Here is a 144,179-nt window from a genome sequence, read left to right as displayed (position 1 = left end):
CCATATTCTTTTGCATTGCGCCGAATTTTGACCCATGACACATCCATCAGGTGTAACAGGACAGCTAATTGAGTCGTTTCAGTACATGGACACACCCCCACCCTATCACAGAACCCGATCTGGCAGCCATTTTACATTCTGTGTTTTGCCAGTGTAGGGAGAGGTTGCTTTGTGGAGCAGGGACAGGCTGTTAGGAACACCAAACGCTAGCTAATAGAGCCACAAAAGTCCTTTTAAGTACTGGTATAAGTGTGCAATCGATAGGTGTGACATACTGAGGGGTGTGATATACTTATAATATACTTTTTAACATAGAAAGTATATAATAGTGCATTTGTATTGTGCAGCAGTTGTGTGCGGTTCTGCTGCGATACCGCAGCTATACAGAGGGACAAACGCTATTATAACAACTATTTGCAACGGGTGCGATATACCTGTTGCCCCAAAAATAACTGATTGAGGGGTGTGATATATCTATAATATACTTTCTAACATAGAAAGTATATAGTGCATTTGTAGTGTGCAACAGTTGTGTGCGGTTCTGCTGCGATACCAGAGCTATATAGATGGACAAGCGCTATTGGAACAATTATTTGCAACGGGTGTGATATACCTGTTGCCCACAAAAAAAACTGATTGAGGGGTGTGATATACCTTCTTCCAAAAAATACTGATTGAGGGCTGCGATATACCTGTTGCCCCAAATAAACAGGCTGGTGTGATATACCTGCTTCCACAAAATACTGATTAAGGGGTTCGATATACCTGCTTCCACAAAATATTGATTGAGCGGTGCAATATATATGCCTGCTTTCACAAAATACTGATTTAGAGGTTTGATATACCTTCTTCCACCAAATATTGATTGAGGGGTGCGATATATATACCTGCTTCCACAAAATATTGATTGAGAGCTGTGATATACCTGCTTCCACAAAATACTGATTAAAGGGATTGATATACCTGCTTCCACCAAATATTGATTGAGGCCTGTGAGATATCAGCTTCCACCAAATATTGATTGAGGCCTGTGAGATACCTGCTTCCACAAAATACTGATTAAGGGGATTGATATACCTGCTTCCACAAAATTTCGATTGAGGACTGCGATATACCTGCTTCCACAAAATACTGATTAAGGGGATTGATATACCTGCTTCCACAAAATACTGATTGAGGGGTGCGATATACCTGCTTCCACAAAATACTGGTTAAGGGGAGTGATATACCCGCTTCCATAAAATATTGATTGAGGCCTGTGAGATACCTGCTTCCACAAAATACTGATTAAGGGGTTTGATATACCTACTTCCACCAAATATTGATTGAGGCCTGCGATATACCTGCTTCCACAAATACTGCTCTTCTCTAGTGACTTTGGCACAGGGTCCTTTTAAAAATGACAGGCAGAGGAAGAGGCAGACCATTCCGCAGGGGTGTTAGGGGTCTGGCAGGTGCACCAGGGTGGAGCCTAAGTTGGAAGTTGGAGAAGGTGCGTGCTATTATTTCAAAGGACGCAGCAGAGTTGGTTGAGTGGCTCATTCAGCCTTCCGCATCTGCACCCTCCTCACTCTCTGCTGAGTGCATCCCAAAGACACCACCACCATAGCCCCTCCACTCGAGTCAGAGGAATTATTTTCCCATTCATTCCCAAACCTTACCGATGCGTAAGTACCCAGATCAGCCCAAGGAGGGAGGTCCCTGCTGTTGCTGCCTACTCCGAGATCTCAAATGTCAGTGGTGGTGAAGGTGACGATGATGACGTGTCGATGAACGTCATGTGGGTGCCCACAAGAGGTGAAGAGGAGGGGAGTTCAGAGAGAGAGACGGAGCAGCACAGAGGGAGGAGAAGGAGGAGAAGCAGGCAGAGCTCGCAGGGCAAGGGAGGCAAAAAGCAGATGTATTTGGAGCAAGCCATCCACCATGCACGGTTACTTCTGGCGCTCCCAGGACGCCGCCATATGGCTCTGCAGTGTGTTTTTTTTTTTAACGTGTCAGCTGCTGACAATAGTGTCTGCAGCATGTGCTGTCAACGCATAAGTCGCGGTAAGCCCAACACTCACCTACGGACGACCGCCTTAAGAAGGCACCTGGCCTTTCATCACCAAGCCCAGTGGGAGCAGGGCCATCAGAACCCACAAAGCCAACTAGCACTCCACGTCCTGCCTCTTCTCCTTTTCCTTCTCCTCTCTCCTTCCATTTCACCTTCCACCATGCCGTTGTCGCATTCATCTGGCAGAAGGCAGGCTTCCTGTTTGAGCGTAAAAAGTTGATGCCGCTGTATAAACCTCAGCTAACAACTGGTTTGTCAGAACTGCTAGCCAACCAACTACTGCCATATAAACTGGTGGACTCGGAGGTCTTTAGAAAATTTGTTGCCGTTGGCACACCGCAATGGAAAGTACCCAGAAGGAAATATTTCTCCCAGAAGGGCATCCCAGAGCTATATGGCCACGTTCAGCGGCAATTGAATGTATCTCTGGCACACAGTGTTGGTGCCAAGATACATCTGACCACAGACACGTGGTCTAGCAAACAAGAGCAGGGAATGTACATAACTTTTACTGCTCACTGGGTGAGCCTTCTGATGGCCGTCAAGCATGTAACCCGTGGCTCCTGTGTGGATTTGGTGTTACCGCCATGGATGCATGCAGGACTGCCTCTTCTTTTCCTCCTCCTACTCCATCCTCCGTCTCCTCCTCGGCTGACTCCTCCTTTTCCACTGTTACTGCCTTTTCCGCTGCACCCCCAAGCTCCCCAGAACCTATTCGACGTGCCAGGTGAGACGTTGCCATGCTGTGCTGCAGCTGTTGTGCCTGGAAGCCAAGAGCCACAGCGGTCCTGCACTGCTTTTAGCTCTACGGTCACAGGCCGATCAGTGGCTAACCCCACTCAATTTGACAGTTAATAAAGTGGTGTGCGACAACGGTGCCAATCTGCTGAGTGCGCTGAAACAGGGCAAAATGACACACGTGCCATGCATTGTACACGTCCTGAACTTAGAAAAATGAAAAGGAGACCGGGGGTGTCCGAATGGAGGGAAAACGGTGTCCACCTAATATGACCACTAAGGGCACCCGTGGTTTTAACTCGGTACTAGCTCCCGAGTGGAATAAACTAAGAAACAAGAAAGCGGAGCTCGTGGTACCAGAAAAGTAGAAAATATATTTTATTAAATTATGACATAATAAAAAGACGTACATATGATAAATTTGCCATTAAAAAGTGATTACTTATTTATAAGAGAGAGTGAAAGGTACACTGTTGGAGATGGCTACAAACCCTCCCCTCCACATGGTCGACACTATAGTATAGTGTTCACTGACTCTTTTGTAGATAAATAATGACCAGCTATAAAAAGCAGGAGAAATCAATGTTCTCATTCAGTCCCATTGGTAACATGGTATTTAACATATGGATCCATTTGGACTCCTTCTGTTTCAGGATAGTATATATGCCACCTCCCCTGATGGAGTTTGATTGTTTTTGTCATGGAGAAGCGTAATGTGTTGGGATCAGCTCTGTGCTGGAGCACAACGTGTCTAGACAGTGGTTTGTCGCGTTTGTGGCGAACATCATCCACATGTTCCAGTATTCTCTTCTTAAAAGCACTACATGTTTTACCAACATATCTTAGGCCGCACCCACACTGTGCCATATAAACCAGGCCTACCGTGTTACAGTTCGCAAAAGTGCGAGTTGTGTATGTATAGTCTCGATTGCTATTTGAGAAGGTGTTCCCCACTTCAACAAACGAGTAGGCCTTACATCTGCCACATTTGTGGGTGCCGCCTCTCCTATCCATAAGCCAAGTGTTTGGTGCAGGGGGCGCTTCAAAATGGCTGTGTACCAGTTGATCCCCAATGCTTCGACCTCGTCTGAAGGTGATGGATGGACGCTCTGGGAGGAGATCAGTTAGATCCGGATCAGATTTTAGTAGTGACCAATAACGTCCTACTATTTACCGGACCTGGTGGGACTCAGTGTCATAGGTACCTATAATCCTAATGACATCTTGTGACGATTTATGTTTCCCTTCAGAGTGGATTAGTGCAGATCTGTCTATGGACTCTGCATGATTCCAGGCCTCATATAGGCATGCGTCAGAATAGCCTCTCTGTTTAAAGCGATGGAACAATATAGAGGCTTGTCTCTTAAAATCAGTGTGATCCGAGCAGTTTCTGCGTACTCGCAGGAACTGCCTTTTAGGAATGCCCTGTTTGAGTGGCTTGGGATGAAAACTTTCCCATCTGAGCAAGCTATTTGTTGATGTTTGCTTTCGAAACAATGTAGTCGTTAAGGTGTTATTGGCGCTTCTACTAATTTGTAAATCCAGAAAGGTTATGGTCTGATACTGCAGCTCATGTGTTAAATATAACCCAATATGGTTAATATTTAGATCCTGCATGAAACATTTAAAGTTGTCTGGAGTCCCTGACCAGAGTAAAAGAATGTCGTTGATGAATCTCAACCAAAACGTAATGTACCTGGTCCATTTCATCATACCTTCAGTGAAGACAACAGTGTCCTCCCACCAGCCCAGGAACAAATTAGCGTAGGTTGGGACGCATGGACTCTGCATCGCTTTGCCCCTGAGCTGGTGGTAGAAGCGGCCATTGAACACAAAGTAGTTGTGATTCAGCGCAAAATCTAAAAGCCGAATCACAAAATGATTGTGTTTTTTTAGATCAATAGATATAGAATCTAAAAAATGCTTTACTGCCGCCAGGCCTTTGTTGTGAGGGATTGACGTGTACAGGGCTTCCACGTCGATGGAGGCCAGCCATACCCCTGGGTCCAGTGTAATGCCTTCAATGCGTTTCAACAGATCGGTCGTATCACGGAGATATGACGGTAGTGATGTTACAAAGGGGCGTAATATCCTATCAATGTAGGTGCCCGCATGCTCCGTGAGACTCCCTATCCCAGATACAATAGGACGAACCTTGAGGGGGACAATCCCTTTATTAATTTTTGGAAGACAGTAAAACGTGGCCACCCTGGGGTTTGGTGGTCCAAGATAATCACGTTCCTGTCGATCAATGAGTCTCCCCTCAAGGGCCTCCTGTAGGATCTGAGATAGTTTTTGTGTATATCCTGTGGTCAGATTACGTTTCAGTAGCTCGTAGCTAGATCTATCGGATAAAAGTGATAAACACATGTTGCAGTATTGTTGATTGGACATCACCACCACATTTCCCCCCTTGTCTGATGGTTTAAAAATAAGGTTCTTGTTTATACTCAAGTTATGCAGTATTTCCATCTCCATAGGTGTATAGTTTTTGTTTTTACTACTTGGTGTTGGTGTAATGTTACCTAGATCTCGATTTCAAAAACAAGTCTATATGAGCCTCTCCTAATGTTTTCGGAGGCATTCTGGTGCTTTTGTTTCTAAGGTTGGTGAAAGGACCTTGGCCTTTTGGGCGATCGTTATCATCAAGTAGATCGACCAAGGCATCAAAACCCAACAGATCACTTGGTTCCAATCCTAGCTCCAGGCTTCATTTTTTGTCAGACGCACAGAAAACCTTGCGCCATTTCTTACGAATAGGTGAAAATCCTTCACTCATTCAAATGGTCTAAAACATGTAGTGGGTACAAAGGATAATCCCTTCGTGAGTAGCCTTTGTTCCGCATCTGATAGACTCGCTTCTGACAGAATAAGGATCACAGGTTGAGCTTCCTGTGTTATCAGTTTCTCTTGTTCGGCTGGGTCTGTGGTTGGACCCGATCCCTCAATGTGTACGTATTTAAGGGTGGTTGACCTAAAAAAGGGACATTGACCACACCTAAGGAGACAGAAGATGAAGAGACATCTAACGAGGTCGCCCCTAACAGAGTTGATGTTTATCCCTCTGCCTGCTCTAGTCCGGCAGGTGGGGTTGGTGGGAAGGGCTCCTGTTTCCCCCATGGTGCCCCAGACTTTTGATGGGTTGGCTGATATCCTCTTGATTGAAATCTGGGGTTGTAGTAGTTTCTCCCCCTACCACGGCCTCTACCCCTCCAGTTGAACCTATGATTTGGGTATTGATGTTGCTGTGGCTGGTAATGGTCTAGGTCGGAAACTTTCAGCCTCGGAGGCGCATCCCTCACTGGCTGATGCCTTTTCAGTCGACTGTGTTACTATATATGCAGTTTTATTTCTGAAATCAGATACATCCTTAATGAATTGGTGATGTTTTTGCTCTACAAGGTTGGATTTAAATCTTTCTATATTTAATTGCAGCTCAGACTCTTCTTTAGAGAAGTCAGATCCTTAAATCTCAGTGCTGTCTCCACCTGACTGTTAAGTGATTTTTCAACAGTCTCGAGGTTCACTCTTTCTTGATCCAAAAGTAGTGGCATAAGGCGTAGAGAGCTCTCTGTCACTTCTCCTTCCCACCTCACTAGTAATTCCGGAGTACATACACGCTGTGCAGGTTTTAGGCAGATATGTAGACCCTTTGGTATGATGGAATTTCTAATGTAGTTATCAAGAGATTGGATTTCCCACCAGGACCTATAGTACTCTTTGTGGATATCATATAGGTCCTTAAAGGGGATTTTAATGGATGGAGTGGCAGTGTTGGTGCCCACTAGTTCCTTTTCAGAGAATATTTCATTGGCCTCTAATAACCATTTTTTTGTGTCTAGTTGTGTGCTTAGAAAGCCAGCTATATCCAAGCGTGAGGTAATCTCACGGACAATTTAATATAATCTTAATCAATCCTATTGTCTTAGCTGTGATTTTCAGGAAAATATCTGGCCATTTTAGAAGATACGGCCATGGCTCGCCTTGCTGACGTTCAGCAGCGACACCACCTGCCCATCAGACGTCTGATTTGTGACAGCCCGATGCTCTGGAACTCCACCTTGTATATGCTTGATAGGCTGCTCCAGCAGCAACGTTCCATTAACGACTACCTATACGAACTCTGCAGCAGGTCAGGTTCTGGGGAGCTTGGTTTAATTTCACAGCGCCAGTGACTGCTCATGTGCGATGCATGCAGACTTCTCCGGCCATTTGATGAGATCACCAAACTGGTCAGTCGCAGCCAGGGCGCCATTAGTGACATTGTATTTTATGCCTTCTTTCCGGAGCGTGCATTGCGTTGTGTCATTAATCAAGCCGTGGAGGAGCAGGAGCTGGAAGATGAGGAAGTCGCAATGCTGAATGAATTCCGATCTTCGTCCATTACTAATTACCAATACTCATGGATTACTGAGCAAATGCTGACCGAGTGAAGGCGTATGCTCCACAGACAGGATCTGCCTTTTGTGGGTTATTGTTCTGACAGAGCAGAGGAAGGGCAAATTAATCAGTGATATCAACACAAACTTACTGCTGATACCCTCTCCACTCTGTGGGGGGCTCTACTTGTAAAAGCGTTTAATAGAACAGGTTCTGTAGATATCTATGTGGAATCAGCTGACGAGGGTGTAAAAGGAGTGCGCTTCTTCTTGACACTAACATGGACCTGTAAGGCTGAGTTCATACTTGAGTTATTTGGTCAGTTTTGGCTAATTTAAGTATACTTTCTTATAATTTTAATCAAGTTTTGGTTCAATTTAATGAATTTACTAATAAACAGTACATGTTGCCTAAGACAGGAGAGAATCGGACAGTCTTCTGTTTATTCAACGATGTGATGTTGCGATGGAGAAAGCATGCAAAGAAAACAATTCCTCTCCACCTGGAGACGAATCCTGTCAAGATTGCTGCAAGTGCGGTATTGGCTGCTCATCGACCAAGATACTTCTGGGGTAAACCTGCCTGGCATGAACAGGCCTTACAGTAGCTACAGACAATGAGAAGACAAAGCTTAAAGATAGCTTGGAGCCCGGAAGAGTTGCGAAGTTAATCAAGATTCAAACCAACCAGGCCCCAGTCTCTTCGTCCGGTGAAAACATCACAGATTCCCAGTCATTATGGAAATCAAAAGGAAGGCTTCCAGTGGTGCACGGAGATGGAGAGGGTCTTTGGATTCCCCCTGAACTATACGGACATCTCAGAAATGATCTGCTGCTCCTTGGAAGGTCATGGAGCGTCCCGGTCATCCGGCATCTATTCGCCCCGCTGAAGGATTATTTTGAAAGTGTGTAAGCCGACACGAGGCCCCCACGCTGCAGATTTATCATGGAGACACCAGATTATACAATATTAAATTATTATTTTGTGCATTAGCAATACTGATGGATTATTGAGCAAATGCTGACCGAGTGAAGGCATATGCTCCGCAGACAGGATCCGTTTTTTGTGGGTTATTGTTCTGACAGCTCAGAGGAAGGGCAAATTAATCTGTGACTTCAACACAAACTTACTGCTGACACCCTCTCCACTCTGTTGGGGGGGCTCTACTTGTATAAGCGTTTACTAGAACAGGTTCTGTAGACATCTATGTGGAATCAGCTGACGAGGGTGTAAAAGGAGTGCGCTTCTTTTTGGCGCTAACATCAATCTGTAAGGCTGAGTTAATACTTGAATTATTTGGTCAGTTTTGGCCCCGTAACTGCCCAGATAAGTGAAGTGTGCAGTGATTCTAATAGCAACGCCTGTCATCTGCATGTCATACTGACTGACAGTAGTATTTCACTACCCCAGCACACTCCTTATGCGTGTTACTGCAAGGCACAGTGTTCTACACCCATATAAAGGCTCTATGCAGCCCGGAAATGGCAGTTTTTTTAATCTAATTTTGGAGAAATTCGCTCATCTCTACTTACAAAGCTTGAAGAAACAGGTATCTATTTATTATACTCATTTATATAACACTGACATATTCCACAGTGCTTTACAGACATTAGCATCAAGCTGTTCCCAATGGGGCTCACAATCTAAGTTCCCTAACATTATGTCTTTGGAGTGTAGGAGGAAACCAAAGTACTCAGAGGAAACCCACACAAACACTAGGAGAACATACAAACTCCATGCAGATGTTGTCCTTGGTCAGATTTAAACCCAGGACCCCAACACTGAAAGGCACCAGTGCTAACAACCGAGCCACCATGCTGCCCACGGGTGAGCAATTTTCCATTAAAAAAAAAAATCAAATTTGCATGTCTACTTACTAAATCAAAGAAAGGTGCTGCTGAAAAAATGAAGATTAGAGTATATGTGATCAGAAATTTGCATATGGTGTGAATATGTATAATGTGACTTTGATGTTTGTTGATACATAAAAACTCTAATTACATGATATAATACCTGATACAAGTTGTCTTAAAACAAAATGCTTTATGACAGCCTATAGTCTTAATGACATGATTTAAAAAAAATAAAATTATATATTACAACTGGTCACTGGACACAGGAAGCAAAAAATAATAGGGGAGCCATAATCTTTATTGAGTCTCAGCAGTTACTTAGAAAATGCACAATTTTTTTTTTATTAAAATCTTACACCCTATCTTGTGCATAGCTAAATAATTATATATCCTACTGTGAAAGAAATTTGAGATAAAATCAATTATGCTGGTGTTATACGCATGCATGCTTCCCTGTGTTGTAAAACAACTGTGTTAAATATATGAACGCAAAGATCATTAAAATGTGAAAGACCGTACATTTCTACTTGACACAATTACCTGCTGTTCAAAACTCATTGCTTATAAGCATTCCTCTCTGTAATGTAAAACTCTTTAACAGTTACATACAACTATATGCATAAATTGTAAAGCATAATAAAATGAAATTTAAAATGTATATACAAGATAAAATTTTAAAGAGGCTCTGTCACCAGGATCAAACCTATTAAACCAGACATACTGGTTGGTAGGGCTCATCCTACTGATTCAAACTGTACCTTTCTTTTGTCTGTATGTTAAATGGCTGCAGACATATCAGCATTTTTAGGCTACTTTCACACTAGCGTCGGGGCTCCGCTTGTGAGCTCCGTTTGAAGGCTCTCACAAGCGGCCCTGAATGCATCCGTCCAGCTACCAATGCATTCTGAATGGATGCGGATCCGCTCAGAATGCATCAGTCTGGCAGCGTTCAGCCTCCGCTCCGCTCAGCAAGCGGACACCTGAACGCTGCTTGCAGCGTTCGGGTGTCCGCCTGGCCGTGCGGAGGCAAACGGATCCGTCCAGACTTACAATGTAAGTCAATGGGGACGGATCCGTTTGAAGTTGACACAATATGGCTCAATTTTCAAACGGATCCGTCCCCCATTGACTTTCAATGTAAAGTCTGGACGGATCCGTCTGAACAACTTTCAGACTTAAATTTTTTTCTAAACTATAATGCAGACGGATCAGTTCTGAACGGATCCAAACGTCTGCATTATAGGAGAGGATCCGTCTGTGCAGACACCAGACGCATCCTCTCTAAACGGTAGTGTGAAAGTAGCCTTAGTCACATGCAAATGAGCAATTCGAGCACTCATAGGTGGAGCTGAATATTCTGAGCACTGCCTTGTAACACCCCCTGTGCTCTGCACACGCCCCCTCCCCTTGATTGACAGGGCTAGCCATCAGACTAAGGGCAGAGCTGTGTCCTGGCTTATACATATCTACTGTATATACTGTATGTGTATTATAAGCACCCTGTACTACACTGCGTGCAGAATTATTAGGCAAATGAGTATTTTGACCACATCATCCTCTTTATGCAGGTTGTCTTACTCCAAGCTGTATAGGCTCGAAAGCCTACTACCAATTAAGCATATTAGGTGATGTGCATCTCTGTAATGAGAAGGGGTGTGGTCTAATGACATCAACACCCTATATTAGGTGTGTATAATTATTAGGCAACTTCCTTTCCTTTGGCAAAATGGGTCAAAAGAAGGACTTGACAGGCTCAGAAAAGTCAAAAATAGTGAGATATCTTGCAGAGGGATGCAGCACTCTTAAAATTGCAAAGCTTCTGAAGCGTGATCATCGAACAATCAAGTGTTTCATTCAAAATAGTCAACAGGGTCGCAAGAAGCGTGTGGAAAAACCAAGGCGCAAAATAACTGCCCATAAACTAAGAAAAGTCAAGCGTGCAGCTGCCAAGATGCCACTTGCCACCAGTTTGGCCATATTTCAGAGCTGCAACATCACTGGAGTGCCCAAAAGCACAAGGTGTGGAATACTCAGAGACATGGCAAAGGTAAGAAAGGCTGAAAGACGACCACCACTGAACAAGACACACAAGCTGAAACGTCAAGACTGGGCCAAGAAATATCTCAAGACTGATTTTTCTAAGGTTTTATGGACTGATGAAATGAGAGTGAGTCTTGATGGGCCAGATGGATGGGCCCGTGGCTGGATTGGTAAAGGGCAGAGAGCTCCAGTCCAACTCAGACGCCAGCAAGGTGGAGGTGGAGTACTGGTTTGGGCTGGTATCATCAAAGATGAGCTTGTGGGCCCTTTTCGGGTTGAGGATGGAGTCAAGCTCAACTCCCAGTCCTACTGCCAGTTTCTGGAAGACACCTTCTTCAAGCAGTGGTACAGGAAGAAGTCTGCATCCTTCAAGAAAAACATGATTTTCATGCAGGACAATGCTCCATCACACGCGTCCAAGTACTCCACAGCGTGGCTGGCAAGAAAGGGTATAAAAGAAGAAAATCTAATGACATGGCCTTCTTGTTCACCTGATCTGAACCCCATTGAGAACCTGTGGTCCATCATCAAATGTGAGATTTACAAGGAGGGAAAACAGTACACCTCTCTGAACAGTGTCTGGGAGGCTGTGGTTGCTGCTGCACGCAATGTTGATGGTGAACAGATCAAAACACTGACAGAATCCATGGATGGCAGGCTTTTGAGTGTCCTTGCAAAGAAAGGTGGCTATATTGGTCACTGATTTGTTTTTGTTTTGTTTTTGAATGTCAGAAATGTATATTTGTGAATGTTGAGATGTTATATTGGTTTCACTGGTAAAAATAAATAATTTAAATGGGTATATATTTGTTTTTTGTTAAGTTGCCTAATAATTATGCACAGTAATAGTCACCTGCACACACAGATATCCCCCTAAAATAGCTAAAACTAAAAACAAACTAAAAACTACTTCTAAAAATATTCAGCTTTGATATTAATTAGTTTTTTGGGTTCATTGAGAACATGGTTGTTGTTCAATAATAAAATTAATCCTCAAAAATACAACTTGCCTAATAATCCTGCACTCCCTGTATAGTTTCACCACACTGAGTTCTGCTCAGAAAGCTGATATACACTATTTCCTAGGTGTCCCCCATCCTGCACATCTGTTGTTCTGTCAGGTCTATTGGTTAATATTAAGTCCAGTATGGCCGTCCCTCTAGTCAGGTCCTGAACCAGTTGGGAAATGTAATTATCTTTGGTTATTGGCAAGAACCTGTTTCCTTTATGAGATATACAGGTTTCAGTTTCTCCACATGTTCATGTCCCTCACTTATATCTTCTCGGACTGTGGGCTTTAGACAGGACTTTACATAAAGGCAGACCCCTCCCCCTCTCCGGTTTTGGCAATCATTTCTAAACCGACTGTAACACTGTACATTAACTGCCCAGTCATAGCTATCATCCAGCCATGTCTCAGTTATTCCCACTATGTTATAGTTCTCCCCACACATCACTAATTCCAGTTTATCATTTTTATTAGTCATGCATCTGGCATTAGTATACATACAATTAAGAGGTTTATGTATATTTTTTACACTATACCTTTCCTTCTGAACTGTTCTAGTCCCTCCTTCCATTCCTCCCCGAGTCCCATTACCTCGTCCCCGTTCTCTATCTGCACTCTATATTCCCATCCTATAACATAATTACCTTCCCCACCAGTCCCTAGTTTAAACACTCCTCTAACCCTCTAGCCATCTTCTCCCTCAACATAGCTGCCCCCTTCCCATTGAGGTGCAGCCCATCCCTACGAAAGATAGTGATGGACGAACATCAGCCTGGATGATTCGCGAACGCGCGTTCAAGATCAAATATTCACAAACCGCGCGTTCGCGGCGGATCCCATTAACTTTAATGGCAGGCGAGCCTGAAAAACCTTCAGGTCATATTTGCAGCCACCAAATATTTACTAGAAGTGCACAAATAGTCCCACAACAGCGACAGTGACATACAAGAGTGGGATCAATGGCAAACATTCCCACAAAAAATATGAATTTTAATCAGGTGGCGTCTAAAAAAGGAAACTCTCAAAAATGTGCCCTGCTGGAGCCTAGAAAATTTTTATTTTAGGCCACGGGAGTAGAGGCCCCAAAAATTAGGCATTCACCTGACAGAAAAGAACAAGTGATTATGTTGCTAGAGGTACATTAGGCGGTCACTGGATAACAATGTTACTGTAGGCCAGTGGAGTACAGGCCCCAAAAATTAGGAATTCACCTGACAGAAAAGAACAAGTGATTATGTGGCTGGAGGTATATTAGACGGTCACTGGATAACAATTTTACTGTAGGCCAGTACAGGCCCCCAAAATTAGGAATTCACCTGACAGAAAATAACAAGTGATTAAGTGGCTGGAGGTACATTAGGCGGTCACTGAATAACAATTTTACTGTAGGCCAGTGGAGTATAGGCCCCAAAAATTAGGAATTCACCTGACAGAAAAGAACAAGTGATTATATGGCTGGAGAAATGTACATTAGGCAATCACTGAACAACAATTTTACTGTAGGTGTCACCGCCGTCCCTGGGAGAGATCTTAGAAGTTTAATTAGACGGAAGACTCAGGAGTCTATCTGACAGATCTCTCTTGTTTTCATTGTTGCTGACAGGTTTCCACCCCTTCGCAGATGCTGCTCATTATCAGTCAGGTGGCTCATTATCAGTCAGGTGGCTCTCACTTGTTTCCCTGCGGCTGATAGCTCTTCTGTGGAGTGCTCTGCTTGTGTGGTGGTTCTTCTGTTCCAGTTACATCTCAAGCTAAGTCCTTTCCCTTTTTTTGGTGTGTCTGTGCTGACTAGGCCTCAGGGAGACACTAGCTCCTTCAGTTTGGAAGGAGCCGGTTGCCTGTTTCCCTGTTCCGTAAGCTGAGAGTTTGGTGCAGTATTTCAGCAGTCTCAGGTTCCTGCGCATGTGCATTTCTACCATTGAGATTTGCACATGTTGTTAGCAGCTTAGGGAGAGTATCAGGGAATGCTAGGAGGTGACCTCTTTATTCCCTCGGTTTGGGGCCTAGTCTGTTGTTGTTTAGTTGTGGTGGCGATCGTTATTTCTTTATTGAAAGGTGACGCTCAATCCTGGGCCTTTTCTTTGCCGACCGGATCACAATCCCTCCAATTGGTGGATGATTTTTCAGAGCCTTGGGACTTATTTATGATGACCTAGACCGAGTTTCTCTGGCTGAATCTATGTTGCGTGACTTGCAACAGGGAAATCGGTCTGCTGAGTCCTATTGCTCTGAATTCAGGAGGTAGGCAACTGATTCTGAGTGGAATGACCCTGCTCTATGGAGTCAGTTCTGTCAGGGGCTTTCTGAGAAACTAAATGATGTCTTAGCACTCCAAGAAAATCCTGTTTCATTAGAAGCTGCCATGTCTCTTGCGGTACGAATTGATAGACGTCTGAGGGAAAGGTGCAAGACTCCGTTCTCTCGGGACGTATTACCTGAAAGGAGGTCGGTCCCCTCTGACACTCGGGGTGCTGAGATACTTGAGCCCATCTTTGGAGATGAATAGGGTTGAGCAAACCCAAACTGTAAAGTTCGGGTTCGTACCAAACTTTAGGATTTTTAGAACCCGGACCCGAACCCGAACTTTCCATTAAAAGTTCGCTGTTCGGCGAGTTAATGGCGCTTTTTCAAAGGATGCAGAGCAGCCAATCAACAAGCGTTTAACTCTTGTGCCCTTAGAAGCCATCACAGCCATGCCTACTAATGGCATGGCTGTGATTGGCCAGTGCAGCATGTGACCCAGCCTCTATATAAGCTGGAGTCATGTAGCGCTGCACATCACTCTGCTCTTACTAGTGTAGGGATAGGATGCTGCTGCTGTGAGGGAGAGAATAGGAAAGAATCAGTTATCAGAAGTGCTTGTTAACTCAGCGATCTACAGCAATTTTATTTTGTGGGTGCAGTGCACAATTTTTTTTACCCTGCTCTGAGCCCAGTTACACAGAAAAATAACTTTTATTTGTCTGTTAGTTAGGTGGGCGTCGGTGGCCATTTTATGTAAGTTCAGTGCACCAGCAAAGCATATTTGCATTTGTGACAGTCAAATACAAGGTTTAAATACTGCAGTTATATTCTGGGTTTAAAAAAACACCCATTTTTTTTGCCAGACCCTACATCTGGGGCATTTGCTGCATTTGCCACAGTGAAATACAAGTTTGAAATACTGCAATAATATTTTGGGTTTTAAAAAAAAAAACATTTTTTTTGCAAGACCCTACATCTGGGGCCTTTGATGCATTTGTCACAGTGAAATACAAGCTTGACATATTGCAATTATATTCTGGGTTTTAAAAAAACACCTATTTGTTGCAATATCCTACATCTGGGGCCTTTGCTGCATTTGTCGCAGTGAAATACAAGCGTTAGATAGTGCTTTTAGATTCTGGTATTAAAAAAAACACCCATTTTTGGTAAGATAATAAATTTGCGGCCTTTGGTGCATTTCTGACAGTCCAATACAAGCGTGATATACAGTACTGCTGTTATATTCTGGTATTAAAAAGACACAATTTTGGGCAAGATAATACATTTGTGGCCTTTGTTGCATTTGTGACAGTCAAATACAAAGTTTAAATACTGCAGTTATATTCTTGGTTTAAAAAAACACCAATTTTTTGCAAGACCCTACATCTGGGGCCTTTGCTGCATTTGTCACAGTGAAATACAAGCTTGAAATACTGCAATTATATTCTGGTTTTAAAAAAACACCCATTTTTTGCAAGACCCTACATCTGGGGCCTTTGCTGCATTTGTCACAGTGAAATACAAGCGTTAATTAATGCTGTTATATTCTGGTATTAAAAAAACATTTTGGGGGGCGGAGCTAGCGCCTGCACAGCATGGATGCTTGAGGCTGCAGCTCCGTGATAGATATCACCACCGAAGCCCTCTATCATAAGCTGGCAAACCGATCATGGTGAAAATCGGAGGTCCCAGAACCGGAGACCAAGCCATACAAGACAGGTGAGCTCCCACCACCGGGGAGATGGATACATTTATCAAGAAAGCAGCGGCGCTGCATGTATCCGGGGAACCTAAGATGGCGCCGACCACGACTCGCGCCCCGCGCTCTAAACACTCAGAGCTGCTGGATCAAGCTGCTGGAGGGGAAAAAGACACCGATAGCCTTCCTATCTCACGTTGCTTCCTAAAAGAGATACTATCCTCCTCCCTGGCTTCTGCCCTGGAACCCCTAAGCTCCGACCTAGCTGCTATTAACCACCTCCCGAACCGCCTAACGCACGGATGCGTCCTGGAGGCGGTCGATTCATTCCTCCTGGACGCATCCGTGCGTCATCTCGCGAGACGCGAGATTTCGGTCAGAGCCGGCCCGCGCATGCGCATCTCGGGCCTGCAAAAGTTCAAGGAGTATTTCGACAGCAATCTGCCAGCCAATGATCGTCGCTGGCAGGTTGCTGATTTTTAAAAAATCGAATCACAAGCCATATAACACCTTATATTTATAAATATAAGGTGTTAAATGGCTTCTCTGCTGGTCCTTTTGGTCGGTTGGTTCCAGCAGAGGAGCAGACATCACTGTGAGTACCCACCAACACCACACTTAGCCCCAGATCACCCTCCATCACTCCCATCACCCCAATTAACCCCTTGATCGCCCCCTGTCAATCACCTAGTGAAAGGGAAAAAAGTGATCAGTGTAAACTGTAACTTTTTTTTCCACTGGTATTGACTGATAGTTTTAGGATAGTTTAGGTCCCTCGGTTAGGTAGTTAGCGTCGGTTAGCGCCCAGCCCACCGCACCGCAGTCACTTATTCGCTGATTAGCGTATCGCTAATCAGCATTTGTACTTTTATAGTATCTGTAAGTGATCAAAACTGATCACAGTCAGATCTATAATAGTATTAGTGTCACCTTAGCTCGCCCTCCACCCAAAATGCAGTGTTTGCCCGATCAGGCCTGATCGGTCGCCCACACGTGCGTTCGCCCACGCCTGCCCCACCGCAGTGACAAAAAATTATTATTTTTTGATCACTGCACAATCACTTTACAAGCACTGCGGCGATAAAAAAATCAGTTTTGATATTTTTTATCAATCGCAGCGGCCTCCGGTACTTCGCTAGCCTCCCATTTGTAAGACAGGCTTGCTTTTTTTCTTGGGTAGTCTCAGGGAATACCCCTAAATTTAGTGGTCCAAATGTCAAACGGGGTATTCTTCTGAAGAGGCCTACAGGATTCTGACCCAGTCGGATGAGGAATGGGAACCCTCATCTGACGAATCTAGTGGGTCAGAATATGAACCTGTAGAAAGCAGTGGCAGTCTGACCCAAAGTTCGGACGAGGAGGTTGACATCCCTGATAGCACCAGGCGTACCCGGCCCCGTGTCGCTAGACCACAGGTTGTGCAGGATCTGTTTTAAGGGCAGCAGAGTGGCGCTGGCGCTGTCGGATTACGTGGTGAGGCATACACCAGCAGCGCAGCCCATCCTGGACCTAGTACCAGCACTGCCGTACAACATGGTGAAGTGGCGAGCACTAGAAGGGCAGTTGAAGCTGGTACGGTGGCACGTGCAATAGTTACCCCATTGCAGCCACTGCACAGACAGGCCCGTAAAGACCCTAGTGTCCCTGAGGTGCTGGCAAACCCTGATTGGCAGTCCCCAACTTCAGCCGCACCTGTAGTTCCCCCTTTCACCGCCCAGTCTGGAGTTCGGGTTGAGACAGCTCAGATCGGTTCGGCCCTGGGATTTTTTGAGCTGTTCTTGACTGCGGAGCTCTTGGACTTAGTCGTGGCAGAAACAAATCGGTATGCCACTCAATTTATAGCCGCCAACCCGGGAAGCTTTTATGCCCAGCTTTTCCGGTGGAAACCAGTCCAAGTTTCCGAAATTAAATTTTTTCTGGGCCTTCTCCTGAACATGGGTCTAACCAAAAAGCATGAATTGCGGTCATATTGGTCCACGAACCCGATTCATCACATGCCCATGTTCTCTGCTGCTATGTCCAGGACACAATTTGAGACCATTCTGCGTTTCCTGCACTTTAGCGACAACACCACCTCCCGTCCCAGAGGCCACCCAGCTTTTGACCGGCTCCACAAAATTCGGCCCCTCATAGACCACTTCAACCAGAAATTTGCAGATTTGTATACCCCTGAGCAAAACATCTGCATAGACTAGTCCCTTATACATTTATGGTATGGTATGGGGTCAAATTGTATAAGCTCTGTGAAAGGGGCACAGGCTATACCCACAAATTTCGGATCTATGAGGGAAAAGATCAGACCCTGGAGCCGGTCGGTTGCCCTGAATAACTGGGGAGCAGTGGGAAGACAGTCTGGGACTTGGTGTCACCCTTATTTGGCAAGGGGTACCATCTTTATGTGGACAATTTTTACACAAGTGTGCCCCTCTTCAGGCATTTGTTCCTAGAACAGATTGGCTGCTGTGGCACCGTGCGACCTAGTCGCCGGGGCTTCCCCCATTGGCTCGTTACCACCCGTCTTGCAAGGGGGGAGAGGGCTTCTTTGTGTAACGAAGAACTGCTCGCGGTGAAATGGAGAGACAAGCGTGACGTTTACATGCTCTCCTCTATTCACGCAGACACGACAATACAAATAGAACGGGCAACCCGTGTCATTGAAAAGCCCCTCTCAGTCCACGACTATAATGCGCTCATGGGAGGGGTGGACTTCAATGACCAAATGTTGGCTCCTTATTTAGTTTCCCGACGCACCAGACGCTGGTATAAGAAGGTGTCTGTATTTTTGATTCAATTGGCTGCATATAATAGTTTTGTTCTCTACAGTAAGGCTGGGAGAACAGGATCCTTCCTCAAATTTCAGGAAGAGATCATCGAGAACCTCCTGTATCCAGAAGGTTCCGTGGCCCCATCCACCAGTGTAGTGAGCCGTCTACACAAGCGACATTTCCCCAATGTCGTTGCTGGTACCTCAACCCAACCGTCACCCCGAAAAAGATGTCGTGTCTGTAGCAGGAGTGGAATAAGGCGTGACACCCGCTATTTCTGTCCTGACTGCCCTGACCACCCTGCCCTATGCTTAGGGGAGTGTTTCCGGAAGTACCACACACAGGTACACTTAGCATAGGGATTGCATCTCACAGGACAGGCACACAGGGCTATTAGGGCCCTTACACTCACAGCTACTGCAAACCTCTCCTTTCACCTGGGATAAAGTGCATAATGTACTTCGCCACATCTTTGGGCGATTTGCGCTTTGCACATTGTCCCATGGGGAAGGAGAGGTTTGTCCTATAAAGGTTAAAAAAAAAAATCACCGGTAAGCAAAAAAGTCAACGTTCAGTTGAAAAAGTTAAATAAAGTTTATATGTTTATATGTTCCGTTCAAATTTTATTATAAAAATAATACATTTATTGCGTTGCGGCCTGGTTTTTTATTTTTATTTTATTTTTTTTTACCTTCCAGGTGGACCAACTGATCGACTAGCTGCAGCACTGATGTGCATTCTGACAGAAGCATTGCGCTGCTGTCAGATTGCACAAAAGTCGGTGTATGCGGCGCTGCAAGATGAGATTTCTCCTCTGCAGTAAAAGATACGTTTGCCGAGGCATATGAGCTGAGGAGGCGGCGGTGTTCATATACTTTGGCAAACACTTTGTATATAAAAAAATAAAAATAAAATCCCGGCAAGGATTTATTCATTCACATCGATTGATGTGAATGGAGAAATCTGGTTTGCCAGGGCATACGGGCTAAGTGGGTATGGATGTTGGGTGGAGCTCCTATGTCCTGGCAGACGCCTTTCCCCTCCTTCTTTTTTTTTTGGCAGAGATTTTTTCATCCACATTGATCGATGCGAATGAAGAAATCTGTGCCATTCATTTTTTCTTTCAGCCCAGAGGCTGAACGGAAAAAAAATATCTCATTACCCGTATGCTCAATATAAGGAGAATAGCAGAAACTCCTAATGCTGGCCATACATGTAATGATTGCGGAGACCCTCAAATGCCAGGGCAGTACAAACACCCCACAAATGACCCCATTTCGTAAAGAAGACACCCCAAGGTATTCGCTGAGGGGCATATTGAGTCCATGAAAGATTAAAATTTTTGTCCCAAGTTAGCAGAAAGTGAGACTTTGTGAGAAAAAAATAAAAATAAAATCAATTTCCGCTAACTTGTGGCAAAAAAAAAAAATTCGATGAACTCGCCATGCCCCTCATTGAATACCTTGGGGTGTCTTCTTTCCAAAATGGGGTCACATGTGGGGTATTTATACTGCCCTGGCATTTTAGGGGCCCTAAAGCGTGGGAAGAAGTCTAGGATCCAAATGTCTAAAAATGCCCTCCTAAAAGGAATTTGGGCCCCTTTGCGCATCTAGGCTGCAAAAAAGTGTCACACATCTGGTATTGCCGTACTCAGGAGAAGATGGGCAATGTGTTTTGGGGTGTCATTTGACATATACCCATGCTGTGTGAGATAAATATCTTAGTCAAATGCCAACTTTGTATAAAAAAAATGGGAAAAGTTGTCTTTTGCCAAGATATTTCTCTCACCCAGCATGGGTATATGTAAAAAGACACCCCAAAACACATAGCCCAACTTCTCCTGAGTACGGCAATACCACATGTGTGACACTTTTTTGCAGCCTAGGTGGGCAAAGGGGCCCACATTCCAAAGAGCACCTTTCGGATTTCACCGGCTATTTTTTACAGATTTTGATTCCAGACTTCTTCTCACGCATTCGGGCCCCTAAAATGCCAGGGCAGTATGACTACCCCACAAGTGACCCCATTTTGGAAAGAAGACACCCCAAGGTATTCCGTGAGGGGCATGGTGAGTTCCTAGAATTTTCTATTTTTTGTCACAAGTTTGCGGAAAATGATGATTTTTTATTTATTTTTTCTTACAAAGTCTCATATTCCACTAACTTGTGACAAAAAATAAAAACTTCCATGAACTCACTATGCCCATCAGGAAATACCTTGGGGTGTCTTCTTTCCAAAATGGGGTCACTTGTGGGGTAGTTATACTGCCCTGGCATTTTAGGGGCCCGAATGCGTGAGAAGTGGTTTGAAATCAAAATCTGTAAAAAAAATGGCCGGTGAAATCCGAAAGGTGCTCTTTGGAATGTGGGCCCCTTTGCCCACCTAGGCTGCAAAAAAGTGTCACACATGTGGTATTGCCGTACTCAGGAGAAGTTGGGCAATGTGTTTTGGGGTGTCATTTTACATATACCCATGCTGGGTGAGAGAAATATCTTGGCAAAAGACAACTTTTCCCATTTTTTTATACAAAGTTGGCATTTGACCGAGATATTTATCTCACCCAGCATGGGTATATGTAAAATGACACCCCAAAACACATTGCCCATCTTCTCCTGAGTACGGCAATACCACATGTGTGACACTTTTTTGCAGCCTAGGTGGGCAAAGGGGCCCACATTCCAAAGAGCACCTTTAGGATTTCACAGGTCATTTTTTACACATTTTGATTTCAAACTACTTACCACACATTAGGGCCCCTAGAATGCCAGGGCAGTATAACTACCCCACAAGTGACCCCATTTTGGAAAGAAGACACCCCAAGGTATTTCGTGATGGGCATAGTGAGTTCATGGAAGTTTTTATTTTTTGTCACAAGTTAGTGGAATATGAGACTTTTCCGCTAACTTGTGACAAAAAATAAAAAGTTCTATGAACTCACTATGCCCATCAGCGAATACCTTAGGGTGTCTACTTTCCGAAATGGGGTCATTTGTGGGGTTTTTCTACTGTCTGGGCATTGTAGAACCTCAGGAAACATGACAGGTGCTCAGAAAGTCAGAGCTGCTTCAAAAAGCGGAAATTCACATTTTTGTCCCATAGTTTGTAAACGCTATAACTTTTACCCAAACCATTTTTTTTTTTACCCAAACATTTTTTTTTTATCAAAGACATGTAGAACAATAAATTTAGAGAAAAATGTATATATGGATGTCGTTTTTTTTGCAAAATTTTACAACTGAAAGTGAAAAATGTTATTTTTTTGCAAAAAAATAGTTACATTTCGATTAATAACAAAAAAAGTAAAAATGTCAGCAGCAATGAAATACCACCAAATGAAAGCTCTATTAGTGAGAAGAAAAGGAGTAAAATTCATTTGGGTGGTAAGTTGCATGACCGAGCAATAAACGGTGAAAGTAGTGTAGTGCAGAAGTGTAAAAAGTGGCCTGGTCATTAAGGGTGTTTAAGCTAAGGGAGCTGAGGTGGTTAAGCAAGAAATATCGCAAGTGGGTGACAGAGTTGAAGCGCTAGAAAACACACAGGAAGCCATCATACGGCACCAAACAGAGGTCTCCCAGCGATTCCATTCCATACAGCACAAGATGAACTGCCACTTCAATTCCCTGGAGGATCAGGAAAATAGATGTAGGCGCAATAACTTGCGATTCCGCAGTGTCCCCGAATGAGTGGACATAGGAGATATCCCAAGCACTGTGGTGCAAATATGCATGTCCCTACTAGGCCCAGAAACAGCCCTTGAGTAGTGTTGAGCGAACAGTTCGAGCATAGTTCGGGTCCGTACCGAATTTTGGGGTGTTCGTGACACGGACCCGAACCCAAACTTTTTCGTAAAAGTTCGGGTTCGGGTTCGTCGTTCGGCATGTATTTTGGCGCATTTTGAAAGGCTGCAAAGCAGCCAATCAACATGCATCATACTACTTGCCCTAAGATGCCATCGCAGCCATGCCTACTATTGGCAAGGCTGTGATTGGCCAAGTGCAGCATGTGACTCAGCCTCTTTATAAGCTTGTGCGCACGTCGGGACGTGCTCACTCCCGATGTGAATAGAACAGGGATAGACGCAGCTGATGCTAGGGCGAGAATAGGCAGGGATAATTGAATAACTGGAAGCAAATTTCTCTCCTCCACCTGTGATTCATCTGAACAACTGCAGCTGAGCTGCTTTTTTGATAGGGATTGGCTATTTTTAGAGTGGCCAGAGTGATTTTTCCATCCACATGTACCTGGGCTGACCGCCGGCCGCCATTTTGCGACTTGTAGTGCTGCAGCAGAAGCTGCCACAGTGTGCATTCCAAAGCTCCAAACAAGTCAGACATCTACACCTGGGATTCAGACCAATAGCGATTTAGCAGCACAGTCCAAGGCTATTTTTTTTAAAGGTTGTGCAGACCATTTTGTGGCACATGTTACTGGGCTGATAGGCGGCGGCCATCTTGGGACTAGTGCTGCAGCACAATCTCTCCCAACGTCCATTAATCACTTGTAATAGTGGTCTGTGCCATAGAAATCCTACATCAGGGACTTGGGTGTGCTTGTGTCACCCCTACTAATACCAGTCCACCTGTAATCCATACAGTGAAAAGCCATAAAGTATTCCAGTGAGGGAATTTTTTTTTTATTTAAAAAAGGCCAAGTTAGTTTATCTGGCGTTCAATATACTAGATACAGTTAGGCCTGCGTTTCATACATCTGGAATTAGCAAACTAATGTGCTGGGGTTGGGAAAACATATATGTACCCATACTAGAATCTGTCAAAGAAAGCGGTACTCACATATAACAGTCATTCCATCTGTAATCCATACAGTCAAAAGACTGAAAGTATTCCAGTGAGGGAATTTTTTTTATTTAAAAAAGGCCAAGTTAGTTTATCTGGCGTTCAATATACTAGATACAGTTAGGCCTGCGTTTCATACATCTGGAATTAGCAAACTAATGTGCTGGGGTTGGGAAAACATATATGTACCCATACTAGAATCTGTCAAAGAAAGCGGTACTCACATATAACAGTCATTCCATCTGTAATCCATACAGTCAAAAGACTGAAAGTATTCCAGTGAGGGAATTTTTTTTTATTTAAAAAAGGCCAAGTTAGTTTATCTGGCGTTCAATATACTAGATACAGTTAGGCCTGCGTTTCATACATCTGGAATTAGCAAACTAATGTGCTGGGGTTGGGAAAACATATATGTACCCATACTAGAATCTGTCAAAGAAAGCGGTACTCACATATAACAGTCATTCCATCTGTAATCCATACAGTCAAAAGACTGAAAGTATTCCAGTGAGGGGATTTTTTTTATTTAAAAAAGGCCAAGTTAGTTTATCTGGCGTTCAATATACTAGATACAGTTAGGCCTGCGTTTCATACATCTGGAATTAGCAAACTAATGTGCTGGGGTTGGGAAAACATATATGTACCCATACTAGAATCTGTCAAAGAAAGCGGTACTCACATATAACAGTCATTCCATCTGTAATCCATACAGTCAAAAGACTGAAAGTATTCCAGTGAGGGAATTTTTTTTATTTAAAAAAGGCCAAGTTAGTTTATCTGGCGTTCAATATACTAGATACAGTTAGGCCTGCGTTTCATACATCTGGAATTAGCAAACTAATGTGCTGGGGTTGGGAAAACATATATGTACCCATACTAGAATCTGTCAAAGAAAGCGGTACTCACATATAACAGTCATTCCATCTGTAATCCATACAGTCAAAAGACTGAAAGTATTCCAGTGAGGGAATTTTTTTTTATTTAAAAAAGGCCAAGTTAGTTTATCTGGCGTTCAATATACTAGATACAGTTAGGCCTGCGTTTCATACATCTGGAATTAGCAAACTAATGTGCTGGGGTTGGGAAAACATATATGTACCCATACTAGAATCTGTCAAAGAAAGCGGTACTCACATATAACAGTCATTCCATCTGTAATCCATACAGTCAAAAGACTGAAAGTATTCCAGTGAGGGAATTTTTTTTTATTTAAAAAAGGCCAAGTTAGTTTATCTGGCGTTCAATATACTAGATACAGTTAGGCCTGCGTTTCATACATCTGGAATTAGCAAACTAATGTGCTGGGGTTGGGAAAACATATATGTACCCATACTAGAATCTGTCAAAGAAAGCGGTACTCACATATAACAGTCATTCCATCTGTAATCCATACAGTCAAAAGACTGAAAGTATTCCAGTGAGGGAATTTTTTTTATTTAAAAAAGGCCAAGTTAGTTTATCTGGCGTTCAATATACTAGATACAGTTAGGCCTGCGTTTCATACATCTGGAATTAGCAAACTAATGTGCTGGGGTTGGGAAAACATATATGTACCCATACTAGAATCTGTCAAAGAAAGCGGTACTCACATATAACAGTCATTCCATCTGTAATCCATACAGTCAAAAGACTGAAAGTATTCCAGTGAGGGAATTTTTTTTATTTAAAAAAGGCCAAGTTAGTTTATCTGGCGTTCAATATACTAGATACAGTTAGGCCTGCGTTTCATACATCTGGAATTAGCAAACTAATGTGCTGGGGTTGGGAAAACATATATGTACCCATACTAGAATCTGTCAAAGAAAGCGGTACTCACATATAACAGTCATTCCATCTGTAATCCATACAGTCAAAAGACTGAAAGTATTCCAGTGAGGGAATTTTTTTTTATTTAAAAAAGGCCAAGTTAGTTTATCTGGCGTTCAATATACTAGATACAGTTAGGCCTGCGTTTCATACATCTGGAATTAGCAAACTAATGTGCTGGGGTTGGGAAAACATATATGTACCCATACTAGAATCTGTCAAAGAAAGCGGTACTCACATATAACAGTCATTCCATCTGTAATCCATACAGTCAAAAGACTGAAAGTATTCCAGTGAGGGGATTTTTTTTATTTAAAAAAGGCCAAGTTAGTTTATCTGGCGTTCAATATACTAGATACAGTTAGGCCTGCGTTTCATACATCTGGAATTAGCAAACTAATGTGCTGGGGTTGGGAAAACATATATGTACCCATACTAGAATCTGTCAAAGAAAGCGGTACTCACATATAACAGTCATTCCATCTGTAATCCATACAGTCAAAAGACTGAAAGTATTCCAGTGAGGGAATTTTTTTTTATTTAAAAAAGGCCAAGTTAGTTTATCTGGCGTTCAATATACTAGATACAGTTAGGCCTGCGTTTCATACATCTGGAATTAGCAAACTAATGTGCTGGGGTTGGGAAAACATATATGTACCCATACTAGAATCTGTCAAAGAAAGCGGTACTCACATATAACAGTCATTCCATCTGTAATCCATACAGTCAAAAGACTGAAAGTATTCCAGTGAGGGAATTTTTTTTTATTTAAAAAAGGCCAAGTTAGTTTATCTGGCGTTCAATATACTAGATACAGTTAGGCCTGCGTTTCATACATCTGGAATTAGCAAACTAATGTGCTGGGGTTGGGAAAACATATATGTACCCATACTAGAATCTGTCAAAGAAAGCGGTACTCACATATAACAGTCATTCCATCTGTAATCCATACAGTCAAAAGACTGAAAGTATTCCAGTGAGGGAATTTTTTTTTATTTAAAAAAGGCCAAGTTAGTTTATCTGGCGTTCAATATACTAGATACAGTTAGGCCTGCGTTTCATACATCTGGAATTAGCAAACTAATGTGCTGGGGTTGGGAAAACATATATGTACCCATACTAGAATCTGTCAAAGAAAGCGGTACTCACATATAACAGTCATTCCATCTGTAATCCATACAGTCAAAAGACTGAAAGTATTCCAGTGAGGGAATTTTTTTTATTTAAAAAAGGCCAAGTTAGTTTATCTGGCGTTCAATATACTAGATACAGTTAGGCCTGCGTTTCATACATCTGGAATTAGCAAACTAATGTGCTGGGGTTGGGAAAACATATATGTACCCATACTAGAATCTGTCAAAGAAAGCGGTACTCACATATAACAGTCATTCCATCTGTAATCCATACAGTCAAAAGACTGAAAGTATTCCAGTGAGGGAATTTTTTTTTATTTAAAAAAGGCCAAGTTAGTTTATCTGGCGTTCAATATACTAGATACAGTTAGGCCTGCGTTTCATACATCTGGAATTAGCAAACTAATGTGCTGGGGTTGGGAAAACATATATGTACCCATACTAGAATCTGTCAAAGAAAGCGGTACTCACATATAACAGTCATTCCATCTGTAATCCATACAGTCAAAAGACTGAAAGTATTCCAGTGAGGGAATTTTTTTTATTTAAAAAAGGCCAAGTTAGTTTATCTGGCGTTCAATATACTAGATACAGTTAGGCCTGCGTTTCATACATCTGGAATTAGCAAACTAATGTGCTGGGGTTGGGAAAACATATATGTACCCATACTAGAATCTGTCAAAGAAAGCGGTACTCACATATAACAGTCATTCCATCTGTAATCCATACAGTCAAAAGACTGAAAGTATTCCAGTGAGGGAATTTTTTTTTATTTAAAAAAGGCCAAGTTAGTTTATCTGGCGTTCAATATACTAGATACAGTTAGGCCTGCGTTTCATACATCTGGAATTAGCAAACTAATGTGCTGGGGTTGGGAAAACATATATGTACCCATACTAGAATCTGTCAAAGAAAGCGGTACTCACATATAACAGTCATTCCATCTGTAATCCATACAGTCAAAAGACTGAAAGTATTCCAGTGAGGGAATTTTTTTTTATTTAAAAAAGGCCAAGTTAGTTTATCTGGCGTTCAATATACTAGATACAGTTAGGCCTGCGTTTCATACATCTGGAATTAGCAAACTAATGTGCTGGGGTTGGGAAAACATATATGTACCCATACTAGAATCTGTCAAAGAAAGCGGTACTCACATATAACAGTCATTCCATCTGTAATCCATACAGTCAAAAGACTGAAAGTATTCCAGTGAGGGAATTTTTTTTATTTAAAAAAGGCCAAGTTAGTTTATCTGGCGTTCAATATACTAGATACAGTTAGGCCTGCGTTTCATACATCTGGAATTAGCAAACTAATGTGCTGGGGTTGGGAAAACATATATGTACCCATACTAGAATCTGCCAAAGAAAGCGGTACTCACATATAACAGTCATTCCATCTGTAATCCATACAGTCAAAAGACTGAAAGTATTCCAGTGAGGGAATTTTTTATTTATTTAAAAAAGGCCAAGTTAGTTTATCTGACGTTCAATATACTAGATACAGTTAGGCCTGCGTTTCATACATCTGGAATTAGCAAACTAATGTGCTGGGGTTGGGAAAACATATATGTACCCATACTAGAATCTGTCAAAGAAAGCGGTACTCACATATAACAGTCATTCCATCTGTAATCCATACAGTCAAAAGACTGAAAGTATTCCAGTGAGGGAATTTTTTTTTATTTAAAAAAGGCCAAGTTAGTTTATCTGGCGTTCAATATACTAGATACAGTTAGGCCTGCGTTTCATACATCTGGAATTAGCAAACTAATGTGCTGGGGTTGGGAAAACATATATGTACCCATACTAGAATCTGTCAAAGAAAGCGGTACTCACATATAACAGTCATTCCATCTGTAATCCATACAGTCAAAAGACTGAAAGTATTCCAGTGAGGGGATTTTGCTTATAAAAAATAATATATTTCATTGTGGTGCGAGTTGAATCGCAACAATGAAGAAAAATACTATTAAGGGACGAGGACGCGGTCGTGGTGGTGTCCGTGGAGCCTCTGTTGCTGGTAGAGGACATGGCCGTTCGGCCCCAGGCGCACACAGTAGGGAACGAACTCCCTCAACTAGCCGGCAGAATGTACCGCAATATCTCGTGGGGCCCAATGCCGCTCTTAGGATGGTAAGGCCTGAGCAGGTAGAGGCATTAATCGATTGGGTGGCCGACAGTGCTTCCAGCACGTTCACCACATGGTCTTCCACCCAGTCTTCTGCGGAAAGCGCACAGGTGGCACCTGAAAACCAAGCCCATCAGTCTGTCACATCACCCCCAAGCATATCAGGGAAACGGTCTGAGCCACAAGTTATGCAGCAGTCTCTTCTTCTGTTTGAAGACCCTGCTTCCAGGGTTTCCCAGGGGCGTCCACCTAGCCCTTCCCCAGTGGAGGAAGACATACCATGCACTGACGCACAACCACTTATGTCTCCAGATGAAGAGGACATGGGAATACCACCACAGCAGAGTCACCGACTCTCTGATGATGACGAAACACAGGTGCCCACTGCCGCGTCTTTTTGCAGTGTGCAGACTGAACAGGAGGAGGTCAGGGAGGGAGACTGGGTGGAAGACGATGCAGAGGACGATGAGGTCTTAGACCCCACATGGACTGAAGGTCGTGGCGATGACTTTCACAGTTCAGAGGAAGAGGTAGTGGTGAGACCGAGACAACAGCGAAGCCAAAGAGGGAGCAGGGGGCCAAAGCAGACGAGCCGCCGCCCCCAGAGTTCGCCTGCTACTGGACATCGCCAACAGGGACCCAGCCCCACAAAGGCAGCTTCAAAGAGTTCCCTGGCATGGCACTTCTTTAAACAATGTCCTACCGACAAGACCCAAGTGACTTGCACGCTCTGCCATCAGAGCCTGAGGCGAGGCATTAACGTTCTGAACCTCAGCACAACCTGCATGACCAGGCATCTACATGCAAAGCATGAACTGCAGTGGGGTACACACCTTAAAAACCAGGCACTCGCTGAGGCTCCCCCTGCTCCCTCTACCGCTGCTGCCTCGGCTTCCGCCTCGAGAGGAATGTTGCCACCTGCCGAGCAGCAAACAGAGGATGTGCCACCGACACCACCACCACCGCCACCGTCAACTAGCGTCTCCACTATATCACACAGCAGCGTTCAGCTCTCAATATCTCAAACCTTAGAGAGGAAGCGCAAATTCCCCCCGAGTCACCCTCGAGCCCTTGGCCTGAACGCCAGCATTTCTAAACTGCTGGCCTTTGAAATGCTGGCGTTCAGGCTGGTGGACACAGACAGCTTCAAACAGCTGATGGCCATGGCTGTCCCGCAGTATGTGGTTCCCAGCCGCCACTACTTCTCCAAGACAGCCGTGCCTTCCCTGCACATGCAAGTGTCCGATAAAATCAAGTGTGCACTGCGCAACGCCATTTGTGGCAAGGTCCACCTAACCACAGATACGTGGACCAGTAAGCACGGCCAGGGACGCTATATCTCACTAACTGCACACTGGATGAATGTAGTGGCGGCTGGGCCCCCGGCGGACAGTTCCTTGGCGCACGTCCTTCCGCCCCCTAGGATCGCAGGGCATCATTCTCTGCCTCCTGTAGCCTCCTCCTCCTACTCGGCTTCCTCCTCCACTGCTTCCACCAGCTCATCCGGTCAGCCACACACCTTCACCACCAACTTCAGCACAGCCCGGGGTAAACGTCAGCAGGCCATTCTGAAACTCATATGTTTGGGGGACAGGCCCCACAGCGCAAAGGAGTTGTGGCGGGGTATTGAACAACAGACCGACGAGTAGTTTCTGCCGGTGGGCCTCAAGCCAGGCCTGGTGGTATGCGATAATGGGCGAAATCTCGTGGCAGCTCTGGGACTAGCCGGTTTGACGCACATCCCTTGCCTGGCGCATGTGCTGAACTTGGTGGTGCAGAGGTTCATTCACCACTACCCCAACATGTCAGAGCTGCTGCATAAAGTGCGGGCCGTCTGTGCGCGCTTCCGCCGTTCACATCCTGCCGCTGCTCGCCTGTCTGCGCTACAGCGGAACTTCGGCCTTCCCGCTCACCGCCTCATATGCGACGTGCCCACCCGGTGGAACTCCACCTTGCACATGCTGGAGAGACTGTGCGAGCAGCAGCAGGCCATAGTGGAGTTTCAGCTGCAGCACGCTCGCGTCAGTCGTACTGCCGAACAGCACCACTTCACCACCAATGATTGGGCCTCCATGCGAGACCTGTGTGCCCTGCTGCGCTGTTTCGAGTACTCCACCAACATGGCCAGTGGCGATGACACTGTTATCAGCGTTACAATACCACTTCTATGTCTCCTTGAGAAAACACTTAGGGCAATGATGTTAGAGGAGGTGGCCCAGGTGGAGGAGGAGGAGGAGGATGAGGGCTCGTTTCTAACACTTTCGGGCCAGTCTGTTCGAAGTGGCTCAGAGGGAGGTTTGTTTAAGCAGCAGAGGACAGGTTCACAAGTCGCCAGCCAAGGCACTGTACTGGAGGACGAGGAGGATGAGGAGGAGGAGGTGGAGGGGGACGAGGATGACGCAAGTTCACAGCGGGGTGGCAGCCCAGGCCCATCACTGGTGCGTGGCTGGGGGGATACGGTGGACGATGACGATACGCCTCCCACAGAGGACAGCTTGTCCTTACCCATGGGTAGCCTGGCCCACATGAGCGAATATATGCTCCAATGCCTGCGCAACGACAGCAGAGTTGCCCACGTTTTAACGTGTGCAGACTACTGGGTGGCCACCCTGCTGGATCCCCGGTATAAAGACAATGTGCCCACTTTAATTCCTGAACTGGAGCGCGACCGTAAGATGCGCGAGTACAAGCGCACGCTGATAGAGGCGCTCTTGAGAGCATTCCCACATGTCACAGGGGAACAGGTGGAAGGTTAAGGCAGAGGAGTGGCAAGAGGTCGCCAACGCAGCTGTGTCACGGCCAGCTCATCTGAGGGCAGGGTTAGCATGGCAGAAATGTGGAAAAGTTTTGTCTCCACGCCACAGCTATCTGCACCGACACCTGATACGGAACGTGTTAGCAGGAGGCAGCATTTCACTAACATGGTTGAACAGTATGTCTGCACACCCCTCCACATCCTGACGGATGGTTCGGCCCCATTCAACTACTGGGTTTCGAAATTGTCCACGTGGCCAGAGTTAGCATGTTATGCCTTGGAGGTGCTTTCCTGCCGGGCGGCCAGCGTTTTATCTGAACGCGTATTCAGCACGGCAGGGGGCGTCATTACTAACAAGCGCAGCCGCCTGTCCACAGCCAACGTGGACAAGCTGACCTTCATAAAGATGAACCAGGCATGGATCCCACAGGACCTGTCCCTCCCTTGTGCAGAGTAGTCCTTATTAACTGCCTAAAACATGTCTTGTTGTGCTACGGGCCACTTCTTTATTTGATACAAATTTTATGAAACCCACAGTTGAATGAAACTCTTCTCTGTCTGGGCGCCGGGGCCTAACCAGATGAAAGTGGCCGGTTAAACTAACGGGTGACATGAAGCCATAACCTCTGCCATGCTACCTCTGTCATGCTACCTCTGTCTTCTGTCTGGGTGCTGAGGCCTAAGTCAAATAAAGCGGTCTTCTGCTGTGCTGGGGGATATGAAGCTAATCTCTGACCTCTCTCCTCTGTCTGGGTCCAAAGGCCTAAATCACTGAAAGAGGCCTTCTCCTGTGGTGTGTGATATGATGCCAGAATATGTGCTGTGGGGCCTCTCTCCTCTTCCTGGGTGCAGGGGTCAAATAAACTAAATTGTGGCCTACTCCTGTGGTGGTTGATATGATGCCTGATTCTCTGATGTGGAACCTCTCTCCTCTGTTTGGGTGAAGGGGTCAAAGTAACTAAATGGTGGCTTCTCCTGTGGTGGCTGATATGATGCCAGAATATGTGCTGTGGTGCCTCTCTCCTCTTCCTGGGTGCAGGGGTCAAAGTAACTAAATGGTGGCTTCTCCTGTGGTGGCTGATATGATGCCAGAATATGTGCTGTGGGGCCTCTCTCCTCTTCCTGGGTGCAGGGGTCAAAGTAACTCAATGGTGGCTTCTCCTGTGGTGGCTGATATGATGCCAGAATATGTGCTGTGGTGCCTCTCTCCTCTTCCTGGGTGCAGGGGTCAAAGTAACTAAATGGTGGCTTCTCCTGTGGTGGCTGATATGATGCCAGAATATGTGCTGTGGTGCCTCTCTCCTCTTCCTGGGTGCAGGGGTCAAAGTAACTCAATGGTGGCTTCTCCTGTGGTGGCTGATATGATGCCAGAATATGTGCTGTGGTGCCTCTCTCCTCTTCCTGGGTGCAGGGGTCAAATAAACTAAATTGTGGCCTACTCCTGTGGTGGTTGATATGATGCCTGATTCTCTGATGTGGAACCTCTCTCCTCTGTTTGGGTGAAGGGGTCAAAGTAACTAAATGGTGGCTTCTCCTGTGGTGGCTGATATGATGCCAGAATATGTGCTGTGGTGCCTCTCTCCTCTTCCTGGGTGCAGGGGTCAAAGTAACTAAATGGTGGCTTCTCCTGTGGTGGCTGATATGATGCCAGAATATGTGCTGTGGGGCCTCTCTCCTCTTCCTGGGTGCAGGGGTCAAAGTAACTCAATGGTGGCTTCTCCTGTGGTGGCTGATATGATGCCAGAATATGTGCTGTGGTGCCTCTCTCCTCTTCCTGGGTGCAGGGGTCAAAGTAACTAAATGGTGGCTTCTCCTGTGGTGGCTGATATGATGCCAGAATATGTGCTGTGGTGCCTCTCTCCTCTTCCTGGGTGCAGGGGTCAAAGTAACTAAATGGTGGCTTCTCCTGTGGTGGCTGATATGATGCCAGAATATGTGCTGTGGGGCCTCTCTCCTCTTCCTGGGTGCAGGGGTCAAAGTAACTCAATGGTGGCTTCTCCTGTGGTGGCTGATATGATGCCAGAATATGTGCTGTGGTGCCTCTCTCCTCTGTCTGGGTCCAAAGGCCTAAATCACTGAAAGAGGCCTTCTCCTGTGGTGTGTGATATGATGCCTGAATATGTGCTGTGGTGCCTCTCTCCTCTTCCTGGGTGCGGGGGTCAAAGTAACTCAATGGTGGCTTCTCCTGTGGTGGCTGATATGATGCCAGAATATGTGCTGTGGTGCCTCTCTCCTCTTCCTGGGTGCAGGGGTCAAAGTAACTAAATGGTGGCTTCTCCTGTGGTGGCTGATATGATGCCAGAATATGTGCTGTGGGGCCTCTCTCCTCTTCCTGGGTGCAGGGGTCAAAGTAACTCAATGGTGGCTTCTCCTGTGGTGGCTGATATGATGCCAGAATATGTGCTGTGGTGCCTCTCTCCTCTGTCTGGGTCCAAAGGCCTAAATCACTGAAAGAGGCCTTCTCCTGTGGTGTGTGATATGATGCCTGAATATGTGCTGTGGTGCCTCTCTCCTCTTCCTGGGTGCGGGGGTCAAAGTAACTCAATGGTGGCTTCTCCTGTGGTGGCTGATATGATGCCAGAATATGTGCTGTGGTGCCTCTCTCCTCTTCCTGGGTGCGGGGGTCAAAGTAACTCAATGGTGGCTTCTCCTGTGGTGGCTGATATGATGCCAGAATATGTGCTGTGGGGCCTCTCTCCTCTTCCTGGGTGCAGGGGTCAAAGTAACTCAATGGTGGCTTCTCCTGTGGTGGTTAGTATGATGCCAGAATATGTGCTGTGGGGCCTCTCTCCTCTTCCTGGGTGCAGGGGTCAAAGTAACTCAATGGTGGCTTCTCCTGTGGTGGCTGATATGATGCCAGAATATGTGCTGTGGTGCCTCTCTCCTCTTCCTGGGTGCGGGGGTCAAAGTAACTCAATGGTGGCTTCTCCTGTGGTGGCTGATATGATGCCAGAATATGTGATGTGGGGCCTCTCTCCTCTTCCTGGGTGCAGGGGTCAAAGTAACTCAATGGTGGCTTCTCCTGTGGTGGTTAGTATGATGCCAGAATATGTGCTGTGGGGCCTCTCTCCTCTTCCTGGGTGCAGGGGTCAAAGTAACTCAATGGTGGCTTCTCCTGTGGTGGCTGATATGATGCCAGAATATGTGCTGTGGTGCCTCTCTCCTCTTCCTGGGTGCGGGGGTCAAAGTAACTCAATGGTGGCTTCTCCTGTGGTGGCTGATATGATGCCAGAATATGTGCTGTGAGGCCTCTCTCCTCTTCCTGGGTGCAGGGGTCAAAGTAACTCAATGGTGGCTTCTCCTGTGCTGATTGATATAAAGCTGATGGTTGTGCCATCTGACATGGTTGCCAGGGTCTGATTCAATGGGGGCCTACTCCTGTGGTGGGTGATCTAAATGCCTGATTCTCTGCTGTGAAACCTCTCTCCTCCGTCTGGGTGTAGGGGTCAAAGTCTTTCAAAGTCGCCTTCTCCTGTGCTGATTGATATGAAGCTGATGGTTGTGCCATCTGACATGGTTGCCGGGGTCCCATTAAATTGTGGCCTACTCCTGTGGTGGTTGATATGATGCCTGATTCTCTGATGTGGAACCTCTCTCCTCTGTTTGGGTGAAGGGGTCAAAGTAACTAAATGGTGGCTTCTCCTGTGGTGGCTGATATGATGCCAGAATATGTGCTGTGGGGCCTCTCTCCTCTTCCTGGGTGCAGGGGTCAAAGTAACTCAATGGTGGCTTCTCCTGTGGTGGCTGATATGATGCCAGAATATGTGCTGTGGGGCCTCTCTCCTCTTCCTGGGTGCAGGGGTCAAAGTAACTCAATCGTGGCTTCTCCTGTGGTGGCTGATATGATGCCAGAATATGTGCTGTGGTGCCTCTCTCCTCTTCCTGGGTGCGGGGGTCAAAGTAACTCAATGGTGGCTTCTCCTGTGGTGGCTGATATGATGCCAGAATATGTGCTGTGGTGCCTCTCTCCTCTTCCTGGGTGCAGGGGTCAAAGTAACTAAATGGTGGCTTCTCCTGTGGTGGTTGATATGATGCCTGATTCTCTGCTGTGAAACCTCTCTCCTCCATCTGGGTGTAGGGGTCAAAGTCTTTCAAAGTCGCCTTCTCCTGTGCTGATTGATATAAAGCTGATGGTTGTGCCATCTGACATGGTTGCCAGGGTCTGATTCAATGGGGGCCTACTCCTGTGGTGGGTGATCTAAATGCCTGATTCTCTGCTGTGAAACCTCTCTCCTCCGTCTGGGTGTAGGGGTCAAAGTCTTTCAAAGTCGCCTTCTCCTGTGCTGATTGATATGAAGCTGATGGTTGTGCCATCTGACATGGTTGCCGGGGTCCCATTAAATTGGGGCCTACTCCTGTGGTGGGTGATCTAAATGCCTGATTCTCTGCTTTGAAACCTCTCTCCTCCGTCCGGGTGTAGGGGTCAAAGTCTGTCAAAGTCGCCTTCTCCTGTGCTGATTGATATAAAGCTTATGCTTGTGCCATCTGACATGGTTGCCGGGGTCTGATTCAATGGTGGCCTACTCCTGTGGTGGGTGATCTAAATGCCTGATTCTCTGCTGTGTAACCTCTCTCCTCCGTCTGGGTGTAGGGGTCAAAGTAACTAAATGGTGGCCTACTCCTGTGGTGGGTGATATGATGCCTGGTTCTCTGCTGTGGGACCTCTCTCCTTTGTCTGGGTGCTGTGGTCAAAATAATAGTAAGTGACCTTCTCCATTGGTGGGTGACTTGAAGCCTGATTCTGTGCTATGGGACCTCACTCCAATTAATATTGTTTAATTTTTATTTATTTTATGTTAACTCATCATTTCCCTATCTACATTTGTTTGCAGGGGATTTAACTACATTTTGCTGCCTTTTGCAGCCCTCTAGCCCTTTCCGGGTGTGTTTTACAGCCTTTTTAGTGCCCAAAAGTTCGGGTCCCCATTGACTTCTATGGGGTTCGGGTTCGGGATGAAGTTCGGGTCGAGTTCGGATCCCGAACCCGAACATTTTTCGAAAGTTCGGCCGAACTCGTCGAACCCGAACATCCAGGTGTTCGCTCAACTCTACCCATGAGGTTATTTTAGAAAGAGCCCACCGAGCTCTAAGCCTGCTGCCTCAGCCCCACCAAGGTACATTATATGCAAATTCCTCAGCTTTCCAGTTAAAGAGGCTGTTATTTTCAAAGCCAAAACAATCTGGCAAAGTGTCCTGGGATGGACACGACATCCAAATCTATCAGGATCTAGCCCAATCCACCCTGGACAAAAGAAGAGCTCTGAGACCACTGACAAATTGGCTCAGAGATCACAAGATTCCTTACAGATGGTCCTTCCCATTCGGCTTGTCATTTATATATGAGGGACACAGACTCTCCTTATCCAATTATGCTGATTTGGACTCAATTTACGACCATCTCAAGATAGAAAATTGGGACCCCATCCAGGACTTGTCCAACCTTCCTGAAGTACCCCATCCAGGCATCTGGGAGCGCCAACACCCCCCCAAGCGTCAAAAGAGCCCAAATAACCCTAGAAGAACAACACATAGAAGACTCCCTATGGATAATTGAAAATATCCTCACATGGTCTCTCTCATGTCCGCCAGATCTTTAGCCATCTGGTGATTACTAATGTTTTTTCTCTCCCCCAAGTCTATTTTAGGCACTCCCATGCCTATATTCCAACTAGTAATGTTGTTACTGTTCTCTACCAGTTATAATGTTATTCCTTTTGTTTTAGGATGTATATGGATTTGCAGATCTTCTAACTCCCCCAAGGGGGAAAAAAGCATTATTTATCTCTCCGGGCTGTGTGGAGGGTGACGAATCAGTGCCTCTTGTGGTGAGGGGCGACAGGGTGGCATCACTCAATCTATAACTTACCATGGCTGAATTACGAATTACCTCATATAATGTAAAAGGCTTTAATGCCCCATCCAAGCGATGCCAAATCTTCTCCAAATTAAAAAGAGGGGGCTGCTCCGTCGTCCTCCTTCAAGAGACACATTTTAGATTCAACCACTATCCAAACCTCTCTCACTCCTATTTCCCCACCTGGTATCATTGCGGGACTAACTCATCCGCTTCTAGAGGGGTCAGCGTGGGCTTCAGTAAAAGTACCCCCTTCATTTACTTGGATCATATCCAGGATCCTGAGGGCAGGTACATATTCATAAAAGGTAACATTGCGAACCAAATATACACGTTTATTAATGTATACGTTCCAAACGTCAACCAAACTTCCTGGCTCCATAATATTCTCCAGACGATTGACCATTTCAGGGAAGGAGTGACCGTAATGGGAGGTGACTTCAACCTCACATTGATCCCTCCAGTGGACTCCTCTTCCCAAAAATCTGCTATCTCAAACAAGGCTCTAAGCAAATTGAGAAGGTCTCTCCATGACCGGCGCTTGGTTGACGTCTGGAGAACCTTAAATCCTAGCACTAAGGACTATACTTTTTATTCCAATGTGCACGGCTCATACCAGCGCTTGGATTATCTATTGGTTTCTTTTGAACACATTCAGTTGTGTTCCAAAGCCCAATATGGTTCTATCAGCCTGTCTGACCATGCCCCTGTCTGGGTTTCTATTCTCACCCCCAACAGACCCCTGAGAACGTTCAACTGGAAACTTAACGAACAACTGATCCAAGCCCCAGAAAATAAAAAGAAGGTCCTCAACTGGTTGAGAGATTTTTTTTCATCCAACAACACCCCTGATATCCACCCCCACACCCTATGGGACACGAATAAGGCTTATTTACGTGGTCAACTTATAAGCTTAGGCTCTTATACCAAAAAAATAAGACTTGCCCGTATCGACTCCCTTCTGAAAGACATCAGGGATATTGAGGCCCTACATAAAAGGTCTCTTCTAGACTCTCATTTAACAAAACTTGCGCTTCTTAGAGCTGACCTAAAAAACCTGTTAAACACACAATCTGCTAAATACTTCCTACACGCACAATATAAATACTTCACCCATGGAGATAAGGTGTCCAAATTTATGATGTCTAGAATCATAAAAAGAAAGGCCCAAAACTTAATTTGCAAAATTTGCAGTGATGAAGGTAATATGCTCACTAATACACAAGAAATATCCCAAAGTTTTATGACGTTCTATCGTTCCCTATACAACCTACCGCCCCAAAAAGAAAATATTTTGAGCTCCACACACCAAGATTCGATAGACCTTTTCCTCCGATCTATTAAAATACCCCAACTCAATGAAGTCCATAAAAATGCCCTAAACTCCCCATTCACTAGAGATGAATTACTCTAAGCCATCAAACAACTTCGTAGAGGAAAGGCCCCTGGCCCGGATGGATTTCCGGCTCTATATTACCATTACTTTAGCTCCGTCCTTCTGCCCTACTTGCTTAATGTTTGCAATCAAACCTTGCAGGGTGACCCTCTCTCCCAAGATATTACTATATTACAATATTACTATCAAGATATTACTATATTACAATATTACTATCATCCCCAAAGAAGGTAAAGACCCAACTGAGTGTGGTAACTACCGCCCTATATCTCTACTAAATAGGCCAGCACCTCCAAGGGGTAAAGGGCAAGCTTAGACCATGTGCTCAATTTAGAGACCCAGAAGTTGCAGGGGCTGACCCCTGTCAGTCAGTTTGTGTTGGCGAATCGCTTCCGTGGTCCGTCACGTGGGATGCCACGCAGACCGACACATGTGAGCACTGGGAACTAGGCGGCAGCAGAGAAGTGTTGGTTAAAAGTGAGTCATTCACTATCCGCAAGCGCTGTTTTGAGCGCGAATTACTCATCATTTAAACATTCCCAGAAACCGCAACAAGGACATAATCCTCTGAACCAGGAAGGTTCCAACTACCGGTAAAACAATATTTAAGTTATACGACAGTTATACGACTGTTATAGTATCAGCTCAACATATCAGCTGAAATACTCTACATATGGGAGAAAAGTAATAACATCTGAAAGCAAAGAGGTCACATATATTGGAGTATTCCAGTTTTATAGATACATGCGTGAGCTCCGCATTATACTTATCTATATATTGTATACGCTAATAAGGAATAAGGTCATATATTAACTGATTTTAATATTTTAATATTTTTATTCATGTATAGGTTTAATACATTTTGTGTATGCAAATATACTGTGAGCCAGCCTAATTTATTATTGATTTATTTCTTATTTTGTTCAGCTGGTAACTGATAGGCTGGGCTCCAGTAGTCTGCTGGTGGAGGTTCTCTAGAACTGTATCCAGTTCGTGTAGGTGTGTGCACACATACTGCCCCACCATGTCGCACGTCCCCGTGATGTTCACGATCCAATTTGATATCTGCTCTATCAACTTTCGATGTTCTTTTATGCGCCTACCATGGTGATCACGGGTGGCGGGGAATCAGGGTTCCAGGCCGGAGAGGGGGCCTGAGAAAGGGATACCACATCCAAGGGAGGTCAATGGATGAAATTAAATGTAATTGAGCGGAAATGTGGGACAAAGTAGTGAAGCATAAGCTTCCAAGTTAAGGAGGGGGTGCACGGCAATTACCCACTCCCGACAAGGGGAGGTAGTGACAATAAATAACAATACAGGACTCTTAAGATGCCCTGTTATTGGAATTATTAATAAAAAATTATAGGGAATGTCACTGGGGTATTTTGGATTTTAAAATGTTAGCCAGGAGAGGTCGCTTTATTGACTCTAGATAACTTCTGCCTGATCGCACGTCTCTGTGACGTCCACCATCCATTTGGATATCTTCTCTATCAACTTTCGATGTTCTTTTCTGAGCCTACCATGTTGATCACGGTTATCGGCGAATCAGGGTTCCACTCCGGAGAAGGAGCGTGAGAAAGGGAGACCTCATCCAAGGGAGGTCAATGGCTGCAATGGGATGGAGCGGAAATGTGGGGCAAGTTATTAAAGCAGAAGGATCGAATGAAAGGGCCCATTAAAGACGAATTTTAGAAATTTAAGTCTCTGTCACCTAGGGATTTTTCATCACCAGAAATGGGTTAATGTCACCCACCAATGAAACTGATAATTTTTAAAATTTTTGGTCACTGTCACCTATGCAGAGCAGGGGTTTATTCACTGAAAATTTTTTAAAATGTGACCCAAGAATGTAACAGAAAAATTAGTGCAATTTATTAACCTGTCTACTAGGTAGAGCAGGGGTTTATCATAGCCAAAAATTGGATTGAATGTCACCTGAAAATATAACAGAAAAATTTGTGAAATTTATTAAGCTGTCAACTAGGTAGATTAGGGGTATATCACATTCAAAAATTGGTAAATTTCACCCGGAAATGTAACAGACAAATTAGTGAATTTTTTTCAACCTGTCTACTAGGTATAGCAGTGGTATATCACACCCAAAAATTTGGGAATTTCATCCGAAAATGTAACAGACAAATTTGTGATTTTTTTAACCTGTCTACTAGGTAGAGCACTGGTATATCACACCCAAAAATTGGTGAATTTCACACGAAAATGTAACAGACAAATTAGTGATTTTTTTTTTACCTTTCTACTAGGTAGAGCATGGGTATATCACAACCAAATATTGGTGAATTTCACCTGAAAATGTAACAGACAAATTTGTAAAAAAAAATTAAACTGTATACTAGGTAGAGCATGGGTATATCACAACCAAAAACTGGTAAATTTTACCCGAAAATGTAACAGACAAATTAGTGAATTTTTACCTGTCTACTACAGTAGGTATAGCAGTGGTATATCACACCCAAAAATTGGTGAATTTCACCCGAAAATGTAACAGACAAATTAGTGAATTTTTTTTACCTGTCTACTAGGTAGAGCATGGGTATATCACAACCAAAAATTGGTGAATTTCACCCGAAAATGTAACAGACAAATTAGTGAATTTTTTTAACCTGTCTACTAGGTATAGCAGTGGATTATCATACCCAAAAATTTGTGAAATTCACCCGAAAATGAAACAGACAAATTTGTAAAAAAAAAAATTAAACTGTCTACTAGGTAGAGCATGGGTATATCACAACCAAAAATTGGTAAATTTCACCCTAAAATGTAACATACAAACTAGTGAATTTTTACCTGTCTACTACAGTAGGTATAGCAGTGATATATCACACCCAAAAATTGGTGAATTTCACCCGAAAATGTAACAGACAAATTAGTGATTTTTTTTTAACCTGTCTACTAGGTATAGCAGTGGTATATCACACCCAAAAATTGTGAATTTCACCCGAAAATGAAACAGACAAATTAGTGAAACTTTTTTACCTGTCTACTAGGTATAGCAGTGGCATATCACACCCAAAAATTGGTGAATTTCACCTAAAAATGTAACAGACAAATTAGTGATTTTTTTTAACCTGTCGACTAGGTAGAGCATGGGTATATAACCATCAAAAATTGGTGAATTTCCCCCGAAAATGTAACAAACAAATTAGTGATTTTTTTTAACCTGTCTACTAGGTATAGCAGTGGTATATCACACCCAAAAATTTGTGAATTTCACCCAAAAATGTAACAGACAAATTAGTGATTTTTTTTTAACCTGTCTACTAGGTATAGCAGTGGTATATCACACCCAAAAATTGGTGAATTTAACCCGAAAATTTAACAGACAAATTAGTGAAATTACATAAAATAAAATACTTACAAATAAAATAAATAAACTTGATTTATGAGGTGGAGGTCCATATGTAGTAGGATTTTGAGGAGGCGGTGGATGAAGTGGTGTAGGTGGAAGCAGCGGTGGAGGAGGACAACGCAGCCAACACAGTTTTTTTGTTTTAATTATTATAATTTTTTTATTAGGATACACTCCAAAAGAGTGTGAAATATCCAAAATACAAGAATGAGTAATTGCGCTGTAGTATAACAATGGCTAGTTAAGGCTGGTATACATGTCTATTCTGCACAAGGTACAGATCCTGTAGGATCCATGCCTGGTTCATTTTAATGAAAGTGAGCTTGTCCACATTGGCTGTGGACAGGTGGCTGCGCTTGTCTGCGATGACGCCCCCTGCCGTGCTAAACACACGTTCAGATAATACACTGGCTGCAGGGCGGGCCAGCACCTCCAAGGCGTAAAGGGCAAGCTCAGGCCATGTGCCCAATTTGAAGACCCAGAAGTTGAAGGGGGCAGACCCGTCATACTGCTCCACCATGTTGGTAGAATGCTACCTCCTGCTAAGACGTTCCATATCAGCTGGTGGTGCTGGTTATTGTGTTGTGCTGACAAAGCTTTTCCACATTTTGGCCATGCTAACCCTTCCTTCTGACGTGCTGGTGGTGCCCCAGCTTTGTTGGCGACCTCTTCCTCCTCCTTTGCCTACGCCTTGTGCTTGTACTGTGCCTCCGCTGTCAGGTAGGAATGCCACCAGCAGCGCGTCTACCAGCGTACGCCTTTACTCGCGCATCTTACGATCACGCTCCAGTGAGGGAATTAAGTACGGTACTTTGTCTTTGTAAATGGGATCCAGCAGCGTGGCCACCCAGTAATCAGCACAAGTTAGTATGTGGGCAACTTGGCGGTCATTGCGGAGTGTATCTCACACGTACAGATGCAGACAAGGCCGCAAATTAAGATTTTTGCCCAAAATGGGTGTTTTTTTTTTATACCAGAATAGCACAGCAGTATGTAAAGGGTGTACCTCACAATGACAGATGCAGCAAAGGCTGCAAAATTAAGATTTTTGCCCTAAATGGGTGTTTTTTTAATAGCAGAATAGAACAACAGTATCTAAAGGGCGTATCTCACAATGACATATGCAGCAAAGGCTCCAAAATTAAGTTTTTTGACTTAAATGGGTGTTTTTTTAAAATAGCAGAATAGAACAACAGTATCTAAAGGGCGTATCTCACACATACAGATGCAGACAAGGCCGCAAAATAAGATTTTTGCCCAAAATGGGTGTTTATTTAATACCAGAATAGCACAGCAGTATCTAAAGCGTGTATCTCACACTGACAGAAGCAGACAAGGCCGCAAATTAAAGGGAACCTGTCACCGGGATTTGGGGTACAGAGCTGAGGACATGGATTGCTAGATGGCCACTAGCACATCCGCAATACCCAGTCACCATAGCTCTGTGTGCTTTTATTGTGTATAAAAACTGATTTGATACATATACAAATTAACCTGAGATGAGTCAGAGCTTGAAAATATGACTCTTCTCTGGTCACACAAACATAAAAAACATAGAAACATAGAATGTGTCGGCAGATAAGAACCATTTGGCCCATCTAGTCTGCCCAATTTACTGAATACTATGAATAACCCTTGGCGCTATCTTATATGAAGGATGGCCTTATGCCTATCCCATGCATGCTTAAACTCCTTCACTGTATTTGCAGCTACCACTTCTGCAGGAAGGCTATTCCATGCATCCACTACTCTCTCAGTAAAGTAATACTTCCTGATATTACTTTTAAACCTTTGCCCCTCTAATTTAAAACAATGTCCTCTTGTAGCAGTTTTTGTTCATTCAAATATTCTCTCCTCTTTTACCTTGTTGATTCCCTTTATGTATTTAAAAGTTTCTATCATATCCGCTCTGTCTCGTCTTTCTTCCAAGCTATACATGTTAAGGTCCTTTAATCTTTCCTGTTAAGTTTTATCCTGCAATCCATGTACCAGTTTAGTAGCTCTTCTCTGAACTCTCTCCAAAGTATCAATATCCTTCTGGAGATATGGTCTCTAGTACTGCCCACAATACTCCAAATGAGGTCTCACTAGTGCTCTGTAGAGCGGCATGAGCACCTCCCTCTTTCTACTGGTAATGCCTCTCCCTATACACCCAAGCATTCTGCTAGCATTTCCTGCTGCTCTATGACATTGTCTGCCTACCTTTAAGTCTTCTGAAATAATGACCCATAAATCCCTTTCCTCAGATACTGAGGTTAGGACTGTATCACTGATTTTATATTCTGCTCTTGGGTTTTTACGCCCCAGGTGCATTATCTTGCACTTATCAACAAAAATTCCAAGCACAAAGACTGCAATTTATTGATAAGCCTTCTATGTGGGACAGTATCAAATCTATGTGGGACAGTAACAAAAGTCACAAGTAAGATATGACTCTTTTATGTTAATTTGCATATGTATTAAATCGTTTTTTACACAATAAAAGCACACAGAGCTATGGGGACTGGGTATTGCCGATGTGCTAGCGGCCATGTCCTCAGCTCTATACCCAAAATCCCAGTGACAGGTTCCCGTTAAGTATTTTTCCCTAAATGGGTGTCTTTTAAAACCAAGAAAGTTATAGCTGTATTTCTAGCTTAAATTGCACACTGACTAATGCGGCAGAGGCCCCAGATAGAGGGTATTGCCAAAAATGTGTGTTTTTTCAAAGCCAGAAAATTATTGAAGTATTTCAAGCTTGGTTTTAACAATCACAGATGCAGCAAAGGCTGCAATATTAAGTATTTTGCCCAAAATGGGTGTTTTTTGAATAACAGAATATGACAACAGTATATAACACTTGAATTTCACACGTACAGATGCAGCAAGGGCTGTAAAATTAGTATTTTGCCCAAAAAGGGTGTTTTTTAAAACCCAGAAAATTAAAGCTGTATTTCTAGCTTAAGTTGCACACTGACTAATGCGGCAGAGGCCCAAGATGGAGGTTATTGCCAGAAATTGGTGTTTTTTAAAAGCCAGAAAATTATTGAAGTATTTCAAGCTTGTTTTAACAATAACAGATGCAGCAAAGGCTGCAATATTAAGTTCTTTGCCCAAAAAGGGTGTTTTTTTTATAACAGAATATGACAGCAGTATATAACGCTTGAATTTCACACTGACAGATGCAGACAAGGCCGCAAATTAAGTATTTTGCTCAAAATGGGTGTTTTTTGAATAACAGAATATGACAACAGTTTATAACGCTTGAATTTCACACGTACAGATGCAACAAGGGCTGTAAAATTGTGTAGTTTGCCCAAAAAGGGTGTTTTTTAAAACCCAGAAAATTAAAGCTGTATTTCTAGCTTAAATTGCACACTGACTAATGCGGCAGAGGCCCAAGATGGAGGTTATTGCCAGAAATTGGTGTTTTTTAAAAGCCAGAAAATTATTGAAGTATTTCAAGCTTGTTTTTAACAATCACAGATGTAGCAAAGGGTGCAATATTAAGTATTTTGCCCAAAATGGGTGTTTTTTTAATTAATACAATATGACAGCAGTATATAACGCTTGAATTTCACACGCACAGATGCAGCAAGGGCTGTAAAATAGTAAATTTTTTAAAACCCAGAAAATTAAAGCTGTATTTCTACCTTAAATTGCACACTGACTAATGCGGCAGAAGCCCAAGATGGAGGTTATTGCCAAAAATGGGTGTTTTTTTTAAACCCAGATTATTATTGCAGTATTTCAAGCTTGGATTTCAATGTCACAAAAGCACATATGCAGTTCTGGTGCACTGAGCTTGCATAAAATGGCCGCCGCCGCCCACCTAACTAACAGACGGATAAAAGTTATTTTTCTCTGTCACTGGGTTCAGGGCAGGGTAAAAAGATTGTGCACTACACCCACACAACTAAATCTATGTAGATCGCTGAGTTCAATTGCAGTTCTGATTAAAGTTTTTTTCCTATTCTCTCCCTGACAGCAGCAGCATCCTATCCATATACTACGTGCAGCGCTATGTGACTCCAGATTATATAGAGGCTGGGTCACATGCTGCACTGGCCAATCACAGCCATGCCATTAGTAGGCATGGCTGTGATGGCTTCTAAGGGCACAGAGTCAAACGCTTGTTGATTGGCTGCTCTGCAGCCTTTCAAAAAGCGCAAATAAATTGCGAACACCGAACCAGAACACAAACTTTTACTGAAATGTTCAGGTTCGGGTCCAGGGTCCAAAAATCCTAAAGTTCGGTACGAACCCAAACTCTACAGTTCGGGTTCTCTCAACCCTAGTCTGCTCCTCTCTGCAGACTTCTTATTTGTCTCTGACCTAGTAGGTGCAATAAAGTTATTGATCTTATTAGTGCATAGGGATGACGCAGAAGGTTCTGTTCCTAACTCTCTTTGATTCCATCAGAATCACTCAGAAGCATCATAATAAGAGAAGTACTGTAAATTATAGATGTGAATAGAGTACTGCAGTAAGATGTAAAACTATAAATTGATCCAACCCGATGTCAATTTCTCTGCTTGTTTCTCATTCTGCAGCTCACTCCTCCTCCCTAACATCTTCATAGGCTGCTATCGGAATTTGTAATCTGATCCGCTGACCGCCTTTCTTCATCTCAAATATGAAATTAGCAGAAAATTCAGAAAATCTTAGTTTAGGAATGGGGGAACTGATGAGTAGAAAGATATATTTTTGTATTGAGAAAATTCTTTTGTTTCACTGTGCAAAGCTTAGTGACCATTTAAGTCTTCCCTCTATCTTGACTAAGCCCTGTCCCCTTAAACAGTGATGTCAACTATATTTCTCAATTATTTCATCATTTATTTCTAGGGTTATAGTATATATATCTCATCACTCCTCCTTCACGCTTCGTCAGATACATCATTTAGTAAGCACTTAGCACTTTAAATCATTGTTTGCACATGGCACCAATAATGCTATTTATATTAATTATGTATTTATATGTATTTTTTCACATGAGATGAATTTTTGCATGCACTTTAATCACTTTGATATCTATAATGCCATCATAGGATACATTAAGTATTTGTCACAGTTCACTTTTATCCATTTTTTATTATGATATTATATGATTGTCTGTGATTTTTGTGAATTGGCACATTAATTTGGTTTGCTATATATACTTTGTCTGTATACACTGCTTGAGGAAGGCTCCAGCATAGAGCCGAAACGTTGCATGTCCTGTCTGGGTGAATAAACATTTTTCTACTTTTTATTTTATGTGCTGCCCGTTTTTCAACTTTTATATATTGGGTTTTAGTACCCGAGTATAATGGAAATCAATGGGAGAACCCGAGCATTAAAGAGGGGAGGGTGCCTGGTTCATAGGAAAATGTCACAAATTTATTTATACAGCACCGAAAAATTATGATTGATGGCCTGCTGGTGACCATCAAAAACATTAGGAGCAATGGCCTGCTGGTGACCCTCTAAAACATTAGGGGCGGGGGCCTGCTGCTGATCTGACATCTAAAAAATTAGGGGTGAAGGTCTGCTGCTGAGCTGACCATCTAATAAATTAGGGGTGAGGGTCTGCTCCTAAGCTGACCATCTAAAAAATTAGGGGTGAGGGTCTGCTGCTGAGCTGACTATCTAAAAAAATAGGGGTCAGGGTCTGCTGCTGAGCTGACCTTCTAAAACATTAGGGGTGAGAGTCTGCTGCTCAGCTGACCATCTAAAACATTATGGGCGAGGGCCTGCTGCTGATCTGACCATCTAAAACATTAGGGGCGAGGGCCTGCTGCTGATCTGACCATGGGAAAAAATTATGGGCGAGAGCCTGCTGCTGAGCTGACCATCTAAAACATTAGGGGCGAGGGCCTGCTGCTGATCTGATCATGGAAAAAATTATGGGCAAGGGCCTGCTGCTGAGCTGACCATCTAAAACATTAGGGGTGATGGTCTGCTGCTGAGCTGACTCTCTAAAACATTAGGGGCGAGTGCCTTTTGCTGATCTGACCATGGAAACAATTATGGGCGAAGGCCTGCTGCTGATCTGACCATCTAAAACATTAGGGGCTAGTACCTGCTGCTGATCTGACCATGGAAAAAATTATGGGCGAGGGCCTGCTGCTGAGCTGACCATCTAAAATATTAGGGGTGAGGGTCTGCTGGTGAGCTGACTCTCTAAAACATTAGGGGCAAGTGCCTGCTGCTGATCTGACCATGGAAAAAATAATGGTTGAGGGCCTGCTGCTAAATTGACCTTCTAAAACATTAGGAGCGATGGCAGCCTAATAAGCATGTTGATATGATGGAGGAGGAGGAGGACGAGAAAAGGAAGATTGAACCATATTCCCTTTTTTGTGGTGGAAGGAGTGCATGGAAATACAGTGTATTCAATACACCATAAAAGCCACATTTAAAGTGCCTTTGTGTTCAGCTGCTTTCCTGGATTAGAGAAGTCAGGGGCAATCCAGGCCTTGTTCATTTTTCTAAGAGTCAACCGGTCAGCATTTTCAGTTGACAGGCGGATGCGCTTATCAGTTATTATGACCCCAGCAGCACTAAATACCTGCTCTGACAAAACGCTGGCGGCAGGGCAGTCCAGCACCTCCAAGGCGTAGAGCGTCAGTTCGTGCCACGTGTCCAGCTTGGATACCCAATATTTGTAAGGCACAGAGAGATCATTGAGGACGCAGACACGGTCTGCTACGTACTCCTTTGCCATCTTCCAAAATGTTTTGCTCCTTGTAACCGAAGGCCGAGCATCAGGGTAATGGTTGCTGGCGGGGTGTCATGAAACTGTCCCAGGCCTTGGAGAGTATTGCCCTGCTTCTGTTGGAACTGCTGTGTGTTCCCTTCTTCTCCCCTCCTTGGTTGCCCAAGGAACTACGTTCTCTGCCGCCAGCGTTGTCAGCTGGAAATTTTGGGAGAAATTTTTCCACAAGGACCTTCTGATATTGCACCATTTTGCTCATCCTCTCCACCACAAGAATGAGAGATGAGAAGCTCTCTTTGTAGCGGGGATGTAACAGGTAATGTCGCTGTTACACTGAATGTCACTGATATTTCGGATGCGTTAACGTTTTACGGGAGATGTAGCGCAGGTAATGTCGCTGCAACCAGCAGCGAAAAAATTACACTGAATGTCACTGATATTTAGGATGGGCTAACGTTATACTGGGGATGTAGCGCAGGTAATGTCGCTGCCACCAGCGGCAAAAAAATTACACTGAATGTCACTGATATTTAGGATGGGCAAACGTTATACAGAAGATGTAGCACAGGTAATGTCGCTGCAACCAGCAGCGAAAAAATTACACTGAATGTCGCTGATATTTCGGATGCATTAATGTTATACTGGATATGTAGCGCAGGTAATATCACGGCGGTAATGCAGAGGCCAAACAATTGCATGCAATTTATCGCAGGTTGCGCTAAAAATATATATTGCTGCCAGATACAACGATAGTCCTTAAAAGGACTTTTGGGTCTCTACAATAGCACGCAATTTAGCACAGGTTGTGCTAAAAATATATATTGCTGCCAGACAAACAATAGTCCTTAAAAGGACTTTTGGGTCTCTAACACCAACCCTGCCTAACAAAAAAATAAAATTCTATTGAATCAATTCCCTACACTATCTGTCCCTTCTGCAGCACATCTCTCCCTGACTAACACTGAGCCGAACCACGTGTCATTGGGTGCTTTTTAGCACCCGATGACGGGTTCCCGCCAGCCGATCACTGTAATGCCAGTAACCAACATGGCTACGGCATTGCAGCGAGTTGAGCGAACACCTGGATGTTCGGGTTTGAGAAGTTCGGCCGAACTTCCCGGAAATGTTCGGGTTCGGAATCCGAACCCGATCCGAACTTCGTCCCGAACCCGAACCCCATTTAAGTCAATGGGGACCCGAACTTTTGGGCACTAAAAAGGCTGTAAAACAGACCAGGAAAGAGCTAGAGGGCTGCAAAAGGCAGCAACATGTAGGTAAATCCCCTGCAAACAAATGTGGATAGGGAAATGAATTAAAATATAAATAAAAAAAATAAAAATGAACCAATATCAATTAGACAGAGGTCCCATAGCAGAGAATCTGGCTTCACGTCAGCAGAGAATCAGTCTCTTCATGCCATAGCAAAGAATCTGGCTTCATGTCAGCAGAGAATCAGTCTCTTCATGCCATAGCAGAGAATCTGGCTTCATGTCAGCCCAGAATCAGTCTTCATGTCATAGCAGAGAATCAGGCTTCACGTCACCCACCACTGGAACAGGCCACTGTCACACATTTAGGCCCCGGCACCCAGGCAGAGGAGAGAGGTCCCGTAACAGAGAATCTGGCCTGATGTCAGCACAGAATCTGTCTTCATGTCATAGCAGAGAATCAGGCTTCACGTCACCCACAACTGGAACAGGCCACTGTCACACATTTAGGCCCCGTCACCCAGACAGAGGAGAGCGGTCCAGTAACAGAGAATCTGGCCTTATGTCAGCGCAGAATCTGTCTTCATGTCATAGCAGAGAATCAGGCTTCACGTCACCCACCACTGGAACAGGCCACTGTCACACATTTAGGCCCAGGCAGAGGAGAGAGGTCCCGTAACAGAGAATCTGGCCTTATGTCAGCGCAGAATCTGTATTCATGTCATAGCAGAGAATCAGGCTTCACGTCACCTACCACTGGAACAGGCCACTGTCACACATTTAGGCCCCGGCACCCAGACAGAGGAGAGCGGTCCCGTAACAGAGAATCTGGCCTTATGTCAGCGCAGAATCTGTCTTCATGTCATAGCAGAGAATCAGGCTTCACGTCACCCACCACTGGAACAGGCCACTGTCACACATTTAGGCCCCGGCACCCAGACAGAGGAGAGCGGTCCCGTAACAGAGAATCTGGCCTTATGTCAGCGCAGAATCTGTCTTCATGTCATAGCAGAGAATCAGGCTTCACGTCACCCACCACTGGAACAGGCCACTGTCACACATTTAGGCCCAGGCACCCAGGCAGAGGAGAGAGGTCCCGTAACAGAGAATCTGGCCTAATGTCAGCGCAGAATCTGTATTCATGTCATAGCAGAGAATTAGGCTTCACGTCACCCACCACTGGAACAGGCCACTGTCACACATTTAGGCCCCGGCACCCAGGCAGAGGAGAGAGGTCCCGTAACAGAGAATCTGGCCTTATGTCAGCGCAGAATCTGTCTTCATGTCATAGCAGAGAATCAGGCTTCACGTCACCCACCACTGGAACAGGCCACTGTCACACATTTAGGCCCAGGCACCCAGGCAGAGGAGAGAGGTCCCGTAACAGAGAATCTGGCCTTATGTCAGCGCAGAATCTGTCTTCATGTCATAGCAGAGAATCAGGCTTCACGTCACCCACCACTGGAACAGGCCACTGTCACACATTTAGGCCCAGGCACCCAGGCAGAGGAGAGAGGTCCCGTAACAGAGAATCTGGCCTTATGTCAGCGCAGAATCTGTATTCATGTCATAGCAGAGAATCAGGCTTCACGTCACCCACCACTGGAACAGGCCACTGTCACACATTTAGGCCCAGGCACCCAGGCAGAGGAGAGAGGTCCCGTAACAGAGAATCTGGCCTTATGTCAGCGCAGAATCTGTCTTCATGTCATAGCAGAGAATCAGGCTTCACATCACCCACCACTGGAACAGGCCACTGTCACACATTTAGGCCCAGGCACCCAGGCAGAGGAGAGAGGTCCCGTAACAGAGAATCTGGCCTTATGTCAGCGCAGAATCTGTATTCATGTCATAGCAGAGAATCAGGCTTCACGTCACCCACCACTGGAACAGGCCACTGTCACACATTTAGGCCCCGGCACCCAGAAAGAGGAGGGCGGTCCCGTAACAGAGAATCTGGCCTTATGTCAGCGCAGAATCTGTCTTCATGTCATAGCAGAGAATCAGGCTTCACGTCACCCACCACTGGAACAGGCCACTGTCACACATTTAGGCCCCGGCACCCAGACAGAGGAGAGGTTCATTCAACTTTGGGTTGCCCCTCAATATAATGGTAAAATGAAATTAATAATAGTATTGAATGAGGAAGTGCCCTGGAGTAGAATAATATATTGTTAAGGGGAGGTAGTTAATATCTAATCTGCACAAGGGATGGACAGGTCCTGTGGGATCCATGCCTGGTTCATTTTTATGAACGTCAGCTTGTCCACATTGGCTGTAGACAGGCGGCTGCGTTTGTCTGTAATGACGCCCCCTGCCGTGCTGAATACACGTTCAGACAAAACGCTGGCCGCCGGGCAGGCCAGCACCTCCAAGGCATAAAAGGCTAGCTCTGGCCACGTGGACAATTTGGAGACCCAGAAGTTGAATGGGGCCGAACCATCAGTCAGTACGTGGAGGGGTGTGCACAGGTACTGTTCCACCATGTTAGTGAAATGTTGCCTCCTGCTAACACGTTCCGTATCAGGTGGTGGTGCAGTTAGCTGTGGCGTGGTGACAAAACTTTTCCACATCTCTGCCATGCTAACCCTGCCCTCAGAGGAGCTGGCCGTGACACAGCTGCGTTGGCGACCTCTTGCTCCTCCTCTGCCTTCGCCTTGGGCTTCCACTGGTTCCCCTGTGACATTTGGGAATGCTCTCAGTAGCGCGTCTACCAACGTGCGCTTGTACTCGCGCATCTTCCTATCACGCTCCAGTGTAGGAAGTAAGGTGGGCACATTGTCTTTGTACCGGGGATCCAGCAGGGTGGCAACCGAGTATTCCGCACACGTTAAAATGTGGGCAACTCTGCTGTCGTTGCGCAGGCACTGCAGCATGTAGTCGCTCATGTGTGCCAGGCTGCCCAGAGGTAAGGACAAGCTGTCCTCTGTGGGAGGCGTATCGTCATCGTCCTGTGTTTCCCCCCAGCCAAGCACCAGTGATGGGCCCGAGCTGCTTTGGGTGCCACCCCGCTGTGAACATGCTTCATCCTCATCCTCCTCCACCTCCTCCTCATCCTCGTCCTCCTCGTCCTCCAGTAGTGGGCCCTGTCTGGCCACATTTGTACCTGGCCTCTGGTGTTGCAAAAAACCTCCCTCTGAGTCACTTTGAAGAGACTGGCCTGAAAGTGCTAAAAATGACCCCTCTTCCTCCTCTTCCTCCTGGGCCACCTCCTCTTCCATCATCGCCCTAAGTGTTTTCTCAAGGAGACATAGAAGTGGTATTGTAACGCTGATAACGGCGTCATCGCCACTGGCCATGTTGGTGGAGTACTCGAAACAGCGCAACAGGGCACATAGGTCTCGCATGGAGGCCCAGTCATTGGTGGTGAAGTGTGTCTGATCCGCAGTGCGACTGACCCGTGCGTGCTGCAGCTGAAACTCCACTATGGCCTGCTGCTGCTCGCACAGTCTGTCCAGCATATGCAAGGTGGAGTTCCACCTGGTGGGTACGTCGCATATGAGGCGGTGAGCGGGAAGGCCGAAGTTACGCTGTAGCGCAGACAGGCGAGCAGCGGCAGGGTGTGAACGCCGGAAGCGCGAACAGACGGCCCGCACTTTATGCAGCAGCTCTGACATGTCGGGGTAGTTGCGAATGAACTTCTGCACCACCAAATTCAGCACATGCGCCAGGCAAGGGATGTGCGTCAAACCGGCTAGTCCCAGAGCTGCAACGAGATTTCACCCATTATCGCACACCACCAGGCCGGGCTTGAGGCTCACCGGCAGCAACCACTCGTCGGTCTGTTGTTCTATACCCCGCCACAACTCCTGTGCGGTGTGGGGCCTGTCCCCCAAACATATGAGTTTCAGAATGGCCTGCTGACGTTTACCCCGGGCTGTGCTGAAGTTGGTGGTGAAGGTGTGTGGCTGACTGGATGAGCAGGTGGAAGAAGAGGAGGAGGAAGCTGAGTAGGAGGAGGAGGAGACAGGAGGCAAAGAATGTTGCCCTGCGATCCTTGGCGGCGGAAGGACGTGCGCCAAACAGCTCTCCGCCTGGGGCCCAGCCGCCACTACATTTACCCAGTGTGCAGTTAGGGAGATATAGTGTCCCTGGCCGTGCTTACTGGTCCACGTATCTGTGGTTAGGTGGACCTTGCCACAGATGGCGTTGCACAGTGCACACTTGATTTTATCGGACACTTGTTTGTGCAGGGAAGGCACGGCTCTCTTGGAGAAGTAGTGGCGGCTGGGAACAACATACTGTGGGACAGCAAGTGACATGAGCTGTTTGAAGCTGTGTGTGTCCACTAGCCTAAATGACAGCATTTTATAGGCCAGTAGTTTAGAAATGCTGGCATTCAGGGCCAGGGATCGAGGGTGGCTAGGTGGGAATTTACGCTTTCTCTCAAATGTTTGTGAGATGGAGAGCTGAACGCTGCCGTGTGACATGGTTGAGATGCTTGGTGACTCAGGTGTTGGTGTTGGTGGTACATCCTATGTTTGCTGGGCAGCAGGTGCCAACGTTCCTCCAGAGGCGGAGGAAGAGGCCGAGGCGGCAGCAGCAGCAGAAGAGGCCGAGGCAGCAGCAGCAGAAGAGGTAGCAGGGGGAGCCTGAGTGACTTCTTTGTTTTTAAGGTGTTTACTCCACTGCAGTTCATGCTTTGCATGCAGGTGCCTGGTCATGCAGGTTGTGCTAAGGTTCAGAACGTTAATGCCTCGCTTCAGGCTCTGATGGCACAGCGTGCAAACCACTCGGGTCTTGTCGTCAGCACATTGTTTGAAGAAGTGCCATGCCAGGGAACTCCTTGAAGCTGCCTTTGGGGTGCTCGGTCCCAGATGGCGGCGGTCAGTAGCAGGCGGAGTCTCTTGGCGGCGGGTGTTCTGATTTTGCCCACTGCTCCCTCTTTTGCTACGCTGTTGGCTCGGTCTCACCACTGCCTCTTCCTCCGAACTGTGAAAGTCAGTGGCACGACCTTCATTCCATGTGGGGTCTAGGACCTCATCGTCCCCTGCATCGTCTTCCACCCAGTCTTGATCCCTGACCTCCTGTTCAGTCTACACACTGCAGAAAGACGCAGCAGTTGGCACCTGTGTTTCGTCATCATCAGAGACGTGCTGAGGTGGTATTCCCATGTCCTCATCATCCGGAAAAATAAGTGGTTGTGCGTTAGTGCATTCTATCTCTTCCACCCCTGGGGAAGGGCTAGGTGGATGCCCTTGGGAAACCCTGGCAGCAGAGTCTTCAAACAGCATAATAGACTGCTGCATAACTTGAGGCTCAGACAGCTTCCCTGATATGCATGGGGGTGATGTGACAGACCGATGGGCTTGGTTTTCATGCGCCATCTGTGCGCTTTCTGCAGAAAACTGGGTGGGAGATAATGTGAACGTGCTGGATCCACTGTCGGCCACCCAATTGGCTAATGCCTTCACCTGCTCAGGCCTTACCATCCTTAGAACGGCATTGGGCCCCACCAAATATCGCTGTAAATTCTGCTGGCTACTGGGACCTGAGGTAGTTGGTTCACTAGGACGTGTGGCTGTGGCAGAATGGCCACGTCCTCTCCCAGCACCAGAGGGTCCACTAACACCACCACGACCATGTCCACGTCCGCGTCCCTTATTAGATGTTTTCCTCATTGTTCCCGTTCACCACAATTTTGAGAATGGCAAATTTGGGAATGGTTTTTCAACCCAGAAAAAAAAGAGTGCTTTTACGGTCACTACAAATAACTTGACCAGCTAAAACAGTAGAGATTTGGTTAAATAGAGATGTGAGGCCTGTTTTTTTTTGCGCTGTGTGACAGGTATAGGTTTAATCACAGAATCAGATTTCTATCAGCACGCTAGCGTGTGTCTCAGGTTTTTCTGAATGACACTATCACTAGCTTCAATGTAAGATATTCTTTTTGGGATAGATTTCAAGTAGGCCTCAAATACCAGAAACAAGTTATTTTGAGAATGGCAAATTTGGGAATGGTTTTTCAACCCAGAAAAAAAAGTGTGCTTTTACGGTCACTACAAATAACTTGACCAGCTAAAACAGTACAGATTTGGTTGAATAGAAATGTCAGGTCTATTTTTTAGGCGCTGGGTGACAGGCTCAACTTGCACCTGATGTAATATATGGCCAAAAAATAACCACACTGTTGATGGTTAAATGCACTTGGGTGACACAGGCTCAGCCTGCACCAGATGTAGTATATGGCCAAAAAATAATCAGACTGTCGATGGTTAAATGCACTTCGGTGACACAGGCTCAGCCTGCAGCTGATGTAGTATATGGCCAAAAAATAACCAGACTGTTGATGGTTAAATGCACTTCGGTGACACAGGCTCAGCTTGCAGCTGATGTAGGATATAGCACAAAATAACCACACTATCGATGGTTAAATACACTTTGTGATAGCTTATGCTGGCGCACCACAAGTCACAAAATGGCCGCCGATCACCCCAGAAAAAAAGTGATCTAAAAACGCTCTGGGCAGCCTCAAAAAAGTGAGCAAGTCAATAATAGCACTTCAATGATCCACAGCTGCAGATCGATCACAGAATGAAGTCTTTTGGAGGAGTTAATCTGCCTAATCTCGCCCTAACGTCGCAGCTGCAACCTCTCCCTATACTGATCATAGCAGAGTGACGTGCGGCGCTACGTGACTCCAGCTTAAATAGAGGCTGGGTCACATGCTGCACTGGCCAATCACAGCCATGCCAATAGTAGGCATGGCTGTGATGGCCTCTTGGGGCAAGTAGTATGACGCTTGTTGATTGGCTGCTTTGCAGCCTTTCAAAAAGCGCCAAGACAGAGCCGAACACCGAACCCGAACCCAGACTTTTACGAAAATGTTCGGGTTCGGGTCCGTGTCACGGACACCCCAAAATTCGGTACGAACCCGAACTATACAGTTCGGGTTCGCTCATCCCTAGTTCTGAACTCTATTAAGGATTAGTGTCAATGCCATTTTATAGGTAGACCCTCCAAATGTAATATTCCAGAGGAAACCTTAGAGCAAATGTTTGATTCCCTTACAACACCAGTACAGGGAGATAAAAGTATTATATTTTGCTTTTTGAAATCAATGGGCAATCATGGGAAATCATGTAGTGTACATATGTGCCAGGTCTCCACTCTGCACTTACTAATTGACTTATAATCTGTTTTAAAGAAGACCTGTCACCACAATTCTGGAACTCTGTATGTTGTGCCATTCCAGAAGTTTATGAATGAATTGCCAGTAATCAGAAATAAAGGTCTATCTGGGTGTTACCAGTGGTGGGTGTGTCCCTGCATAGAGATGGCCTTGCAGTTCGCCCGACGGTCGTTTCGCGGCGAACTTTGCGTGTTCGCGATTCGCGAACATGCGATCATATGGAGAAATTTGCGCCCGCCATATTCTTTTACATTATGAAGAACTTTGACCCATGACACATCCATCAGGTGGTACAGGACAGCAAATTGAGACGTTTCAGCACATGGACATACCCCCTACCTTATAAATAAACCTGATCTGGCCATCATTTTACATTCAGTGTTTTGCCAGTGTAGGGAGAAGTTGCTGTGTGGAGCAGGGACAGGCTGTTAGGGACACCAAACGCTAGCTAATAGGGCCACAAAAGTAATTTAAGGACTGGAATAGGTGTTCTATCGATATTTGTGATACACAGAGGGGTGCGATATACTTATACTTTTATAATGAGTCAAAAACACATAGATCTATATAGTGATCACCTGGAAGTCAGGGGCCTAGGGGCTAGGGGCTTACTAGGGCCATTTTTATATAGGGTAAGGTTCCGGACGGGGTCGCTCTTATCAGGGCGGGAGGTCTGTGGTTAGGCTATCAGGGCCAGAATAGCACCCCCCTGTAGGGCAATATCAGGGACAGTTCTTTGCCCACCCTGTCCTTCAATACCACATCATCATCTAGCCCAGGGATAGATGTTTTTTGCTTTTCCTCCGGGATTCATGGATGTGCCCTGGAACCCCCCGGATTGTGGTAGGACATATGGTTTCTGATTTGGTGCCGCCGAGCACCTGATTTAGTGCCGCCGAGCACTTGTTATTGCCTACCACATTTATGCTTTTTTTTAAGGGGTTCTGCACTTTGTTTTAACTGATTATCTATCCTCCGGATCGCCAATCAGCTGTTTGAGAAGAGAGCGGCGCTCCAGCAGCGCCGCGGCCTTCTCGCTGTTTACCGCTAACCCAGTGACGTCACGACTAGTATCAACTAGCATGAGTGGGGTTAAGCTCTGTTCACTTCGATGGAGCTTAGCCCCGCCCACGCTAGTTGATACTAGTCGTGACGTCATTGGGCAGGCGGTAAACAGTGAGAAGGCCGCGCCGCTGCTGGAGCGCCGCTGCCTTCTCAAACAGCTGATCGGCAGGGGTCCTGGATATCGGACCCCCGCCGATCAGATGCTGATGATCTATCCAGAGGATAGATCATCAGTTAAAACAAAGTGCAGAACCCCTTTAACTTTAATAATCTAATTTATTTTCATTTTGAGGGATATCCTTTCCATTCACACGTCCGCAAAATGGGTCCGCATCCGTTCCACAATTTTGGGGTACTGGTAAAGACCCATTAATTTTCAATGCGGCCGGAATGTGCTGTCCGCATCCGCAATTGCAGACAAGATTAGGCATTTTCTATTATAGTGCCGACGATGTGCGGTCCACAAATTGCGGAATGCACATTGCCGGTGTCCGTGTTTTGCAGATCCGCAAAACACTTACGGACGCGTGAATGGACCCTCATAGTAACATTATTAAAGGTTACGTTTTATCTTTATGTATATTCTAATGGATTGCCTTCCTTGTACAATGTTATAATATACTTTCTATGTTAGAAAGTATATCATAGTGCATTTGTATTGTGCAGCAGTTGTGTGCGGTTCTGCTGCGATACTGCAGGTATATAGAGGGACAAGCGTTCTACTGGTGTGATATACCATTCGCCCCCCCAAAAAAACAGATTGAAGCGGGGTGTTAAATACCAATATACTTTCTTTATAGTGCATTTGGGTACTGTATAGTGCATTTGCGCATGCGCGTACGCGGAAATTATATTGCCGATATTTTGCATTGAAAAAAATTATGAATGGAGATTGCAAATTCGAATAGTACATCTGGTATGTCACTGTCCATGTTGTGGGACTATTTGTGCACTTCTAGTAATTATTTCTTGGCTGCAAATATGAGCTGAAGGTTTTTCAGGTTCGCCTGCCATTAAAATTAATGGGACTCGCCGTGAACTTGCGGTTCGCGAACATTTGATCGCGTTCGCGAACCGTCCCGGCAGATGTTCATCCATCACTATCCCTGCACATGCCGTCACTGGCAACATTGCTTTGACATGGTAAGACTGTGCTGGGACACAATCCCAACTGGTAACACCCAGATGGATCTTTATTGTAGACTGTTTCATTTATAAACTTCAAGAAGGGATAATAGAAGAATAGTACAGCATAGAGTTATAAGAATAGATACTCCAGAATTGTTATTGCACAGTTACTAAACCAGACATGTCAAGATTGGTAAATGGTCTTGTTTAACACACAATCCCCTATAGGATATCTGAAAAAAACAATTAACCACTTTAAAAGGTCGTGATTCAAATTTACTGCTTTGTCGACTATTACTGTATACTCTGCTTCTGAAATCTGTTTGTGAGCACTTTTTTGACGTTTATCTTTTGCACATCAGTAATAAATGTCACCCTCCCAGCATTAATATTCTCCCATGAGCTATAGAATTTGCATAATATTAACATTGGATATATTTATATTTCCACATATAAAAAAATATATTCTACATATGCAGGTTTAATAGCTAGCTTTGTAAGAGAACTGCAACTGAATACAGAATTTAATGATCTTTTCTTGAATAAAAACTCAGTATCTAGACGATCACTGATTAAAGGCCAAAATTTGTATCCACTTCACAAGAATGCAAATAAAGTTTCTTTGAAATGACTTTAACACAGCTGTTTAATTTCTCCATTTCATACACCCAAAGAAAATGTGTAAGAACTCTTTAGTTCTGATCGCTTTTTGTGTAACATCTTAGCATAGACTTCATAGAAGAAATCAATTATATACCTGATGGTGATGACTGTACATGGTATCCTTTAAATGTTTGACAATTAAAGCAATGCTTTGCATAGTATTCTAGCCATGCATAGAATATTTTGCTTATAGTATTTGAATATGCAGCTTGTTCGCGTTCTACTAAACACAAATAATGGGTACGCACTAAAATAGACTGGTCTTAGAGGTAACACAATGTAAAGTTGTTTCTCAGCACACTGCTTCCGCTAGTCTCCTCCTTCACTCTCCACGGTTGCAGTGTCTGCGTCTTTAAACCCACGGGCAATCTTTCGTGTCACACCTTCAAAGAAGCATTAACATAGCACAGACCCGCTTTTAGATTTTCACAAAACACTTTATTTTACTCACAGGATTGTCGTCCTGGACTCCACATATAAATATAAAACAATGCCCGACCTGGGATTCGCTCTCCTTCACCTGCAACCGTGGAGAGTGAAGGAGGAGACTAGCGGAAGCAGTGTGCTGAGAAACAACTTTACACTGTGTTACCTCTAGGACCAGTCTATTTTAGTGCGGACGCATATTTGTGTTTTGTATTGCTTTTGGAGGAAGTTGGGACCTACTTCTATAAAGGGACTGCAGCTGTTATAGAGCACTTGATCCCGAAACTCTACCATTTTAGTGATTGTTTTTGTTCTACTACTCAGAGCTTTAACTCTTTGATTTACATTGGTCTCTCGGCTTTACCCATAAGATATAAAGATGGGCCATAGCCTCTGATGTATTCTAAAGGTCCATTTTATTCTTTTTTTGAAAGTAGAGACACAAAACGGGCTTGTTATAAACTCTTTAAAAATGGAGGTACACCATAAAATTGCATTGTATTATGTGAAATAAGCCATGTAAAAAAAGTTGCGTTGTATTGTTTTAAATCATTAGATTTAGAATGCATTAAGCAGCCTCTGTCAGCAAGATCAACCCTGTTAAACCAGGCATATTGCCTGGTTGGGTTGATCAAACTGAATTTAATGATATCTTATTTATCTTTGTAAGTTGCAGCATTCATGAGATATTAGGATTTTTACGTTTATGAAAATCAGGAAGTTGGAACACCAAGGGGCGGGTTGCAGTGCTTCGAACCACCACTACAGTGACACCTCTAGTGCTCATGACACTCCCTCCTCCCCTTTTATTGACAGGCCTAATATTAATGGTGCCTGCCCTGTGACTCACTAATAATCACTGATGGTCCAACTGTAATATGTTATAATGACCACCAATTATTATTAGTGAGTCACAGTGAAAATCATGTTGCAAACTGTCAGTCACATCTTTGACCCTATGGTCATAATCTCAACACCCTGAGGAATATTTTAAGGAGTCACCCAACAAGTTTTGATGGATCCAGAGCTTGAGGCCTTCTGATGTCTATTTTACAACTAGAACATCAGCATTTCCCATACACCGTAACCTGGCAGAAGGAGGAAATTATAGTGCAAACTCCCCTTCCAACACACAGCAATATCAATGCACTACTTGCAGCATTTGCCTTTAAGCTGCCGCTGGGTCCAGATCTTAAATAGTGAAATGATTTTGCCACAGAGGTGTCTGAAGGCTGTCAAGCCTTTTCAACCTAATAGCAGTGCTTACATCTAGGAGTCCAAAGCTCTCCCAGGCCATTTATTGTTTGGTACCTTTTCTGACACCAAGTCAAAATTTCCACCATTGAAGCACAGAGCCTGGTGCCTGAATTCAGAAGCCTGTCCTGTCTGAAGACCTGTACAGTTGAGGTTTGAAATGGAAAAGGAGTGAGGATCGGTGCCAGAGCCAACAGGGGCACAGTGCTTATACCAAGAAGAACTATTACAGCCTTACAGCACTATTCATCAGACTGAAGTAGACCTTAAACTGCTCTGTATAACCTGCCACTACGACCACAGACATACATTGAACATTTGTCATGTCCATATACAACAGTTACATTACTTGTCGACTGTTCGGGTTCGTACCGAACTTTAGCATTTTTGGACCCCGGACCCGAACCCAAACATTTCAGTAAAAGTTCGGGTTCGGCGCTTTCTTGGCGCTTTTTGAAAGGCTACAGAGCAGCCAATCAACAAGCGGTTAACTGTCTGACCTTAGACTTCATCACAGCCATGCCTACTAATGGCATGGCTGTGATTGGCCAGTGTAGCATGTGACCCAGCCTCTATATAAGCTGGAGTCACATAGGGCTGCACATCACTCTGCTGTGCTTAGTGTAGGGAGAGGATGCTGCTAGTGATTTCAGGGAGAGAATAGGACTGAATCTTTGCTCAAAATCTGAATCTAACTCAGCGATCTACATACATTGTGTTTGTGGGTGCAAGGCACAATTTTTTTACCCATCCCTGAGCCCAGTGACCGAACAAAAATAACTTTAATAAGTCAGTTAGGTGGGCGGCGGTGGCGGCGTCCATTTTATGCAAGCTCAGTGCACTAGCACTGCATCTGAGCTTTGGGACATTGAAAATCCCAATTTTTTGGGCAATTTATAACATCTGGTGCATTTGCAGGCTTAGTCAGTGTGCAATTTAAGCTAGAAATACAGCTATCATTTTCTGGGTTTTTAAAAACACACTTTTTTGCCAAAAAACAGTATTTTCCTGATCTGCAAATGTTAAATTCAAGTTTAATATATACAGCTTTCATATTCTGTTACCAAAAATACACTTTTTGGCAATATACAACATCTGGATTAGTCAGTGTGCAATTTAAGCTAAAAATACAGCCATCATTTTCTGGGGTTTTAAAAACACACTTTTTTGCAAAAAAACTGTATTTTCCTGATCTGCAAGTGTTAAATTTAAGTTTAATATATACAGCTTTCATATTCTGTTACCAAAAAAACCCACTTTTTTGGCAATATACAACATCTGGATTAGTCAGTGTGCAATTTAAGCTAGAAATACAGCTATCATTTTCTGGGGTTTTAAAAACACACTTTTTTGCCAAAAAACACTATTTTCAGGCCTTGCAGCATCAGCACGTGTGAAATTACAGGGTTATATACTGCTGTGAAATTCAGTTATTAAACAAACACCCGTTTGAGCAAAAAAATATTAAAATGGCAGCCTTTGCTGCAGAGGTCATTGTGAGATATCGCCTTTACATACTGTATTTCTATTCAGTTATTTGAAATAAAGCCATTTTGGGCACAATTCTTTGATAGTGTCCTAGTGTGGATCAGGGTGTGTGAGATACACCCTTTAAATACAGGGGTTTGATTCAGGTATTTGAAATACAGCCATTTTGGGCAAACAAATCTTTGATTGAGGCCTAGTCTGGTTCAGGCCGTGTGAGATACACCCTTTACATACAGGGGTTTGATTCAGGTATTTGATATACAGCCATTTTTGGCAAACAAATCTTTAATTGAGGCCTAGTCTGGTTCAGGCCATGTGAGATACACCCTTTAGATACAGGGGTTTGATTCAGGCATTTGAAATACAGCCATTTTGGGCAAAGAAATCTTTAATTGAGGCCTACAGTGGGTCAGGCCGTGTGAGATACACCCTTTACATACAGGGGTTTGATTTAGGCATTTGAAATACAGCCATTTTGGGCAAAGAAATCTTTAATTGAGGCCTAGTCTGGTTCAGGCCGTGTGATATACACCCTTTACATACTGTCGTTCTATTGTACTATTAATTAAAAACCCATTAAGGGCAAGATCCTAATTTCGAGAAATATGAAGAGAGCATCAAATAAAGGACGTGGCCCAGGTTGTGGTGCTGCTGGTGGAGCTCCTGTTGCAGGGAGACACACAAGTGAAACCCCTTCCTCAGGTGCGAGTAGGTGACAGAACCTGCAGTGGTTCTACGAATGGTGAGGCCTGAACAAGTACAGGCGATAGTAGATTGGGTTGCTGACATTGGATCCAGTTCCTTCACATTGTCTCCCACCCAGTCTCCTGCTGAAATACCACAGTTGGCACCTGCAGCCGATGTCCATCAGTCTTTCACCTCACCCCCTTGCAAATCAGCCAAGCAGTATGAGCCCCAAGTCATGCAGCAGTCTCTTCTGCTTTTTGATGACTCTGTTAGCAGGGTTTCCCATGGATATCCACCTAGCCCTGCCCCAGAAGTGGAAGAGATTGAGTGCACCGATGCCCAACCACTTATCTTTCAAGATGAGTACATGGAAGGACCATCGCAGCACGTCTCGGATGATGACGAAACACAGGTGCCAACTGCTGGGGCTTTCGAAAGTGTGCAGACCAAAAAAAAGGGCACGGGTGAAGACTGGGTGGAAGATGATGTGGAGGACGATGAGGTCCCCAACCCACATGGAATCAAGGTCATGCGAGTGACCTATGTAGTTCGGAGGAAGAGGCGGTGGTCGCACAAAGAAGAGGGAGCAGGGTGCAAAAGCGGAGCGGCCGTCCTCTAGACAGTGCGCCTGCTACTGCCCACCGCAGCAAGGGACCGAGCACACCAAAGCCAGCTCCAAGGAGTTCCCTGGTGTGGCAGTTCTTCAGACAATGTGCTGACGACAAGACACTAGTGGTTAGCACGCTGTGCAATCAGAGCCTGAAGCGAGGCATAAACGTTCTCAACCTGAGCACAACCTGCATGACCAGGCATTTAAGTGCAAAGCATGAGCTGCAGTGGAGTAGACACCTCAAAAACCAAGAAAGGTCTCTGGCTCCTCTTGCTTCCTCTTCTGCTGCAGTCTCAGCCTCTTCATCCACCTCTGGAGTGACAGTGCCACCTGCCACCCCGCAAACAGAGGATCTGCCAGCAACACCAACACCTGGGTCACCAAGCATCTCCACAATGTCCCACGGAAGCGTTCAGCTCTCCATCTGCCAAATGCTGGAGAGGAATAGAAAGTATCCCCCTACCCACCTGCGATTCCTGGCCCTGAATGCCAGCATTTCTAAATTACTGGCCTTTGAAATGGAGGTGGCTGTCCCACAGTACGTCGTGCCCAGCCGCCACTACTTTTCAAGGCGAGCCATCCCTTCCCTGCACAACCAATTAGGGGACAAAATCAGGTTTGCACTGCGCAACGTCATCTGTGGCAAGGTGCACCTCACTATGGATACGTGGACCAGTAAGGACGATCAGGGACGTTATATCTCCATGACAGCACACTGGGTAAATGCAGTGGCGGCTGGGCCTGAGGCGGATAGCAGTTTGGCGCATGTCCTTCCACCACCGAGGATTGCAGGGCGCTTCAGTTTGCCCCCTGTTGCTTCCTCCTCCTACTCTGCTTCCTCATCCTCTACCAGCTCCTCATCCGGTCAGCGTAACACCTTCACCACCAACTTCAGCACAGCCAGGGTGTAGGGATTTCCCAAATGGTAGCCTTCAGATAAATACACAGTAGCCTTTCAGTGGTGGAAATCAAAGTAATAAATGTCTTTTATTGTTGGCACACCACAATTCAACAGGCGGTAGTGATCAGCTTACTTCAGCTGACACTTAAAGAAAAACCATTCAGTCTTGAATCTGAACAATCACATAGGAAGTTTTAGGGCACAGTACCGTACTCCCCACGGAGTGGATGGGAACCTTGCTTTGTCCTTTGTCTCTCAGCAGAGACCCTCTGGTTTTCACTCGGCTCCAAAAACACACAGCTACACAGAGCTCCACCATCAGCCAGGTAATCACACCCCTGACCCTGCTGGCTTACTTTTTGTAAGCCCGTCAAAACCCGGCATGGACATGGGGGGCGGAGCTAGCGCCGGAGCTGAATGGCCACGTCTTGCTGAGCTCCGTACACAGACCTGCTGGGATTTAAGCATACGCAAGCTAAAGAGACCCGAATCATGGTCAAAATTGGAGGACAGAGACCCCTCGAGCCAGGCCCTGTTCCTAAAGCTATAAACCCGAACTCGGGGATGGGCAAGTTTCTTAAAAAACAAGCCGCAGGCCCAGGAGTTAAAGACTCCAAAATGGCGCCGCCAAATGACCGCGCACCTAACGGCGGAGAAGAAGGTCAGTCTGAGGGGGAAATCGAAGCAGGGGACATGGGATCTCCCCGAACTTTACCTGTTTCCAGAAGGTTTATAAAACAAGCACTAGCTGAAGCCTTACATCCACTGAAACAGGAGATATCTGTCCTGACCCAGGAAATTCAGCATATGGGCCACAGAGTCGAAACGCTGGAGACCACGCAAAGAAGCTACACTGGAACATTGTGCAGCGATGGCTCAATCCCTCTCCATCTGCCAATCACATATTAACACCCTGTATGTGAAGTTGGAAGACCAAGAAAATCGCAGTCTAATAAATAATCTGCGCTTTAGAGGTATTCCTGAAACGGTGGCTAATGAAGAAATCATTCCTGCGATCAAATATATTGCATCCTCGCTCCAAGGAAGCGAAGATTCCTCAAGCCTTATAATCGAGAGAGCCCATAGACCTCTCAGACCAAAACCGAAAAGTGACGAACCTCCCAGAGACATTATTTGTCGCTTCCTAAATTTTGTGAATGAAGAAAAAATCCTTACTGCCGCAAGATCGTCGAACAACATCACTTTCAGAGATAACCCCATATCAATTTACCAGGATTTAGCCCCGGTTACCCTCCAAAAGAGAAAAATCCTTAAACCTCTTACTGATCACCTTCGTGGAAAACGGATCCCATATAGATGGACTTTCCCCTTTGGCCTTTCATTTAGCTACTCTGGGAAATTCATCAGGGTCTCCTCATACGAAGATCTCCAAGAATTATTTTCATCCACAGACATTCCGCCATTGGATATCGCCTGCTGGGACACTGTTTCAGATATTACATCTCTCCCTGACCTACCGAGGATGACACCCTGGGAGAAAGCTGGCACCCCGAAGCAACAAAGGGCGAAGAGAAGAAACAGCCTTCTGACTCCCAAGAGGATTGCCTGGTCCACCTCATAAAGCCTAATAGATATTACATGTCTGTTATAGCTTAATGATACCACTGCCCAAACCCTTTCTCTCTCCCTTTTCCCTTCCCTAACCCCCCCCCCCCCCTAATTGCTTCTCCCTCTTCTTTTGTCTCTTGTAACTTTTTGTTGGTCTCATTACTAAAACCCCTATCATCCCATAGCAGGTCACTCTACATGGGGTAACACCCTCTTCCCCCCCCCCCTCCTACATGATACTTAAGTACTCCTCACAAATAACATAATTGTTGGTTGCCTTAACGCGACCCTGGTTGAATTATTATTTTGTTCTCAGTTTTTGTTTTTTGCTGTTATTTTACAGTCAAAGAGTATTACTGTACCTTTTATATGGCTTTAAAAATGTGACATATTGGGCCCTGACTCCCCTCGAGGCTGCCTATCATATTCACCTTCCCACTTTTAAACGTGACGAGCTTAATAACTTTTACTCCCCCCTTCACCCCCCATCTAATCTCTCATGACAGACTTCAAACTTTCATCCTTCAATGTGAAGGGACTTAGATCACCCTCTAAAAGATCCCAGATCCTTTCTCTTCTGGGGAAAGAAAAAGTTATTTTCCTCCAGGAAACCCACTATAAACAAGGGAAATATCCTGACCTCTCCCATTCTAGATTCCCTGAATGGTATCACAGTAGTTCTGGTGGAGCGGCCTCGAGGGGAGTCAGTATTGGCTTTAGAAAAAACGTCCCATTCCAATATTCCTCCCAAACAGCAGACGCAGAGGGAAGGTACATTATATCGTGAAAGGACTTATTGGCCACAAGATGTTTACCCTGGTAAATATTTATGCCCCTATGATCAGATCCAATGGCTTCTAGAAGTCCTTTCTTTTATAGAAACCGTCAGGGAAGGAATAGTTATCCTGGCAGGTGATCTGAATATTGCCCTAAACTCCACCACAGACACTTCATCTAAAAAGTCTCCTGTATCGGTCAGACTCTTGAAAAAACTCAAAACTAAACTACATTTAATGGGAATGATTGATGAATGGAGATGCATGAACCCTTCTGCTATTGATTACACTTTTTATTCTGCTCCAGGTCATTCATATAGCAGGGACTTCTTGCACCAGTCCTCAGACCCTCAGATTGGAAACATCACCATCTCAGACCATTCTCCGATTTTTTGCTCCTTTCATCTACAACCTGGTTCCGGTAAGCCCTCCAGTTGGAGACTTAATGAGTCCATATTGAGCGACGATAGACATGTAACTCACTTCACCTCCCTCCTAGAACAGTACTTCAAAACTAATGACTCCCCTGACGTCTCCCCGCAAATACTATGGGACACCAAGAAAATGCTCTCACTTAAAGAAACTAGCTGGCAAACAATTTTCCTCCCTGTTAGACCGCATACACACCCTAGAAAGCCTACATAAACATTCCCTTGACCCCCTCAACAGTTATCTGACCTCTTGGCTCCTAGATCCGAGCTCAAAAACCTACTAAACAGAAAAACCGCCAAGTACTACCTCTCTTCCCAACATAAATTTTATGCACATGGCAATAAAGCTTCAAGATTCATGATAAACCGTATAAAAAGGAGAAAAAACGCCAGATATGTAACCTCAATCAAATCAATCCAAGGACATCAACTCTGTTCTCCTGAGGCCATTGCCGAACAATTCCGTCTCTTCTATAAAGACCTTTATAATCTACCCCCCCCCCCCCCCTCTACTCCCCAATCTAACAGGGAGACACACCTTTCGACCTTGCGGAACTTACCAAGGCCCTTAAATGCTCTCCAAAAAATAAATGTCCCGGCCCTGATGGTCTCCCAACTATCTATTATTCAACCTTCCAGACCACGCTAGCTCCTTATCTCCTTCGTGTTTGTAACCAAGCCCTACTAAATTATCCCCTTTCCTCAGACATGACGAGGGCAGTGATTGCAATTATTCCAGAAGAGGGAAAAGATCCCACTATTTGCGCTAACTATCGGCCCATCTCCCTTTTAAATATTGACTTAAAACTTTTAGCAAAAATGCTTGCAACTAGAATACAATCCATTCTCCCTGACCTGATCCATCCTGACCAGGTGGGATTTGTTAAAGGGAGAGAAGGAAAAGATAATACCACCAAAATTTTAGATGCCCTTTATTATGCCTCAAACAAAAAACGACCCCTGGTTCTCCTAGGCACTGACGCGGAAAAAGCTTTTGACCGTATTGACTGGTCCTACATCAAACTCACCCTACTGAAATTCAACTTCCCTGCCCCATACATTCATGCTATTTTTGCAATGTACAATAATGCTTCCGCCTCGGTCCTAGTGAATAACCATATATCCACCAACTTTCAGATTAAAAATGGAACACGACAAGGTTGCCCCCTCTCCCCCCTTATCTTTGTCTTAGTCATGGAAATTCTTATGCAAGCCCTCAGACAGGAAAACTCCATCCAAGGATTAAAAATTGGGTCCCAAGAGTGTAAACTGGCTGCCTTTGCTGATGACCTCTTAATTCTTACCACCAACCCTATCATCTCCATGCCCAAGATTCTCCTACTACTAAACACCTTTAGCTCATTCTCCAACTTTAAAATTAACCCACACAAATCACAAATTCTACACACTGGACTGTCCCCTTCAACCATCAAAAAACTCCAATTGAACTCCCCATTTAACTGGACTGCCCAACTTATAACATATTTGGGAATTAAAATTAATGCTCACCTACCAGATCTTTTCCAATTGAATTATATTCCCCTTTTGCATTCTATCGCCGCTCAATTGGACTCATTGGAAGGACATTACCTCTCCTGGTTTGACAGGAAAAATATTGTGATGTCATTAGTCATCCCTAGGCTTACTTACCTCCTCCAGGTTCTACCCATCACAATTCCCCGCTCTTTCTTCAAAAAGCTAAACACACTCGTACGACAGTTCTTGTGGGAAAGGAAAAAATCTAGGATTTCACTCTCCACCCTTATTAAACCTAAACGTCTAGGGGGTATTGGTCTGCCTGATCCTGAGCTATACATGAAAGCCATACATCTATGTAGAGCAATAGATTGGATCCGCTCTCCACCCCATAAAATTTAGCTCCATATTGAAAATGCCAACTTCAACTCTCCCCTTAAACCTCTTGTGTTATCAGGTAAACCCCTTACACCCCTTCCTCTAACGTCTAACCCTTTGATACGTTCTACCATTAGAGTTTGGAATTGGTTTTCTTCCAGACATAACAATCTTTTCCCCCTATCCCCCTCCTCCAAATCAGAGATCTATACTCCCTAGCCCCTATAGAGATTAGATCCTCAACCCCCCCACAGCTCAAAACATCATCTACCCTTATAACAGAGCTTTTAGATAGTGATGGCTGTGTTCCTTCCGAGCTACAACTAGCCTCCTCTTTTAACATTCATCCCGCTAGTTTCCTCACTCTTAAGTTTCTTAGGGAAAAGTTGCTCACTCATACTAGGTCTGCACTTAAGAATCACTCCCCTAGTTGGTTTGAGAACCTATTGTCCACTACCTGTTACCCGACCAAATTGATCTCCTTTCTCTACAAAAAGCTTAACCAGTCCCCCACGAGGGTTAAACCCTCTTCCATAGGTCATTGGGAGAAAGACTTAAATAAACAATTTTCAGACAAAGAAATTAATTCACTGCTAATTACTCCGCATAAACTCTCTAGGTGCGTCCGGGTGCAGGAGAACGGATATAACATTTTGTCTAGATGGTACAAAACCCCTGATAAAATAGCTCTCCTGTACCCCGACGTTCCTGAAGTATGCTGGAGATGTGGTTCAGAAAAAGGCACTTTTATTCACATCTGGTGGAGCTGCCTCCCCCTATCGCTTTGGTAGAGACAGATCTTCCAAATAAGCAATTCCATTTGTAACTCAAACTCCCCATGCACACCTGAAATTGCCCTCTTATCTCTTGATATATCAAAGTATGACAAACAAAATGGATTATTGACTTACCTGTTATCTGCAGCTCGTCTTTTAATTCCCACTAAGTGGCGCTCTTCTGAAACTCCCTCCATTGACCAATGGAGAAACAGAGTTGACCAAATCTTCCGTCTTGAGGAGCTATCTAACTGGGAAATGGGAACCAGAAATAAATTTCTCTCTACCTGGTCTGCCTGGAAGAAATATAGAAATTTCTCCTGATTTATGTTCACCCTAGAACCTCCTTTCTTCCATCCGACATCTCCCCCTAATTGGATAATAACCGTCCTCCCCCATCATCAGGTGATCTATGTCACATCTGTTATTAATTAGTTATTGACTTAATGCCTTACTACATAACATTTACATTTGACGCTTGTATTGCCGTTATGTATATTCTATCGCCTATCTATTACATCATATCCCCTGCTGCGTCAGGGAAAACTAGATACTCTCAGAACTGTATCTGTATTTGTATCCTTTATCCATTGATTTCTAAACTAAAAATCAATAAAAATTGTTTATACAAAAAAAAAACCTGGCCTGGACCATGGGGAACAGCCACCCACCCTGCACTTTGGCTGCTCCCAGTAAGAGCCGGCCCGGATTAGCTTTTCACAGCTATGCTAACTATCAAAGTGTCCATCAGCAACTGCTGCAGACATATGTACTACTAGCTCCTACTTCACCGAGGCCAGGAACCTCAGTGACACATATCTTCCATCTATGATGGTCCCTTGTGCCTTTCTACAAAGGGGTAAACGACAGCAGGAAGTTTTAAAACTTATCTGTTTGGGGGACAAACCCCACACCGTGCAGGAGCTGTGGACAGGCCTTGAACAACAGACCGATGAGTGGTTTGTGCCAGTCAGCCTCAAGCCCGGCCTGGTGGTGTGCGATAATGGGCCATATCTTGTAGCAGCTCTGGGACTAGCCGGTTTGACGCACATCGATTGCCTGGCGCATGTGCTAAATTTGGTGATGCAGAGATTCCTCAAAAATTACACCGATATGTCAGAGCTGCTGCATAAAATGCGGGCCGTCTGTGCGCGCTTTCGGCATTCTCACCCTGCTGCTGCTCGCCTGTCAGCGCTGCAGCGTAACTTCGGCCTTCCCGCTCACCGCCTCATATGAGACGTGCCCACAAGGTGGAACTCCACCTTGCACATGCTGGCCAGACTGTGCGAGCAGCAGCATGCGATAGTGGAGTTTCAGCTGCAGCACGCACGGGTGAATCGCATGGCGGAACAGCACCACTTCACCACCAATGACTGGGCCTCCATGCGAGACCTATGTTCCTTGTTGCGCTGTTTCGAGTACTCCACCAACATGACCAGTGCTGATAACGCCGTTCTCAGCGTTACTATCCCAATTCTTTGCCTCCTTAAAAAAACGCTGCTGGCGATGATGGAAGAGGATGTGGCACAGGAGGAGAAGGAGGAAGAGGGATCATTTCGTAGTGTTTCCGGCCAGTCATTCTCCAAGTGGCTCTGAGGGTGGGTTCCTGCATCCACAAACCCAAGGTACGCAATTGTCCAGCCAGGGCACAGTTCTGAAGGATGATGAGGTGGCGGATAAGGAGGAGGAGATGGAAGAGGAGGAACCATGTTCACAGCATGGTAGCACCCAGACCAGCTCATGGCCATCACTGGTGCGTGGATGGGGGGATACAGAGGACACAGATGATACACCTCCCACAGAGGACAGCTTTTCGTTGCCTCTGGGCAGCCTGGCACACATAAGCGATTACATGCTGCAGTGTCTCCGCAACGACCGCTGAGTTGCCCACATTCTAACTTGTGGTGATTACTGGGTGGCCACGCTGCTGGATCCCCGTTACAAAGACAACGTACCGTCACTGGAGCGTGATCGTACGATGCTCGAGTAAAAACGCACGCTGGTAGATGCGCTGTTGGTGGCATTCCCACCTGACAGCGGGGGCACAGTGGAAGCACAAGGCGAAGGCAGAGGACGAGGGAGAGGTTGCCAATGCAGCTGGGGCACCGCCAGCACCTCAGAAGGCAGGGTTAGCATGGCCGAAATGTGGAAAAGCTTTGTCAGCACGCCACAACAACCAGCACCACTAGCTGATATGGAACGTCTTAGCAGGAGGCAGCATTTCACCAACATGGTGGAGCAGTATGTGTGCACACGCCTACACATACTGAATGACGGGTCTGCCCCCTTCAACTTCTGGGTCTCCAAATTGGGCACATGGCCTGAGCTTGCCCTTTACGCCTTGGAGGTGCTGGACTGCCCGGCAGCCAGTGTATTGTCTAAACGTGTGTTTAGCACGACTGGAGGGTTATATTTCCCAATGTTTTGGGGTGTACCCTAATAAAAATAAAAAATTAAACCAAAAAGCCATGTAGGCTACCTCCTCCTCCACAGCCACTTCCACCTACACCGCCACATCCACCGCCTTCTCAACCTCCTACTTTATATGGACCTGGTCCTCCTAGATCAAGATTATTATTTTTTATTTTTACGTATTTTATGTTATTTTAAGTCATTTCCCTATCCACATTTGTTTGCAGAGCACTTGCCAAGCTCTTAACCACATTTTGACAACATTTGCAGCCCTCTAGCCCTTTACATGACATTTTTACAGCCATTTTAGTGCTCAAAAGTTCGGGTCCCCATTGACTTCAATGGGGTTCGGGTTCGAGGTCAAGTTCGGGTCCCAAACTCTAACCTTTTTCCGAAGTTCGGCCGAACCCGTCGAACCCGAACATCCAGGTGTCCGCTCAACTCTAATTATGAACTCACTATTAGTGTAGGAGATAGTTTATTGAATATTACCATCCCCTTCAGATTGGACCCCCTCTCTCTTTACCTTTTTTTACCCCTCTTTCTCCATTGTTCTACTTTCTGAATTCTACATTGGATACTTTGTTAAATATATGCCTTATACTGGAGCTGTGGGCAGATTGCCCTTAACTAAGATGGCTTGGACACCGACTTTTAGCCACCTGGGAATGTACCAATGCGGTTATGCCCGCCTCATATTTGTAGGCATGGTGTGGGCTGGGCCTCAGGATTGAGTTGCATCCTTTCACCATGCTCTGTCATGTGGCCTTCCATCGCTGGGATGACTATTACAGACCGGTGGTGTGGGGTTACATGATAAGAACACGTGATCGCGAATACAAGTGACTGCGGGAAATCCCGCGAGACGTGGTCGGCCATGTATTAGGATTGCAGACGGGGCATGATTGGATGGGATTCCTATCTATTTTACTGACCACAGGTGATTTACATTATTAGGACTTAGCCCAGTGGTTTAGGGTATATAAGGTGGGTTGGTTGCAGTGGAGGCATGCACTCCCAAGAGGAAGCGAGGCGAACTGCAGGTCGGGGTTGGTGTCCCTCCCTTACTCCTGGTTTGTACTGGTGTGTGTTGTGTCATTATGTACCACTGTTTATGTGTCATTACTTACTTGTCATGCTGATGTGTGGTTGTATAAATGGGAGTATTTCCTAGTGAGACTCCCAGTACTCGATAACAACCTCAGTATTTATATTACAACAGTGTGACAAGCATTGTCTTTAATGGCATAATATACCATATGCAATTCGCATTTTATATTGGTGACTGTACAATGATGATGCATACAATGTGCACAGATCCTTCAAATGCTGTATAGTCACCAGTGGGAGTTTAAGGGAGGTACTCACTTGCCACAGTATTGTCCTGCATTTACTGCTATTATATGTATGTTGTTTAAAATTATTTATCTATATATAATTTTTAAACAATAAAGAATACATTTATACTATATATGTGTGTTTAGATTTTTGGTGAGTTATGGTTCATCATTACAGGCAACTGTATTAGCTTCCCATGGAAGCAGGGACAGCTGCCAGAGAGCAGGATATACCTCACCCATACAGGGACCGCAGGACAGCCACTGAAATGTGGAACTGCCCTGCCGGATCCAGGATGGTAGGGAGGCATGCAAAATCTCAACCAGCCTAAACGTTCATATAAAAAACAGGGTAGATTATTTGACAGTTTATTATTATAGATGGATTGGGTGGCTGAGCTGACTTCTAGACACCAGGGCAGGACAGCCAGTATCCTCGCTTCCTAGGGACCCATCTTCTTGAAGTCACTGCAGGGACCCCTAGAATCAATCACCTTGTAACGTCTGTCTGCTGCTATGTGGATGGGCAAATTTGCAAGTATATGAGCAGTGGGCCCCTAGTCCGACACTGTGTATAGGTAACGACCAAAGGAACTTAATTATTGGTGGAGAATGGACATACTGAATATAGATGACTGCCTACTGTTTTGGGAGTGACTGGAATGTAAAACTGACATGGGAGGATAGTGAGGTCACAACTAATTTCCTTAATCTTACGATCAGATTGCGCACTTAATGAAATTAACCGAATGGATATACAGTTGCAAGAAAAAGTATGTGAACCCTTTGGAATGATATGGATTTCTGCACAAATTGGTCATAAAATGCGATCTGATCTTCATCTAAGTCACAACAATAGACAATCACAGTCTGCTTAAACTAATAACACACAAAGAATGAAATGTTACTATGTTTTTATTCAACACACCATGTAAACATTCACAGTGCAGGTGGAAAAAGTATGTGAACCCCTAGACTAATGACATCTCCAAGAGCTAATTGGAGTGAGGTGTCAGCCAACTGGAGTCCAATCAATGAGATGAGATTGGAGGTGTTGGTTACAGCTGCCCTGCCCTATAAAAAACTCACACCAGTTCTGGGTTTGCTTTTCACAAGTAGCATTGCCTGATGTGAATGATGCCTCGCACAAAAGAGCTATCAGAAGACCTACGATTAAGAATTGTTGACTTACATAATGCTGGAAAGGGTTATAAAAGTATCTCCAAAAGCCTTGCTGTTCATCAGTCCACGGTAAGACAAATTGTCTATAAATGGAGAAAGTTCTGCACTGCTGCTACTCTCCCTAGGAGTGGCCGTCCTGTAAAAATGACTGCAAGAGCACAGCGCAGACTGCTCAATGAGGTAAAATGAAACAAACAAGACGTGCTTTAACTGCAGACTGTCAGATTTAATTTAAGGGTATTTACATCCAAATCATGTGAACGGTGTAGGAATTACAACAGTTTGAATATGTTCCATACGACTTGTTAAGGGACCAAAAGTAATGGGACAATTGGCTTCTCTGCTCTTCCATGGCCAGGTGTGCGTTATTCCCTCATTATCCCAATTACAATGAGCAGATAAAAGGTCCAGAGTTCATTTCAAGTGTGCTATTTGCATTTGGAATCTGTTGCTGTCAACTCTCAAGATGAGATCCAAAGAGTTGTCACTATCAGTGAAGCAAGCGATCATTAGGCTGAAAAAACAAAACAAACCCATCAGAGAGATAGCAAAAACATTAGGCGTGGCCAAAACAACTGTTTGGAACATTCTTAAAAAGGAGGAACGCACCGGTGAGCTCAGCAACACCAAAAGACCCGGAAGACCACGGAAAACAACTGTGGTGGATGACCGAAGAATTATTTCCCTGGTGAAGAAAACACCCTTCACAACAGTTGGCCAGATCAAGAACACTCTCCAGGAGCTAGGTGTATGCGTGTCAAAGTCAACAATCAAGAGAAGACTTCACCAGAGTGAATACAGAGGGTTCACCACAAGATGTAAACCATTGGTGAGCCTCAAAAACAGGAAAGCCAGATTAGAGTTTGCCAAATGACATCTAAAAAAGCCTTCACAGTTCTGGAACAACATCCTATGGACAGATGAGACCGCGATCAACTTGTACCAGAGTGATGGGAAGAGAAGAGTATGGAGAAGGAAAGGAACTGCTCATGATCCTAAGCATACCACCTCATCAGTGAAGCATGGTGGTGGTAGTGTCATGGCGTGGGCATGTATGGCTGCCAATGGAATTGGTTCTCTTGTATTTATTGATGATGTGACTGCTGACACAAGCAGCAGGATGAATTCTGAAGTGTTTCGGGCAATATTATCTGCTCATATTCAGCCAAATGCTGTAGAACTCATTGGACGGCGCTTCACAGTGCAGATGGACAATGATCCAAAGCATACAGCAAAAGCAACCAGAGAGTTTTTAAGGGAAAGAAGTGGAATGTTATGCAATGACCAAGTCAATTACCTGACCTGAATCCGATTGAGCATGCATTTCACTTGCCGAAGACAAAACTGAAGGGAAAATGCCCCAAGAACAAGCAGGAATTGAAGACAGTTGCAGTAGAGGCCTGTCAGAGCATCACCAGGGATGAAACCCAGCGTCTGGTGATGTCTATGCGTTCTAGACTTCAGGCTGTAATTGACTGCAAAGGATTTGCAACCAAGTATTAAAAAGTGAAAGTTTGATTTATGATTATTATTTTGTCCCATTACTTTGGGTCCCTTAACAAGTGAGAGGCACATATGCAAACTGTTGTAATTCCTACACCGTTCACCTGATTTGGATGTAAATACCCTCAAATTAAAGCTGACAGTCTGTAGTTAAAGCACATCTTGTTTGTTTCATTTTAAATCCTTTGCGGTTGTGTATAGAGCCAAACATTTTAGAATTGTGTCGATGTCCCAATATTTATGGACCTGACTGTAAATGCTTATACAAGTAGAGCCCCCCCAACAGAGTGGAGAGGGTGTCAGCAGTTAGTTTGTGTTGACATCACTGATTGTTTTGCCTTTCCTCTGATCCGTTAGAACAATAACCCCCAAAAAACGGATTCTGTCTGTGGAGCATCCGCCTTCACTCGGTCAGCATTTGGTCAGTAATCCATCAGTATTGCTAAACCCCCCAAAAAACTGAGTGGATCCAAAACAGAGATGACACGTGAATGGAATATTTGCATGTCTTCTATGTTTTGTACCCACTCCTGCCTTTGGCTACCAGATCATAAGCCAATTCTGATGCAAAATAGGGACCATGTCATGCAAGCCTTACAGCTGTTACATAGACAGGACCCGTTTGGCGTCTCATTTTTTCTTCCCTCTGACAGATTAGAAGGGTCAAATAAATTATGATGTCAGCCAGGCCAAAAGGCAAAATAGTGGCCCAGTCATCAAATGGCGAGGGTGGGACTCCAGCTAATTTTTTCTTTGTTTTATTTTTTATATTTCCAAATGTTTTGGGGTCTACCCAAATTTGAACAAAAAAAATAAAAAAATAAAGTAAAAAACAAAAACCAGTGTTGGCTACCTCCTCCTCCACCGCCGCTTCCACCTACGCTGCCACATCCACCGCCTCCTGAAACTCCTACTCTATATGGACCTCCTCCTCCTAGACTTATTTTTAAGTATTTTATGTTATTTCCCTATCCACATTTGTTTGCAGAGCACTTGCCATGCTCTTAACCACATTTTGTTGCAATTTGCAGCCCTCTAGCCCTTTTCTATGACTTTTTTTAGAGCCATTTTAGTGCTCCAAAGTTCGGGTCCCATTTGACTTCAATGGGGTTCGGGTTCGAGGTTAAGTTCGGGTCCTGAACTAGAACTTTTTTGCTAAGTTCGGTCGAACCCGAACATCCAGGTGTCCGCTCAACTCTACTTAGGAAAGCTAATTTGAATATCTTTCCCAGAAACCCAGAGGGGGGTTGACTGGCCTACAATACTCCACACACACACTACACATACTAGGCACTCTCTGTAATCAGAACAACGCATATATATTGCTCTAGAGTCAAATTTCTCATCCTTAGGCCCCTTTCACACGAGCGTGACGGATTAGGTCCGGATGCATTTAGGGTGCATTCAGTGAAACTCGCACCATTTAGCAAGCAAGTTCAGTCAGTTTTGTCTGCGATTGCGTTCAGTTGTTCAGTTTTTTCCGTACGAGTGCAATGTCTTTTGATGCGTTTGTTCACGCGTGTGATATAAAACTGAAGGTATACAAACAACATCTCCTAGCAACCATCAGTGAAAAATGCATTGCATCCGCCTCATTCACTTCTATTGGACCGGGGCTGCATGAAAAACGCAGAATGTAGAACATGTTGCGTTTTTCACACAACGCAGAACTGATGCGTGAAAAAAAATGCTCATGTACAGAGACCCATTGAAATAAATGGGTCAAGATTAAGTGCGGGTGCTATGCGTTCACGTCACGCATTGCACCCACGCGGAAAACTCACTTGTGTGAAAGGGGCCTTAACAAGGAGACCTCTGTTCTGGAGAACAAAAAAAAATTTATTCTCAAGAGGGAACAGTGTGTCCTCACCAGTAAAAACTATGGAATAAGAACAGTTGATGGCTTTGAAAAATGCCTGTATAAGTTTAAAAAAATATATAAATTTACCTACAATTTTATGCAAGCATTTATGTTTCAGTTTCCATCTTCCTTACAATGGTTTTGCAAATGAAATATGATATTTAATATCATCTATACTTTTTTTTATTCTTTTTGCTTAGTATTTGTATGTCTGCTTGTATGTTTGTAGATGCTTGCTATCGATTTTGACTGAAATACAAGGTCAGCACAAGATATGCATTATCAGTCAAAACAATTATTTTGCCAAGATCTACTTGAAGACATGCAATTTCTACATCTTTTAGAATAAAACAAGACACTGGCATCTCTTTATCCATCCTGACTATCTTGTCATGTTTGGTTTCCTATGATTTCAACACTAATAATGTGATTGCTGTTTTTCAATATGTGCTTAAAATACTTCTAAAGTTTTGCTTAGGTAACCAAGCAATAACTTTAAATTGGCAAATTATCTGCCAGTTCTAACAAATATGTACAACCTAACACTAAAATTCAAAGTTTACAGTGCAGAATGTAATCTAAGCTTACCTAAAATGTACATACAGTAAAGCTGATTGTTAACATAAAATGTCATAATAAGTGCTGCTCAGGGCTCATGCACACTGTTAAGATGTGTTATTGTTGTGGACCTATAGCCTTGTGCTCTCCTAGAAACATAATTGAGTATGTTATGGCACTATGACAAAGTATGTCAGTGTCTTTTTTCGTGTGCACGAACTATATCTGTATGCAGTATTTACCTAGGAATGTAGGGCACTGTTTGCCAGCATTTATCTTGGCATTAGATGCTTCTGCAAATAAAATTGTGTTGCCGAAAACTAAATGGAGCATTATTGGAATAAAGCAATAAATATGTGGTGCTGCCTGATACTGGATATAATAAAAAGATTGTCTAATGTCAGCTAGATACTTTATGGAAAAACCTAAACCTTATGTAAGACTTGTTGGTATGGTGTTGAACTGTTTGGATTTCATAAGCACTCTTGACAATTTAGCTACTCATTGTACTAATTATTTACCATATATGAACTCAGTATGCTTTGAAAATTGATTGGCAGTACATAAAGTATTGTGAAAAGCATTTGCTCCCTTTTCAAATTCTTCTATCCATGTGTATTTAACCTTTATTTATAAAGAAAAATCCTGAAAATGTTGAAAAATTTGCAATATTAACATTTTAATTTCTCTGTTTTTAAGGCCTCTTGCACATGACTGTATGCCCTCTGAGACTATTGTCGTGCACTCATAAGATATTATGAGTGCGGAACAATAGCCCCGCGGGCGGCCCGATGCGCACAGCATCATAGTAACCTATGATGCTGTGCGCTCCCTTGCGCACGATGTATGCTGCTCTGGGACATATGGCCCACTCATGGACCGTATGTCTCGAAGGGCATACCGTCATGTGCATGAGCCCTAAGGCAGATAGTGGTACCTCACAAAATAGTTGTTACTTTACATTTCCCATATGTCTACTTTATGTTGACAGAATTTTGTAAATGTGATTTTATTTTTGTAAGACGTTAGAAAGCTTAGAATTTTAGAAGTAATCCTTTATTTTATTTTTTTTAAATTCCAAAATACACTTTTTAAGGACCATTTCAGTTATGAAGTCACTTGGTAGGGCTTATATAGTAGAAACATAAATCACTGCGAAAGGTGCACCACAATGATATGAAACTGACAACACTGGCTAATCCCTCAGGCTGATGTTAAGAACTGAGACTTTAGCCAAGACTTTAGCCAATGGAACACATCGGAGCCCTTTTGCACCACCATCAAGGTATCTCAGCGTGGCATGGGTTCCTACCACCAGACTACCCTTCGGTGTGTGAACACGGTCTGAGAGGTGCTAAGATACAACTTACAGCCAAGCTCCCACATACCTCCATAGTGAAATCACTCAGGTAGTGGGAGAGATGATAAGGCTGTAAGCCCCACCTATAACAGACCATGTGACACAGGCTACCAGGTGCAACAGAATGCTACCAGCAGAACACAATGGCACATACTAAACATATCAAGAAAAATAACTGAATAATTGCCTATATGGGAGGAAATGCTCAAAAACCCCAGACACTGTGGCGTGTTTATAACCGGGGGAGCAATTCCTCTGCATGTGATCCGTTGCTAATGGCAATCCCCAGCATAAATGCATACAATGGATGTCGGCAGCGGACCACATGCACCACATTGGCATCCTACACAAGATGGGATAATGTGTGGATGCAAATATACAAATAAATAAATCACTGCAAAAGGTGCACCACAATGAAATGCAACTGACAACACTGGCTAATACCTCAATCTGATGTTAAAAACTGAGACTTTAGCCAATGCATTCCTGTCAGGAACACATCAGAGCCCTTTTGCACCACCGTCAAGGTATCTCAGCGAGGCATGGGTTCCTACCACTAGATGCAGCCAGCCAGTAGCGCAGGGGCAACACGTGAGGTGCATGGTGGGCCGATGAGGGGCCAAAATATAACACACAGTTCATCAGTTTACTCACGGTTAGCAGAAAGTCTCCCTGGGCTGGCAGCACAGTGTTGAGGTGGACAGCACAAAATCCTCCGGGGCACGCTCTGTGGTAGGAAAGCATCAGCCAAGATGGTGGTTGAGGTGCCCTTGATGTTAGGGGTGCTTAGGGTGCTTGTTGCGGCTGAGTCCCTTGATGGTTTTTGTCGTGACGCCAGTACCGTTAATGGTGGTACAACCATTAGTAGTAATAATGAGGTAGACAGTGGTAAGATGCAACTCACAACTTTTACTGTTGATGACTTTGGTTGGTAGCAGTACAAAATACAGTCTCTTGATGTTTTTAGAGTTGGTCTGCAAATCCACTGTTTCTAGGCTTTTTAGGTTTGCCTTGGAGCTGTGGGTAAGGTGTACCTTGTTCCTGTTGATGTGCTCAGTCCTATTCCTTGTCCTTTCCCTACAAGCTGAACATTGGGGACAGGTAAACTCGTCTGTTTCCCAGAGTTATGGTGTTACTGCCAGAAGCTATAAGTCCTCCACCATGCTCAAAGGTGTCTGTAGCCCTCAATAATGGCTGTTATCACCAATGATTCCTTAGGAAGCTTGTTTCTATTCCAGGGAGGCAAACTCTCTCCTACTGGTCAGGAATGCAAGTGTATAGTCTGGCCACAGAAGGAAAACGCTCTTCTGCGCCTCACATCTTAGTACTACCTCATAGCGAAGTTGGTTCCACTCACTAATCTGTGTCATGGAGTCTTCACTCTACATTCTCTCCCACTAATCTAATCTGATCTACTCAGATCTGCTCTCGACTCTGATCCATTCTCAACCCTGATCTCTATTGACTAACTAGGCCTGACCTAGGTATATATAGAACCTAAGTTTTATCCCCATCTAGTGGTGGGATGTATAAATTACACCTAATCTGCCTGGTAACAGGGATTTTGCAGATAAATAGTACAAATTTACACAATACAGCATAATACAGTTTTTTTTTTAGGGTAAAAAGTGCTTTTAAGCAGTGCCCACACACACGTAATGGGACGCTGCATAGACTACCCTACAATGTGTGCAGTGGCGTACTGCCAATATAGGCAGACCACACCGCTATTGCTATGGGGCGGCCCGGAACCCATGGAAGGCCCCACCCCTTACGTCTACTCTGCACAGACAGTTTATTAATTAATGCGGCCCATGGCCCTCCCACTTGTGTTCTCCCTCAGGCCCCCGCCCCCGCGAACGCTCCCTGTCTGACCTGATTCGGGCTGTGGGTTCCCTCCACGCCAGCCTGCATAACCATCTGCTGCATTTCCTCAGGATGCGCAGGATGAACAGCCTTTCAACCACTCTGGGTCGCCATGCTCCGGCTTTCAGGGCATTTTGGAAGTTTTAGTTCCACCCTGAGACCACGGCTTCTAATAACCTCCAGCCGCTGGATCTGCTATGCGCTTTCTGCAGAAAGGATGCCTGCAGTTCCCCTAGGTGACGCCAGCGAGTAGGAGTGCGCTGCATTAATCTTCATAGAGGGGGTGTAGATAGCGCGGCAGCTGGGGAGCCGGTAATCGTGTTACATGCGGGCTCTCCGCGCTAAGTCATTGCAGATTTCATTAAGAAAACTTTTCCTAACCTCCACCTCAGATCCCTGCCAGATGGGGACGAGCAGCTCACCCTGCAGCCACCCCCATCAGGACCTTGTCACTACCTGCCCTGGATGCAGACCTCCAACTTCACAGAAAGTTCTCTACACCACTGGTGTGCTGTCATCAATCTAAGAGGGATCGATAGATACAGAGAAAGATAGATAGATAGATAGATAGATAGATAGATAGATAGATAGATAGATAGATAGATAGATAGATACATAGACAGAATATTGAATTCCACGGCACATCCAGAAAAACGTGAGTTTATTCACCAGAGATACAGCAACATTTCAATCCTCTCAATGGGATCTTTCTCAAGCAATAGTGATACAAAGTAGTGCTCAAATACAGGTATATATACACCCACAAGGCAATTAATCAATAAAAAGAGTTAAAAATAATTAATACAAGTAACATCAATATCAATGTGAAAAATTACATAAGTGAAAGTACACCATCTGAATATAAGTGAATTACAACATGATGGACTCATATAAATAGAAACACAGTGATCATATATCATATAATAATATAAAAAATAGGATCCATCATAAATTGTGATAATTACATGATTGAAGAAACATGTGAAGAAGCATGTGTGAAAAGTTAAAAAACTGCTTTAAAGGGAACCTGTCACCAGGATTTTGTGTATAGAGCTGAGGACATGGGTTGCTAGATGGCCGCTAGCTCATCCGCAATACCCAGTCCCCATAGCTCTGTGTGCTTTTATTGTGTCAAAAAACCGATTGGATACATATGCAAATTAACCTGAGATGAGTCCTGTCCCTGACTCATCTCACATACAGGACACATCTCAGGTTAATTTGCATATGTATCAAATCGTTTTTTTCCACAATAAAAGCACACAGAGCTATGGGGACTGGGTATTGCGGATGTGCTAGTGGCGATCTAGCAACCCATGTCCTCAGCTCTATGCACAAAATCCCCGTGACAGTTGAAGTCACAGGTAACTTCACCACAGGCTGTCAAGGCAACCCGGAGACACGCACTACCATGTGACCATATAAAAAGTCAGTCACATGATCGGCTGTTGCAGTAGAGCATTGATTATGTAAATGTTATACCAATCTAGATAAACTATAATATGATAACATGATCGGCTTTATTATAGTGACATGTAAAAAAATACACATAGGTATAAATAGTATCCATGGGTGATTGCCTAATAATTCACTCCATTAGTATAGTCGATAAAGGTAAATACTATATAAATATATGATAACGATTCTTAAATAAGAAATAATAAGTAATAAAGAGCGGGCATAAACTACTAGAATACAGGTGAATCGCGAATTTTATAAAAGATACCATGAGGATCTCCTTCCGCACCTGTTAGTAACATTTAATGATGCCCTGCAGTCCGGCCTCCTGCCGGCATCCATGAGGGAGGCTGTTATAGTGGTCCTCCCTAAGCCGGGTAAGGACTTAACATTGCCTGAATCCTATCGCCCTATATCTCTCCCTCCGGTAGATGTTAACATACTTGCAAAAGTGTTAGCCAATCGTTTAAATAAAGTTATTACCACTATAATTCACGAAGACCAGACCGGATTTATGCCGGATAAAAGTACATCTATTAATTTGAGAAGACTTTTTCTTAATCTTCAAAGGCCGGCTGGTGGGGGGGGGGGTGTCTGTAGTGGGACGCTGCAATTTGATTAAAATGATCCTGTTGCCTCAATTGCTGTATGTTCTCTACAACTCCCCTGTTTGGATTACCCAGAGAGTGTTTTACAAAATTCAGGGTCTCTTTCGCTCCCTTATTTGGAAAAAAAAGATGCCTAGGATCAGATTAGAAACTCTCCAGAAAGGCAAGGATGAGGGAGGACTAGCTGTTCCGAGCCCATAGCACTATTTTATAGCTGCGCAGTTGCAGCACTTGAAAGGCTGGGGACAGGTTGTGGGCGCCGGACCGTCGGCAAGGATAATATCTTTATTATCGGGACATGATGTCCCCTTTCATATGGTGGAAATTGGAAAGATACTGGGAGTTGGAGATACTCCCACGCTATCTCTAATTCACAAAGTCTGGTCAAAAATTAAGGCTGTATTTGGTCTCACAGGATTTCATGGGTGTACCCCCTTGTGGCGAAATCCACACCTGCCCGAAATGTTCCGATTGGAAGGTTTCTCCCCATGGGAAAAGAGGGGCGTTTGTTGCCTGCAGCACATACAGGACGGAGGCATCTTGAAGACCTTTGCCTGTTTGAAGGAAGAATTTAATCTCCCAAACACAGCGTTTTACCAGTATTTACAGCTGAAATTTCCGGGAAGTGGATTAGTTTCATCTACTCCCCTCTTAATGCAACAATGACTGAGCCCCGGGAGCACTAAAGGGGTGATTTCATTACTATATCGCCACCTGCATGGGGGGGTTACTCCTGGTGGATCCCTTCCGGTTAAAGACAAATGGGAAAGAGATTTGGGTGCTATCCCCCAAGAGCAATGGAATGATACCTTAACCTTAATACCCAGCCTGACTCTTAATGAAGCGCAGCGCCTGTCTCAGCTGTATCTATTGCATAGGGTCTATAGGACCCCTGCCTTCCTCTATAAAATTGGTCTTCGCCCTGACTCCTGTTGCCCTCGCTGTGGGGCTGAAAACGCCTCTCTGGTACATATGTTCTGGGATTGTTCTAAGTTAGGTACATACTGGACGGATATTGTCAGGATTATCAGAGAAGTTACCCAAGTGGATGTTCGTGGAGACCCTAAGTTTTGTCTTCTGGGACTGCTAGAAGTTGATGAGGGGGATACTAACTTATCTATATGTATGCAGAGAATGCTGTTCCAGGCCCGAATAGTAATAGCTAAACACTGGACTAATCATGACCCGCCCACCTCTCGGGAATACCTTAATAGAATGAACACCATCCTAAGATATGAAAGGGGAATATACTTGAAAAGGAAGTGTCCCAATAAGTTTCTATCTATTTTGCAGGGATGGTTAAGTGCTCCGGGTCTTGTGTCAGGGACCCTCGCTGCGGAATGCATAAGAGACCAAATTTCTGGGACTGGGGGACTGCGACTGCGGTAGGTTGGCTTGGTATAGTGGGAACGCTGGGCATCATGGCTGCGCACTAGTGTTTCGCAATGGACAGTGCTGCAACACCGAAGAGATACTGCTTTTGTAGGGCTCGGTCGTCTCACAGGTTTGAAATGTTTGAGGGTGTCGGGAGGGAGGGGGGGGGGGGCTTGGTTTAATGATCGGGTTTTATTATGATGTGTGTACGCCCTGGATACATTGTGATTAATGTGTACTCCTTGGAAATAATAAGCTGACACAACAACATTGTATTTATATTTAAAAAAGGGGCACAAATTAATTTTATTATACATGCCATTGTATGCTGAATTATACAGTATGTGTATATGTCGTACACTGTGTTTTACTCGTTCAATAAAAACTATCTTGATTTAAAAAAGAATACAGGTGAATCAAACCACATCAACATCATCATCTCCTCTTGTTGCTGACAGCAACATCGAACTCTCATCAGAGGATATGGAGATGGATATGGAGATAGTTGTCAATCGCAACAATGATAAAGGAGTGTGTGGTACATAAAGATAAGGGAAAGTTGGAAAGGGGAGAACTGACACCCATTGGCCAGTAAACACCACACCTCAGTATAGGGTCACTGATCAGGTTACCAAGGGGAGACCTCACTGCCTGACAGTAAGGACGCCTCAAGGAAGGGTGTCCATCCCACAGTAGGGGCTAGAGGCCCCCACCATATACATAGTAAGGGGGACTCATTCACACCAATAAATACAGTAATCCTCACACTTAGCCCAGTCTCCACTACTTTAATAATAATAAAAAAAAAAAATACACATGGAGTATCATAGACATCCCCCATACAGTATATAAATAAGTATGCCATGTCAAATGTATAAAGACCAAAAATTATAATATAGGTAATCTTGATAGGCTTTAGATGGTCACATGCTGGCCAGGTAAATCACCTGCTCCCTGTTCGCCAACTGTTGATAAAAACAAAAATAGAGAAAAATTAGTATAATAATATTTTCATACATAAACACACCCAAATGATGAGAGCAGATAAAATTCGAACACCCCCAAAGAAAAAGAAAAAAAGAAAAAAAGAAAAAAAAATGAAGAAAAAGTAAGAAAAATAGGAAGAAAAAATAAAAAAGAGGGGAAGAGGAAGGGAGGGGGGAGGGAGGAAAAAACAGTAATAAGAAAAAGGAAAAGAAAAAAGAGAAAAGAAAAACAGAAGAGGAACTGGTTAAGGATCCACGGTCTGTATTCAACATTAAACATGTGGTTTTAGAGTGTTTAATTCAGAAATCCAATGTAATTAATGTTTCTTCAATAATAGATTTCTATTACCTCCCCTTCGCGGGGTTGGAATGTGATCTAATAACATCCATCTTAAATAACTCTCTTTATGGTCCAAATCAGTAAAATGTTTTGAAACGAGAAGATCCATCCGCTTCTTGCGAATGGCGTATCTATGCTGGTTGCATCAAGTCTTGAAATCTAAAGATGTTTCCCCAATGTATAATAAATTACACGGGCACCACAAAATATATACAACAGAAGAAGAATCGCAAGTCAAAAAGTGTCTAATTTTATACTCCTTAAAGGTAATAGGATGTATAAAAGCATCACCTTTATGTATATATCGACAATTGACACATTTACGGCAGGGGAAGCAGCCCATTTTTTGTTGTCGTAGGAAATTTTGTATATTATTTTTTGGGGAACCCATGTCAGTATGTACAACTTTGTCCCTCAAATTATTAGGTCTTCTGTATGATAATAGAGGAAGAAGTTTAAATTCCTCAATAGTCATACCCTCTGACGAGAGTTGGATGCTGCTGTCAGCAATAAGAGGAGATGATGATGTTGATGTGGTTTGATTCACCTGTATTCTAGTCGTTTATGCCCGCTCTTTATTACTTATTATTTCTTATTTAAGAATCGTTATCATATATTTATATAGTATTTACCTTTATGGACTATACTAATGGAGTGAATAATTAGGCAATCACCCATGAATACTATTTATACCTATGTGTATTTTTTTTACATGTCACTATAATAAAGCCGATCATGTTATCATATTATAGTTTAGATTTGGATAACATTTACATAATCTTCTATGCGCTACTGCAACAGCCGATCATGTGACTGACTTTTTTTGTGGTCACATGGTAGTGCGTGTCTCCTGGTTGCCTTGACAGCCTGTGGTGAAGTTACCTGTGACTGCAAGGACCTTTGGAAAAGCATGTGTTTTTCTCTCATCCGATCATGTGACCTGGACCTGCTGACGTCGGTGGGTCAGGTGATCAGACATCTTTGCTGACATGCGCAGTAGATTCTGAAAGACGCTCAGGCCAATGATATGTCTCCATACTGGTCAGTTTTCACAATTTGCCCTTATTGCTTAAAGCAGTTTTTTTACTTTTCACACATGCTTCTTCACATGTTTCTTCAATCATGTAATTATCACAATTTATGATGGATCCTATTTTTTATATTATTATATGATATATGATCACTGTGTTTCTATTTATAAGAGTCCATCATGTTGTAATTCACTTATATTCAGATGGTGTACTTTCACTTATGCAATTTTTCACATTGATATTGATGTTACTTGTATTCATATTTTCAACTCTTTTTATTGATTAATTGCCTTGTGGGTGTATATATACCTGTATTTGAGCACTACTTTGTATCACTATTGCTTGAGAAAGATCCCATTGAGAGGATTGAAACGTCGCTGTATCTCTGGTGAATAAACTCATGTTTTTCTGGATGTGCCGTGGAATTTAATATTTTATGTAAGTTAGGTGGGTGGATCGCCCCCATAGCTGCTGGCACCCAGCCACTCTTGTTCGTTTTTGGCCGTGCTGCCCTTGTTTTGTATATATAGATAGATAGATATGGATAGATAGATTTCTGCCCAGTGAAATCCTCACTCCCATACTGCACTGTCATATCAGCGGTGTGTACGGATTACAAAGCGCTATAGGCACCTGATCTATACATTTCTTTATTGGCAAATCGGGGTGTGGCACGGGAGAAGCCAGGACAGGAGGTGGGATGGGCCAGGGGTGGGTAGTGGGCAGCTTATAGGGGGCCCAAGTCAGATTCTTGCTATGGGGCCCAGTGATTTCTTTGTACGCCCTTGGGTGTGTGAACACAGTCTTAGAGGCGCTAAGATACCACTTACAGCCAAGCTCCCACATACCTCCCACATACATCTTAGCACCTCTCAGACCGTGTTCACACACTGTAGGGTGTTCATACACCGTAGGGTAGTCTAGTGGTAGGAAGCCATGCCACACTGAGATACCTTGACGGTGGGGCAAAAGGGCTCCGTTGTGTTCCTGACTGGAATACATTGGCTAAAGTCTCAGTTTTTAACATCAGCCTGAAGGATAAGCCAGTGTTGTCAGTTGCATATCATTGTGGTGCACCTTTCGCAGTGATTTATGTATTTTTATATTTGCATCCACACATTATCCCATCTTGTGTAGGATGCCAATGTGGTGCTTGTGGTCCCCTGCCGACATCCTCCATTGTATGCATTTTTGCTTGGTATTGCTGGATCACATGCGGAGGAATTGCTCCCCTGGTTACAAAACACGCCACAGTGTTGGTTTTTTTTGAGCATTTCCTCCCATTTAGGCAACTGTATTTCAGTTATTTTTCTTATATAGTAGAAACCACTGATAAATTACCCCAATTTACAAACCACAACCCTCAAGTTATTCAAAACTAATTTTACAAACTTTTTTAACCCTTTAGGTGTTCCACAAGAATAAAAGGAAAATGGAAATGAAATTTCTAAATTTGACTTTTTTGGCAGATTTTCCATTTTAATCCATTATTTCCTGTAACACAGGGTTAACGGCTACACAAAATTAATTATCTATTACCCTGTAGTCATAAACTGCTGTATGGGCTTACAGCAGGACGCCGAAGGAAAGGAGCACTAGATGGTTTTTGGAGGGCAGATTTTGCTGGACTGATTTTTAGACACAATATCCCATTTGAAAACTCTCTGATGCACCCTACAGTAGAAACTCCCAAAAGTGACCCACTTTTGGAAACCATGGGATAAGATGATAGTTTTATTGGTACTATTTCAAAGTACATATGATTTTTGAACTCTCAATATTAAGTATTTTGTGAGGCAAGGTTCTGGCACAGTTTTTATTTTTTGTTGTTATTTTTTATGTTCACCTAACAGGTTACATCATGTGATATTTTTTATAAAGTAAGTTGTTACAGATGCAGTGATACATAATGTTTTACACAATAAAAGCATTTATTTATTTTTTTAATCATGTTTTTGTGTCTCCATTTTCTGAAAGCCATATTTTTTTAACTTTTTGCCTCATGTAGGGCCTCATTTTTTGTGGAATGATGTGCCGGTTTGTTTGGAACTATTTTGGTCTATATTGGACTTTTTGATGGCTTGCATTACGCTTTTTGATGTAAGGTGACAATCATTCACCTTAGGGGGTAGATTATGTGATCTTTATAGAGTAGGTTGTTACAGATGCGGCGATACCTAATATATCTACTTTTTAATTTTACTTTGGTTTTACACAATAAAAGCATTTTTTTTTTTATTCATGTTTTTGTGTCTCCAATTTCTGAAAGCCATTTTTTTTTTCCCGGCGATTGTCTTATGTAGGACCTCATTTTCTGAACGTTGAGGTTACAATTTAATTGGTACAAATTTTGTATATATATGAATTTTTTGTTCACTTTTTATACCATTTTTTGGGAAGTGGGGTGGGCAAAATTGCAATTCCATTATAGGTTTTTTAATGGTGTTCACTTTTTTTTTACTTTTTTTTCTTTTTTTGGACCCAGACCCACTTGGTTCTTGATGATCCAGTGGGTCTGGTGGCTAGTACATGGATTGCAGGATAAAACTTACCAGGAAAGGTTAAAGGACCTTAACATGTATAGCTTGGAAGAAAGAAGAGACAGAGGGGCTATCCATAGTATTCAGATATATTGGGCAGACTAGATGTGCCAAATGGTTCTTATCTGCCGACACATTCTATGTTTCTATGTTTCTATGTTTCTATACAATACGCTCAGGGCTGTCTTTAATGTGGAGCAAAAGGGGCAGCTGCCTCTTTTTTGCCCTATAAGACACATTCCCCCCCCCCCAAAAAAAAGGGGGGAAAATGCCCCTGCATCTTATGGGGCGAATACTAATGAGCCGCTTCTATTATGGAAGCCCTCATTAGTAGGCTGTGCAGGGCTGCGCATAGCAGGAGGCGCTAGGTGACGTCACGCTGTGCGCTGCCTTCACAGCAGCCTTCACAGAGGATGCAGATTGCACTGGAGGAGAGGAGCGTTGGTGTCCAGGAGCAGGAGAGGTAAGTGTTTTATTTTATTTTATATTTATAAGGGTGATGGACACTTCTGGGGGCTGGTGAGAGGCACTGGGGGCTGATGGAGAGGCTGCTGGGGGCTGCTATAAGGCTACTGGGGGCTGCTATGAGGCTAATGGTGGCTGCTATGAGGCTATTGGGGGCTGCTATGAGGCTACTGCGGGCTTCTATGTGTCTACTGGGGGCTGCTATGAGTCTAATGGGGGCTGCTATAAAGCTACTTTGGGCTGCTAAGAGACTAATGGGGGCTGCTATGAGGCTGTGGTGGAGGGCGTGATTGCATGCTAGGGTGTGGGAAGGCGGGATCCAGGGGGCCCAAGTAAATTCTTGCCCAGCATCCAATCAATATTAAAAACGCTCCTGAATATGCTGCAGCATACAGTATAGTGTACTGCAGTGTATTTTCATTTACACTGGCCTGGGACCAATGAGAACGGTCCTGGGCCAGTGATCACTATGTACAGATTAGCCAGAGCTATCACCGGCCCGGAACCTCACCCATTGGTCCCAGGCTGGTTAGCTGAGATCCCTGGCTGTCTGAAGACATGCTGACTGTTTGCTGCCATGACGTACAGGTATGTCATGGTGGCTTAAGGGGTTAAAACTACTTTTAAGATTAGATAAGGATAACCCAAGTAAACAAAAAAAAAGTTTTTAAAGGATGATTTCATTTATTGAAGGAAAAATGTTGTTGCCGTTTTAACATATCTGAAAAGGTAACTGCCCCCTTAGACACTAAATCAACCAGTTTCCAAATAGTAACCAAACTCAACCAACAATTGGGTTTAGTTTCATTAGCTACACCAAGGAAGTGATTACTAACGGACCTGTTGAGTCGCTTAAATAAAACTTGTCTGACCTAAGGGAGTGGCTACTGCCTTTTATAAATCCATCCCTTTAAGCTCCTTGATCACGTACCCAACACAGAGGGTATGTTCCTATTCCTGAAAGGAAGCATAGCCTCTAATGTTTACACATTTGCCAGTTTACTAGCTATGAATTGACAAGTTTCTTGGCTTTTAAAAACTCAGAAATATCTTTCTAGATCCCTTTTTAGACACTTCTTCTAAGAAGTTCAGTGTCACACAGTCTACCTTCCATAGACTCAACAGAGCAGTGGCAGCTTTAGAGCTCATGACATGAATGTCTGGAGATTTCACAACCAGTACTCCAAGGACTTTTTTTTATTCAAATTTGATCTTTCCAAAAACTTATCTATATATTTATTTCTCTTCTCTTCCCTCTTTGATTGACAGCATAATCATATCTGATCATGTTCCTGCACACACCACCCTTCATATGTCTTCATTAACTCTTAGTATGGCTTTGGCATTTCAATGAGTATTTGTTGGATAGGGATTCCTATTACACCTTCATGAAGCATCATCTACACACCACCTGACACAAGTTCTCTTGTGTGAGAAACTCATAAGTCGTACATCAGAGGTATTTTGATTGCACTGGGTGTCAGCCACAAAAAAATCACAATAGAAAAAGGTGGATTCTCTCCTTGCACAGATTGCTTCAGGGTATTAACAAGTATTCTAAAGCACATTAAGCTCAAGTTGATCTTATCATACTTAGGCCCCTTTCGCACAGGCGAGTTTTTCACCTGGGTGCAATGCATGAGGTGAACGCATTGCACCCGCACTGAATCAGAACCCATTCACTTCAATGGGGCTATGCAGATGAGTGGTGATTTTCACGCATCACCTATGCATTGCGTGAAAATCGCAGCATGTTCTATATTCTGCATTTTTCATGCAACGCAGGCCCCATAGAAATGAATGGGGCTGCGTGAAAATTGCAAGCATCCGCAGGCAAGTGCGGATTCAGTGCGATTTTCACGCATGGTTACTAGAAGATGATAGGGATGAGCAACCCCGGACCCCATTAAAGGGACACTGACAGGCCCAATAAGCATAATTATCTATATATATGCATGCACAATAAGCATTATTATCTATATATATGCATGCACAGGTCTTCTAATGTGAACATATAAGTATAACCCCTGTCTACCTTATAAATACAGCAAACTCATGTTTTATAACCTGAAGTAATCGCTTTTCTTTCTGCCCAAGGGGCTGCATTTCAGCTTCACTTCTGCCCAGCCAGCCGCCCTCCAACCGCCGTTTTGAAGCGCCGCCCAGCTCATCAATATTCACTTCGCTGGGCGGCTTCTGCTGTCCCCGACGTTCCGAGGTCCCGAAAGTGAGTCCGATACACATAGCTTTCTATTGAGCATGCGCCAGATCTCAGAACGTTGGGGACAGCAGAAGTCGCCCAGCAAAGTGAATATTGATGAGCTGGGCGGCGCTTCAAAACGGCGGTTGGGGGGCGGCTGGCTGGGCAGAAGTGATTACATCAGGTTATAAAACATGAGTTTGCTGTATTTATAAGGTGGACAGGGGTTATACTTATATGTTTTTAATACACATTAGAAGACCTGTGCATGCATATATATAGATAATTATGCTTATTGGGCCTGTCAGTGTCCCTTTAAAGTCTATTCACTGTATTATTTTCCCTTATAGCATTGTTATAAGGGAAAATAATAGCATTCTTAATACAGAATGCTTAGTAAAATGTGCATTGAAGGATTAAAAAAACAAAAAAAATTAACTTACCTCATCCACTTGATCGTGCAGCCGGCATCGTCTTCTTTCTTCTTCTTTCAGGACCTGCAAGAGGACCTTTGATGACGTAATCACGCTCACCACATGGTGAGCGCGGTGACGTCAGCGCAGGTCCTTCTGAATGAAGATAGAAGATCCCACTTCTGCATCACCCTTTACCTACTCATGCTCCTCTCCTGTCACTTGTAAAGAAAAAACACCCATTTCTGTATATCTTGTTTGTGCATGAATATCCTGCGGCCCTCGGCCTCCTCCTCCTTCTCCAGTTCAGCCCCCACAGGGCTCAGGTGGCCGTGAGATGTAGGCAACACGTCTCCTGTTCCCTGGCCAGCCAGATTCATTGACATCTGCTCCAAGACGTGAAGGAGTAGAATGATGTAGTTAATCCCGTAGTCCTGGAGAACTGACAAATGGCAAAGGGCCTGAGCAAATGACAGATGTCACACATGAGTTGCCACTGGCTAACGTCAAAGTTTCACAAAGGAGTGCTCCTGTCTGCCTGCATCATCAAGAAATCATTAATGGCCTTCCTCTGCTCATATAGTCGGACCAACATGTTGAGTTCCAATGGGTGGAAACGTTGCATATGAGGCGATGTTGGGGAACACTATTGTGCCCTTGCAGCTTTAGGAGGGCATGCTTTGCAGTGAAAAAGTGACTGAAGTGCATGCACAGTTTCCTAGCCATTTTCAGGATGTTTTGCAGTTGGGTGGAAAACTTCAGGAACCACTTTACAACCAGATTAAAGACATGCGCCATACAGGGTGCATGGGTCAGCCCTCCTTCATGCAGCGCCAACACAATGTTCTTCCTGCTGTCAGTGACCATGGTTCCAATCTTAAGTTGGTGACGAGATAGCCAGGATTTGATTTCCTCCCCGGTGTGACTCCGTTTGCCCAGGTAAACCAGGTGCAGAACAGCGTGACACGCCATGCTCTGCACAAGTGGTAGCTGGAGTAGCACTCCGAATTTTGCCTGCAGTGAAGGATGGATGAATGAATGTACTTATATATAAAATAAAAACACCCTAAAACTTCTGTGGCAGACCGCAATTTCACAACAGAATCAAGGATGAATGGATGTACCTATACATAACAAAAGAACACCCCAAAACTTTGTAGTATCAGGCCGCAATTTCACCCCAGAGAAGGATGAATGGATGTACTTTCATATAAAATAAAAACACCCAAAAACTTGTTGTATCAGACCGCAATTTCACACCAATTCCACAATTAGGGATTTACGGATATGCTTATGTATAATACAACTTGAGCAACATAAAAAGTGTAGTATCAACTCGCAATTTCACCCCAATTGGACAATCAAGGATTAACAGATTGAATTATATATGAAACACTGTGAACACTCTAAATTCTGTAGTATCAGACCTCAGTTTCACCCCAATAACAGAATTAAGAATTCTAATCTGAAGTATTAGATCACAATTAGTGCAGCAAGATGTAATAAAATAGCTCCTATTAGGCTACTTTCACACTAGCGTTTGGGGCTCCGCTTGTGAGCACCGTTTGAAGGGGCTCACAAGCGGCCCCGAACGCATCCGTACTGCCCTAATGATTCTGAGTGGACGCGAATCCGCTCAGAATGCATCAGTCTGGCAGCGTTCAGCCTCCGCTCCGCTCAGCAAGCGGACACCTGAACGCTGCTTGCAGCGTTCGGGTGTCCGCCTGGCCGTGCGGAGGCAAGCGGATCCGTCCAGACTTACAATGTAAGTCAATGGGGACGGATCCGTTTGAAGTTGACACAGTATGGCTCAATTTTCAAACGGATCCGTCCCCCATTGACTTTCAATGTAAAGTCTGGACGGATCCGTCTGAAGCTACTTTCACACTTGGAATTTTTTCTACAATATAATGCAGACGGATCCGTTCTGAACGGATCCCAAGTCTGCATTATATGAGCGGATCCGTCTGGGCAGACATCAGACGGACCCGCTCTGAACGGTAGTGTGAAAGTAGCCTTACCCAGGCTTTACACTGTGCAATTGGTCCCTGCTCTCTCCCTAGAGTGTTGATAATGCCTGTAATGTGTATCCCTGCACTAAGTTCACTGTAAAATGGCGGAAACCAGGTAGTAGGAGGCTTTTTGTAGGGCTGTAACATCATAGGGGCTGGATATCTGCTGACTGGATGTATGCATGGCATTATGGGTGCTCCCTCGTTTTCGGGCTTCTTACTTCCTCTTTCTAACACGTGGAGCAGCCATTTTAGAAAAAGTGTGGTTCGTTACCACGAAGCGCGAGGAAATTCGGCTTCGGAACGAATACATTTTTTTCTGAATTCCACTTCGTCAACTTCGATTCACTCAACTTTAATCACCATCAATATGCAGACTACCAAAGATATCATCTACTTCCTCACCACACAGTACATCCACTGGAATAACTGCACTTGAATATATGGTAAAGGTTAACACAGTGCCATCTACTAATCAGCTTAACATAGTTCCTCCTGCATTAACCTTCAGGTGTTGCTTTATGTTAACTCTACTTTCACACACACACACACACACACACACACACGGTTTTTTATGGCTTTTTTTTTTTACAAAAAATACCCCTGAAAAAAATGTGGGTGATGGAAGAATTAGCATACATTTGTGTCTGAGAAGTGAAAACTGAAAACAAGTTTAAATAAATGTGATATCGATGATATGATGATATTGATTTTGACAATTTCTTGTTGAGTCCAGTTTAAACTGTATTTGTAATGTTGGGAGAAACCCAAGATTGTGTCTTATCTCTCAGAAATGTGCTTCTCTGAATGTATGTTGAATATACAATAATTGCTTAATTTAATGGGACAAATGGCACAAATCATGGCACAAATCATTGTAATGATTTTCTTAAAAGTGTCTCATTAAACAGTAGATTGTAAAAGCACAAGTTGAAGATATTTAAGAATTCTGATTGTATTTTGAGTAAAAAAAAAAACCACAGTATTTGCTGTGACTTCAATGCACTGTACAAGCAATTTTTTATCTAGATAAATTAAAGAACCCTTCCTTAAAGAGATTCTAACACCATTTTTTTATTATTTAAAAAAAAATATTATGTTTTAGTAACCTAATAAAATCTCTAAATATAACCATAAAAAAAGACCAACAAAATTTACCAAAGAAATTGGAGTGTGTTCGGCACGTAAACTATGTAAAGAGCCTGACTCCACTGAAAGAGTTGCTGCCAGGCAGCCTGACAGGAAGCTCCTGGCACACTGTTAAGGGAAATATTAATTAATATTCACAAATAGGCGTGAGTCGTCTAGTGATGCCTCCGCCTATTTATACCTTGAATACCAATACACTCTGAATCTAGTCAGCTCTACTCTATACGGAACAACCTGCGGCTATTGCTGCGGCGCCTAATACAACAAAAAGACTACACACTGTGCTTAAATAAAAGGTATTTATTAACACACTACACGTCTACAGTCTAATTATTGCTTATAATTATACAGTACAGACCAAAAGTTTGGACACACCTTCTCATTCAAAGAGTTTTCTTTATTTTCATGACTATAAAGGCATCAAAACTATGAATTAACACATGTGGAATTATATACATAACAAACAAGTGTGAAACAACTGAAAATATGTCATATTCTAGGTTCTTCAAAGTAGCCACCTTTTGCTTTGATTACTGCTTTGCACACTCTTGGCATTCTCTTGATGAGCTTCAAGAGGTAGTCCCCTGAAATGGTCTTCCAACAGTCTTGAAGGAGTTCCCAGAGATGCTTAGCACTTGTTGGCCCTTTTGCCTTCACTCTGCGGTCCAGCTCACCCCAAACCATCTCAATTGGGTTCAGGTCCGGTGACTGTGGAGGCCAGGTCATCTGGTGCAGCACCCCATCACTCTCCTTCATGGTCAAATAGCCCTTACTTTCAAAGTTTTCCCAATTTTTCGGCTGACTGACTGACTTTCATTTCTTAAAGTAATGATGGCCACTCGTTTTTCTTTACTTAGCTGCTATTTTCTTGCCATAATACAAATTCTAACAGTCTATTCAGTAGGACTATCAGCTGTGTATCCACCTGACTTCTCCTCATCGCAACTGATGGTCCCAACCCCATTTATAAGGCAAGAAATCCCACTTATTAAACCTGACAGGGCACACCTGTGAACTGAAAACCATTTCAGGGGACTACCTCTTGATGCTTATATGCTGATCCCCTGTCTTTTGAACTAGCCGCACCTAGACATAATTGTCCAGCTATCTTGGCGGCATCGCCCTTCTGCAGGCATGTAGGAATGTGACTCTAGGAGGATTTAGCTAGGGAGGGGGCAGCCATGATGGGGGGGATGTTTCGGCCAGCATATAAACATTATATATATATATATATATATATATATGCTTGGGGCACATCTATATATATATATATATATATATATATACTGTATATATATATATATATATATATATATATAAAATAAATAAATACACCGCAGCACTTCTAGTAGGTGAAAATAGTGGGATCCTTTGATTCACCTGTGCAACGTTTCGGTCCACTTGCTGGGACCATTTTCAAGCAATACATCTCAGTACAAAGTGCATATTTATGAAGTCAAAACATATTTGCATAAATAAGTGTCAATCAAATATACATAGAAAAATATACTAGAAAAAACTTGTGTATACTTATAAAAGCATAGTGCTGTATAATCAATATCATTCTGCACATAGACAAATACAGAAAAATTGTCCATATACTTTAGTATTGAAAAAACGCAAACATTTTTCATAAGTGGTAATTAATAGTGATTGATCATCACCTGTGTATTCAGCAAAGAAGGAGGGCCAGGGATAGAGTTGGGCGCGCTCAGCTGTCGGTAAACTTCGCATGGTGGAATTGAGACTCAGAAAAATTGGAGTAGGACAGCACCACTTACTTGAAAACTATTCACTAATATTCACTAATAGCGGCGGTGCTCGTGACATTCACTAATAGCGGCGGTGCTCGTGACATCAGGTCCCGGCCTCAGGGACCCCCCAAAAACATAAGCAGACTTTAGAAAGATCACGGCAATCCAAGAATTTAGTGTTTATTCACACTGAAAATAACAGCAACGTTTCGACATACAAGTCTTTCTCAAGCTATACATAGTTTTACCAGTGAATCCCAAATCATATATAGGGGTGTACATCAATATAAATTAATTAGGGGGTTGTACCCCAGAAAGGTCAAGCCCTCCCCCTACAAATACATCCAATCGTGAGCTATATTCCATGTGTCTGCGTAGAGATCCTGCGCATTGATCGCGTGTTGTGCGAGCGAGAATCCCGTGAGTCACGTGTCCGGACTTGCGGTCACATGATCGGGAATACCAGGAACAAGTACGGCGCCCTCCACCACATGACGCGTCATGTGATTGGGCGTCCAACCAGTATCCTAGCAACCACAGGTCCTGCATCCACAATACTGTGCTATGCACGGACCTGTTGAGCTAACGATGAACTCCAAACTGGAAACTGAACCAAGTATACAGAGGCCGCTCCCCACACGCACAATGCAGGTAATAGAATATGTGTACATAGCCACATTACAAGTATTAACCCATGACCAGCGACGCAGGAACCGGTCCATTACAAAGATCCATGTGTAATACAATGTTGATTAAGACAATGGTTGAGTCCCTAGCTGGTTTATGACCTGGCTGAAAGGTGTAACATGCCACCAATGATTACATAATCCCTTTCTAAACTTCAGGAGCCCCACCAAGTGCACAGATGGAGAAATTTAAGAGGGATTTAAACAGTTATAAACTGATATAAACTGGATGATATCACTTAGGGTAGACTGAATCATAAATCCAAGGGTGGGCATCTCACCGCACTATCCCCAATGGTTTCCACCAACGGGAACGCCCCTATAAATATATTGAGACCGGGAATACTGGGGCCACAGCCATCGCCAACCCCGGTCAAGAGGAAGTGACAGATGCCGACCCTTGCCTGGTCTGAGCCCAACTACAATAGTAGAGGACCCCTACCCTGCTTATCCCCATTTTGTCCTATTAATCACAGGATAAAAGATCAGTCAAACACTATATGGATAACACCCGTATCAACCCTCAATCTCGATCCGTATGAACTGTGAAGTTCCTCAAGGGGAAAGGGTTAAAAATTGGCCACACATGCCCGCTATTAACCTAACCCAAGTCCAGGCCATATATCCAGCACAGGGAATCCAACTCAGCATACAATTAGTATGGAAAAATTATCCCACTGGCTAGCTCCCAAGTCGCTGATGTTGAGGGCTGTACTCGATTCTCCACTTGATAGTCACATGGTAGCCAAATCTATACAATGATACAAACATGAAGTATACATATGGGGAATGTAAAGTCATCACCATTTTTGGGGGTATTACTATGTATTACAGAAGTAGAGAAACTGAAACTTTGAAATTTGCAAATTTTTCCAAACTTTTGGTAAATTTGGTATTTTTTTATGCAAAAAAAATTACTTTTTTGACCCAATTTTAGCAGTGTCATGAAGTACAATATGTGACGAAAAAACATTCTCAGAACGGCCTGGGTAAGTAAAAGCGTTTTAAAGTTATCAGCATTTAAAGTGACACTGGTCAGATTTGCAAAAAATGGCCAAGTCTTTAAGGTGAAATAGGGCTGAGTCCTTAAGGGGTTAAGATCCTTCTCAGAGTGTTTAAAATCAGAGAAATGTTTTGGAATTGGTAAATCTTGTCGTTTTTTACGAATCGTATAGCGGTGGTTGCTAAGACGCGTCTTCAAATCAGTAGACGTTTCTCCCACATACAACAACCTACATTGGCAGGTTAACACATAAGTAACAAAATTGCAGTTGCATGTGAGATGAAAGCGTATGGGATCCCTCACTGCACCTGCAAATGCATTTATTATTGATTTATTAGAAATTATTTTTGTCTGCGGTTTTGCTGCGTTACCGCATCTACACAGAGTGAAAAACACTATTTGAAGAAATAATTTCTACTGGTGTGATTTATCAGTTGCCCCCCAGGGGGCAGGGGTGTGATATAACTTCTTCCACAAATACTGCTCTTCTATAGGGACTTTTGTAATTTTGAAAATGACAAGCAGAGGAAGAGGCAGGCCATTCGGCAGGGGTGGTAGGTGTCGGGCAGGTGCACCAAGCCGCAGCCTAAGTGGAAAGTTGCAGAAGGTGCGTGCAATTACGTCAAAGGACACACTAGACTTGGTTGAGTGACTGAGAGGAGTTCAGAAGGAGAGACGGAGCAGCATATAGGGAGGAGAAGGAGGAGAAACAGGCAGAACTTACAGTGCACAGGAGGCAAAAAGAAGACTGCTAATGTATCTGGAACCAGCCATCCACCATGAACGGTCACATCTGGCGCTCCAAGGACGCCAGAACATGGCACATGGCTCTGCAGTGTGGGCTTTTTTTAACGTGTCCGCTGCTGACAATAGTGTTGCCATCTGCAGCCTGTGCTGTCAACGCATAAGCCGCGGTAAGCCCAACACTCAACTAGGGACAACCGCCTTAAGAAGGCACCTGGCCTCCCATCACCGAGCCCAGTTAGAGCAGCACCGTCAGAACCCACAAAGCCACACTCCCGACATTTCCCTTGCTGCATTTTCTCCTTCTCCTCTCTCCTCCCAGTTGTCCTCCACTCCACCTTCCACCGTGCCATCGTCACATTTATCTGGCATAAGGCAGGCCTCCTTGCCCCAAATGTTCGAGCGAAAAAAGATGATGACGTCGGATAACCCTCTTGCCCAACGGCTGACCGCTGGCTTGTCAGACCTGCTAGCCCGCCAACTACTGCCATATAAACTGGTGGCCATTGGAGCACCGCAATGGAAGATACCAGGAAGGAAATATTTCTCCCAGAAGGGCATCCCAGAGCTATATGGCCACGTTCAGCGGCAAGTGAATGTATCTCTGGCAAACAGTGTCGGTGCCAAGATACATCTGACCACAGACACGTGGTCTAGCAAACACAGGCAGGGAAGGTACATAACTTTTACTGCCCACTGAGTGAACCTTCTGACGGCTGTCAAGCATGCAACCCGTGGCACCCATGTAGATTACCACCATGGATTGCATGCAGGCCTGCCTCTTCATCTCCTCCTCCTACTCCATTCTCCCTCTCATTCTAGGCTGACTCCTCTTTTTACACTGCTATTATCTCTTCTGCTGCGCCCCCCAAGCTCCCCAGAACCTATTAGACGTGCCAGGTGAGACGTTGCCATGCTGTTATGCGTCTGTTGTGCCTGGAAGCCAAGAGCCACAATGGTCCTGCACTCCTTTCAGCTTTGTGGTCACAGGCCGATCAGTGGCTTACCCCGCTCAATTTGACAGTTGGTAAAGTGGTGTGCAACAACGGTGCTAATCTGCTGAGCGCGCTGAAAACAGGGCAAAATGGCACACGTCCTGAACTTAGTTGTGCAGCGATTCTTTGCCAAATACCCCGGGGTCCAGGACGTCTTGCAGCAGGCCAGGAAAATCTCTGGCCATTTTAGAAGATCTTACATGGCCATGGCTCGCCTTGCTGACATTCAGCGGTGACACCACCTGCCCGTCAGGCATCTGATTTGTGACTGCCCGACGTGATGGAACTCCACCTTGTATATGCTTGATAGGCTGCTCCAGCAGAAACGTGCAGTTAACGACTACTTGTATGAATTCTGTGGCAGGAGAGGTTCTGGGGAGATTGTAATTTTTTCACCACGCCAGTGGCTGCTCATGCGTGACGCATGCAGACTTCTGCGGCCATTTGATGAGATCACCAAACTGGTCAGTCGCAGCCAGGGCGCCATCAGTGATATCGTACCTTACGCCTTCTTTCAGGAGTGTGCATTGCGTCGTGTCATTGATCAAGCCGTCGAGGAGCAGAAGCATAAAGATGAGGAAGTCGCCATGCTGGATGAATTCCTAGGGGGAGCTACTCCATCTGAGACAAGTCAACAATAGGAGTCTAAAAAGGAGTCAGAGGAGGATGGTGTCGGGGTGGAGGAGGAGCAAGAAGAGCATGCTTTAAACGTTTCTGGGATCCCTGGTGTTGTCCGAGGCTGGGTGGAGGAGACCGAGGACGACATTATCCTGGTTGATGAGCAGGAGCCAGGCCACTCCAGCTTCCAGTCACCGCTTCCAGTTTAGTGCAAATGGGGGCCTTCATGCTCCAGTGTTTGATGAGTGACCCCCATATTAAAAGCATAAAAGGCAAGGACCAGTACTGGGTGCCAACGTACTTAGACCTCCAGTACAAACACAAAATGGGGGAAATGTACCACCATCACAGAGGGCTGTCAGAATGCAGCACTTCCAAGCCTTGCCCGTCCTCCGGATCCAGCCTCAGGGAACGTCCAGACTGACAGGTGTCCGACTACATTGGGTTAACGGCCGATGTGGACGCTCTGAGAAGCGATGAACCCCTGGACTACTGGGTGTGCAGACTTGACCTGTGGTCAGAGCTGGCACAATTTGCCATGGAACTGTTGGCTTGCGCCTCGTCCAGTGTCCTGTCCAAATGGAAGTTTAGTGCAGCAGGGGGGATCGTGATCGATAAGCGCACTCGCCTAGCTCATGACAGTGTGGATTACCTCACATTTCTAAAAATTAATGAGGCATGGATCTCGGAGGAATTCAACACATGTGACGAGTCTACCACGTTTGATTACATTTCTTTATGACAGCCCACAACTATCAGCCACCACCCAGAACAAATCATGGTCCCCTGTTGTAACGGTCACTTCCACACACACACAGGGGAAAGGATAGTGACCACTGCGCTCCAGCCTCACCCCTGGCCCTGCCTACTTGCCTCACGAGTCCTGATGACAGGGGACAACTGGACTACAGTCTCTAACTTAGGAGACGTGCAGGGAAGACAGACAAGACAAAATACGGAATATGAACAGACCGGGTCAGAACCAAGAGAGCTACGCAGTACAAAGGGTTAAGCAAAGAATGGTCAGGAGAAGCCGGGGTCAAATACCAGGAGAGTAGAGAAGTACAAGAGGAGTCCTAAGAGAGTAGTCAGGTGGGAGCCGAGGTCACAATACCAGGACGGATACGCAGTACAGGAGGAGCAGGCAAAGGATCGTCAGAGAACGGAATCAGGTGAGTATTCAGTAGTCCAACAAATAGCCAGGAACCTAGAAATTAACAGGCAACCTGTGGCTAGCAGGCTGCCTGTATTTATAGTGGGGAGTGAGGGTCATGTGACGTGGCCAGCGTCACATGACCGACAGACCAACCAGTTGAGCACCGAGTGATCAGCTCGGAGCTCAAGGCAGACTTAGGAGCAGGGAGCCACCCAGCAGTAAAGCCGCCCTGGGAATGAGGTCAAACACAGATCCTCATTCCCAAAGCTAAGCAACAGGTCTGCGGGTAATGGGGGACCGAGTGCACCTTCGGAACCCCGTTACCAGTGGCGTAACTACAATAGCAGCAGACCATGAGACTGCTATGGGGCCCAGGGCAGGAGGGGGCCCAGTCTTAGTTGGGATTATCTCCTCTTCTACTGGGGGTGAAAACTTGGTCAGGACTCTACCCTCTAAAGGAACAACTTTTAGCAAATAAGGCAGTGGAAAAATCGCCCAAGGGTCATTGAAAAGGGTTTAGGCAAAAATCCTTCTGTCCGGTGTGGGGGGCCTGGTTTGATACATGCTATGGGGCCCTTACTTCTCTATGTACGCCACTGCCCGTTACATCTGTCTTAGGTAAATACAGCGGCATAAAAGGCCTTTTATGTCAGTTGAATGCCTAATTTTTGGGGCCTGTAATGGCCGATAGTTATATATTTATCCTGTGACCGCCTAATGTACCTCCAGCCACAGAATCCAGTTCTTTGTTGTCAGGTGAATGCCTAGTGCCTAAGTATTGGGGCCTGTACTGTCCGACAGTTACATATTTATCCTGTGACTGCCTAATGAACCTCCAGCCACAGAATCCAAAGTTCAGTGCTGTCAGGTGAATGCCTATTGCCGTCCCTGGGAGAGATCTTAAAAGTTCAGATAGACTGAAGTCTCAGAAATCTATCTGACAGATCTCTCTTGTTTTCATTGCTGCTGACAGGTTTCCACCCCTTCGCAGATGCTGCTCATTATCATTCAGGTGGATCTTTATATGTTCCGCCTATCACTTGTTTCCCTGCGGCTAATAGCTCTTCTGTGAGTGCTCTGCTTGTGTGGTGGTTCTCCTGTTCCAGTTGCTTCTCAAGCTAAGTACTTTTCTCTTTCCTGTTGTGTCTGTTCTGACTAGGCCTCAGGGAGACACTAGCTCCTTCAGTTTGGAAGGAGCCGGTTGCCTCTCTCCCTGTTCCCTAAAGCTGAGGGTTTGGTTCAGTGTTTCAGCAGTCTCAGGTTCCGATGCATGTGCATTTCTACCTTTGAGATTTGCACATGTTGTTAGCAGCTTAGAGAGAGATATTCAGGGATTCCTAGGAGGTGACCTCTTTCCCTAGGTTTGGGGCCTAGTCTGTAATTGTTTAGTTGGGGGTCCCTTTGGTTGTCCTTCCTTCCCCATACTACCAGTGACAATTGCCTAATTTTTGGGGCCTGTACTGGCCGACAGTTACATTTTTTATCTCTAGCCACATAATCACACCCTTGTCTCACTCCTCTACCTCTCATTATAGTGGTGTATGAACCACATTCACCATAAGGACCTTCTAATGTCACAGGGTCATGTGACTGTGCCCCCACCCTGTACTGTGCCTCTCACCCCGTACTGTCCTTCTTTATACCCTGCATTGTTCCCTCTTACCACACACTGTACAGTGCCCCTAGTCATTTCCTGTACTGTGCCCTCTTATACTATTTTATCTGGTCACGGTATGGCGGTGTTATCCGGTCACTGTGCAGAGGTGTTATCCGGTCAATGTATGGCGGTGGTATCCAATATCTGGATGGCCATAACTGTATCCCTTTCCCTGCTCATGCTATTCTTTTTTAGACCTGGCATGAGCGGGAAAAATATGCAGATTGCGGTGCTAAGGACCTTTGCGCCACAATCTCTGTCAGAAATGCGCCTAAACATAGACGTATTTCCATATAATAAATGATCACCTAATTGTATTATCATTCGGGGGTAGGGTTAATATCTTTATATCATATAGATTCTAGTGTATTATACTCTGCCCTGTATTTCCCAGTAGAAAATTATCCTTGGGAAACACAGTCCTCATCCCTGACCACCAGGACCAGTTAACACTCTGTAAGTACATGACGGCCTCCCCTCTCTGCCACGCTGCTCCGATGTGTACTGGTGCTTATTTTGACACTAGGGCTGGGTTCACATCCTATTTTTTTCATCCATTTAATGCATACCAAAAATGTATGCATTAACAGATGCCTCAGACTGATGCCGTACAGTGGCGTCCGTTCACCATACAGTTCCATGGTAGAAACAAATTTTACGTTAACGTATGAATTTTTTTAATAGACTCTGCAGGATACAAAAACATGGAGTGCTGCACATTTGTATACATCAAACCAATGGGAAATAAAAAAATTCTAGCCTCCAGCAGGGCACATTTTTCAGACTTTCCCTTTAAGATGCATAAAAATGGAACCTGATTAAAATACATATTTTTTGTCAGAATTTTTGCCAATGTTATATCACTGTCCATGTTGTGGAACTATTTGTGTACTTCTAGTAAGTGTTTGCTGGCTGCAAATATGAGCTGAAGGTTTTTCAGGTTTGCCTACCATTAAAGTGAAAGGGGCCCGCCGCAAACTTGTGGTTCGCGAACATTTGATCGCGTTCGCGAACCATCCCGGCTGATGTTCGTCCATCACTAGCGACAGATCAGGGCCAATTCCGAATTGCCTCAATTTTGTTTACCTGATGTCACGGATGGTGTTGCATAAAGCTGGAACTTATAAATAAACATCCGACTGGCTTGATCCCAAACTAAGGAGCATATGGGTGAGCCGTATAAAACCCCTAGAGCTCTCCCTGACTGCTATGCCCATGCAAAGGTCTTTATGGTAGACGATTGCATGCCCCCGTACCTTATACTATGTGACACCTGAAAACCCTATAATAGTGAGGGGACACGACCACCGGCTCCCTGCACTTAATACGGACGGAGTCAGGGTCACCTACAATCAAGCCAGCAAGGAAACACAAATAAAGGAAACAGACTATCTGAGGAATCAGGAGAAGCAGCATCCAGCAGTGAACAACTCATCCAGGAAGAAGTATAAACCGCAAAGTGAGGCAGTATGGGAGGAAATATAAAGGGAGACAATTAGTGTAAATAGGTGACAGCTGGGAGAAGGAAAGGAGATGACAAAGTGAAACCAAAACAAAGAACGTCATGCAAGAGGTAGCGAAGAACGTCTAACAGACCTTCTCACAGAGCTGGCGGTGACAGTACCCCTCCCTCTACGGGTGGACTCCGGACACTCAGAGCCCAGCTTCTCAGGATGAGACCTATGGAAAGCCCTGATAAGACGAGTGGCCTTAATGTCTGCCACTGGGACCCACATCCTCTCCTCAGGACTGTAACCCTCCCAATGAACGAGGTACTGGAGAGAACCGCGGATAATGCGAGAATCCACAATCCTAGAGACCTGAAATTCAAGATTACCATCAACAACAATTGGAGGAGGAGGCAAAGAGGAGGTTACAGTGGGTTGGACATAAGGTTTTAATAGGGACCTGTAAAAAACATTATGGATCTTCCAAGTCTGAGGAAGATCAAGACGGAAGGCAACGGGATTGAGGACGGACAACATCTTGTAAGGCCCAATAAACTTAGGACCCAACTTCCAGGAGGGAACCTTCAGTTTGATATTCTTTGTAGACAACCACACCAGATCACCCACATTCAGGTCCGGACCAGGCACACGTCTCTTATCCGCCACACGCTTATATCTCTCACTCATCCTCTTCAGATTACCCTGAATCTTTTGCCAAATAAATGACAAAGACGAGGAAAATCTATCCTCATCAGGTAAACCAGAAGACCCCTTTCCAGAGAATGTCCCAAAATGCAGATGAAACCCATATGCACCAAAAAATGGTGACTTATCAGAGGACTCCTGGCGACGGTTATTTAAAGCAAACTCAACAAGGGACAAAAAAGAACACCAATCCTCTTGATTCTCCGCCACAAAACAGCGCAGATATGTCTCCAGATTCTGATTGACGCGTTCGGTCTGACCATTTGACTGCGGGTGAAAAGCAGAAGAGAACGACAACCAAAGCCCCAAGCGAGAACAGAAGGCCTTCCAGAATCTGGAAACAAATTGCGTGCCCCTATCAGAAACAATGTCTGAAGGAATGCCGTGCAATTTGACAATGTGATCAACAAACGCTTGCGCCAGCGTCTTAGCATTGGGTAACCTAGGAAAAGGAATGAAATGCGCCATTTTGCTAAAACGGTCCACTACTATGTACCAGAATCACAGTCTTCCCCGAGGAACAAGGCAGGTCCGTAATGAAGTCCATGGACAGATGCGTCCAAGGACGGGAAGGAATGGGTAACGGGAGGAGAGAACCCGATGGCCGAGAATGAGGGACCTTGGCACGAGTGCAGGTCTCGCAGGCTGCAACAAAACCCTCAACCGTCTTTCGAAGAGCCAGCCACCAGAATCTCCGAGCAATGAGATCCACTGTGGCTCTGCTCCCCAGGTGCCCAGCAAGGACAGTATCGTGGTGCTCCTTAAAAACCTTGTGTCGTAAAGCGAGAGGCACAAACAACCTCCCAGGGGGACAAAGATCTGGCCTGTCTCGGGTTTAAACGCTTGGCCGATTCCAAGTAGGCCAGATTCTTATGGTCTGTAAACACGGTAATAGGGTGTCTGGCTCCCTCTAACCAATGGCGCCATTCCTCAAAAGCTAATTTGATGGCCAACAACTCGCTATCTCCCACATCGTAATTTCTCTCTGCAGAGGAGAGTTTCCTTGAGAAAAAGGCACACGGTCGCCATTTGGCAGGAGAGAGACCCTGAGATAAGACCGCACCCACACCCACCTCAGAAGCGTCCACCTCAACAATAAAAGGTAGAGAGACATCAGGTTGTACCAAAATGGGAGCGGAAGCAAAACTCTCTTTGATACTAGAAAAGGCCTTAAGTGCATCTACCGACCACAAATAAAAATCTACCCCCTTTTTAGTCATATCAGTGAGTGGCTTAACAACAGAGGAATAATTCAAAATGAACTTTCTGTAATAATTGGCAAAACCCAAAAACCGCATCAGCACCTTCTGATTCTCAGGAAGCTCCCAATCAAGCACAGCGCTGACCTTCTCAGAGTCCATGCGAAAACCAGAAGCGGAGAGAAGAAAACCAAGATTTTGAATGTCCGGAGCCGCAAACACACATTTTTCCAGTTTAGCGTACAATTTATTATCCCGCAGAATCAGCAAGACCTGACGTAGGTGGTCTCGATGAGTCTTGAAATCAGGAGAAAAAAATCAAAATGACATCCAGATACACCAGTACAAATGTCCCCATTAAATAATGAAAAATGCTGTTCACAAAATGTTGGAAGACGGCCGGAGCATTCATCAAATCAAAGGGCATAACCAAATTCTCGAAATGACCCTCAGGGGTATTGAAGGCCGTCTTCCATTCGTCCCCTTTCCTGACCCTGACTAGGTTGTATGCCCCTCTTAAATCCAACTTAGAAAAAACCTTAGCCCCAACAATCTGGTTAAACAGGTCCGGCATCAGAGGAAGCGGATATGGGTCACGAATCGTGATACGGTCCAGCTCCCTGAAATCCAGACAAGGTCTTAAAGAACCATCTTTATTCTTAACAAAAAAAAAAACAGCGGCAACAGGTGACTTCGAGGGTCGGAGGTGTCCCTTTCTCAGGCTCTCGGAGATAAGCCTCATGCACACGACCGTTGTGTGCATCCGTGGCCGTTATTCCGTTTTCCGTGATTTTCTGCGGACCCATTGACTTTCAATGGGTCCGTTGAAAACTCAGAAAATGCACCGTTGTTCATCTGCGGCCATGATCCGTGTTTCCTGTCCGTCAAAAAAATATGACCTGTCCTATTTTTTTGACGGACAACAGTTCACGGACCCATTCAAGTCAATGGGTCCGTGAAAAAACACGGATGCACACAAGATTGGCATCCGCGTCTGTGATCCGTGGCCGTAGGCTACTTTCACACAGACGGATCGCAGGTGCCGCACCTGAGAGGTTAATTGTGCGTATCATTGCCCCCTGTAAGAGATCAGGTGCTGCCAGGCAGGAGGGGGCAGATCCCCCTGCCCTCTATTTAACTCATTGGTGGCCAGTGCGGCCCCCCTCCCTCCCTCCCCAGTATTATATTCATTGGTGGCCAGTGCGGCCTACCCTCTCCCCCCCACCTAATTAAAATCACCTTCCTCCATCATTGGTGGCCAGTGCGGCCTCCCCTCTTCCCCCCCCTAATTAAAATCACCTTCCCCCATCATTGATGGCCAGTGCGGCCTCCCCTCTCCCCCCCTAATTAAAATCACCCCCCCATCATTGGTGGCCAGTGCGGCCTCCCCTCTCCCCCCCCCTCCGTAATTAAAATCACCCCCCATCATTGGTGGCCAGTGCGGCCTCCCCTCTCCCCCCCCCCTAATTAAAATCACCTTCCCCCATCATTGGTATCAGCGGAGAGTTCCGATCGGAGTCCCAGTTTAATCGCTGGGGCTCCGATCGGTAACCATGGCAACCAGGACGCTACTATCAGAGGCAAGCAAACCCAGCTGCATGGCCAACTCCTCAGAGGGGATTGAGAGAGACTGAGACTGCGCACTGGATGAGACCGCCCCACTGTCCTTGGACTGAATATGACAGGAAGGAGTAGTCTCCTCTCTCTCTCTAAGACGCCTGTCAATACGAACAGCTAGAGACATGGCAGATTCTAACGAGGCTGGTCTCTCATGAAAAGCAAATGCATTTTTCAATCTTTCCAAAAGACCATGGCAAAATTGACTTCGGAGTGCAGCATCATTCCAACCAGTATCAGCTGCCCATCTCCGAAATTCTGAACAATATATCTCTGCGGACTGTCTACCCTGGCATAAAATACGCAGTTTAGATTCAGCCAGAGCAATACAATCTGGGTCATCATATATCTGCCCCAGGGCTACAAAAAATTCATCCACCGATCGGAGGGGCCGTGCCCCGACCGGCAGCGAAAGGGCCCAAGACTGAGCGTTATCCCTGAGCAGCGAGATGATGATCCCCACCCTCTGCTCCTCATCACCAGAGGAATGGGGAAGTAGGTGAAAATGGAGTTTGCAAGCCTCTCTAAAGCGAACAAAATTCTCACTACCCCCGGAGAACGTATCCGGAAGCCAGATCTTAGGCTCGGAACAAACTTCATGAATGCCAGCAGAGCCGGTCGCCTGAAACTGAGACACAGTTTTACGGAGATCTGCTACCTCCAGCGAAAGACCTTGCATGCGGTCCATCAAGGCTGAAACCGGATCCATGCTTAAAATGGTTATGGCAGTTTATAATGTCACGGATGGTGTTGCAGAAAGCTGGAACTTATAAATAAACATCCGACTGGCTTGATCCCAAACTATGGAGCATATGGGTGAGCCCTATAAAACCCCTAGAGCTCTCCCTGACTGCTATGCCCATGCAAAGGTCTTTATGGTAGACGATTGCATGCCCCTGTACCTTATACTATGTGACACCTGAAAACCCTATAATAGTGAGGGGACACGACCACCGGCTCCCTGCACTTAATACGGACAGAGTCAGGGTCACCTACAATCAAGCCAGCAAGGAAACACAAATAAAGGAAACAGACTATCTGAGGAATCAGGAGAAGCAGCATCCAGCAGTGAACAACTCATCCAGGCAGAAGTATAAACCGCAAAGTGAGGCAGTATGGGAGGGAATATAAAGGGAGACAATTAGTGTAAATAGGTGACAGCTGGGAGAAGGAAAGGAGATGACAAAGTGAAACCAAAACAAAGAACTTCATGCAAGAGGTAGCGAAAAACATCTAACAGACCTTCTCACAGAGCTGGCGGTGACACCTGAGGTTTGATATTTCCACGCCCAATTACATACCCCAGGTACTTGGTCTCTTCTAACCCTATTGCGCACTTTTTTGGGTTAGCGGTTAAGCCAGCCTTCCTAAGGGAGTTCACTACAGCCCGTACTTTAGGTAAGTGACTTTACCAGCTGTTGCTCTGGATAACGATAGCGTCCAGGTACGCCGAAGCATACCAATGATGTGTATGGAGTACAATGTCTATTAGTGGCGGGAGCGCCATGTAGATAAAAGAGTAATACCTTGTACTGATACAGCCCCTCTGGTGTAATGAAAGCCGTTTTTTCTTTGGCAGCCTCCATCAAGGGTACCTGCCAGTACCCTTTTATGAGGTCCAAAACAGAAAAATTTCGGGCTTAGCCTAACTTCTCAATAAGCTCATCCACTCGGGGCATGGGATATGCGTCAAACTTGTAAACCTCATTAAGTTTGCGGAATTTGTTGCAGAATCGTAACGTCCCATCGTAACGTATCAACACTATTGGACTGGCCCATTCACTTTTTGACTCCTCGATGACACCTAGCTGCAACATCAGCTGCACTTTTTCCGAGATGTCTTGTCGCCGCGACTCAGGCCCCGGTAGGGTTTTAACCAGATTCTGGCCTGAGGCTCAGTGACAATGTCATGTCGGATGATAGAAGTGCATCCAGGGAGGTCCAAAAACACATCCGTGTTTCTGCTGACGAACTCCCTGGCCTCCTGAGTCTGCTTAGAGAAAAGGTTATCAGCAGTCTTTACTGTGGCAACTGCTTCCCTCCTATCAGACTGTGGGACTGGAAACTCTACCCCCAGAAAACTCGGCCGAGGGCTGTTGTCCGTACTGGTCTCCCTGTCATTCCATGGTTTAAGTAAGTTTACATCGTACACCTGCTCCGACTTTCTCCGCCCTGGCTGGTGTAGCCTGTAGGTTACCTCACCAACTTTTTTGAGCACTTCATAGGGACCCTCCCACATAGCCAGGAACTTACTGTCCACCGTCGGCACCAGAACCCGATCTCCTGGGTTAAAATTCTGAACCCGAGCCTGGCGATTATAGACCCTACTCTTGGCTTGCTGGGCTGCCTCCATATGTTCCTTAACCAGCGGCAACACTGTCTTCATCCGTTCTTGCTTCCGAGTGACATACTCAGTCACACTTTTATGCGGTGTGGGTTGTAGTTCCCACGACTCTTTGGGTATGTCCAACAAACCACGCGGATGTTAGCCATACAGCAGTTCAAAGGGCGAGAACCCAGTAGAGGGCACCTCTCGCACTGCAAACATAAGATAGGGCAGTAGAAGATCCCAATCCCTCCCATCTGTAGACACCACCCGCTTTAACATGTTTTTAAAGGTTTGATTAAATCTTTCTACCAGGCCGTCCGTTTGCGGGTGATAGACGGACGGACGTCCGCAACTGTTTGATCTGTAGTAGTTTACTGAGTTCCCTCATGACTTTTGACATAAAAGGGGTCCCCTGGTCGGTCAAGATCTCTTTAGGTAGGCCCATTCGGGAAAACTTCCCCATTAACTCTTTGGCTATGAGTTTGGCGGAGGTATGATGCAGCGGCACCGCCTCCGGGTACCGAATGGCATAGTCCAGGACAATAAAGATGTGTTGGTGCCCTCTAGCGGACTTCGGTACTGGGCCTTTGAGATCCATAGCGATCCGCTTGAATGGAACCTCGATAATTGGGAGAGAGACCAGGGGACTACGGAAATGTGGCTGGGGGCTGGTTATCTGGCAGGTTGGGCAAGACTTGCAATACTCTTCCACCTCTCTGAACACACTGGGCCAGTAAAATCGCTGTAGAATACGGTCCTGCATTTTTCTGCTGGCCCAGGTGTCCCCTAAGAACATGTTGGTGGGCTAAGTCCAACACAAGCTTGCGATAAGCCTTGGGCACCACCAACTGTTCAATATGCTCACCCCGTAGTTGATTTACCCGATACAGCATCTCCTGTTGAACCACAAAACGGGAAATATAGACTTGACCCCTGGTTGTTGCGGCTCACTCTTAACTACTACCACATTTCCCCAGGCTCGAGATAGAGTCAGGTCCCGGTGCTGTGCTGTACCAAAATTGTCTCCGGAGACATTGAGGTCTGCCAACTCTGGACCAGGCGGCAAGTCCTCCACCTCTTCCATCATCACACTTAGCAGGGTTGTCTCCCCCTCTTCCACCGAAGTGGCGGTCTCGCCTACCGCTGGCCCTTCGGGCTCAGGTTCCCAGGGTTCTGGTCTCCACCCTGAGCCAGGCCACTCTGCTAGGGTTATCCCAGTCTGATGGGTATTTGTGACTCTTGCCTCAGGCCACAGTGACGAGAAACCGGGGCAGTCTCTGTTTCCAACCTAGGCCAGTGCGGACAGCTTTCCGAGCATCGTGGAAAGTTCTGGGATGCTCCTGCAGCTTGGAACGCCATCACATGCTGTAATAGCAGCTGGTTGGTTTTTTGCTGCTGCTTGTTAGTCTTACGCTGCTGCAAGTTAGCCTCCACGAGGGCTTTCATGCCCGTCTCCATTTTGTCAGAGGACACGGGTCATAACCTTGCCGGCTTGATATAAGACATACACCCGTGCCCTGAAAAACAAAAACTTTTCGGCCTTCAGACTAGCCTCACTGCGTGTGCCCACTCCAAGTCACCAAATGTGGGCAATTTCCTCTGGTAGGCAGTTTAACGGATGCTAAAGCTTGGTGCTTGTTCACACACAGAAAAAACAATATAATGTTCACCTTGTTACCTGTGTGTCAGTTCACACCCGGCTGAATGCTCAGACTCAGAAAGTCCACTTGCAGGCTGTAAGGCGGCCTGCTCGCCTGACACACGGTCTTCAGACCACAGCGCAGAGATCCCCACAACTCCAACACAGAGACAGCTCCACTGTCAGAGAGGAGTCATCCACACCACCTGACAGTGCTGCTTGTGTTTTATATCCCAACCAAGACCCGGCCTAAAACGTGGGGAGTATCCACCCACCCACCTATCACTTTGACTACTCCCAATAAGAGCCGTCCCGGGTTAGCTTTGCAGCTAATACCAACATAGCTGAAGTGTCAGACTGCAATCTGCAAACTGACACTTTGAGAAAAAACGGCTCTTATCTCACTGAGGCCAGGAACCTCGGTGACACATACTGACCATCAATGAGGACCCCTTGTTCCTTCCTACTAAATATATTTATATATACAGTACAGACCAAAAGTTTGGACACACCTTCTCATTCAAAGAGTTTTCTTTATTTTCATGACTATGAAGGCATCAAAACTATGAATTGTATTCGGGTCGTCTATGCGTGTGAGACCTACCTACCTACTTCTAAAGCAGTAGAGGTGTGCCGAGACTGCTGTACGGAGGGTAGGCTAAAGGGGCCCACCCCCATAAAGTTGTTGTAATAATGGGATTGGGAGGGTGGGGCAAACGAGCTGACGCTGGTGAGGATAGAGGGGGGAAGGCAGCCTTATAAACGCTAAACCCCGCCTCCCCTCATACAAACACAGCAAATATACATTTGCTTATCACTTGTATTCGGGTCGTCTATGCGTGTGAGACCTACCTACCTACTTCTAAAGCAGTAGAGGTGTGCCGAGACTGCTGTACGGAGGGTAGGCTAAAGGGGCCAAAAATCACAAACATAGGTTAAATGGCATATGTATAATTACAAAACTAGATTACTGAAGGCACTAGACATTTCAACCTGCGGGTTTGGTATATACCGGGCATAACAAGCCGACTTCCACCTGCCTAGCTTCTTAATTACATGTACCGGGACATTGTGCTTAGATGCAGCGGAGGCCGCCCCGATGCGCATAGAATGCCCCGTAATCAAGCTGGGGTCGACACCAATGTTCCTCAACAAAATACGGATAAACTTGAGGAAATTTGTGCAACTCAAAGGAGCAGAACCTAACCTAAGGAGAGGTGCCTCAACCGGGGTTTCTTTAATAAACTGTAACCACTCTCGAATGGCTTTCACAGGACACCATTTATTACCAGTAGGAAAGTATTTAACTTTAGTCAGCTGTCCTGGGCGTGTCGTCTTTGTAGAGGTTAGCGTAAGAATGTAACAAGACCCGTCCCAAGAGAACTGACTCTTCCTCAGATAATTTTTACAGCTCGCGGCGCAGGTGAATTCGCCTGGTCTGAGGAAACCATAGAAAGCCAGATACATGGTTGTCTTTATCAGTAAGCTAGTATATTCACCAAAAGGATATCCTTGCAACATATCAGATAAGGACCTGAACATCTTCCCCGTAAATGGCTGCCGGGAAGGAAATTTGCCAGTCACTACACCAACTGGGTTAATCCTCCAACAATAAAAAGGGAGGTTGATCAAATGGCCCAATGAGATACCCCTTATTGAGCTCGGCCTGAATGAGCTGAGAAACTGCTTCGGGATCCTTCGAGGCTGACAGTAGGTTCCTACATTCATAGTTGGTCTGAGGAAGAGCCAGTAAACCTGTATGGAAACCTGCTGACAAACCCTTAATGATGAAACGCACCCAGTTGGTATCTGGATGCGAACCTAACAAGGACTGAAGGAGGCTGACATTCACCATGCCTAGTCATGCCGGTTCCTGGTTTCTTTGTGGGCAAGATGCCCGGGGATTGGCTCTAAAACATATGGCACATAAATGCAATAGCCTACATTGGTTGAAATGACAGACCGCGAAATTGAAATTATTACAGATTTGGGATCTGCCCAAATACTTGATGGGTCGCCCCAACTTGTCTACCCCCGAAGTAGCCTTACTGACTGACGGGCCAGGAGTACTACTCGCCTGTGACAGAGCTGGGTTATCACCGACTGAGCACCAGTCCGTCATATGCGAGAATGAATTGCATTTGGAGCAGGCTGAGGCTTTGAGACTGGCAAAGTGTCTACAGAATAATTCTGTATCAATATTAGACCAATCTACCGTATGTTGGAATTGAGCCAACGCCGCTGCAGCTTTTGCTGAGAAGGAACGGTGATAGTCGTAAAAGGCTGACCCACCATACTTATAAGCAAAATCCACCACCTTGTACATATACAGGTCTAACTCCTCCCTGCGCTGAGGATTAGTTGAACAAACAACATCCCTATATAAGCTGAAAGCTAAAACAAACTCTGGGATGCTGAGTTTCCTGCTCAACCGCACATCTTTGGACCTGAGCACAACCGAAACCTCACCACAGACTATGGTTTTGTTGTCCGGTGCCTCATGTGCTGCTATTAGCAAGGATGCTAAATTAACATCCTTACCATCAATTATATCCTGCCTAATGTTAGCAGGAATAAAATGGGAAGGTGCTATAGAGGGTGTTAGACCTGACCCACCAGTTATACTATTGCGGGAATTAGAAGACCCCGCCGCACTCTGTGCCATCAACCGAGTAGCTGTATTGCCAGCTTCGACCGACTCTAATCTACTTTGAAAGTCCGACATAGATGATGCCATAGAGTTGATGACCGCGTGCAACTGGGTGAGCGAGGTCTGGATCGTAGCCATGGAAACCGTCTCCTGACTCTGGCCCGCCGGATCCGAAGACAGCAATCGAAAAAGTTCCACCTTCCTTGCGGAGGCTGGGAATGGGATGCCTCTTTTGGTCAGCTCTGCCATCAACTTGGGCACTGTCCATGATCTTAACGACTGCCTGGAGTCTCTCGCTGAATCTGATGCCACGCTTGCATGGGAAGATGACGTGTCGCCCACCACAGATTCTTGAGACATCTTTAACTAAAACATGACATGGTTAATGTAGAACAGAAATCCACCACCTGAATTCACCTGAGCCAAGACGTGCTAAGAACCCTCGTATCCACACACGTGACTCGTAGCCAGCACACAATTCACCCTACAACCACCCGATGGCCGAACCTGAATGTGGATACCATAGAACTTATTGTGAAGCACCCAGCGAGTATCGGCTGACCCAGATAGTAACGTGAGGCATGCAATTCGTAACTGTAGTGAGGACAGGACCTGAACCTGTCTGTAGTCGTGACAGGCGTATCGAATCGTTGCCTGTAGTCGTGACAGGACTTAATGAGTCTGTAGTCGTGACAGACGTATCGAATCGTTGCCTGTAGTCGTGACAGGACTTAATGAGTCTGTAGTCGTGACAGACGTATCGAATCGTTGCCTGTAGTCGTGACAGGACTTAATGAGTCTGTAGTCGTGACAGACGTATCGAATCGTTGCCTGTAGTCGTGACAGTACTTAATGAGTCTGTAGTCGTGACAGACGTATCGAATCGTTGCCTGTAGTCGTGACAGGACTTAATGAGTCTGTAGTCGTGACAGACGTATCGAATCGTTGCCTGTAGTTGTGACAGGCTATAACATAATTGTGGACCTATCAGACATATTCAAGTCCTATGTAAAGCTATATGCTGAAAACATTACATATACACGTGTCTTTTTTTTTTTTTTTTTTTTATGCATGAGTTGTGGCAGACTACCACAATAGTACTATACCTGAAGTTGTCTGCTTGTGGATGCCAAAAACAGCTATAAGACTGAATACATAACAGAGTGTTAGCTACTACTGGCTATAACCTCAACCTACCCTAGTCTAAGATAAATCGTAGCTTACATGCCCCGGATGCCTGCGCGTCAGATAAACTCAGCTGCTTCTAATCGCAGAAATCCTTATATGCCAGATAACAAACCGTATATCTAGGAAAATCACAGTAGTGCTATAAGTACTAAAATATATCCCGCTTTTTATTTTTTTTTATTTTTTTATATATACATATATATATATATATAGACACACCTACACATATACGCCTGACCCCATGTGACTGCCTAATAATAATTATCCTAACTAACAGTACAAATACACATTCAATTTAAGTAAACCATGAATACTAATGCTATAAGGATTTGTATAGTAGCACTACTGACTTTGACCAGTAGATGGCGTGCAAGTACAGTTTAGCCAGCAGAGCAGCACGATAGAGCAGAGAGACGCCGACAATGAAAACAGCAGAAGGTTGGTATGATCGCATGCTGAACACCCCCATTCTCTCTCCCCTGTGCGCTGGCCATACAGCCCCGATCTTACCGCTATCTTGCAGAAGTAGTAGGGTAGAAAAAAGCCAATGAACTCCGAACTTGCTGCTGCTTGTGAAACGATGTACCGATACCAGGAAGTGACGCAGACGTGCACCACCAGCCGCAAACGAGCTGACGCTGGTGAGGATAGAGGGGGGAAGGCAGCCTTATAAACGCTAAACCCCGCCTCCCCTCATACAAACACAGCAAATATACATTTGCTTATCACTTAACACATGTGGAATTATATACATAACAAACAAGTGTAAAACAACTGAAAATATGTGATATTCTAGGTTCTTCAAAGTAGTCACCTTTTGCTTTGATTACTGCTTTGCACACTCTTGGCATTCTCTTGATGAGCTTCAAGAGGTAGTCCCCTGAAATGGTCTTCCAACAGTCTTGAAGGAGTTCCCAGAGATGCTTAGCAATTTTTGGCCCTTTTGCCTTCGATCTGCGGTCCAGCTCTCCCCAAACCATCTCGATTGGGTTCAGGTCCGGTGACTGTGGAGGCTAGGTCATCTAGCGCAGCACCCCATCACTCTCCTTTATGGTCAAATAGCCCTTACTTTCAAAGTTTTCCCAATTTTTCGGCTGACTGACTGACCTTAATCTCTTAAAGTAATGATGGCCACTCGTTTTTCTTTACTTAGCTGCTTTTTTCTTGCCATAATACAAATTCTAACAGTCTATTCAGTAGGACTATCAGCTGTGTATCCATCTGACTTCTCCTCAACGCAACTGATGGTCCCAACCCCATTTATAAGGCAAGAAATCCCACTTATTAAACCCGACAGGGCACACCTATGAAGTGAAAACCATTTCAGGGGACTACCTCTTGAAGCTCATCAAGAGAATGCCAAGAGTGTGCAAAGCAGTAATCAAAGCAAAAGGTGGCTACTTTGAAGAACCTAGAATATGACATATTTTCAGTTGTTTCACACTTGTTTGTTATGTATATAGTTCCACATGTGTTAATTCATAGTTTTGATGCCTTCAGTGTGAATCTACAATTTTCATAGTCATGAAAATAAAGAAAACTCTTTGAATGAGAAGGTGTGTCCAAACTTTTGGTCTGTACTGTATATATATGCAACTTTTTTACACCAGTTTTCTGGCATATTTTATTGATAAATCTGCCCTATTGGCTTTGCAGCATAGCATTCATTACACATTATAGGCTTAGATACACTGAATAAATAGTGTTCTGTATTCATACACGTTCACACAGTGTGCAGTCTGACATTCAGCTTAAACTATTCCTGTCTTCCTAATAAGAAAACTGTTCTTTGTAGTCTAACTTGTTTATTGGTCAACAGATTGTATTCTCTGCGCGATGTGCATGAGTGAGAGAATGTACAAGTGTGGTAAAACTACAAGAATACAAATAGCATGTAAAGGTATAAAGCATAGCATGTACTATAACATTTACAGTCATCAGTGAAGGCACATGGTAAAATGGCTGCCTTTACATAAGATTACATGGCTAGCTAACAGTAATATCAACTCCCTGAGTAACAATTACAACTAGCTGAACAGCTCTGCATAACATCATGTCCCTGAAACAAAGGTAGATCTCTCACCAGACTGAGGCAGACGTGATCTGTAATGATTCTCTAACCCAGCTGGGCAGAACACTCCCTGTCTGGCGTCAACAGACGCCACTACTGGATCCTACATTTTTAGCAACCCATTTTAGTAAATGATGGGATCAAGCTTCATGAAAGCTCTATTCTTGGAGACTGTTTGACCTTTGCTGAGGTAGTCTATTTCCTTACCATGACATTTACATTGTATTGTGCAAATTATTATGTTCTTGGACCTTTCCAGATTAGGAGCGGTAAATTTGCAGTGATGCCAATCTTTGCAGGGTTTCTGGCTCACAGCTAATGTCGACTTGAAAGACTGAGCTATATGAACTACACAGACTATAGCACCTACATTTTTAGCAACCCATTTTGGTCAGTGATGGGATCAAGCCTCATGAAAGCTCTATTCTTGGAGACTGTTTGACCTTTGCTGAAGTAGTCTATTTCCTTAGCATGACATTTACATTGTATTGTGCAAATTATTATGTTCTTGGACCTTTCCAGATTAGGAGCGGTAAATTTGTTGTGATGCCAACCTTTGCAGGGCTTCTGTCTCACCGGTAATGTCGACTTGAGACTGAGCTATATGAACTACACAGACTATAGCACAAACGAGCAACATCCAGGTAGAGAACCTGTTGAAACGATGGGATTTGAGTTGGTGGTCCGAAGTCACTGTACGTTGAACAGATACTTCAGGTCGGATTTCGTCATCTGCATCTGGGTCTACCAATTCAAACATGTCAGCTCTGGTACTGCAAGACGTTGAACGATACAGGAATGCAGGACCCATAAACTATGTTGTGTCCTTAATGTGGCTTGGTGCGACGGATCTAGTCGCATGGTCTGCAGGATTATGGTGTGTGGGCACATAGTGACACTGTTTGACGTCTCTGTGGTGAAGTCTCTTAACATAATTTTGCTTTGGATAGAAACAGGCACTACGAATCCCAGCGGATTATATAAGCTGTTTATGGTGGACAGAACTCCTCTACGTGTGAAGGGCTTTTTTCTTTGCTGATTTGGAAGGTGAATGTATCTGCCTTTAAATCCCAGAGCAAACCGAGGCTCCTCTGCATGGGAAGGGAGTCGGTGCTAAGATCCAAGTCCTTTAGATTATTTGAATGGTCTTGGGGTGAGAAGGCCTCCATTAACTCATGGCTGTTGGAGGCGATTTTGTGCAACCTAAGATTAGATAATGTGAGCATCTCTTGAGCCCTTTTTAAAAGACTGATTGTGGTCTCGTTCGTGGGTGTGGATTTTAAGAAGTCATCCACATAGAAATCTTTTTCCACAAAGGACCTGACATCAGACTCATACTTTGCTTCACCCTCTCGGGCTGAATGTCTGAGACCGTAGATAGCGACTAGTGATGAGCGGCATAAGCAATATTCTTTTTCGCAATATTTTGTGAATTATTTGCATAATATTCGCAATATATTCGCGAATTCTAGAATTTGTGATCTCCAGTCATTATTTTCGCAATTGCATAAATCGGCACTAATGATGCGCATATTTTTTGCGCAATACATGCAACTTCACATTTTATCAGGTCTGAGTAGATATTACTGATTGGTGCACTAAGTGTTGTTGTGACATCACAGCACTATGTCTGTAGCATTTATGTATGGACAGCAGAGAAACAGTAATTCCTATCACACTACCTAAAACCCTGCACTGGAACCTATCAGCTACATTTTATCACGATCTAACCTACACTGACTATATCCCACTAACTATCTGTATTATATATGTGAGCTAACTATCTAATGTAATTGGATAAGGAATATGATCCAGATGAAAGCACAGAGCACAGCAATGTCACTTCTCACTCTCTCAGAACTGCAAACAAAAAACAGCAGAAAATGGCTTTTGGGGAGGTTCTTATATAGTAAAGGGGTAGGCAACTTTCCTATTGGTTGCTAGGGATGTTATTAAGCTCAGACAAAGATATTGAAGCCTTCTCATTGCCCCACAAGCAAAAAGGGAGGCTACTGATGAAAAAAATCTAGAATATTCGTGATTATGAATATATAGCACTATATTCTACATCTTCGCGAATTCTCGAAGTGCCCATATTCGCAATAAAAATTTGCGATTAGAATATTTGCGATCAACACTAATAACCAGGCTGATCACACACGTCAGGGTAGGGTAGAGTAACAAAGACTCTGGTTAGGAGAGCAAGCACCCTGCACTCAGCATTCCTGGAGACAGACTGAACTTCAAGGCATATTGCACACAGGTCTAAATAGTCAGGTGATTAAGGCACCTGACCACCTGATATTCAAATAAGCTCAGGGAAGCATTAACCCTAAATAGACACAGGGGACACACAATTCACAGAGTACAGTACACACACTATAGAAGACCGCAGCCAGCATGCACCACACAAGCAGCCAGCATACACAGGAACGTCAACCACAGCCAGTACAAAAGAGCACATGCAGCCAGCCTACACGGCAACACAGTGTCACAGTGAACCACACTGTGATGCAGACTCAAGGAGCTGAGGACTCACAGGACACAGTTCACACACTAAGAAGGTCGCAGCCAGCATGCACCACCCATGCAACCAGCACACGGTAATGGCAACATCAGTCAGAATGCAAGAGCGCATGCAGCCAGCCTACACGGCACAGTGTCAATACCATGACAATATTTAACTGAATTTTGCGTTTAATTTACCTATGGCAGGATCATTTCTTTGTCTTCTCATTACAATATCCTTAATAACTATTTTTTAAAGTATCTTTGATAAGTCAAGCAGTCAGCTCCATTACTCATAGTAAACCTTTAAATAATAGCCCTTCTCCTTAGGAAAACTGATGTCTATCTGTCTTAGTTGTGGAGGAATTTCAATATATTATAATCTGCTCAATGCTGCGAGCATGGACAAAATAAAAACTTCTCTATAGGTGGCATTATATCCCATACTGATTAGCCAAAATATACCCTGATACACCATCTATCTTCTGGTGTTGCGTTCCTCCAAAAGGTAACTTGCTTCACCTCTTGTGGAATTCAGAGACGATAGCTTATTTATGGATTCAAGTTTTCTGTATCATCTCTAAGATCTTTTGTTCATCTATTCCCCCGAACCCAACATTGGCCCTTTATCTGTCTCCACTGATGACAAAGCAAATATACACAGGATTATAATCAAATATGTGTGTATTATTACTAGAAGTAGGATTGTGGCTTCATGGAGGATTGTCCATCAATTAATAACATCCTTAACAGCCTAATGATAATTGCTAGTTTGAGTCTATGGCCACCTCTGCTTTGAGCTAGTCTGCATTGTTTAACCGCTTCTACCCCAGGCCAGTTTTCACCTTCCTGCCCACGCCAATTTTTTGCAAATCTGACATGTGTCATTTTATGTGGTAATAACTTTGGAACGCTTTTACTTATCCAAACAATTCTGAGCTTGTTTTCGCGTGACGTATAGTACAGCATGACAATGTTCGATATATTTCACCTTTATTTATAAAAAAAATGGTTGCAAAATTCACAATTTTCTAAATTTAAATTTCTATAATTATAAGACAGATAGTAATGGCCCACAAAATTGTTATTAAACAGCATTATCCATATGTCTACTTTATGTTGGCATCACTTAGTTAATGTCATTTAATTTTTTTAGGATTTTAGAAGGCTTAGAATTTTAGAAGCAATTTTTTAAATCTTCAAGCAAATTTCTAAAACCATTTTTTTAAGCACTAATTAAGATATAAAGTAATTTTGAGGGGCTTATATAATTAAAACTACCTATAAATGACCCTATTTTAGAAACTAAACCCCTTAAATTATTCAAGCCTGCGCGCCCTTTCCACATGTGCCACACACAGGATTGTAGCGGTGAACCGCTACACTCATTCCAACTGTGATAAGAACAAGAATAAGGTACGGACATGCGCTTTTTTTAGAAGAAACCAGGCAGTATACACCCAGCTGCACATAAAATTAGGGTGACACAGACTTGATAAAAGGGCCGTCGAGACCCCGAAACGCGTTGTCTCAAAATAAACTTTGTTGTATCCTGTACCGGGTTGTGGTAATGCGCCTTATGATCGTCTACCAGCTTGATCACTCCATAGTGACAAGCTAAGATACGTTTTCCTATATATACCCGAGTCGCGACCTGGCCTTTACCCCAAGGGGTCTCTTGACGCATCTGGCAGCACTGACCTGCGCCTTTTATACCTCACAGCCCACCTGCAATACGGTTGCACTTAACTCCGGTGCAACCAAAACAGGTGAGTCTATCGTATCCACCAGCTCTCTGAAAGAAGCTGTTGCACCTCGATTTACTTACCCTATGAGCACCTCTCTCTCCCTTTGGCCGTTACCTTACCTCCAGAATCAGTCATTGTGCCACTATGTGGCCTACTCATGCTGCTGCCACCTCCAGACTCTGCCATTGTGCCACTCAGTGGCCTTCTCCCAATGCTGCTGCTGCCGCCACGTGCAGATTCTGTCATTGTGCCACTCTGTGGCCTACTCATGCTGCTGCCACCTCCAGACTCTGTCATTGTGCCACTCTGTGGCGTCTTCCTGATGCTGCTGCTGCTGCCGCCACCTCCAGACTCTGTCATTGTGCCGCTCTGTGGTCTCCTCATGCTGCTGCCACCTCCAGACTCTGTCATTGTGCCACTTGGTGGCCTTCTCCTAATGCTGCTGCTGCCGCCACCTACAGACTCTGTCATTGTGCCACTTGGTGGCCTCCTCATACTGTTGCAACGTCCAGACCCCCTCTTTCCAAATATTCCATCCACGTGTAGAATTGAGCGGACACCTGGATGTTCGGCATGTTCGGCCGAACTTGAAAAAATAGTTCGGGTTCGGGACCCGAACTTGACCCCGAACTCTAACCCCATTGAAGTCAATGGGGACCCGAACATTTGGGCACTAAAATGGCTCAAAAATAGTCCTGGAAAGGGCTAGAGGGCTGCAAAAGGCATCAAAATGTGCTTAAGAGCATGGCAACTGTTCTGCAAACAAATGTGGAAAGGGAAATGACTTAAAATAACATAAAATACAGAAAAATTTAAAATAACAATCTGGATCTAGGAATAGGAGGTTGAGGAGGCGGTGGATGGGTGGAAGCGGCGGTGAAGGAGGAATAGGTAGCCAACACTGATTTGTGTTATTTTTTTATTTTTAAATTGGGGTATCCCTCAAAATATTGGGCTATATAACAAAATAAAACAAAGAATAAGTGCCCTTGAGTACAAAAATGGATGTTTGAGGCTGGTGTAAATGTCTATTCTGCACAAGGTACGGACAAGTCCTGTGGGATCCATGCCTGGTTCATTTTAATAAATGTAAGCTTGTCCACATTGGCTGTGGCCTGTGATAATGCTCTCTGCCGTGCTAAACACACATTCACACTATACACTGGCTGCAGGGCAGGTCAGGACCTCCAAGGCTGACAAAGCTTTGACACATTTTGGCCATGCTAACCCTGTCTTCTCAGGTGCTGGCGGTGCCCCAGCTGCGTTGGCGACCTCTTCCTCCTACTCTGCCTTCGCCTTGTGCTTCCACTGTGCCCCCGCTGTCAGGTGGGAATCCATCAGCAGCGTGCGCTTGTAGTCGCGCATCTTCTGATCAGTAACAGATGTTTTCACTAAATTTAGTTCCCTGTCAGCAATGCAGAGCAGGGGTTCATTCACGGCAAAAGGGGGGTCATGTCACCCAGCAATACAACAGAGGATTTTGAGAGATTTAGGCCCCTGTCACCCAGGCACAGCAGGGGTTCATTCACGGCAAAAGGGGGTTCATGTCACCCAGCAATACAACAGAGGATTTTGAGAGATTTAGGCCCCTGTCACCCAGGCACAGCAGGGGTTTATTCACGGCAAAAGGGGGTTCTTGTCACCCAGCAATAGAACAGAGGACTTTGAGAGATTTAGGCCCCTGTCACCCAGGCAGAATTTTTTCAATTTAGGGCACTAAAATTGGCACTTTTTTTAATTAAAATGGCTCTAAAATAGTCCTTGAAAAGGCTAGAGGGATGTAAAAGGCAGTAAAAGGTGCTTAAGAGCATGGCAACTGCTCTGCAAACAAATGTGGATAGGGAAATAACTTAAAATGAAATAAAATAACTAAAAATTAGAAATTATTAACCTGCAACTCAGAGAAGGAGGTGGATATGGAGTCGGAGGTTGAGGAGGCGATGAATGTGGTGTGGTAGGTGGAGGCAGCAATGGAGGAGGAGGAGGTAGCCAACAATGTTTATTTTTATTTTTTATTGGGGTAGGTAGCCCCCAAAATATTGGGACAAATTGAAAAAAAGAAAACAAAGAATCATTGCACTTGACTTGAGTATGTATGTTTGATGGTGGTATAAATGTCTATTCTGTACAAGGTACAGACAAGTCTTGTGGGATCCAAGCCTGGTTCATTTTAATGAACGTAAGCTTGTCCACGTTGGCTGTGGACGGGCGGCTGCGTCTGTCTGTAATGACGCCTCCTGCCGTGCTAAATACACGTTCAGAGAGTACACTGGCTGCAGGGCAGGCCAGCACCTCCAAGGCATACTGGGCAAGCTCTGGCCATGTGGACAATTTGGAGACCCAAAAGTTGAATGGGGCAGAACCATCAGTCAGTACGTGTGCACAGGTACTGTTCCACCATGTTGTTCAAATGCTGCCTCCTGCTAACATGCTCCATATCAGTAGTTGGGGCCGGTTGTTGCGGCGAGGTGACAAAGCTTTTCCACATGTCGGCCATGCTAACCCTGCCTTCTGAGGTGCTGGCGCTGACACAGCTCCATTGGCGACCTTTTCCTCCTCCCCTGCCTTCGCCTTGTGCTTCCACTTGTCCCCCGGCGTCAGTCGGGATTGCTCTCAGGAGCGCGTCTACCAGCGTGCGCCTGTGGTCGCACATCTTCCGATCACGCTCTAGTGAGGGAATTAAGGATGGCACATTGTCTTTGTAATGGGGATCCAGCAGGGTGGCCGCCCAGTAGTCAGCACACGTTAAAATGTGGGCAACTCTGCAGTCGTTGCGCAGGCACTGCAGCATGTAGTCGCTCATGTGTGCAAGGCTGCCCAGAGGTAAGGACAAGCTGTCCTCTGTGGGAGGCGTAGCGTCTGCGTCCTTCGTATCCCCCCAGCCACGCACCAGTGATGGTTCCGAGCTGCGTTGGATACCACCCCGCTGTGAACATGCTTCATCCCCATCCTCCACCTCATCCTCCTCCTCCTCCAGTAGTGGGACCTGGCTGGCCAAATTTGTTTATTGCCTCTGCTGTAGCAAAAATCCTCTTTCTGAGCCACTTCTAAAAGACTGGCCTGAAAGTGTTAGAGATGACCCCTCTTCCTCCTCCTCGTCCTGGGCCACATCCTCTTCCATCATCGCCCTAAGTGTTTTCTCAAGGAGACATAGAAGTGGTAATGTAACACTGATAACGACGTCATCGCCTCTGGCTATGTTGGTGGAGTACTCGAAACAGCGCAATAGGGCACACAGGTCTCGCATGGGGGCCCAGTCATTGGTGGTGAAGTGGTGCTGTTCCGCAGTGTGACTGACCCGTTCACAGACTGCCTGCACTTTATGCAGCAACTCTGACATTTTGGGGTAGTTGTAAATGAATTTCTGCACCACCAAATTCAGCACATGCGCCAGGCAAGGGATGTGCGTCAAACCGGCTAGTCCCAGAGCTGCAACGAGATTTCGCCCATTATCGCACACCACCAGGCCGGGCTTGAGGCCCACTGGCAGCAACCACTTGTCGGTCTGTTGTTCTATACCCCACCACGACTCCTGCACGGTGTGGGGCCTGTCCCCCGAACACATCAGTTTCAGAATGGCCTGCTGACGTTTACCCTTTGCTGTGCTGAAGTTCGTGGTGAAGGTCTGTCGCTGACTGGATGAGGAGGTAGTAGAAGAGGAGGAGGAAGCCGAGTAGGAAGAGGAGGCAACAGGAGGCAAAGAATGATGCCCTGCGATACTTGGCGGCGGAAGGACGTGTGCCAAGCAGCTCTCCGCCTGGGGCCCAGCCGTCACTACATTTACCCTGTGTGCAGTTAGGGAGATATAGCGTCCCTGGTCGTGCTTACTGGTCCACGTATCTGTGGTTAGGTGGACCTTGCCACAGATGGCGTTGCGCAGTGCACACTTGATTTTATCCGATACTTGGTTGTGCAGGGAGGGCACGGCTCTTCTGGAGAAGTAGTGGCGGCTGGGAACGACGTACTGTGGGACAGCAAGCGACATGAGCTGTTTGAAGCTGTCCATCTCCACCAGCCTGAATGACAGCATTTCAAAGGCCAGCAGTTTAGAAATGCTGGCATTCAGGGCCAGGGATCGAGGGTGGCTAGGTGGGAATTTACGCCATGCTGTTTTTCATCTTTCAATCCATGGGATTTTAGATGGTCCACAATCCTCTCCTTAAGTATAGTTTCCATTAATTTCCCCACTATTGATGTCAGGCTTACTTGCCTATAGTTGCCCGATTCCTCCCTACTACCTTTCTTGTGAATTGGCACAACATTTGCTAATTTCCAATCTTCTGGGACGACTCCTGTTGCCAGTGATTGGTTAAATAAATCTGTTAATGGTTTTGCTAGTTCACCACTGAGCTCTTATAATAGCTTTGGGTGTATCCCATCAGGCCCCTGTGACTTATTTGTATTAATTTTAGACAGTTGACTTAGAACCTCTTCCTCTGTAAAGACACATGTGTCGTCAAAAGATTCATTAGTCTTCTTTGCCAACTGAGGTCCTTCTCCTTCATTTTCCTTTGTAAAAACTGAACAGAAGTATTCATTGAGGCAGTCAGCTAGTTCTTTATCTTCTTCCATATACCTTCCTTCTTTAGTTTTTAATTTGGTAATTCCTTGTTTTAGTTTCCTTTTTTCATTTATGTATCTGAAGAATGCCTTATCGCCTTTTTTCCCCGACTGAGCTAATTTCTCTTCTGCCTGTGCTTTAGAAGCTCTTATAACTTGTTTGGCCTCTCTCTGCCTAATCTTATAAATTTGTCTGTCATCCTCGTTTTTTTTTTTTTTTATAATTCCTAAATTCTATCTTTTTGTTTTTAATGATTTTGGCCACTTCTGCTGAGTACCACAGTGGTCTCTTCCTTTTTTTGCTTTTACTGACAAGCCTAATGCAATCTTCTGTTGCCTTCAATAGTGCCACTTTTAAATAGTCCCATTTCTCCTGGACTCCAATTAAACTGTTCTAGTCTGATAGGGACTCGTATACCACTAATCTAATTTTAGAAAAGTCTGTTTTTCTAAAATCTAAAACTTTTGTTTTTGTGTGGTGTGACTCAGTCACTGTACTTATAGTAAACCACACTGACTGGTGATCACTATATCCCAAGCTTTCCCCTACAGTAATATCATATACCAAATTCCCATTTGTGAATAATAAATCTAAAATGGCCTCCTTCCCGGTTGGCTCCTCCACTACTTGCTGTAGAGATAATCCCAGTAGGGAATTTAGAATATCTGTACTCTTGGCAGAACTAGCTATTTTGGTTTTCCACTTTACATCTGGAAGATTGAAGTCTCCCATAATGATAACTTCCCCCTTCAATGTCATTTTAGCTATTTCCTCAACTAGTAGATCATCTAATTCTTTGACTTGGCTAGGTGGTCTATATATCACACCTACACGAGTTACCTTATGATTATCAAGCTGCAAGGTAACCCAAACTGACTCTAAATTGTTCTCGCTAACTTGTATCAAATTAGATTTTATGCTATCTTTCACATACAGGGCCACCCCTCCCCCTTCTTGCCTTCTCTGTCTTTCCTGTATAGAGAGAACCCTGGCATTGATATATCCCAGTCATTACTCCCCTTGAACCACGTCTCAGTAACAGCCACTACATCTATATTCTCAGATGCCATTATAGCCTCAAGCTCATTGATCTTATTCTCTAGACTGCGAGCATTTGTAGACAAGACTCTGAGCTTGTCATTTCTTAACCTTTGTGCTACTGGCCTCTTCTGGCATTGCTCCGGGGGGCAGTCGGACTGCTGGATTATCACTCTTTTGCCCCCCTTTCCTAGTTTAAATGCTTCTTAGCAAATACTTGGAACTGTTCACCGAGGACATTCGTTCCCTTGAGAGAAAGATGCAAACCATCTTTCTTGTACAGTTCTTTTCCATTCCAACAAGAGCTATCATGAGACACAAAGCCAAACCCTTGGTTCAGACACCATTCACCAAGCCATACATTGAATTCCTTAATGCGCATCTTCCTGTCATGCTGAAGGTTATGCACAGGCAAAACTGCAGAGAATGAAACAGTTGATGCAACCTCCCGTATATCCTTTCCAAGTGTATGAAAAGCTTCTTTCACCTTTGAAACCTCATTGCAAGCGAGATCGTTTGTCCCAAGATGGAGAATAACATCCACTTCCCTTTCCTGCTTTGCTTGCCTAACAATATTTAGGATCCGTCGTCTATCCCTGCTAGCGGTAGCACCAGGGAGACATCTCACAACACCATTCTCCTCAAACTTCACACCTCTTATGATGGAATCGCCCACCAACAGCTGCTTACTATCAATCCTCACCTTCTCCTTTTTGTCTTTGGCTGCAGTCTTGCATACTTTAGGCATGGGAGATGATTGTTTCTCACCCACTGTGCTTGAGCCATCCTCCATGTTGCTCTTGCACTCTGAAAGTGCTGCAAATGAATTATGGAGAGCCACAGACTGTGGGACATGCCTTCTATCCACAACTCTCAGTCTACCTGAACCTACAGTAACCCATCTTCCATTTCTAGGGGGCCTCTGTGGCAGTGGCATTGCAATGTTCTCAGCCTGAGTTTGTTTAGTGGTTAATTTAAAAATCTCATATTTCAAAAAGGTAATTTCCTGCTGCATTATGGAGAGCTGTCTACAGATCAGACAGTATCCAAACCTTTGAAGAGTGGAACCTGAAATAAAAGCACAACAATTCCTGCACAGAACCAGATCTTCCATCGTAAAGAGGGGAAAGATTTTAAACAAACAATTCTTACTTGTTTAGATTGTATCCACCTCCAGATTACCTCCTGAATATCTCCAATGCACTTATTACAAGCAGCACTTGAAATAGCAGCCTTGGAAAAGCAGCAAGCTATAATTAGCAAGCTAATACTGTGTGGATATATATACACACACTCCCACAAAGGCTCCTCCCCCAACAGCAAATTAACACCTTACTTGCCTATGCTCATTTGCAATCAGACAATAGAGATACTGTGTCTAGCAAATTCCTTACCTCTTTTGAAACACAGTGTCTGAGTATTCACCAGAAACACCACTGAAGATCTGCTCTTTTGAAACACAGTGTCTGAGTATTCACCAGAAACACCACTGAAGATCTGCTACAGTGGAAAAACTCTGAGTTAGACTGTTAGTCTCCTGAATATCTCCAATGCACTTATAACAAGCAGCACTTGAAATAGCAGCCTTGGAAAAGCAGCAAGTATATCAGAGGATTTTTTCACCCCAGTAACCAAAAAGCCGTATTTCTGGCCTAAATGTGACAGTCACTTATGCATGTCTAATCCCAGATGTGCAGTATATTAGAGGATTTTTTCACCCCAGTAACCAAAAAGCCGTATTTCTGGCCTAAATGTGACAGTCACTTATACTTGTCTAATCCCAGATGTGCAGTATATTAGAGGGTTTTTTCACCCTAACCAAAAAGCTGTATTTCTGTCTTAAATGTGACAGTCACTTATGCATGTGTAATTCCAGATGTGCAGTATATTAGAGGGTTTTTTCATACTAACCAAAAAGCTGTATTTCTGTCCTAAATGTAAGAGTCACTTATGCACGTGTAATCCCAGATGTGCAGTATATTAGAGGCTTTTTTCACCTCAGTAACCAAAAAGCCGTATTTATGGCCTAAATGTGACAGTCACTTATGCTTGTCTAATCCTAGATGTGCAGTATATTAGAGGTTTTTTTTTTTCACCCTAACCAAAAAGCTGTATTTCTGTCTTAAATGTGACAGTCACTTATGCTTTTCTAATCCCAGATGTGCAGTATATTACAGGGTTTTTCACCCTTACCAAAAAGCTGTATTTCTGTCCTAAATGTGACAGTCACTTATGCACATGTAATCCCAGATGTGCAGTATATTAGAGGGTTTTTTCACCCTAACCAAAAAGCTGTATTTCTGTCCTAAATGTGACAATCACTTATGCTTGTCTAATCCCAGATGTGCAGTATATCAGAGGCTTTTTTCACCCTAACAAAAAAGCTGTATTTCTGGACTTGCAGACATGCAGATAGCCTGTGCTGGTGCACTATTATTGCATAAAATGGCTGCCGATCATGTATTGATATTGACTAACTAAAGAAAAAAAAGTTTGTTTTCAGCAGTAGTTGGCTCAGGGCAGGTTTAAAAAAATTGTGCACTGCATCCACAAAACACTTTTTCTGTAGATCGCTGAGTACATAAACCAGTTCTTCATAAGATTGCTCCCTGATCTCTCCCTCACAGCAGCAGCCTCTCCCTACACTAATCTGAGCAGAGTGACGGGCGGCGCTACGTGACTCCAGCTTAAATAGAGGCTGGGTCACATGCTGCAGTTGGCCAATCACAGCCATGCCAATAGTAGGCATGGCTGTGATTGTCTTTTGGGGCAAGTAGTATGACGCTTATTGATTGGCTGCTGTGCAGCCTTTCAAAAAGCGCCAAGAAAGCGCCGAACACCGAACCCGAACCCGAACCCGAACTTTTACGTAAATGTTCGGGTTCGGGTCCGGGTGCCGATAAACCTAAAGTTCGGTACGAACCTGAACTTTACAGTTCGGGTTCGCTCAACTCTATTCATGTGTCATCTCTGTTTTAGATTCACTCCGTTTTCTTTCTTTTTTTTTGCCTTTAGCAATACTGATGGATTATTGAGCAAATGATGACCGAGTGAAGGCATTTGCTCCACAGACAGGATTCATTTTTTTCTGGGTAATTGGTCTGACGGATCAGAGAATGGGGAAAATGAATCAGTGACGTCAACACAAACTTACTGCTGACACCCTCTCTACTCTGTCGGGGGCCTCTACTTGTATAAGCGTTTAATAGAACAGGTTCTGTAGACATCTATGTGGAATCAGCTGTCCACGTTGTAAAAGGGGTGCGCTTCTTCTTGACGCTAACATCTACCTGTAAGGCTGAGTTATACTTGAATTATTTGGTCAGTTTTGGCCCCTCAACTGCCCAAATAAGTGAAGTGTGCAGTGATTCTAAGAGCAATGCCTGTAATCTACATGTCATATGGACTCACAGTATTATTTCACAATCACTACCAAAGCAGACTCCCTATGCGTGTTCTACACCATTATAAAGTCTCTCAGCAGCCAGGAAATAGCCGTTCGTATTGAAGTGAATTTTTCTGAAAAATTTGGTGAACCGGTCAAATTAAATTTTGGAAAAATTTGCTCATCTCTATATATCATGTATCAATTAAAGACAATGAATTTTAATGTTTCAATACAGGAGGTCTATATCATTATGAGATAATATTTAGTTTTAACCGTGTTTGAAGATGTAAAACATGAAATAAAACACGCTACACAGCCACATGTAGTTGAAATTTAACAAATAAGGAGTTAATGGACGACATAATGCAAAATGTTTCACCTTCAAATCCACTTACAGAAGAACATGTACATTTGCAGATTCAGTCGCACATTACGTTAATAGTAATTTCATGCGCAAAAGCACTTGCATGATTCACTGAACTTCAGTACTAGTCAACCTCTTAATAATATCTTAGAACATATTCAAACTGCATGACCTGCTTAGAGAATATACAGTAGATTTCATATCATTTTACAGTTGCATCAGTGATTTCAATTAGAAGAGGATAAAAAACTATCCTATCAGTTTATAACTGCGTTGATGTACAAAGTTCTAAACCTGCATATTTTCAACTATTATAATTACGACTCTCAATCTTGTAATTATAGCAATTTAAATAATATGATAGGTCTCAATCTGAAATGAACAGAGCTGGACATACAGTAGATCTGAATTTGCGCTATATGTTTTCATGTTAAATTATTCGTTCATTTTCAAACTTATAAGTGCATCACAATATTTGAATAGCCATTCAGTTTGGTAGATCTCACCAGAGTAAAACTGCAATACTGTATTTACAAAGTTATTATAAAATATAGAAAGATAAGATGTTTTTAACTCCATTAGGACCAATCCGAAAGAATACATTTTTATTTTGGCATCCTGAATCTGTACAGCATAGTTTTGCCAAAACATGAATGCATTACAGTAGACATATACTGTACACTCCTTAACATTGAAATTGCAACACCAAGAATAGACATGTTAATGAAATGCAAATGATAAAAAATTGAAACAAAATTTTCGAAACATCCTAATTTTGTATCAAGTATGAGCGCCACATGCAGAAATATACTCACTTACCCACCCCAAGGCATGCCTTTCCTGAGGTTATTAATGGTTGTCTGAGAAATGTTATTTTACATTGATTGCACTTGGGCACGCAAATCATCAAGATCCGCTGCTGGAAGCTCCCTTTACAATTGCCGACCAATGACGCTCCAGATGTGCTCGATGGGAGATGAGTCCTGAAAGGCTGCAGACCATGGTAGGCCACATAAGCTGCTCTCAGTAGCACGAGAAACATGCCACTTGGTATTGTCGTATTGGAAAATGGCTCCTGGGACACTTAAGAGAAATTGTCATACCACTGGTTCAACAACCAAATAAATGTAATGCTGAACAGTTAATGTACCTGAAATGGAGACTAGAGGTCTGCTACTGTGCATTATGCTACTTCACACCATAGTTCTGGGAGAAGTGTGACATTCCCTTTTGAAGGTCTCCTCATGGCATTGACCATGTGGTCTCCAGACCAATCTCTGGCTATCATTGTGCATCTGAGACAAAATCGGGACTTTGAGAGACATGGCATGAGGTCAATGGAACACCTGAAGCTGGACATCTGACTAGTAGCCTAATGTCGTGCAAATATATTTTGATGTTTTTGTAGACATTGCATGCCACTCTAGGCTTGGGATGTGAAGTACAATTGCAGTACAGAATGGACCACTATGCATCATATTTTAATCAGAGGATCCATCTGTGCAGTGGTTTTCCTCTGTACACCTTTTGCTGTCACTTCAGTGTGTTGTTGTTCTCCCAACCACTGAGGCACAATGTGTTGGATCAAACTACATTGAAAGCATCTTGTTTAAGCGAAAATTTCTAACCAGGAGTTATGCTACCCATAAACAGAGGGGACAAGACAGACTTTTTTGCTTTTCCTTTCAAATATAGCCCAATGGCAATGGAACTCATCAATGTAATAAAAAAAAATTGGTGCATATTAAAGAATGATGGAAGTTTGAAAGAAGAAAAACATTTGTTGCCTTTAGAAGGAATCACATGATTTAAGATACTCTTGTAAAAAGTATGTTTGTTGAACATAATAATTGGTTATCTGTCCCCCATGCAGCCATTTTTATATTGGAAAAACCATTAGATGTTTATTTGTGTGAATTAGGCTGAATGCACACGGCCGTGTTCCGCGGCCGAGAGTGGTCCGTGGTATGCCGGGCTGGATTCCTGTTCAGAGCAGGAGTGCACAGCGTCATTGGTTGCTATGACGCCGTGCGCTTCATGCCGCCGCTGCAGTACAGTAATACACTATACGAGTGTATTACTGTACTGCAGTGGGAGCATGAAGCACATGGTGTCATACCAACCAATGACGCCATGCGCTCCTGCTCTGAACAGGAATCCAGCCCAGCATACCACGGACCGCTCTCGGCCGCGGAACACGGCCGTGTGCATTCGGCCTTAGGGAACACATACTGTAAACTCTGTGACTTCTGGTAAAGAATCATCTCATTTAATAGCCCATGTAAGAGAAGCCCATGAGAGCGACCCAAGTGTTCTGCGGTTCACAGGGATTGAATCTGTCCAGAGACCCAGATGTGGGGAAGACCATCAGAGTTGATCGAATCGAAGTTAAGGAAGTGGAATTCGATCCCAATTATAGGCAAAATTTGACTTGGGAACAAGGGATCACCCATAATGCTGTGCAGCCACCAAACCAGAAAATAGCCAGCCCCTGTGAACTCATAGCACTGTAAAAAGTCTGCTCCTGCCCGGTCTCCGCCATTTTCCAGTGAACTTAGTGCAGGGAGAGACATTACAGACACTAGGGACAGTGATTAGTAAAGACTTTAGTCACAAAATATTACTAATAAGCAGTTCAGGGACAGCTTAGAGAGAGTGTAGGGATATATTAGGGAGGCATTATCCACACTATTGGGAGAGAGCAGAGGCCAATCGAACAGTGTAAAGTTTTGCTTATAGGGGCTATTCTGTTACATTTTGCTGCACTAATTGGGGTTAAAAAGTGTTTAAATACTACTGATTTTAGGTTGTTTGCATTCTTTAATACATAAGTAATTCAATTAATCCTTGATTCCGTTATTGGGGCAAAATTGCTGCCTGGTACTATAAATTTTAGGGTGTTTACGTTCTTTTATGTATAATTACAGTACATCCATTCATCCTTGATTCCCAAGTGGAATTGTGGCCTGATATTTCAAATTTTAGGGTGTTCACATTCTTTTTCACATAATTCAATCCTTTAATCCTTAATTGTGTAATTGTGGTGAAATTACAGCCAGATACTAAAGATTTTAAGGTGCTTATGTTCTGTTATCCATTTATCTTTTATTCTGGGGTGAAATTGCTGCCTGATACTACAGATTTAAGGATGTTTACGTTCTTTTATACATAAGTAAATCTGTTAATCCTTAATTGTGCAATTGGGGTGAAATTGCAGCCTGATACTTCTAATTTTGGGGTGTTCACATTATTTTATACATCTATTCATCCTTGTTTAGGGGGTAAAATAGAGCCCTGACACTACTGCTATTTTACACTAGCGGTTAATGTTACAGTACAGTATGTCCGACAGTGTCACGTCTGCAATTTTTTCAACAGTGGATCTCAACTGCGGGTTATTAGGATCAATCAGATATGAATCTCAGGCGTCACTCACAACCTCAACGGTGAGTTTGAGATTCTACCATCACGTGATCAGGAGAAAACAATTCAGGTCGGCACAGTACTATTGCTTCATAGACTGCGGTTAGGTGTTAGAATATTAGAATGCGGTAGCTGCCGCAGGTTAACAGGGGCCACTCAGTAAGAGTCCTACACAGTTATCTCAGCCTGCATGTAAGTAAAGGAGAGAAGCTCTCTCACATAAAGGGTACTTGCGATTGGCAGCGCTATGCGATGGTGGAAACTCCCAAGGAGACTGCAGTATCAGGCCAGAGTGGATCCGTCTTCCAGATGGTAGTGAGGAAATGAGAAGGGTCCGGTTACTGAGCAGATCTGTCCTCCGGATGGCAGCGGGGTAACTGGAGCGGGTCCGGTTGCGGTGCGGATCCGTCTCCCAGATGACAGCAGGGGAGAGGTGAAAGGTTCGGTTTCTGGAGATCCCATACACAGGTGGTGAGGCAGCAGGCGTACCGACAACAATTACAGCACGCCATGCCGCCTCACCAGCCCCCTTAAATGGAACCAGGAAGTGCAATAGGGACCTCTGATTGGTCCGAATGACTTCCGCGTTCCACCGTGGAACGCAGCCGCCGCGTCACAACCCAGAGTTCGCGCGTCTTCCGCGTTCTACGGTGGAACGCAAGGACCGCGGCAGACGAACAAAAGGCCGTCGCGTCGGCGGCATTACAGTATCCCCCCCTCAAAGGAACACCTCCGGAGTTCCCTCTGGGAGTAGGCCGATCAGGATACCTACGATGGAACAAACGGGTCAATCTAGGAGCATGTACGTCCCACGAGTCTTCCCAAGAATCATCCGCAGGAGTATAACCCTTCCATCGTATGAGATACTGTATAGATGATCCCCTTTTACGGGAGTCGAGTATCTTGTCTACTTCGTACTCAACTTCACCCTGGACCTGAATTGGGGGGCCAGGGGGGAAGGCTCTAAGGGGGAGTCGGTTAGGTTTGTACGGTTTAAGCAAGGAGACATGGAAAGAGGGATGGATTTTCCAGTCGGGAGGGAGAGTTAGGCGTACCGCATTTTGATTCAGGACTTTCTCGATGGGAAATGGTCCGATGTATTGGCGACCGAGTTTCCTAGCGGGCACGTTAAGGCGGAGATTTCTCGTGGACAACCATACCATGTCTCCCACACAGTATGCGGGGGGATTAGAGTGTCGAGTGTCATAATGTCTTTTTTGTCGCTCTTTTGCGGTCTTCAGATTACCTTGTATTGCAAGGGAAGTCTCTCTTAGACATTCGAGATAGTCCTGAACTGCAGGAACGTTCCCGGGTAAGTAATTAGGGGGCAGGTTGGTGGGGTGGAAACCGTAGTTTGCATAGAAAGGAGAGTATTGAGTGGAGGAGTTCATTGAATTGTTGTATGCAAACTCGGCCAGAGGTAGTAGATCGAACCAGTCATCTTGGAGATGGCTGCAATAGCATCGAATGTATTGTTCTAGACACTGGTTTACTCGCTCTGTTTGGCCGTTAGTTTGTGGGTGGTATGCGGTCGACATCCTGTGATCAACTTGGAGGGCTGTGCATAGTGCCTTCCAAAATTTTGATACAAATTGACTGCCCCTGTCGGAAATAATCGCGGAGGGTAAACCGTGCAATCGAAGGACTTGGCTGAGGAAAGTTTGGGCGGTTTCTTTTGATGATGGTAATTTTTTAAGTGGGGAGAAGTGAGCCATTTTGGTTAATAGATCGACAGTAACCATGATGGTGTTGCAACCCTCTGAGCGAGGGAGGTCGACTATAAAATCGACAGAGACAATCTCCCAAGGTCTGGTGGGTGTTTCCAGTGACATCAGTAACCCGTAGGGAGGCTTTCTGTCGGTTTTGGTAGAGGCACAGACATCACAGGTGGAGACATATTCGTGGATTGATTTGGTCATGTCTGGCCACCAGAATTTTCTGCGTACAAGCTCCAACGTTTTGGTGATGCCTGGGTGGCCCGCTAGGGGTGTGTCATGCATGAGTCGAATGACAGAAGGTTGCATTCTAGGAGGGATGTAAAGTTTGTCGTTTTTGAAAAGGAATCCATCGGTTGGTGTCAACCCAGGAGGAGCAGGAGGATCCCCTTCAGAGGGAGCATGTTTTAGGAGCTCCTTGAATCCCGTGGCGAGTCCCACAAACCGATTTGCCGGAAGTAGTAAGGCAGGAGGTTCTGCGTCAGTACTCTCTTCGTATAACCTGGAGAGGGAGTCAGCCTTTGTGTTTTTGGAACCTGGTCTGTAAGATATATGGAAGTCAAAACGATCAAAAAAAAGGCTCCACCGTACTTGTCTTGCCGACATGGTTTTACAAGTTTTGAGGAACTGTAAATTGCGGTGGTCAGTGTAGATCATGATGGGATGTTTGGCTCCTTCCAAAAGATGTCTCCAGTTGCCCAGAGCATCCTTACTAGCTAACAGCTCTTTTTCCCCAATGGGGTAATTTTTCTCAGCAGTATTTAGAGTTCGGGAGTAGTATGCAACTGGGTGCAAGGGTTCAGAAAGGGATGGTTGTTGCGATAGAACTGCTCCTATGGCGAGGTGGGAAGCATCAACCTCTAGGACAAAATGGAAATCGGTGTTGGGTAATTGGAGTATGGGAGCTGAGGTATACCTCTGTTTGAGTATTTCGAAAGCCTTTTGGGCGTCGGAGGACCATGTATAGGGTATTGTAGTACTGGTTAGTCTTGTCAAGGGTTTTACTATCTCTGAGAAATTTTTTATAAATTTCCGGTAGTAGTTGGAAAAGCCTAGAAATCGTTGGAGTGCTTTGCGTGTGTGGGGCACAGGCCAGGCCTGGATGCATTCCACTTTGGACTGATCCATTTGAATCCCCTGGGGGGAGATGTGATATCCCAGGAAGGAAATGGAAGGCTGTTCGAAGATACATTTCTCTATTTTAGCGAAAAGGGAATGGACCCGAAGACGGGACAGCACCCATCTTAGGTGCCTCCTGTGGTCGGTAGGACTGTCCGAGTACACCAGAATGTCATCCAAATAGATTACCACGCAGACGTCCAGCAGATCACGAAAAATATCGTTAACGAAATGCTGGAACGTCGCCGGGGCATTGCACAACCCGAAAGGCATTACCATGTACTCGAACAGTCCGTACCTGGTTCTGAATGCCGTCTTCCACTCATCCCCTTCCCGGATCCTGATCAAGTTATATGCGCTTCTGAGGTCAAGTTTGGTGAAAATACGGGATGATTGTAACCTCTCGATCAGTTCGGGGATGAGTGGAAGAGGGTAGCGGTTTTTTATGGTAATTTTGTTGAGTCCTCTGTAGTCAATTATTGGCCTTAATCCGCCATCCTTGTTTTTCACAAAGAACATCCCTGCGCTAGCAGGTGAGGTTGAGGGCCTTATGAAACCCTTTTTTATATTTTCATCTAAGTAGGCCTTCAGGTGGACTAATTCTGGTTGGGACAGCGGATAAATGCGGCCCGTAGGAAGAGGACTGCCTGGGATAAGGTCAATTGGGCAGTCATAGGGTCTATGTGGGGGAAGTGTGGCTGCACCAGATTGGCTGAAAACGTCTTCGAATTCAGCGAGATGGGGAGGTAGCCCCATGGGAGCGACCTGCATAAGTGCAGTGTTTGGATAACAAGTGGTGGTACAGTAGTGGGAATCCAACTGTACCTCCCCTATAGGCCAGAGGAGAGAAGGTTGGTGAAGTCTGATCCAGGGAAGCCCCAGTACTACAGGGAACATGGGAGAGGAAATGACATCAAAGATAAGGTGTTCGATGTGACCCTCTCCACAGGCCACGAGCAGTGGTTGGGTGTGGTGAGAGATTGGTCCTGAAGGGGATGTGGACCCATCTAAAAAAGTAATTGAGACGGGTTTCTGCTTCAGGGTGTGGGGTATTTTATTGGACTTAACCAGATGTGAATCTATAAAGTTGCCACAGGCTCCGGTGTCTATCATGGCCTTGACGATAATCCTCTCGGTATCCCACTGTAAGCTGAGAGAAATGTATATGTAAGAATTGTGGTGGCAGAGACTATGTGTCAATTTGCAGATATGTATCTCCCTACCTTCTGTCTTCTTTTTAACCGCCGGGCAGTCGTCTACTACGTGGTCAGGGGAGGCACAGTAGAGACATAGGTTCAACGTGCGTCTCCTGGCCTTTTCAGCCGGCGTGAGGGGTCCCCGTAGGGTTCCTAGCTCCATTGGCTCCTCTTTAGGGGTAGATCTGGCTCCTCTTACGGTTGGTGTGGGGGTGAAGACTCTCTCTGCTCTCCGTTCACGGAGGCGGCGGTCAATCGTAACAGAGCGTTGGATTAGGTCGTCTAAGGTGGGAGGTAACTCATCACGGGCAATCTCATCTTTCAAGGCCTCCGAGAGGCCGAGGCGGAACTGGTTACGAAGACTGAGATTATTCCACTCCGTCTCCCTGGCCCACCGTTTAAACTCGGCTATATAATCTTCGACTGGTCGGCGGCCTTGTTTAAGTGCTCTGATGGCAGTCTCGGCGGTCAATTGTTTACCAGAGTCATCATAGAGGAGTGCCATGGCCTCCATGAATCTGGGGAAAGAATCTAGGACCTCATCCTCTTCATCAAAGTAGGTCTCGGCCCAGGCTCGGGGTTCCCCTTTAAGGTAGGAAATGAGTGTGAGTACCTTTATACGGTCATTGTAGTAAGTGCGTGGACGAAGATCAAACATGAGTCTACACGAACTTATGAACTGACGGAATATTTTCCTATCCCCGGAGAAGGGTTCGGGGGCACAGACCTTGGGTTCAGGTCCCTCTCTGGGAGGTGTAGCACCTGTGTTTTGGTTAACCAAAGTACGCAATCTCTGGTTCTCCAGCTGCAGGTCCTGCACAGAGGCAGACAGGGTCTCGACTCTCTGGGATAAAGAAACCATATGTCTAGCGAGTTCCGCTGGATCCATCTTTACGGGTGCTGTAATACTGTCACGTCTGCAATTTTTTCAACAGTGGATCTCAACTGCGGGTTATTATGATCAATCAGATATGAATCTCAGGCGTCACTCACAACCTCAACGGTGAGTTTGAGATTCTACCATCACGTGATCAGGAGAAAACAATTCAGGTCGGCACAGTACTATTGCTTCATAGACTGCGGTTAGGTGTTAGAATATTAGAATGCGGTAGCTGCCGCAGGTTAACAGGGGCCACTCAGTAAGAGTCCTACACAGTTATCTCAGCCTGCATGTAAGTAAAGGAGAGAAGCTCTCTCACATAAAGGGTACTTGCGATTGGCAGCGCTATGCGATGGTGGAAACTCCCAAGGAGACTGCAGTATCAGACCAGAGTGGATCCGTCTTCCAGATGGTAGTGAGGAAATGAGAAGGGTCCGGTTACTGAGCAGATCTGTCCTCCGGATGGCAGCGGGGTAACTGTAGCGGGTCCGTCTCCCAGATGACAGCAGGGGAGAGGTGAAAGGTTCGGTTTCTGGAGATCCCATACACAGGTGGTGAGGCAGCAGGCGTACCGACAACAATTACAGCACGCCATGCCGCCTCACCAGCCCCCTTAAATGGAACCAGGAAGTGCAATAGGGACCTCTGATTGGTCCGAATGACTTCCGCGTTCCACAGTGGAACGCAGCCGCCGCGCCACAACCCGGAGTTCGCGCGTCTTCCGCGTTCCACGGTGGAACGCAAGGACCGCGGCAGACGAACAAAAGGCCGTCGCGTCGGCGGCATTACAGACAGACAGATGCCTTCTAATGAAACAGGCTGTGACCAAAATGTTTCTGGAGCTGGCAGAGGTAGCAGCAGAAGAAGGTGTGGTGGTAACAGCAGTCTCAGTGACAGGCCAGAGCTGCCAGTGTCATGCAGCAGTCGTGTTTTGACCAGCAATCCAGCTGTCCTTGAATGGTTGGCTCAGTCTTCAACATCATCTCAAGTGACGTCAGATACCCCCAGCCAGAAGTATGTGGGTTCCTCTGACACCAAGCTTAATTGGCCTGGCCCAGGAACAAGCTCTGTGCCCCCACCTCTCTTGAACATGCCTCTTTCATTTTCTGTTCCTTCTGCTTGGCAAGTATTGTATGCCACCGGCTGTGATACACTTTTTAGCGAGGACGAGCTTATTGAGGACAGTTAACAGCTACTGCCCAGCCAAGATGTGGAGGAGAGATCTGCTGCTTCCTCTGGTAGGCAGGCAAGGAGCGATGATGAGATTTGCATGGGACCAGGTGTTGCAAGCGGTCAGGCATGGAGCCCTGAGACTGATGAGGGAGACATCAGTGATGTGCTGACATTAGTAGATGATGATGTAGCCAATCGCACATGGGAGCTGGGTGAAGAGGGGGCTTCATCATCAGGGATGAGGGTGGCAGCTTGTGTGCGAGGCAGCAGCTGAACCAGCAGGGTCA

This window comes from Bufo bufo, chromosome 2 (assembly GCF_905171765.1).
Source record: "Bufo bufo chromosome 2, aBufBuf1.1, whole genome shotgun sequence".
In the NCBI taxonomy this organism is placed as follows: domain Eukaryota; kingdom Metazoa; phylum Chordata; class Amphibia; order Anura; family Bufonidae; genus Bufo; species Bufo bufo.
Note: the sequence above shows the minus strand (reverse complement) of the source record.